The sequence below is a fragment of the Salvia splendens genome, chromosome 14 (genome assembly GCF_004379255.2).
Source record: "Salvia splendens isolate huo1 chromosome 14, SspV2, whole genome shotgun sequence".
In the NCBI taxonomy this organism is placed as follows: domain Eukaryota; kingdom Viridiplantae; phylum Streptophyta; class Magnoliopsida; order Lamiales; family Lamiaceae; genus Salvia; species Salvia splendens.
In genome coordinates this window covers 30,263,613-30,404,510 of record NC_056045.1, presented here as the reverse complement: position 1 = coordinate 30,404,510, position 140,898 = coordinate 30,263,613, and the positions used below count along the sequence as shown (strand labels likewise).

General features: G+C 37.6%; 16 protein-coding genes, 1 non-coding gene and 3 pseudogenes across 24 annotated transcripts; 12 read left to right on the top strand and 8 right to left on the bottom strand.

Annotated features, from left to right (window-relative positions):
• Positions 1-12,116: 12,116 nt before the first annotated feature.
• Positions 12,117-17,839, bottom strand: LOC121765109 (N6-adenosine-methyltransferase non-catalytic subunit MTB-like). The gene is made up of 7 exons (XM_042161151.1): positions 17,713-17,839; positions 14,423-17,056; positions 14,121-14,204; positions 13,880-13,984; positions 13,089-13,197; positions 12,734-12,885; positions 12,117-12,612 (listed from the first exon to the last, which is right to left on the bottom strand). Exons 2-7 carry the CDS (start codon positions 16,991-16,993, stop codon positions 12,175-12,177), a joined length of 3,459 nt encoding a protein of 1,152 aa, XP_042017085.1. The 5' UTR covers positions 16,994-17,056; positions 17,713-17,839; the 3' UTR covers positions 12,117-12,174.
• A 2,051-nt stretch (positions 17,840-19,890) lies between these two features.
• Positions 19,891-20,849, bottom strand: LOC121763884 (annotated as a pseudogene).
• Positions 20,850-21,074: 225 nt separating this feature from the next.
• Positions 21,075-26,574, bottom strand: LOC121765373 (probable lysine-specific demethylase ELF6). Its single transcript, XM_042161503.1, has 7 exons — positions 25,048-26,574; positions 24,845-24,923; positions 24,648-24,715; positions 24,365-24,515; positions 23,555-24,084; positions 23,146-23,415; positions 21,075-23,046 (listed from the first exon to the last, which is right to left on the bottom strand). The coding sequence occupies exons 1-7, from the start codon at positions 26,198-26,200 to the stop codon at positions 21,308-21,310; spliced, it is 3,990 nt and encodes a 1,329-aa protein (XP_042017437.1). The 5' UTR covers positions 26,201-26,574; the 3' UTR covers positions 21,075-21,307.
• Positions 26,575-28,452: 1,878 nt separating this feature from the next.
• LOC121763388 (uncharacterized protein At4g18490-like) lies at positions 28,453-36,887 on the top strand. 3 transcript variants are annotated; one of them, XM_042159400.1, is made up of 17 exons: positions 28,453-28,543; positions 29,832-29,905; positions 30,339-30,462; positions 30,708-30,896; positions 30,991-32,142; positions 32,298-32,483; positions 32,551-32,670; positions 33,070-33,225; positions 33,323-33,488; positions 33,635-33,702; positions 33,793-33,832; positions 33,916-34,089; positions 34,225-34,335; positions 34,412-34,503; positions 34,591-35,518; positions 36,392-36,497; positions 36,834-36,887. In XM_042159400.1, exons 2-14 carry the CDS (start codon positions 29,854-29,856, stop codon positions 34,466-34,468), a joined length of 2,595 nt encoding a protein of 864 aa, XP_042015334.1. In that variant the 5' UTR covers positions 28,453-28,543; positions 29,832-29,853; the 3' UTR covers positions 34,469-34,503; positions 34,591-35,518; positions 36,392-36,497; positions 36,834-36,887. The 3 variants fall into 3 exon arrangements, with proteins under 3 accessions (XP_042015334.1, XP_042015333.1, XP_042015335.1); XM_042159399.1 differs by having other exon boundaries at positions 33,781-33,832; XM_042159401.1 differs by lacking the exon at positions 30,339-30,462 and having other exon boundaries at positions 28,532-28,543; positions 33,781-33,832.
• TRNAY-GUA lies at positions 35,003-35,088 on the bottom strand. The gene is given in 2 exon segments: positions 35,003-35,038; positions 35,052-35,088. It is a non-coding gene; the product is annotated as a tRNA-Tyr (tRNA).
• Positions 36,888-38,720: 1,833 nt separating the features above from the next.
• On the top strand, positions 38,721-39,596 carry LOC121766107 (annotated as a pseudogene).
• Positions 39,597-39,643: 47 nt separating this feature from the next.
• Positions 39,644-42,579, bottom strand: LOC121766106 (putative ribosomal large subunit pseudouridine synthase SVR1, chloroplastic). Of its 2 annotated transcripts, XM_042162447.1 has the most exons (10): positions 42,438-42,579; positions 42,089-42,176; positions 41,825-41,925; positions 41,656-41,728; positions 41,456-41,549; positions 41,308-41,356; positions 41,008-41,158; positions 40,597-40,653; positions 40,224-40,279; positions 39,644-40,040 (listed from the first exon to the last, which is right to left on the bottom strand). In XM_042162447.1, exons 2-10 carry the CDS (start codon positions 42,167-42,169, stop codon positions 39,980-39,982), a joined length of 723 nt encoding a protein of 240 aa, XP_042018381.1. In that variant the 5' UTR covers positions 42,170-42,176; positions 42,438-42,579; the 3' UTR covers positions 39,644-39,979. The 2 variants fall into 2 exon arrangements, with proteins under 2 accessions (XP_042018381.1, XP_042018382.1); XM_042162448.1 differs by lacking the exon at positions 39,644-40,040 and having other exon boundaries at positions 40,220-40,279.
• Positions 42,388-42,897, bottom strand: LOC121764529 (putative ribosomal large subunit pseudouridine synthase SVR1, chloroplastic). The gene has a single exon (XM_042160538.1). The coding sequence runs from the start codon at positions 42,895-42,897 to the stop codon at positions 42,388-42,390; it is 510 nt and encodes a 169-aa protein (XP_042016472.1).
• Positions 42,898-43,078: 181 nt separating this feature from the next.
• LOC121765288 (serine/threonine protein phosphatase 2A 57 kDa regulatory subunit B' beta isoform-like) lies at positions 43,079-46,751 on the top strand. 5 transcript variants are annotated; one of them, XM_042161373.1, is made up of 4 exons: positions 43,079-43,316; positions 43,464-44,760; positions 46,036-46,351; positions 46,443-46,751. In XM_042161373.1, the coding sequence occupies exons 2-3, from the start codon at positions 43,615-43,617 to the stop codon at positions 46,336-46,338; spliced, it is 1,449 nt and encodes a 482-aa protein (XP_042017307.1). In that variant the 5' UTR covers positions 43,079-43,316; positions 43,464-43,614; the 3' UTR covers positions 46,339-46,351; positions 46,443-46,751. The 5 variants fall into 5 exon arrangements, with proteins under 5 accessions (XP_042017307.1, XP_042017308.1, XP_042017309.1 ...); XM_042161374.1 differs by having other exon boundaries at positions 46,438-46,751; XM_042161375.1 differs by having other exon boundaries at positions 46,036-46,373.
• Positions 46,752-47,201: 450 nt separating this feature from the next.
• LOC121765287 (probable pectate lyase 5) lies at positions 47,202-52,715 on the bottom strand. The gene is made up of 5 exons (XM_042161371.1): positions 52,393-52,715; positions 51,159-51,876; positions 50,897-51,088; positions 50,299-50,504; positions 47,202-47,527 (listed from the first exon to the last, which is right to left on the bottom strand). The coding sequence occupies exons 1-5, from the start codon at positions 52,521-52,523 to the stop codon at positions 47,275-47,277; spliced, it is 1,500 nt and encodes a 499-aa protein (XP_042017305.1). The 5' UTR covers positions 52,524-52,715; the 3' UTR covers positions 47,202-47,274.
• A 5,177-nt stretch (positions 52,716-57,892) lies between these two features.
• Positions 57,893-61,305, top strand: LOC121763684 (SHUGOSHIN 2-like). The gene is made up of 13 exons (XM_042159742.1): positions 57,893-58,097; positions 58,529-58,671; positions 58,755-58,792; positions 58,910-59,018; positions 59,102-59,125; positions 59,239-59,307; positions 59,529-59,616; positions 59,708-59,756; positions 59,851-59,991; positions 60,079-60,210; positions 60,320-60,466; positions 60,565-60,735; positions 60,833-61,305. Exons 1-13 carry the CDS (start codon positions 58,034-58,036, stop codon positions 61,149-61,151), a joined length of 1,494 nt encoding a protein of 497 aa, XP_042015676.1. The 5' UTR covers positions 57,893-58,033; the 3' UTR covers positions 61,152-61,305.
• An 8,231-nt stretch (positions 61,306-69,536) lies between these two features.
• LOC121764990 (receptor like protein 22-like) lies at positions 69,537-93,742 on the top strand. Its single transcript, XM_042161017.1, has 3 exons — positions 69,537-69,689; positions 83,433-85,511; positions 93,405-93,742. Exons 2-3 carry the CDS (start codon positions 84,005-84,007, stop codon positions 93,665-93,667), a joined length of 1,770 nt encoding a protein of 589 aa, XP_042016951.1. The 5' UTR covers positions 69,537-69,689; positions 83,433-84,004; the 3' UTR covers positions 93,668-93,742.
• LOC121764992 (malate dehydrogenase [NADP] 1, chloroplastic-like) lies at positions 79,938-82,559 on the top strand. Its single transcript, XM_042161020.1, has 6 exons — positions 79,938-80,189; positions 80,305-80,387; positions 80,882-80,968; positions 81,127-81,211; positions 81,279-81,460; positions 81,622-82,559. Exons 3-6 carry the CDS (start codon positions 80,942-80,944, stop codon positions 81,736-81,738), a joined length of 411 nt encoding a protein of 136 aa, XP_042016954.1. The 5' UTR covers positions 79,938-80,189; positions 80,305-80,387; positions 80,882-80,941; the 3' UTR covers positions 81,739-82,559.
• Positions 93,743-94,468: 726 nt separating the features above from the next.
• On the top strand, positions 94,469-97,093 carry LOC121764991 (malate dehydrogenase [NADP] 1, chloroplastic-like). Its single transcript, XM_042161018.1, has 6 exons — positions 94,469-94,723; positions 94,839-94,921; positions 95,416-95,502; positions 95,661-95,745; positions 95,813-95,994; positions 96,156-97,093. Exons 3-6 carry the CDS (start codon positions 95,476-95,478, stop codon positions 96,270-96,272), a joined length of 411 nt encoding a protein of 136 aa, XP_042016952.1. The 5' UTR covers positions 94,469-94,723; positions 94,839-94,921; positions 95,416-95,475; the 3' UTR covers positions 96,273-97,093.
• A 204-nt stretch (positions 97,094-97,297) lies between these two features.
• On the bottom strand, positions 97,298-97,849 carry LOC121764528 (receptor-like protein 6). Its single transcript, XM_042160537.1, has one exon. The coding sequence runs from the start codon at positions 97,847-97,849 to the stop codon at positions 97,298-97,300; it is 552 nt and encodes a 183-aa protein (XP_042016471.1).
• A 58-nt stretch (positions 97,850-97,907) lies between these two features.
• On the top strand, positions 97,908-100,320 carry LOC121764527 (receptor-like protein 33). Its single transcript, XM_042160536.1, has 2 exons — positions 97,908-97,966; positions 98,037-100,320. The coding sequence occupies exons 1-2, from the start codon at positions 97,908-97,910 to the stop codon at positions 100,318-100,320; spliced, it is 2,343 nt and encodes a 780-aa protein (XP_042016470.1).
• A 6,532-nt stretch (positions 100,321-106,852) lies between these two features.
• LOC121764525 (receptor like protein 22-like) lies at positions 106,853-108,835 on the top strand. The gene has a single exon (XM_042160535.1). It carries the CDS (start codon positions 106,853-106,855, stop codon positions 108,833-108,835), a length of 1,983 nt encoding a protein of 660 aa, XP_042016469.1.
• Positions 108,836-125,751: 16,916 nt separating this feature from the next.
• On the top strand, positions 125,752-127,407 carry LOC121764524 (receptor like protein 22-like). Its single transcript, XM_042160534.1, has one exon. The coding sequence runs from the start codon at positions 125,752-125,754 to the stop codon at positions 127,405-127,407; it is 1,656 nt and encodes a 551-aa protein (XP_042016468.1).
• A 3,260-nt stretch (positions 127,408-130,667) lies between these two features.
• Positions 130,668-132,274, top strand: LOC121764523 (annotated as a pseudogene).
• A 5,517-nt stretch (positions 132,275-137,791) lies between these two features.
• Positions 137,792-140,668, top strand: LOC121763644 (NAC domain containing protein 50-like). Its single transcript, XM_042159710.1, has 4 exons — positions 137,792-138,486; positions 139,085-139,362; positions 139,448-139,633; positions 139,935-140,668. The coding sequence occupies exons 1-4, from the start codon at positions 138,291-138,293 to the stop codon at positions 140,439-140,441; spliced, it is 1,167 nt and encodes a 388-aa protein (XP_042015644.1). The 5' UTR covers positions 137,792-138,290; the 3' UTR covers positions 140,442-140,668.
• The last annotated feature ends 230 nt before the right edge of the window (positions 140,669-140,898 follow it).

Here is a 140,898-nt window from a genome sequence, read left to right as displayed (position 1 = left end):
GAACTGTGTTGAGCCAGTCTCTTCCCAGGATGACGTTGTACGGGGACCGAGCTTTCACCACGAAAAACTCAATCATCGTACTGGAGCTAGTAGGCGCTTTCCCCACCGTGATCGGAAGGCTGATAATACCTTCAGGGCGGGTGTCCTCCTGGGCGAAGCTCTTCAGGGGAAGCGGAGCCGGACTGAGCCGAGCTGGGTCCACTTCTAGTTTGTCGAAGCACTCTTTAAAAAGAATGCTGACTGACGCTCCTGTATCCACAAACACCCTGTGGATCAGTTTGTTTGCCACTCCGGCTTGGATGACAATGGCGTCTTGGTGAGGAGAGATGGCCGGGACGGGATCAGCATCCGAGAACGTAATCACTTCGTCCTGCTTCAGCCTTTTATGCGTTGGCTCCTCTCGATTGGAGCCTCTGCGCTCTGACTTCAGGGACGACTTGGTCTTCCCGGCAGGGAGAGCGTCAATAGTCTGGATTACTCCATCATATTGCGGCTCGTCATCGTCTTCGGGATCCGGCTGCCTTTTCGGATCCTGAGGAGCGCAGTTCGCACCTCTCTGCTTCTTATTCTTCTTTGACTGCTTGCTTTGGTATTTTTTCAATGTCCCTGCCTTCACAAGAACATCGATACCTGCAGCCAAGTTTCTGCACTCCTCGGTATCGTGACCGTGGTCTTGATGGTAGGAGCAGTAGTTATCCTGGGGTCGGCGCGCGGCTGATTTCGTCATCCGCTTTGGCTTTTCGAACAGGTCAGAGTGCAGTTCGAAAATTTCCGCTCTCGGCTTGTTCAGCGGTATGAACTGAGCGGGCGGCTTCTCGGGATTGAGACGGGGTCCCAATCTGTCTTGCACCGGAGCCCTTTGAATTCTTTCAAATGGAGTCCGGCGAGGATGCCCCTGATCGCTATGATCGGGCTTCCTTCTGTCTCCTCGGGACGATGAGCTGTCTAACGACCGTTTGCGACGGTCTGCCTCATCGGCCCGGGAGTACTGGTCCGCAATGTCCCACATTTCCTGAGCTGTCTGCGGACCGCACTCAACGAGCTTCCTGTAGAGAGCTCCGGGCAGGATTCCATTTTGGAATGCCGAGATGACAAGCAGATCGTTGAGATCGTCTACTTGCAGGCATTCCTTGTGGAATCTTGTCATAAAGTCGCTGATTTTTTCGTCGCGACCTTGACGAATGGAAAGCAGCTGAGCCGAAGTGATTCGGACTTCCGCTTTCTGAAAGAACCACCTATGGAATGCATCCATTAGATCTCGGTAGGATCTAATGCTGCCTTGGGGGAGGCTATCGAACCACCTTCTTGCGTTCCCGATGAGCAGCTCGGGAAACAGCTTGCACATGTGGACCTCGTTGAGACCCTGGTTCGCCATGTTATATTGATAGCGTCCCAAGAAATCATGAGGATCCACGAGTCCGTCATAGGTTATCGACGGAGTTCGGTAGTTCTGTGGTAGGGGAGTTCGGGTAATATCGTCCGAGAACGGAGTCCTCAATGCTCCGTACATGGCGAACCCGACATTTCTTCGGTATGGAGGAGATGGAGTTCTCCTGTGATTCCGGTACCGAGGATTCTTTCTCCTGGAAGACATGACACTACTGCGGTAGTGACTGTCTCGTATGGAGGGAGAGGGAGAATCCGCCGTTTTCGTCTCCGGCTGCTTTTGGCTTTTTTGCAGGAAGGTTAAGAATTCCTCCTGCTTTTCAGCCAAAAACAGCTTGACAGCCTCGTTCAAATCGGGCTGCTGGGAAGACTCGGTGTGACGGCTTTTGGAGCGGCTAGTTCCTTCACCGTGAGAACAGGAGGTAGTCTCCCGAGGCTGTTTCCCAGAGCTGCGGGTTGGACTAGCTTCCTCCTGGTTATCGCGAACGGTGTTACGGGTGTTACGTGATCTGGTACGCATTTTTGGGGTGGAAAAGGGTCAAAAATTCGCTTTATCACAAATTTTGTTCTCTGTTTCCCACAGACGGCGCCAGTGATGAATCCGCGAATTTCTGATGTTAGTAAATGCTGGTAGAGAATAAAGACTACGACACAATGAATTTACGTGGTTCGATTTACTGAAGTAAATCTACGTCCACGGGAAGAAGGGAGGGCAAGATTGTATTGCTTGATCTGGGATTACAGCTTACAACACGGACTTGCTATATGATATTTTATCTCTAGAGAGCTTAACCCTTGTCTATCAGATCTAAGTTCTATTTATATATTGAACTAAGATCGTGGCTTGCATCGCCACCCTAAGTCGTGGATGTCGTGTAGGTCATGGCCTAAGATCGTGGATGTAGCGTAGGTCATGGCCTACGATCGTGGCCTGAGTTGACACCACGTGGTAGTGGGTGTGTTGGAAGTTGTGGAAATCCTGTATGGGTCCACTAACTCCTTGTTCGGTCGAATACTGAGACCGAACTGCTTTGGTTGCCGATCTGAGAGTAGAGCTTGATGCCGACCTGAGAGCAGAGCTTGATTGGTTGGCTTTTACCGAGCTGTAGGCTGAGGCCGAACTCTTTGGTAATGCCGAACTCATACTCTTCCTTGGGCTTTGGGCTGATGGGCCGTCATTGCTGTTGGGCTTGTTTAGTACGCACCCCATCAATATTATAATCTGAATACAACATATATATGATATCATTATTAATCACTAAAACATATGATGCCAATCACTAAATTATTCAGATCAATTCCTAATAAGCGCTACATTTGCTATTAGGGTTCCAATTGCACATAAACCGTAATTTTTTCGGTGGTGGGTACGCATCTGCGAAGTAGAAACCATCAGGCTGCACAGCATAATAGCATATCCCATGTTCACTTCTGCATTGATAATGGCTCCAATTTGCATCAAAAACATGGAACCCTCTGTCGTTTCCGTTCCATTGGAAACGACAGGAGAACATAGTGGCAAAAGGTTCCACACAGAATGCGAATCGATATTCTTGATTCTGGGTAAGATTATGATATCCCAAATCATCGTCTTTTGATATGCAATGCACATGTAGAGGAGGGGAGTTTGGAGGGAGATGGCTCACAATATAAACAGCAAATTTTTTTGTAAAACAATTAGATGGTGGCAAGTCTGGCGACGATATTGCTTGGAGCAAAAGAGAGGAAGCAATAAGAAGAAATAAATTGTATTTAGTCATGGTGCTTTATTTCAAATTTGTTGGTGGTGTGAGTTTTTTTAGTTTTGAAGGGGTTGTATTTATTAGGCTAAGTTCATCATCATGCATTAATTGATTGAAGTCAACTTCTATCTATTTAATACTCCATCCGTTCACATAATTTGGGACACTTTGACCGTGCACGGGTTTTAAGAAATGTAATGAAAAGTGAGTTGAAAAAGTTAGTGGAACGTGAGTCCTACTTTTATATATTAGTTTTATAACTAAATGTGAGTAGGAATGAGTTAGTGGAATGTGGGGTCCACTACCAAAAATGGTAAAAGTGAAGTGAGACAAATTATGTGGGACGACCCAAAATGGAAAATTGAGTCAAATTATGTGGGACGGAGGGAGGGAGTAACATTTAATTTATTGCTACTCAATAAGTATTATATTTACAGCTATGAAATTGTTGTTGTAGATTCTTTCTTACTACATGTATTGTATTTACAGCTATGAAATTGTTGTTGTAGATTCTTTCTTAGTACTTTCTTAAGTATTTGAACTTTAAAAATTTATGGCAATTAAATGATTTTTGCCACGAATAATTTCCGGGTATTTACTTTTTCTTTCAATTTTGGCCAATAGCAATGTTATTGACAATTTAATTATAGTTTTGTCTTTATACTAGTAATCAGTTACATAATTAAATTTTAATGGGATATTATTAGTTTGTGGGATATAGTTTAACACTTTTTTTTCTCTTTTATTTTTGGGTTATTAGCCTGTAAATACATGAACTTTCAATTTTTTCTGCTTTTTCCCCAAAACTTTGTTTTTTTGAATATAAATACATGAACTTTGGAATTTTTTGTTTTTTCCCCAAAATATAATTTTTCACCAAATTAAAGCTGATGTGTTCACCGGAAAGCGCCAACATGTCAGAAACGCCGGTAATAAAAAATGGCATCGTTTGTAGTAAATGAACTAATTTGCTTATAAATTCACAAACATTTGAGATATTCTACTTTTTCCCCAAAATTTTTGAAACTTTGTGATAGTTCCCCAAATTGAATGAAACTTTCTTGCATTTCCTCAAACTTTCTTCGCTAAATTCAATGTTAATATCATGAAAAATTACAAAAATAAATATGATAAAAAAACTCAATTCATTCCATCATTTTTCCATTCAAATTTCTTCAAAATTCCACTACACTTCAAAAATTCGTCATTTTTCCATCCAAATTCAACAATTTCACAAAACAAATATCACCAAAAACTAACAAAAAAACGAGTACAATTTTTTTAAAAAAAAACTTGTAATCAATCATCGTTCTCTGTGTTGGTGTGTTCTGACTCTCTTGTGTTGAACAAACTTGTAAACGATGCCATTTTTTATTACCGGCGTTTCTGCCATGTTGGCGCTTTCCGGTGAACACATCAGCTTTAATTTGGTGAAAAATTATATTTTGGGGAAAAAACAAAAAATTCCAAAGTTCATGTATTTATATTCAAAAAACAAAGTTTTGGGAAAAAAACAGAAAAAATTGAAAGTTCATGTATTTATAGGTTAATAACCCTTTATTTTTTTTTCTATTTTATCATATCTTCTACTTTATTCTCTTTCGATTTAATCGCTAAAGAACATTATCTATTGATCTGTTCTTTTTTAGACCTTTTCAACCAAAGTGATTCAACTAAAGTGATGTACCTAGTATTTTCTTATTGGGCTAAAAACCTACACATTTTCCCTCCTTTTATTTGTTTCTTTACTTTTGTCTCTCTTCTACTTTATTCTTTTTTTATATAACTACTCACTCTGTCTCGCTTAAGATGACATGTTTTCCTTTTTAGTTTGTCCCAACTAAGATGATATATTTCTTTTTTTTGGAAACTTTCTCTCTTCAATTAATACACCCAATCATTTTTTCTCACTCCCATTGAAATATATATTTTTCTTTATCTCTCTATTTTAATATTTAAACACACCTTTTCTCACCTTAATTAAACATTTTAACCAATAACTCCTAAAATCTCGTGTCGGCTAAGAAATGTGTCATCTTAGCCGGGATGGAGGGAGTATTAAACAACATATTCTCAAATTCCGTGTCTAAAAAAAGTGCTTCATTTGAGGCGGAACAGATGGAGTATTCATATTTGAAGTGTATAATTTTTTATATTGGCAATTGAATAAAATTTTAAATTCCGCATCATGATAGACTCGAATCCAATACATTTTCCTCATATATTACCAATCCACTCCTACGAAAACACACATGTATTGTGGTGTATAATTATTAAGCGGTTAATTGCGTAGTTTAGAAATAAGAATTGGGCCATCAATAATATTAGTGTTATGGCTGGGCTTTAGATTTGAAAAATAAAAGAGAGAATTGTGGACTACCTATGGTTATATTTTATTGGTTCATACTTTATTATTAATAAGGACATTATAAAGGCCTACTTAAGCTAGATATTGAATATATTGTTTGGGTAGTCACTTTTTTGGATTCGGTCCAGATATACTACTAGGTCATTTAATTTTGGCCCGCAAACGGAGACCCGCTACGATGATAGATATCTACGAGTTTCATTCTAAAATCAACTGGTGATAGGAATGGCCCACAAGATTTATATATAGTGATTTTCGTTTTCTATTTATATACGTGGAGTAATTATACTTACTCCGTCCTCGAAAAATAGTCTCATCATTTTGGTTGTCCACAAAAAATAGTCTCATTTCTTTAAATGGAAAGTATGTCCCTCATACTTTATCCACTTGTTTTCCTCTTTACCTACTTTTTCTCCATATCTCTTTTATTTTACCTATTTTTACTCATTTTCTCTTACTTTATCAAATTTTTTAATTAAAATTCGTGCAGTTCACATATCATTTTTTTGAACAGAGAGAGTATGTTTTTTAACTTATTCCCACAAATCCATGAAAATTTATTATGGGTATTTTAATTCGTAAGTTCAATTTTTCTTCTTCATTTTTAATTTAATTATGTAAATAGTTATCTTTTTATAATTCTTAATGTTCATTTTATTTGATAATAATAAGGTAAAAAATGCTATGCATTGAATGTAGTATAATTTAATTCACATAAAGTTTTGCGATTTATTAAAAAGTAGTAATGTAATTGATTTTTGTCTAGTTTACTAGAGTTTAAAATATTGGAGTTAAATTAAAGTAATGTTTATATAATTCAATCCATGAAAAGTGAGAACATATAATTCAATTAGTCCCCGTTTTACTAAAATAAATATAAATATAATATGAATATTTCATTCTTTTGATTTGGTACGGGTTAAACTAGTTTTCCCTTTTTTGTGTCAATTAAAGTGATATACTTTATAACACCAATATCTCTTTTTATGAGTCAATTAAAGTGATATATTTTCTAACATTAATATCTCTGTTTTATTCTTTTTTTTTGCTTAACATATAAAACAATTAAACGAACACTACATAAAATTGGGAAAAGAAATATTTTGTTTATTTGGTATTGAAGGAACACTATTTTCTCATATAAATATAATGAAATTCTTGCTAAAAAAATTTTCTGCATCTGCCCCTGACCACCAAATCGATTAGAACAATTACAGTATACATTCACTGTTAGGCTCCCATCCGCATAAAAATGCAAAGTCTTTTGGTGGGTATCGACCTCCGAAGTAGAAACCATCTTCCTTCACAACATAATAGCATACCCCATTATGAAAATCTTTGCATCGATTTTCATCCCATTCCGCATCATAAACATGGAACCCCTTGTCCTTTCCATTCCATCGGAAACGACAGGCGAACATAGTGGAAAAGGGATTCTCACAAAACGCGAAGCTATATTCTACATTCGGACTGAGATCATGGTATCCCAAATCATCGTCTTTCGAAAAGCAATGCAAATGTAGTGGTGGGGAATTTGGAGGGAGCTGGCTCACGATATAAACATGATATTTTGAAGTAAAGCACGATCTTGCTTGGAGGAAAAGTGATGAAGCAATGAGAAGAACTAAGCTGGATTTAATCATGGTGTTTTCTTGCAAATATTTGTTGGTGGAGTGAGTTTTGTTAGATTCGAAGTGATGAATTTATAGACCTAAATGCAATTAATTACTACAAATTGACACACTATGAAAAGATAAATGAGCATTCATGGGTTGCAAGAGATTAAATGTTGATTAATATATACAGCCATGACACTAATTTACATACCATTTTAAAAAATAATTATATTTGTAATTTATAGTTAGAAAGATCAAATAATTTAATCTGGAGATAAAACTTCTTTTTAACTGTTGATTTTATCTGATCTTGCAACCATATAAAACTTCGGTAAATTGTCATGCTGACATGAACATTGTTTTGTAGTAATTTTTATTCATCAAAACTTTGACCACAAAAGGTGTAATTTCTAATTTAGAATATACTATCAATTATATTTATAGCAACCTTGACTTTTTACTTATAATAACAGTCAGCATATATTCCTAACAATGACTTTTAAAGTAAGCATTTATTCGTAACAGTCGCATTATCAATTGGTCAAATTAGAAACTTATCAATTCATACTAGTATTTATTATCATATCTGAGGTGTAAAATTGTTAAGTGTTAGTTGGGTTGTATAAATGGAAAATTAATAAAAGATAGAGTTACGGGCTAGCCATGGTTATGTTGGATCACACTTTTTGATAAAGGAAATTAAGAAAAGGCCCACTTAAAAAATCCACTATAGTTTAAGTTATAAAAGAAAAAACAACTCAAGCCCACAATTATCCTTTTTGAAATGAATAGAAAGTGTCTGAATGTAATATCACTTATTTGATTATTTGATTAATCAAGTAAGGAATGGTACATAAACATTTAAAATCATGAGAACAAAAACTTTTAACACGATTACTTTTATGTACAAGAACAATAACTTTTGTTAGGAGCTTATGGTGGGGATCTTACACAAGTTTTTATCATAAATATATAAATCGATATTTGGCAATTATTCAATATATTTTAATACTCCATTTGTCACACTTGAAGTGTCTCATTTTTTGTGCGACTATATTAGACCATATTATAATGTTCCAATACATAATAGTAACATAATCTCAATATCACATATGATATCAACCACTGAATTATTTAGAACAATCCCAAGGAAACCCTAACATTTGGTATTAGGGTTCCAATCACATAAAAACCATAAATTCTTCGGGGGATACACATTTGTGAAATAGAAACCATCACTCTTCACAACATAATAGCATATCCCGGCACTTCTGCATCGATTATAATCCCAATTAGCATCATAAACATGGAACCCCCTGTCGTCCGTTCCATCGGAAACGACATGAAAGCATAGTAATGAAAGCTATCTCACAAAATGCAAATCGATATTCTACATTCTGGGTGAGATTATGGTATCACAAATCATCGTCTTTAGATATGCAATGCACTAGTAGAGGTGGGGTATTTGGAGGGAGATTGCTGACAATATAAACAGCATATTTATTATCTAGAAGACAATTAGGTTGCAAGGCTGTTGCTTGGAGCAAAAATGATGAAGCAATGAGAAGGAAAAACCTGTATTTAATCATGATGATTTTTTTTCAAATAATTGTTGGTGGTGTGAGGATTATTCAGTTTTAAAGTGATGGTATTTATAGACATAAGTGCATGATCAATTTATCATTCATTAATTATGAGTAGGGTTTGGTGTATATTTTGTTTTACAAAATATCACAATATGAAGAGATTAATGGGCATTTATTACGTATTACATAGGGATTCGTAGAGATAACGTTGGATGATATCAAATTTACTTTTTGGCCTTTAATTTAACCATGTGCAAAAAGATCCAAATTAGAGATAAAGTGAGTATTATCTTCATCAAAACTTTAACCATAAAAGTGTACTTTATATTTAGAATATATTATTTATATTCATAACAACAATTATTTTGTATTTATAATAACAATCACATTTATTCATAGTTACTTTTGCTACACACACTTTTAACTCGATTACTTTTATACAAGAACAATAACTTTTACAACGGGCTCATAATAGGTAAGACTTTACACAAGTTTTTATCATCACCAAACTTGAATGGGAAATGATATGAAAATGTAGAAATATATATAAATCGAGATTCAGAAATTATTCAAAACATGTTAATACTTTATTCATCATGTTCGAAGTCTCTTAATTCTTTTGGATTATATTTATATTTAGAGAGAAAATAAAATTCTCGATCGGTTGTATGAACTAGTCACTAATTTAATTATAACTTATGTTTCCCTCATAACAAAGTAGAGGTATCCAAAATGATATCTCCACAACAATAAGTCCTATAATTATTATAGATGAAAATTCGACAATGTATTCGCATTAACTCCGTTGATCACTTAATAGGGATAGTTTTAAAAAAATTCATTAATGTATACCTTTAGAGATTACATTAGACCATATTATAATGTTTCAACATATCGAAATTTAGCAATTATTCGAAATATGTTAATATTCTCTGCATCTCACTTACAGTGTTTCATTTCTTTTGAGCACGAGTACTTACAAAAAAGGTGAGTAGGGTATAATGTGCATCATTGAACAACTAATTACACAAGTTAAAATATCTTATTATTTCCTCAAATGGGATGAAATACTTGAAATATAACATATCACATATGTCTATATGATATTTTCTTGAAATACTATAATTGTTTATTACAATGACAAGAACACCCTAACATTTGCTATTAGGGTTCCAATCGCATAAAAAATTCAATTTCTTCGGTGGGTAATCGTTTGCGAAGTAGAAACCATCACTCTTCACAGCATAATAGCAAATCCCATTTTTCACGCATCGATTATCATGCCAACGTGCGTCGTAGGCATGGAACCCCTTGTTGTTTCCGTTCCACTGGAAACTACATGAGAACATAGTAACCAGAGGCTTCTCACAAAATGCGAATCGATATTCGGCATTTTGGGTGAGATTATGGTATCCCATATCATCGTCTTTCGAGAAGCAGTGCAGTTGTACAGGTGGAGAATTTGGAGGGAGATTGTTGACAATATAAATAGCATATTTTGCAAGAAAGCAATCAGGTTCTGACACTGTTGCTTTGAGCAAAAGTGATGAAACAATGATAAGAAATAAGCTGTATCTAATCATGGTGTTTTCTTTGATGGTGTGGTGTTTTTTTTAGTTTTGAAGTGATTGTATTTATAGACGTAAGTCTATAAACTTGCATTAATTGATGAGCAGTGTATGGTGTATTTTTTAATTTATGGCAAAAGGCCTGCATTAATTGATGAGTGGTATTTGGTGTATCTTTTATTCATGGGAAACGGACTTGAGTCGTGTTTTTTATTTATGGCAAACGGACTAAGGTCAACTCTAATTAGTTGCCCCTAATTTAAATTTATTTTTTTAAGTGTATATCACAATATAAAGTAGTTTTACTTTAACTATTTATATTAAATTTTAAAATAGTTTTTACTTTAACAATTCATATTTTTCACTCTTACTTTTTTTTTAAATTCGTCACTTATTTCCATTTTTGTCCGTTCCTAAAAATTTATAACCTCACTTTTATTATTTTTTATAATAGACCTCATATTCCATTAACTTATTTACTCTAACATTTTTATTAAAAAATTAATTTATAAAAATAGGATCCACGAGACACTAACTTTTTCAACTCATTTTCTATTAGTACATTTCTTAAAATCTGTGCCGAGCCAAATAATGACAAATTATAAGGGACGGATGGAGTAATATATGTCTCACAATATTTTTGCGGTAGCGCCATATTTGGTGTGGGTTTGGGTTTGGTGTTTGGTTGAAGAAATTTTCTACACCAAACTGAATATTTGGAGTGTGGTTGGAGATGATTTATGTTTGGTCAATTTATGTTCAGTCCCACAATTTTAAAAAATGATTGATTATATCACAACTTTGAAATTTTTTCTAGTTATCTCATTATTTTGAATTTAGGGAAAACTATATGATGTAGAAGGCGAAAAATATTATGTGGACAAAATGTTTGGATACTTAAACGACGTTGTTCAAAACACCTACTCAGTTACATCTTTAATTTCACACGTACGCGCTACATCTATAAATTCAAATATTTAGTGCGTTGGAAATTTTTGTAGAAATATCAAAGTTATAATATAACCAATTATTCTTTAAATTTGTGAAGAAATATCGAAGTTATAATATACTCCCTCTCGTCCGAATCAAATGTTCCATATTTCTTTATTTGGATGGTTCCCAATAAATATCTCATTTTACTTTTTACTAATTTTAATAAATGGATCTCATATCCCACTAACTTATCTCACTCACATTTTATTAAACTAATAGTAGTATATAAAAGTAGTACTTACAATCCACTTATTTTTTCATCCACTTTTCTTCACAAAATCAAACAATTCCATAAAGTCAAAGAGACATTTAATAAGAATTAGGAGAAAGTAACTAGTCATTTTTTAAAATTGTGAAATTGACTAGAAACTGACTAAACTTAATATTTTTTTTGAAATATGCCTTTTTATCTACATATTGTCATGACATGAAGAGATGATGAATGAACAATCATTACATATACAATAGGGGTAACAAGAGATTATATGGAATAATGCATCAAACTACTTTATATATCCTTTAATTTATTGATGGACGGCCAAGAGATAAAGGTAAATTCTCTTTATTATTACTTTATTTAAAAACCAAAACTATTTTAATCTAACAATCACATTTATTTATAAAATAATAAACTTATAAAACGATTACTTTTATATACAAGAATAATATATTTTGCTTGGAGCTCATAGTGGGAAAATTAATGGGGTAAATGACTTGAAAAATATAGAAATATACATAAATCGAAATTTGACTAAGTTTTTAAGTTCGCAATAAATACGAAATTTTGGCCAAATTTTGCGATTTATGTCGTGTGTTATTATAGTATCGACGTCAAAAAAACAGCACAGACGAAGATATAGCAAAAACAGTTTATGAGATTAAAATATGAATAAAAAAATGTTTAGAAGCCACAAGCTACAACATATTCATCCCTCTATGAGATTCATAATCAATAAAGTCTCCAGAAGGCGGCCCAAATGGTGCAGTATACCCATACATATCGAACATCCTCTCGTCCGAGGGCAGATGGCCGCCGCCTTCTCGTCCCTTGAACGCCTCCAACGGGGAGGCCCACGGGGCCGGAGAGGGGAGGTTGGAGCTCGACCCTTCCTGGTTCAGATTAGGCGCCTGGTGGTTCTGTGGCGAAGTGCCAGTCGGCCTCTTGGAGCTCGAATTCGCTGTTGTTAGAGAGATGGAAGCTGATTGCTGCTGATTCTTCATCGGTGATTTGGGCCGGAGGGATTCTATTTCAGGTGTCGTCAGGACGAGATGGGGCGCCTCCGGTGGTGGGTTTCTCCCGCCCCCTCCGAGCCAAACTTTCCCGTCCTTGTCTCCAAAGTTCCTCACATATGCCTGGAAACGACAACGAGCAACGAGATGAAAAGCAGAACATATGAGAAAGAATATACATTGTCTCACACACAGTCTCGAGGAGCAGAGTAAAGAAAGTTCTTAGGGGTGAAGAGGAGCATACCTCAGAATTGAAGTTTGAAGAGGATAGTCCTGTGCCGACTGTCAACCAGCCAGAACGAATGTTATGGTCCTCACCAAAAAGCTCGAGCCTTCTTCGACCAAGAGCAAAATGCTCAATTATTCGATACATATCCTCTGGTTTTGCAGTAGAACCTAAAATTCCGTTGAACGAAAAAAAAAATCACAAAAAATGTACGGATACTAACAGAAACTGAAGCAGGATCCATTCGATGTTATTTCAAATTCAATAACTGAATAACTAGGAAAGGCAATTCAAGACTAAAACTTGGAGATGAGAGTAGGAACTAATAAGAACTACGGAAGAAAATTTTCATTCGAGTCACTATCATGCTTACCGTAAGGCGGCTCCTCAGCTATTATCACATCAGTATCGATGTTGGCATGGATTATATGGCCATCAGTACTGCGACGAACAGTCCCCTTTATGCCCATCAAGCAATGCTCCTTCAGGTTAACAAAAAATAGTTGAGAAAAGTATTATGGAAGTAACCATCCTTTTACTACAGGATGCATACAAATGAATGGAAAGAAATTGAAATGGGACATTATTCAACTTTAACACAGAAAAACAAGTGCAGCTGAAATAGTAATCTCAACACATAATGAAATCATGTGAAAAACTATTGAGATAGACTTCATGTTGATGCAGCTGCAACTTTATAGCAAAAAATTGTTGCCAGCTAGAAGAATGAGATATATAACCCATTTATAAGACGGTTGATGCTTAAGAAATACCTAATCAACATTAACCAAACATGTGTAGTTTCGAGTGGATTGATTATTCACATGATAAGGAACAAGACCATTAGTTAAATAAATATATAATCTCTATTTCCTTAGGGTATTGACATTTTAAAATTTAACGGATTTTGGTATATCCTGTACTTCCGTGTCTATCTTTGTTGTAGGCCTGCTCAAACATAATTTTGTATCCTATCAAGTGTAAAATGCGATTTCTGCTGAGAGATATTTTATTTATGTTCAAACCATCTTTACTGAGCTTTCCTATATTATGCACTAAAAGAATATTTCAACAGAGTAAATGAAAAATTCTCTCATATACTAATAAGTAGTCCAATACGAAATACCACTATTAAGCATTACAACAAACTACTATCCCAATTACCTTTGAGCGCTGAAAGAGAGTGTGAGAATCATGGCGTAGTCCAGGTGTGGCATTTGTTTTATTTGTCTTCACCCAGCATATATCTTCACATCTACGAAATCCCCACTAATTGGAAGAAAAACAATTTATGTAAATGGCGTATTAGACCAGAAAATGAATCGGAACAGGCAAAGGAAGCAAACAGGATGTATGAGAAACTTAGAACTGCAAATTCAGTGTTACAATGCCTCTAAATCTTTACCTTCTTCAGGCATTGTCGTCCTTGCTCCAGCCCGACACCATCACCAACCCAAAGGAAGATAAAAGATGGAGTGTCAGCAATTGCCTACAAAATAATATGAATGAGAAGAAATAATGAAGTTAAGGTTATTCCTAGAGGGAGATACATCACAATAATAGGTTAATGATTTTACATAGGTAAAATCAGAAGAGAAAGCATCTGATCTGATTTATTTCATGGATGCAAATTCCAGGAGACATTTTTTCAACTTCCATGCATTACAAAATTTCACAATAAAGAGGTATGAGTCAAATAAAACCAACCTCAATTTTTAAGTTCATTATTTCTTCAAATGTCCAGTGATCTGTGTGGTCAGTGACACCAGGAGCTCGATGGACATATTCTTCCCACGGTGGGTCTACGAGAATTACATCAAATTTAGTACCAAAAAATTCTGAAGAAAGCACCTGCTCCCGCAGGTCACACTTGTAGTACATAGGAGCAGAAGCAGATTGGTAAACAATTTCATCCTTTTTTTGTATAAGCTCCCGAAGCTTTGGATAGTCCTCCACAACACTAGTAAGCTCTAACTCTCTGATGAAATTCTGTGGCCGCATACCAGTGTCAACAAAGTTTTGAGAGTAATCATTTTGCTCTCCTCTGGACGGAGCTTTTCCAGGGGGAGCATTTATTCTAGGTGGATTCCATCCTCCAGATGCTTTGTCTTGTGGATGGCCACGACCTGCTGGGGACATTGCATTAAAATTTGGACCCGACATACTAGGAAGCATTCCCCTTCCAGGCCCTGATGGATTAAACATCATCGCGGCGTTTGGAGCATTTCCTAGATTTGGGGAGAATCTAGGTCCTAGTGGACTAGGAGGGACAGGAGGGAGGCCAGGTGGAACAGCAAGCATATTCATATCAACACCTCGAGCTCCAGGCCATAACATGGGAGCTTGAAATGGTGGAATAAAGACTCCAGGAGAAATGGGACCCGGAGCAGGAGACATATTAGGGGGCAAAGATTGCATATGCCCAGGAGGTGGTAGTCCAAGTGGACCAAAAGTCGATCCAGATAATGGTACAGGAATACCGCCTTGCTGGTTGTCTCTTCCAGAAGGTCTACCCCGTCCTGGTCTCCCCATTCTGTTTCCCCTGTTACCTTGAGAGGGAGATCTACCATACGAACCAGGCTCCTGACCCCCAGGTAGAGCTAAAGAGCCACCACTGGAACTTTGGGCACCAGCACCACAGTTGGACGCAATAGGTTTCTGACCTCTAGATTTTTCTCCCTGAAAGTCACTGTCATCCCTCCATGAATTCTGGTCCTGCATTGCAAGATCGCCATCTAGGACTCTGTCTTTTGTATCTTCACCAGATTGTGCAGATCCTTGTATGCTTCGTGATCTCTCCTCCCTTGAATAACCAAATTCCTCCCCTTCCTGAATAACGTCACTATTTCTAGATCTAGAATCTTCTCTTCCATAATCAAATGGCTTTGTTTGGATTTCAATGACATCATAATTTTCATTCGATATTCCATACTTTGAAGAGGTTTTCACAGCTTCAGTTCTGCTTCCATCTTTTCTGCCGCCAGAGCGACCATCAACCCTGTCACGGCCACGCCGGGGCAACTCCCAGTCCCTGATGCCATCACAGGCTGGGTCATTATCTCTTGCCTCCTTGTCATGCTTTCTTTTCCAAGCATCTTTAGCATTTTCCCGGTCCCAACTTCTCTCACTCCAGCCATCATCTCTTCCTTTTGATCTATCATCGTATGAGCCATCTTTTCCCGATTCCTTCCTTCTAGCTGGAGTGCTTCTTTCGTAGTCCATCTCAGAATTATCTGACTCAAATTGACATCTTCCACTCTTCTCAGGCACTCTGGATGTGCTGTTATCTACATCTCTTCTGCTTTTGTCTCTCCCCCATGCACCTGCATCTTCCTCAGCATTAGAAGATCTCCCATAGCTGTCAGCAACATCTCTAGGATTTCTTTGTTGTCTATGCTCCTGAGATCTTTCTTTATTTGATGCATCATCACGTGCCAAACTTCCCCTATTGTCTTCTTCAGGAAATTCAGACCTTCCTCTGGTTTTCCTTTCTGTATCAACTCGTCTCTCCTCTCTGTCATTGGACCTTATACCTTTCTCATTAACTGGTTCAGAGCCCTTGCTTTGGATATCGTTCGATTCAATTTGCAAAGGATCACTTCTCTCTCTTTCATTTGCATTGTCCAGTTTAACATCAGAAGGTTTGCCACTTCTTGCATCAGACTTGTCTCCATAGTCATATGCTCTACCAGTGTCATCAGGCTCATCCCATCTCCTGCGATGGCTTCTGCCATGCTCAGAAACACCATGTGGCTTCTCTCGCCCCACATCTTTTTTGACCATATCTTTATCTGGCACCTTCTCCATATCAGTGTCCTGTTCTGGGTACTTGGAAGAAGATTTTTTTCTGTCACTTTCTTCAGTTCTACTGTGTCCTCCACCCCCAGGTTTGTCCCCACCATCAAGCTTATTTTCTGCATCATTATCTTCGTACCAGGAGCTTAAAACATCCAGCGTACTCTCTTCTTGCTTCTTCTTCGCCTGCTTAGACCGTGACTCTCTTCTGCTTCCATAGTCATCCTGATCACTGTCACCTCTGCTCGAACTGCCCACCCTCTTCCGACTCTCATGTCTCTCCGATGTACTTCTTCTTTTCCCACTACCATCCAAGCCATCAACATCATCACCACTCCCCTGTTGCCTAGACTTGCTTAACCGTTGCCTCCTCTTATCATCACCAACCCATTCATCATCATCCCTCACAATATCAATGTTCACCTCTATATCCTCCTCAATTTCCCGTTTCTTAGAACTCCTAACACGTTCAGGAGATCCCATAGCAAAAAATTATCTCCTCTTTCTATAGGATAATACTCAGGTAGGCTTAATCAGTGCAGCATCCTAAATTCAAACAAAAAGGAATGAAAATGACGAAACAATGTATCAGGACAAATGAATCACTACACGCTAAGAAAGGGATTCCAAATTCATAAATCAAAATTGCCACTAAATAGTATCTAGAGTACTGCTTCTCCCAAAAATATGTTCTTTGAGGGAAGAAATCAATAAAGCAAAACATTTCACATAGCATCATGTCTCAAAATCCGGATCTTGCCATGTTTATCCAATAGAATACAAACTCCCCTAATTTACCATAAAGTTGCAAGAAACATCAAAACACACTTCTTATAAATAACTCTGTAATTCTTACTTCTTGACAATTTAAGTAAGAGATGCACAGATTCATAAAAACAACGCTCAGAAACCCTAGATATTCGATGTTTCAAGCAGGAAATGGATAAATAACAAAAATCCAACCTTTCTCAATTACGGACACCCGCAAACTCCACCATCGACTAAAACTCACAATCTCAGGTAGAGAAACCGAACTACACGAATATAAACAAATTCAAGCCGACTCAAATTCAGAAATCGTAGGGCAATCAAAATCCCCTAATACGAATTCATCCGAATGGATTTATCTATCTCAATAGCAAAAAAGAGAATGGGGAATAGAGAAATCAATAGCCAATGCTGGAATTCAAAGTTCCACTCACCCGAAGCAGCAGCGGCGGCGGCTCCGCTGTTGGTGGCTGATGGGAAAACGTCGTCGTAGTAGATGAAATCGCAGAGAGAAGAAAGCGGGTTTGAAGCACTTAGGTTTTTGGAGAGGGCTTATCAATTTAGGCGATTTATTTTTTATACAAAAATATTAAATAATTAATTGTTTATATGTAATTAATAAAGTTGTAATAAGTTGGCCTACTCTTTTATTCCAGTTATGATACAATGAGTACATAAATGACGTGGAATATCTCGCTATATTTTTATTAAAACGTTTCTCATTTTTTATTGATAAATATAATTACTTAACTTTCTAATGGAATGTGATTATGGGGCTCAAATTTTATACATAAAAAAACAGAATTTTCATTTTCTTATTGAAAACTATACTCAAATGTGATTTTTCAATGGCTTAGTGCATGAACAGTGGCTGGTAAAAATCTCAATAATGTGAAATTAAATTATGACTTATGAGGTGCAAATTAAAAGTAGAAATATGTTAATTGGAAGATGGAAAAGTTAGTAAGTCCATTTCATGTTAGGATAAGTCATTTTCTTAGAGGAAAATAACATTAGGCTAAAAGTGTGGATAGGCCCAATTCTCTATTTAAGATTGGAAAACTAGAACATCTATACATGAAGATTTCCAATATATAATCACTCAAAAAAAAATTCAATTACAATTTACTACTACTAGTTTGATTTATTGGTTGGATGGAAGTAGGGCTGGCAATTTTTAGTACCACACGAACCCGCATAAAAATAATGGGTATGTGTCAAGGCTTATTGGGTTCGTGTCCTTATCGTGTCGACACGATAACGACACGGAAATTTCGTGTCGTGTTCGTGTTACACGTTAAGAAAAAATATTAATATTTTTTAATATTTTTTTTATTTAAATTAGATTTAGTCTAATGGAGCACTTAGTATTAGCGTGAAAATAGATTTTTCATTTTTCGTATTATTATAGTGTCGTTATTGTGTCGTGTCATATATGTGTTGTTGTTGTTATCGTGTCTTGTTGACCCGAAGTGGTTCGTGTCGTTAATAGGTTCGTGTCATGTTCGTGTCCGAGGGTAGTGAGTCGTGTTTGTGTTTGGAGTTTTCTTAACGGGTCGTGTTCGTGTTTGTTGTTATCGTGTCATGTCGTTATCGCGTCGACGCGATAACGACACAACACGCACGATTTGCCACCTCTAGATTAGATGGAAGCATCTTATCAATTAAATGTTTGTTGTTTCATTAAGATTTCCAGTGTATAATCACTCAAATATTTTTTTTTCAATTACAATTTACTGGTCTGATTTATTAGTTGGACAAAAAGCATCTAATCAATTAATTGTTCGTTTTTTCAATTTACCTATGTTTGTTTTATCAATTTATTAGCTAGATGGAAATCATCTTATCAATTAAACGCTTCTTTTTAATTATCAATTAAATGTTTGCTTTTTCAATATAATCACTTAAACCCTCAATTTTGTTGATTGAAGAGCAAGATATCTTACCAACCAAATCACATTGTTGTACCTATAAATACATTGCATTTTTCTTCACCCTACACAATTTTATGAGCAAGACTAAGTTACAACATTCATCATTACTAAATTACAACATTTATCAAAAGCTCCAAACATAGCTCAAACCAACAAGAAACTCCAAACACGCACTCCGGAATGACTAAAACCCTCTACTACTGGTTTGAGAGGAGCATCTTAGTTGGTAAGACGGATTTAATGTAAGCTCTTGAGAGGAGCATCTTAGTTGGTAAGACGGATTTAATGTAAGCTCCAAACATAGCTCAAACCAGCACACGCAACTTCAAACACACGGACCATAAGATAACTTGAACCCCCAACTATTGATTTAGGGTTCGACTCAGGTGTGAGATACAACACTTAGCTACAAGCTTCAAACATTGCTCAAACCAAGCCGCAACTCCAAACACACGCACACTAAAACCTCGACCATTGATTTAGGGTTCGACTCAGCATCTTAGCAACTAAGACACACTTAGCTTCAAGCTCCAAATATAGCTTAAACTAGCACGCAGCTCCAAACACGCGCACCATGAGATGACTCAAACCCTCGACCATTGATTTAGAGTTTGACTCAACGTCTTACCAACTAAAACGCACTTAGTTATACGCTTCAAACATAGCACAAAGCAGCAGTAATGTCATCAACAAGAGATCAATTTCAACACTCAAATCAAAACAAGAAAGCAATGAAGCAAACACCAAATTCAATAACACAGCAAGATTACAAGATTAGAGTTTAAAATTAACACTGCAATTTATTAATTCCAGCTCCAAAACGCCGTCGTATCAACCTAGGTTGATACGCCCAAATGCTTGAAGCTCGTCGCCGGTGAGCCGGCAAATCCTCCACTCCGGCAAAATCTTCGCCCCCATCTGCTCGTAAAAACTAATCGCATTCACATTCCAATCGAGAACCACCCACTCCACCCTCCCGTACCCCATCTTCGCCGCCTGCGCCACCACCGCCGATAGCAGCAGCCGCCCCAGCCCCTTCCGGCGGTAGCACTCCCTGACAAAAATATCCTCGATGTAAAACCCTGGCTTGGCCAAAAACGTCGAGTAATTGGGGAAAAACAGCACGAATCCCCCAATTACAACATCGTGCCCTGGAACATCCGGAGCGTTGCTCGTGAAATCAGCCCGATCGGAATCGTCGATGGGGAGATCGAGGTGGACGGGCTTGAGGATGGGGGTAAAATGGGGATCTGCGGCGGCGGGGGGAGGGAAGGGGGCGGGGGAGAGCTCGAGCATGAGGACGGTGAAGGAGGTGAAGGGGGGAGGGGGCGGAGGGGGGGAAGAGGGTGGCGGAGAGGGACTCAGGGGTGGCTTCGAGGAGGTGGGTGAGGCGCTCGAAGACGGCCATTTGGTGAATGAGCTTGTGGATGTGGGGGACGTCGGCGGCGGTGGCGAGGCGTATGCGGGTGAAGAGAGTGTCGCCTGGAGGAGTGGTTTCTGGGAGGAAGATGTGAGCTTCGGAAGGAGGCGGAGGCGGAGGTGGAGCTGCAGCTGCCATTTTTGTGGAGGTTTTGAGAAGGTTCTTGATTGTGAGAGAGAGAGAGAGAGTTGTAAATGGCGAGCGAGGGTTTTACAAAGCCAAAAAAAAGGCAATTACGCACTATGCAATTGGATAGAGGCAGTATTAAATTTAATTACGTATGTCATTAGATAGAAAAATTGACCATATATAGGTAGGGACTAATTGACCATCTTTTTGAAAAAAAACTCTACAAGTAACAAATTCTGAAATATTTAGGCGATGAATAACGCCACAGGATAAGAAGAATGAAAAATTAAGGACAAAAATGTGAGTAAAATAATCAGTCACCAAAAAAAAATTGCAATTATCATTACAATTAAGAATTTCAATGTTTTTGCATTGCACAGACAAAATAACAGAAGGTTCAACAACACATAAAAATGGCCTACTTCCAGCGGTTTCATCTTCCCTAACCTAAGCTATAACCAAAATGGATCATACCTTACACCATTCTTGAGCTCCTTAGCCCAAGAAAACTGCGTTGATAACGCGTAAAAGAAGAGAGACGAACAACTATGCTGGTGGGCTTACATAATGCCCGGTTTTCCTTCTATGCCGGCTGAAATCTGATACAAATCTGAAGGTGAGACCGCATCCCTTGATTTTGCAGACATACGGCCTCTCTCCCGTGTGCACGCGTATATGCTCAGTCCTCGCCCAGGCCCACTTGAACGACATCGTGCAGCCTTCCCAAGGACATTTCAGAGGCCTATCATCATCGTGGACGCGCTGGTGCAATATAACGTATTTGTGGGAGTTGAATTTCTTCCTGCACCCCTCGACCGGGCACTGGTTTCCTTTGTGCAGGAGTAGCTCAGCCTTTGTCCGGAACTTCATTGTGCAGCCGTCTAACTCACACTGATGACGTCCCTTCGTGTTTCCTTTCTTCTCCTTGCGAGGGACAGGCTGATCGGCAGCCTTCCTCGACTTCTTCACTGTCGGTGCTTCCTCATCTGGTTCCCTGTTGTCAGTAACACGAGTTGATGGATTTTCTCTTGCCCGAGGTCTCAACCCCTCGCATGGGCTTCTGGTAAAGCCGCTGAAATGGATGTGATCATCTAATTGCAGGCCGAGTAGTTCTCTTTTCCTTTTCCTTTTGCTTCCGGCTTCTGTTTTGGGATCATCGACACTGTTATCCTCCAACAGAGCGATGGGCCTGCTGGCTACATTAGTCTCACCGTCACAATTTTCAGGACTCGAAATAACTCTCTCTTGATTGTCATCATCATCTTCATCTGTCTGTACAGACCGCTGTCCTTCAGAGCTTGAGGAATTCGATACCTCATTCTCTGTGGCAAGTTGATCGGACGCTGTTTCAACCTGCTCTTCGTCTGAAGCGTTTGAACAGTCGTCGTGTCTAGAAGTTTCTTCAATCTCACAACATCCATCAGACTGAATATTATCCGGCACCGCACAGTCATTCTCCGCCGGCCGATCACAAGCTTCGCTTGGCAGAGCAGCTTCATCAACAGTGTCTTCCTCTCTCGGCATTTCATCTCCTGCAACATCATCCATCCCATTTTTATCCGTAGTCGAGCCAACAGTCTCGGAATTGCACCTTTCACTTTTCTGGCTGCCACCATCAGCCGCCTTGATGTCAAGACACGAATCACCAGATTTGTCAGAAGCATTCTCAACCGGAGTGGAGGCAACGATGGAGTTTGCAGAGTGAGATTCAAAAGATGAAGCCATCAGGTGCTCACCATGAAACTCGGATGCTCCATGAGAAGGTAACACAGTCGGCCCTGAGGCCGTTTCTCCTGCTATGTTTTCTACAGAAACACCGACCTTGCATCGCTTCCTCGAATATTGGATAAGCTTATCATCTTTCTTAGCCGTTTGTTGTTCGCTTTTCCCATTCATATCCTCCTTGGCAGCTTCAAAGCTGGGGAAGGGTTTACTCTGCAAGAGGCGTTTCTGATGGCGCTTTGAGCGTAATTTTCTCGACAGCCAATTTGTGCGGGATGCATCTGAAACAGGGGTTGCATTCTGAAACAATCCGCCCAAGCTCAGTAAATGCTGAACATTCGCAGATGGAGAACTCTTCTTCATCTTCACACAATGCTGTAGATTGATATTCAACAGCGACGTCCAGTCTTCTACACGGGCGACTTTTTCTTCTCTATCAATAGCAATATCGATCAGCTTCAGATCTTCGGGAGAAGCATTACCCAGTAGTGTCTCTGTGTAACTGAAAGGAACAGCTATCTCCTCTGCAATGGCCGCAGCATGGGCCTTTATTTTCTGAAAGTCTAAACAAAACAATATAGAGAAGTTAATGAAATAGAACAAACCAGCAACGAACATGGAGGCAAAGGAGAGATTATACATAAACCAAAGAGAGTATTTACCTGAATGACAAATCACAAGAACATTTGCTCCGCCTCTCGAACTCAGCAATTTTTCAATTTCAATCGCGTGCTCTACACAGAATATCCTTGATTTTCGAGATACATCAGATATGTCCCAACCCATGTCTATCTTAACATCCGGAGAAACAGTGTCATGATTTGAAGATGAGGAGTGGCCATGGGCCAGGGGCCGACATTTTTTGGCAGCTAAAGATGCTTCAGCAACACAGTGGGGATCCTTTTTGCTCAACATAGATTTCATCTTCGCATCTAGTAACAGAAAAGATCAGTTAAGAGTAGGTCGTCGCACAAAACTCATTTCACATTATTAAGCAGATTCGCAGAATTTATATTGAATAGGAACCAAGAAAATATGATTGAGAAAAAAAAAGTGCCATTGGGATCAAACCTTCAGAAGAACCTTCCACCACATTACAGGTATGAGCAGATTCCACAGGAACAGCAACGGGATCCACACGCAGAAGATCAACCGATGCTATGTCAGATGGTTGCACGACTGCCATAAATGGAAAACCAAGGATGCCACAAGCAACACAAGGTAAAGTCCCTGATTCTATTTGAAAATCGTATGACAAGTCATCATCATCAAGATCATAACCAACAGAACTAATATACTTGCTCAGGTCATTGACATCATGTGCACTGTCATCTTTTGCAGGAGAATTATCGCCCACTGATGTCAACACAGAAGCATCTGCGTCATGGCAGAGTTCGGATACTTTACTCGATGATGGAAGTGAATCAACATCCCACAGAACTGCGTGGTAGTAGGAATTTCTTTGGAGAAGAATAGTCACCCGATTGTTTTCACACAAGATATCTTCTATAAATGCTCTCTTTACAGACAATTCTCTTTCTTCCTTCAAACGATCTCTCGAACGTGAGCTTCGTACCCCAGGCAATAAGGATCTCGGTATTCTGTAATTCAGTCAGATCCATCCAATCAAGATTGTGGTAATCATTATTATAGAAAACATCAATTGATGCAATGTCAAGTAAATAAGTATGAGACATCAGACAAGATGGGACTACTTATCATGAAAGTGAGGCAACAGCTACAGGGGAGGAGAGAGAAATCAAATCTATAAATAAACAAGTCCCGGATCGAGTTCTTGGTATAAGAATTGTGGCAAACAACTTCATGAATGTCAACCTAATACCCCTATAACTGAAGTCCAATGAAGGCGGCTATGCTTACCTCGAAATGAAAGACATGGTTAACAAGTACAACAGTTGCTGATGAGAAAGCATAGGAAGGTAATTCATGGCAGCTCTGCGAACAGCAGCTTCCTTAGCTATTGCAAGCCACTTAGCAGTTCCGAAATTAGCAGCTTCTCCACAGTTGAAACCTAAGTTTGAATTGCCAACACAATGATCAGGATATGCTACTTGCAGACAAGTTGCATTCTGCAAAATCGTGCGACTTTGCTCACCAAGAGAAAACATACGCATTTCAACTTATGAAGCAAAAGAATAATTACCATGACTGAATCCAATGTGGTAAGCTCTTGGAAAAGTCACAACAAATTCACCAGGGTACTGTACGAGCCTAAGACAACGACAATTTGCAAATCAGATTTATATAGCTGAAAAACACATGCATCACAAAAATTAGCTAGTAAGTAAGTCTACCAGTCATTAGAAGACAGGTCTAATTTTTTACACAAAAACCACCAACCTGCAACACGGGATGCCAGATGCAACAATAGCTTCAGGAGACAAAACAGTAGTCTTTTCCCCCAAGTGAGATAGTGCAACTGAAATCACAATAAATTACGTCTGAGTGTTTATAAAAGTACAGCATAAGTTCACAATTCACATGAATCAAGGACAAGAATGATAGCGGCAATATCATATCTTCAGTAACAAACATGTACATACCCAACCGATCAGGATTTCCTCCATAGGCACGAAGACGAATAGCTTCCTCGAAGTTGAAAGCATCATCTCCTGGTACAGCATACCAAGTTTTGGGGGAGCCCACGTGCAGGAAATTCAAGCTGTGAAGCTCGTGATCTTCCACATGCCAAGCAAACCAACTGAACAACATCCCAATATAAACCATGGGAGACGTCACACCAGGGATATCATCTGGCATGAAACGAGTTAGCGATCCTGCGGACCTAGCCATGACTTGTAAATTCCAAGGACTATTTGAAAGCTTCCACCCAGCAGTGCCTTCCATTTCGCTCCTATCTTGAGAATCTTTCCGGCCAGAAAAGGAAGCATCATCACGTGTAGGCTGTGAAGGTAGACAATTCAGCACAGTCTCTGTATGGGAACTAGGATTCTTCTGGATGCCCAAATCTTTATCATTGCTAACACTATTCACTGTTTCTACTTGATCATTCTTGCTGTCAGAACTACCTAAATTGTTCCTGTCAAACGAGTTCCTCTTCCTCGTCTTCCTCCTCCTTCTGCGTCTGTCAAAGTAACGCAACAGCCCCTCAGGCTCACTAAACCCAGAGCCGGGCACATCATTCGCATACTCCACATATATAGGCTTCTCCGAAGCAGCTTTCCAGAACAAGGTCTCAATAACTAAGGGATTGACATCTTTCACAACCCCAAGTGTGCTTTTAGCGAAAGCCTTGGCCTTCGCCTCAAACTGCTCAAGCGTATAAACTTCCCCACTCTGCCAAACCTGCTTCTGAGCCCTGAGCACATGATCCCCAACCCCCTCCTTCACCTTTTTCCCTTTCTCACAGCCCAACTCTTGCTGCCTTGTGGTAAAAACAGCACTAGACTTTCTATCACAATCACTCCTAACATGATCATCTGTCTTTGAGGACCGCACAAGACAATTACCATCCAATTCCGGACACTTGGAGAGAGACTTATTCAAGTTATGAAGCACATACTTTCTCGACGGCTTTGGCAATGGAGGAATCACTTTACATATGCCAAAGGCACTAGCCTCTTTCTCTATCTTAGATATGTAAGCAATTGGGTCGGCAAATTCAGTATCAGTGGGGTAAAATTCAGGCGCCAAAGGCAACCTCTCAAGCCATTTGGGTATTTCAGCATTCTTCATTTCAGTGACCTAAAGCTCATAACCCCCAATTTTGAAATCTTCCCACCACCTCCACTCCAACACCAAGTAATAAGCTACTGCACTACAATATACAAGAAGAAACTACTAAAGATACAATTTTCGACCGGAATTTTATCATAGTTCTTCGATTTCAACTGAATTGAAAACTACATTTGTTTCATAAACCAATTCCCTAACCGCATACAACCCAGGATTAACAAGAATTTGTGGAGCACAATAAATTCGATTTCAAAGGTAAAAGTTGAATACAGGAAAACCTCTATCTTCAGCCGAATCGAGAATGGTTGGGAGTTCCAAAGCGAGCATGAATTTTTGAGGTGGGGGTGAGAGAGAGAAGAGGAGATAGGTCTAGGTTTTTTAATTTGGGCGAAATTAATGTGCGCAAGATAGACCGCGGGATTCTAAGCGTGCGCCGTGGCTAACGTGAGCGCGACGTGTATTTCACTGTTGCTAGGCTGTACGGGTTTAACCTTTTGTTAGAGCATCTCCAGTAAGACTGGACGTCAAATAGCCCTCACATAGCCTTCACACTGCCACATCATCAGCACTACAATTCTCCTGCCACATCAGCTTGCCACATCAACTGGACATCAAATAGCCCTCACATAGCCTTCACACTACCTATCCACATCACTAATAACAATTATATAATTTAATTTACACTCGTATCAACATACGGAATTTAATTTACGAGACAAATACGGAAAATTCGAATAATAATATTAAAAGTTAAAAAGTACATTAATTTTTAAAAAAAAGTACAATAATTTAAAAAAAAGTACAAAAATTAAAAAGTACATTAATTTAAAAAAGTAAAACAAAATCACTCCTCGCCGCCGTTCTCGTCTCCGTCGTCGCCCAGCGCTTATTTACCGTCAAAGCGCGTATATATAGTGTTTTCGAAAAAAAAAAATTTAAATTCGACGCCGGTTTGACGCCGATAGGGGTCCTACAATGGCGCCGTGAGGATCGGCGTCATCGAGCGAATCGGCATGGCCACGCCGATTTTGACGCCGATTTCGCCGACGCCGGTTCCAATGGTTCGGCGTCAGAACCGGCGTCGGCGAAAAATCGGCGTCGCGATTTTGACGCCGGCATTGGAGATGCTCTTAGTGGGGCCCACCGGGAGTATCTTATGGTGTGGACGATACCTAGCGCGCATTTTAGCACAGGTGACGGGCGCGGCAAATTATATAATCCATGCAATTATCATCCAAATCATAATTTTATACTCACTCGGTCCCTCAAAAATATGTTCTTTCTCTAATACTTATTATCCGCTAATAATATTTTATTTACTTTTTCTCTCTAGCTCTTTCTTACTTTATCAATTTTACATTAAAATTTATACCGACCTCAAAATACATATTCTTTGAAAATAGATGGAGTATTTATTTATTAATTAAATATGGAGAACAAATGTAAAGAATTAAGTAAGATCACAAATTACAATACAAAATAAAGAAAGAATAAAAATATACTAATATAATTTTTTTAAAAAATAAATGTAAGACACATTCAATAATGTAAGATATCGTCTCAATTGAAATGAGATGGTCTAAAATAGATATAACTGAAGTGTAACTTGTAGTAGTAGTTGTTGTTATTTATAGGTAAGGATCTCTTAATCCACAATTTCTACTCCACCTACTCATAACAAAATAAAATAATATTATAATTATTAGTAATTTTAATAAGTGATGGTAGATTATTTTATTTTGTTGTTAGTGTGAATATGAGTGGAGTAGAAATTGTGGGATAGGATATCATTACCGGTTATCTACATACATGACGTTTTGGAATTTAATATTACCCTAACTAACTCTCTTCATTTATGTCTATTTTTTCCACCAAATAATGATTATTTCACTCTGGATAGGTAATAATATATGGGATTATGAATATGAGGGATTGATAATTTTACTTTCAAATAGAGAAGTAAACAAAGATGCTTAGGCCAAAACAATATGATATTCTCAGTTTAATTTAATTATAAAGAACAAGGAAAGAAATTCATGAAAGAATAAAGATAAATGAAAATATGGAAAATTAAGTTTCTAAAAAATAAAATAAAAAAACGTAAAGTTTAATAGTTATGTCAATTCATAACAATGTGGAAATTAAGTTTGTAAAATAAAATAAATGTGCGCGATTTTCTATTCTAAAATAAAATAATTATAAACGCATATTCTCGAGTTGGGATTACCATTTGCTCCTATAGCCGTGTGTATATAAACACTCTGCAACTCGAACTTTTACCGCGAGCTTCACTTTTCTCGCTCTGTGCGCGCATTTTTTCGATTCTCATCACTCAGATCCAAGGTCTCTCTCTATCCTGATCTACATTGTGCTGCAATGCATTTATTACTATATATTTTTAGGTTATGGTCGAACTAATGGTGTGATATCGCTCGATGAAGATTCTAGCTGATTTAGGATCGTTCGCCAAAAATCGATCTCAAATTCCTATGTAGATATTCGAGAATCACGCTTAAGTATATACAGTGCGAGAATCATCAAAATGCGTGTCTCAGGGGATGAAATTGATCTGCTGCTATTTGGATTCATATTTGCTAAGATGTTTGATAGTGTGAATTTGTTGAATGGCTCTTTTTAATCAATTAGATCATAGCTGATTTTGGTTTGATCGCTAAAAATCCATCTCAAATTCTATGTACATCTCGACAATCACTCTTAAGTACATACAGTGCGAGAATCATCAAAATGTTTGTCTTAGGGGATGAAATTGATCTGCTATTTGGATTCATATTTTGCTAAGAATTTTGATAATGTAAATTTGTTGGATGATAATGTAAATCGTATGTGTTTTTGGTTTAAATGTACAACTCTTTCATTTTGTTTTAGTTGAAGTTGATGTTTCATGGAAACAGATGTAGATGTTCCAGTCATTTTGAGTTCTGCTGTTAAATTTAATAGATTAGGTTAGTAGATTATAAAATTACACTTTCCAGAAGAACGAGGAAGAATGAAGGAGAACTAAGAAACCATAGGTGAAACTATGTGTGGGAAGAGAGGCGTGAATAAGTAGGGAATTGGCTGTACGCAAATTGTTTGCAGCCTGCTAGATATCAAAATCCATGTCAGGATTGGGATGGATGGTAAATAGTAGAAGTGGATGACTATCATCCATAGATTATGCCTACGACTCAATGCTTGAAACTTCACCGTGGACCTCATCCTGAAAGATCAGAACTTGAGGAGCCTGACACTTCATTTTATGATTGTTAATAGTTGGGGCAGCCATTCCGAGGGTGTTTGGTTCCACAAAAGTAGAACAGCTTGGAGTTCAGCTACAGCTTTTTTGTTTATGAAAACAACTGATGTGCAGTTGCGCTTCTATCCTTATACTCAATGACCTTAAGAAATTTCTAACTTAGGAGATTTTAACCCTTCAAGGGGCATATGATACTCATCTAGTTAGAAACACTAGTTTTTATATGATTTTATAAGTCTTTGATGTTCTATGATTAATTTCTTCCTGACTTTAGAAAGACCAGAATACTCTTAATCTACATCATATCTAGGTGCAGTAGATATCTGTTACTCTTTTCAATAATTATTTATTCCCCTGTTTTATTTTATAACACAGACGTTAATAGCTGTGAAATAAGATGGCAGACCCTCAGAAGAAGAAGAATGTGAAGGAGAAAGATCCTATGCAAGGTATTGAATCTGTTTTCATGATCATGTCTTCAGCACGTATGAAATGTCTTGTAGATTGAGATTTGCTAAGTTGGATTGTAGTTTCATTTGTTAATTTAATTTTATCACATAAAAAAGAATAACATCACCTAACATGTGTTTCAAGTGAGGAATTATAGGGTTGGATGGCTGTAGAAAGGACATATAGCCACCAATATTGGCCTATGGCGGACTTTAGTGAGAAAAATAGTAGTCAGGCTGAATATAGAGGAACTGGAATCCTACTTGTTCCTTTTTTGTTTATGGAAGATAACTTAATCATAATGATTAATATTGAATATGGGGAAAACCTATATTTCTGCTTCTACCAATGGTTTTACTGCCACAAATGCATTTTTTAGTATATTATTCCATGATATTAAATCTCGCATCATTGATTGGTTTGCTTGTGCAGATCTGGATATTGGAGATGATTTCTTTTCTTGGAAATCAATTTCAATGGGAGAGGGGGATGGGCTGGATTTCGACCTCACCCCAGTTTCTAAGGGCAATAAAGAAACATTTAAGTTTGACAAAGAGTAATTTGATTTTTAAGTTATTCAGCTTTTTTTAACCTGAGTTGTGGTTTGGTCATTTTATGGTTACTGGTCTGTTTAGCATGTACCTGGGCGTTCATGGGCATTTCCTGGAACAATCTATTGATCTTGTAGACATTCTCAATTTGAGTTACACGTTTACTCGATTTCTGCTGACTTTCTGCTCTTAGCAGCTTATATATTTCCAAGCCTTAGCCAGGGCTAACGGAATTTCTGCAACATTCCAGGGATATGGATTTTAATTTGGACGCTGATTTCGGAAAGATGACGTCGTTCGATTTGGATATGTCAGATCTGGATATCTCACCACAAGAAAAAAGAGAATCAAAATCAAAGGAGAGGCCACAAGAATCATCCAGTGGAAAGAATAAAGAAAAAACTGATCGTTTCACTTTTGGAATTGATTTTGATGATGGGTGAGTGTGCTGATACTCATTTTAAGTTCTTTTGTTGCATGGTTCCATTGCCTACTTCACTTAATTTGACTGTACATATTTTTCCTAAATCTAGGTTCGACGATTTTGGTTTTGACTCAGTCCCAAGAAAAGAAGGTACAAAAGTTCAGAGTGACAAAAACAACAAAGAAAGTTCCCCAGATTTCGGATTTGACTCAATCCCAAGAAAAGAAGGTACTAAAGTTCTGAGTGACAAAAACAACAAAGAAAGATCCCCAGATTTTGGTTTTGACTCAATACCAAGAAAAGAAGGTACAAAAGTTCAGAGTGACAAGAACAACAAAGAACATTCCCCAGATGGAAGTGGCTGTCAAGATAAGGAAATATCTACTTACAAAAATGAAACTGGAAGTAAGAGTACTTCAAAAGGTGGCGTGCAAAAGCCATCTTTTGACCTGGTTCTTGGACCCGCAAGGAAAATTTGTCCTCCAAAGTTGGGAATGGATGACGGTGTTACTCAAGAACATTTAGCTGGAGCTGATGAAGTGAAAGGTCCTCTGGAGACAACAATATCCAGGGAAATACCTGATGTCAGTCCATCTGAAAGGTTGGTTCTCCTAGAACAAGCTGATCTTCAAGCTTGTACTGAAAATGATGTAACGCTGGACTTGTCATCCGCTCCTCTATCTAAGAATGAGCCAAGTGGATGTAATTCATCAGCTCTGGAGAAAAAGGTAGATTCTGTGGATGCAAGTAAGAGTGGCTCTCACGGAGTACAAGATACTAACACTGCATTGGTAGCTGTTTCAACATTTGATTACAAACATGCAACATCTAGAAACTCACAGCACCACCAAGCAGATGCAATCTCAGAGAACATTGCTGAGACAAGTGTACATGATTCATCAGTGGCAGAGAGCAAGCTCAGCTGTATGGATACAAATGCTAGCAGCTTAAATGGAGAACAAGATGCTAATATAACATCAGTTGTTGGTTCAACCTGTGATTACAAACATACATCTAAAGCCTCACAGCACGATCAGGCTGTTGTGTTCTCAGACAACATCAATGTCGAAAGGACTCTGGCTGGGAGCCAAAATCTCGTTGAAGACGGTGGAGGAAGAGCTGAACTAGGTCATACTAATCCGCAAGTTGAAATTCCATGTACAACTGGTGCTTTATCAGGGATGCCCTGTGACAGTGATGCACAATCTAGCAAGGAGAATCAGGAATTTTCTTGTAAAATGCTCAAGCCTTCATTAACCAGGTGAGGTTACATGTGCTCTTTTTTCGTTCAATTTTCTTAAACTAAAGTACCAGTGACATCATTATTTTTGTGAAAATAATTTTAATCCACTCATGATATGAACTAGTCGGCATTTAACTGATGGCTTTTTATTTGTGATTGCCATGATGAGGCAGTCAGCCAGCTAATCAATTGCAAAAGCCAATTCAGAACATAAAAGAGCCTCTTATGAAATTCCCACAACCTTCAGTTCAGTTAAAGAAACCTGAATGTTCCATCCCAAAGGCGTCAATCCAGGCAACTTTGTCGTCATTTACTAGTAATCATATGAGCTCTGCTCTACCAAGTCTAGTTCAAGCAAGGTATGTATATTAATATTTCAGTAACTTATTGATTTGTTCACTCTCTCATATGGCTTGGACTAAACAGGAGTGGTGATACGACTCAAAGTGAGAAAAAATTATCATTGCAATGTTCTAAAACACTACTGAGGGGGATTATTCCCCAGATTCAGAGCCAGAAAAGCTGCAGTCCTCTAAAGATTAATGGGTGAGGCTCAACTGATTTTTTGGAGAAGTCAAATTAATATTTATATTTTCGTTAACCAACAGATTATGATAGTAGAACTAGAAACTAAGACTAGTAAGAAATTCTCTTTTGTTAGTCTGACAATTATGTCATAATTAAACATTTGGCTTAGAGGCCCCTGTTGCTGATGAAAGATTGATCCCGAGATATCATCAAAAGGGTTTAGACACTCTCTTAAGTGGTTTTGTAGACCTTGCTGTGGATGGTATACACCTCTAAGAAAGCCTATTGCTGTTATATTCAGCATCATACTTTCATCTATTACACAAAAAATGGTGGATGATATTGCACAAGTGTAATAAATTTTGACTTTATTTTGTGAACCTTTCTGGAGATCTTATGCTGCCTTTTACTGTTCAGTATGGAAACCAATCATAACCCAGCAGAAAGCAGTGAAAATCCAAAATTATTAGCATCTATACTGTCAAATAAAAACACTCCTGTGCAAGTTGATAGAACTTCTGCTATCGAAGGTGGTAGGAAGCTCCCTGATACACCTGCACTGAAACTCTCGAGGTGAAATCATCTTTGATCTTCAGGACTCTAGCTATGGTTTAAATTGAGATTATATATTATCTAGTGTCAAGTTCTTTATCCAATCTTGAACTGGCAGACTAAGCATTGATTCGACAAAGCCACCAATTTTGACAAAGAGCAGACCAGTTGAAAGCAGTAGTCAGAAAAGTGTTTCAGTTAGCAAATCGCCACTTGGTACTGCTAATCTTTGGGACAAGTGTAAGCCAATGACTTCTACTCTATCTGTGAAGCGGACACTAGAGGTACGTTTATCATCGTTGTGTACTACCTTGTTCATCCAATGAATTAAGTCAGTAGCAATAATGTTATCTATGCATCATCATTCAGCTTGAGATATATAACTATGACCATATAATGCATCTCTAAATGGACTTACATTCTTGTACAGGACGACACTGCAGATACTAGTGCCCTCCATCCAGCTAAACGCCTTTCGCCACAAGTACCTAGGAGCAGGTACCCTATAATTCCATGTTATATGTTAGTATGTAGAGTTGCGATCTTCTAGGTTATATGCGCATGCCTGATGATCAGTGAAACGTGCAGGAGTTTCGTGGAAACATCAGAAAAGGTTCTGGACAAAAAGGTAATTTCGTGAGTTTAATGGAATAACAATTAACTGCTACAAAGGGTAAAAGATTTGATGGCTCATGGTTTTCCAATTACTAGTCACCCATCAACCGCATGAAAGATGATCGCATCAAAAGCACGACCAGCAACTGCCAAGTTGTTCCACTTGTCATCTCCCATGAATTCAAGACTAAAGGATTAGAGATAACATCCTCGACAAGAGATGATAGCAATATTAAACTGGCGAATGCTTACAGCAAGGAACTTGATGAAGTAAGAATGCTTGCCCGTTTCGTATCATTCCGGTTTTGAAGAAGCTGGAGTTGTTTCACTTTTCCTTCACAAGTAAACCGATTTGAGGAAATATAATAATGGCGCGGTGATGGTGATAATTTTTTTTCCTTGCAGCTTTGCGATCTCCTCAACAAGAAAAGTGATGAAGCCAAAGAACTCCTGGCTCGATCAGTATTGAACAGCAATAAGCTGATGATGCTCAATGTTCCCCTGTTGGAGGAGAAGATATCCTTTGCTTGTATAGATTTTGTTTTTGTTATTCATCGTGAGTACATTAGTGTTGGCCTTTACTTGTGATAACATCCGTGCAACGCAGAAATCGTTTGCCAGGTTAACACTCGGCAGCAACAAAGGTTGAAATCATCAACTTGGGCAGTTGTTTTTCATATGAAGGTAGCATTTTCCCCCTCTGTCTCGATCTCGTCTCCGATCACTTGATTTTTATTTTGCTTAATCTTGAACTTGAACTACTTTTTTCAGGTAGCAGCATTATCAATGACTTTGGAGAAACTGAATCTGCTCTTACATTTCAACGGCTTCGCACACATGAGCGTGGTCTCATCTCATCGTTTGCAGTGGTACAATAATACACCTTCACTTTCAAGTATCGAAAAATACTTTGTTTCATAAGACCAATAGCGATGCTCGGTAAATAAAAAACATAATTGAAATAAATTAATATCTCAATTTTGAAAAATAAATTTAATATTATGATTACAAAGAAAAATAAAAGGACTAAAAAGCATACATTATTTAATTGGGACATAATTTGAAAATTAATAAATTAGAACACGACAATATTCAAATAATGCTGTTCAGAAAAACATAGTAATTGAAATAAATGTTATTGCAGTTATGAAAAAAAGAAAAGAAAATAGGACAAAAAGTAAAATCCGACCTACCGGATTCGAACCAGTGACCTAAGGATAGCTCTGAACACACTACAGTCCTCCGCTCTACCAACTGAGCTAAGGTCGGACGTGATAATATTTGTATCAAAAATTGATATAAATATGACTGAGGCCCAACTAGCAAACATGTGTCTAGTACTCGAAGCCCAATAATGGCATTGGGCCATATATTTATGTGAACTTTTCAATACCAAAATTTGGAGTTGCATTATATAGTTATTTGCCAATTTATAAACGTGACAATAAAAGGGAAAAAAGGAACTATCAATGGCAAGAAAATAATAATTTTCCCACGAATTAAAAATCTTATCCTGCAAGTTGTCCATTCTCCACGTCAGCAAGAGAGAGGAACAAAAATTGAGAGATGCCACCAAACAACCAAAACGACATTTTGCATATTCTTGAGCCCACGTTTTTCTCTGCCTATATATATCCCCTCCTCCCATTGATAGAGCTTTCTTTTTTTCTCCCTCTCTCGCTTTGGCAACACAGTAAAGGTACAAACTTTCTTTCTCTCTCTATATTTTCTTTTTATTTATTTTTTTAATGATTTATTTTATGTTCTTTTTGTTTTCTGTGGTTTCTTGTTTTCTTTTTTTTTGCTGTACATGTTTTCTTTTTTAGCTGTACATGTTTTCTTTATTGCCCCCTCGCTTTTATAAATATGCAAATTTGGGACTGTATTTGTTGAGAGATTGGATCTTTGAGTCTTTCTTTAGTCGTTGTTGGTGTGAAAAAGATTGTAACTTGTGGAAATATTACTGGGATTTTATATTTCAGATCAAATATCTTGACAATCAGTTCCATTATTACTCGTAATTTGATGTGAATTTAGTTCCCTTTTTGTTGAATGCAATCTTTGAATGTATGGGGATTTTTGAGATTGAGATAGTTAGGGGCTCTGGGGGATTTGGAGTTATGGAGTTGGGTAAAAAAGATTTAATTTTTTCTGCATTCAGAAGAAAATTTGCCTCAAGAATTTTGTGGGACATGCTTAACATTGAGCGATCTATCGCCTAAACATGTGTCAGTTCGAATGGGGTCGTAGGCATTTAGTGTTGGAAGAGTGTGTGGCGATGACGAATGGTTTCATGGATAATCGTATACGCTTTGAGAAAGAAAAGGATATGAAAAAGTACTATTTAAGTCTTTGAATCTTGAATCTAATTGTGAGCAACTGGATATGCCTTCAAAATTTGTAGTACCTGTTTCCATCAATCCATAGCATGTGATGAGGTGAGATTCGGGGAACAGCTCATTCTGTTATTACTCATCGTGAAGTATGATTATAAGATGCTTCTGTTTACTTCTCATTTGATCAGGCAAAAAACTAAAATGATTGAATTTGTATATGATTTGACTTTCTATAGATCTTTGTTAGAAAGCAAGTTTTGGAGATTTTTGGAGTTGTTATTCTACTTTGCTGGCTATCAATACTTGGGCATACGCCGGAGCAGATCACTATTTCGAATAAAGGTAGACTGTTGGTACCTGTGCCCTTGTTTCTTGAGTTAAATGTAATGTTTCTAAGCCATGGGCAGAGGGGGAATGTTGTATTTAGTTTCATTGTGCTGCCTAATACTGTTGTCGGGACTAGAACGTTTTGCTGTCTGCATACATTTTATGTTATTTTAGAGTTGAATTGCTTCCTTTATTATGTTTGCTATGTTATTTCTCTCATGAAACGATTAAAACAGAAAGAACCGTTCTTCTCCCTCTGGTCTCAAGGTTTCTTATTTAGATCAGTTAGAAATTGAATAAACTTTTGTCTCCCTGTTATCTTGTTTATTGATAGAAATCCATCTTATGCAGCTCCAGTGATTCTTTGATCCAGTTGTTGTACTCGGCACAACATTGAACGAGCAGTTGCCCTACTTTCCAGAACTTACTGAAGGTGAATGTTTATTCGTTCAAGGTATGATGGAAATAAACGGTAAAGCTTCCCACAAGAATGAAAAGAAGCCTTTGGAGAACTCTGCTCCTGCCAGTGTACCGAAAAGGCTACCAGAGAATAATTCGAGCACTTCTATATTTGTCAATCATGGTAAATTAATTGGCCCCTGAATTTTCAAATAGCGAATAAAAAAAATGTTAATGCTTGTTTTCTGATGTTCCTAAATATCCTATGCAGCTGCAATTGCATGGGACGAGAGCAGAAGAAAATGGATCGGAAATGCTCCTCAGAAGTCGGAGGACAGATCCATGAAGGATCCGATTATAAGGTAGTCAGATAACCTCCTTTGATCAATAAATGGAAATCACAAATTCATAGCTATCAATACATGAAGTTTATGGGTATTGGTATCGACTAGATGCAGTTTCTGGTTTTAGGCTCTCAAAAACGAGAAGCTTCGTGTTGTAGTTCTTTTTTTTCTGTGTGATGAATGCTTCTTGACATGCTCTTGCAGCTGGACCACAACCTACGAAGATCTGCTCTTGACTCACGAGCCATTCTCCGAGCCAATCCCTTTACCTGTAAGTTACCCCGTCTTTGGATTTTACTGTAAGTTACCCCGTATATGGATTTTATGCTTCATGATGTTACAGTACATGTAGTTACGATCTGCAACGTGCAGCGACTTGCGTGTTTGGATCTCGCTTCTATTAGAACAACACGCATCGTTTAACTTAACTGTCGGGCCTTGCAGGAGATGGTCGACTTTTTGGTTGATATCTGGCATGACGAGGGGCTCTTTGATTAGAATAACTCCTTACTGAAAATAGTTCAGGCATCTATAAGACTATAAGACTATAACCCTTCCCTCTCTTAATTATCTCAGATTCGAATTTCAAAGCAATAATCGACTCCCACGCCTCCTCGGAATGGTGATGTCCCGGCAACTGCAAACCTTGTTCCTTTGTTGTACCATTCATTAGGTTATTCTCGATTCTACATGTATTCTAGTTCTGTACTCTTTTTAGCTCGTGTTCTTCGATTCTACAAGTGATAGCATATTGGAGACAGACACGTCTAGTTATTTAGGTTGTGCCTGGAACTCGACCGTGTGTATCTTATCCGGCCTCGTTGGTCTAGTTTATATAGTAGAGTTTGCAAAGTCGAGTTCTTGATAGCTGAGCGCTGAAAGGCTCGACGTATAAAGAACTCGACTGGCTAAATCGGAACGTGACTCTGTGCTCGTATCCTGTTGCAGTCTAGTCATGTAGAGTAGGGTTGTTGTAAATCAAAATTCGATCCTTTTTCTATTGGGAACCATTTGGATATTTTACATTTAGTAATGCCTCAATTTAAACTATATTGCTTGTAGAATCTAAAATACTTGATGGCATCATAGTTTCTTTTTTTCGTTTATACACAAGGTTCGGATTTAAATATTTATGTTGAATGTGTGTAAACTGTTTATTTCGTTATTGTACTTAAAAAAGAAGCAAATTATAACTTCTTTAAACCTTAAAACCCTTCATTTGTAAATGTTTTAAAATAGACGCCAATATATTCATAAATAATTAAACTTAAACCAGTTACTAATTTCTTATCAAAATTATTTCAAGTTGGAATTCATATTGTTGAAAATAAGCTACAATTCCTGAAATTTTAATTAACTAGTATAATTCCTTTTCTATTTCAAGAATTAATTACTTAAAACAGATGATTAAAACAGCTTCAGCGACTTTAACACTTAATTGCAATAACAATTGCGACTTCAGCTTGAAAACTTCATATAAATCGAATAATAATAATTTCCCGCAAAAAAAGGAAAAAAAATGTCTCGCAAGAGAAATCAGAGCGACGAAGAAAAAGACGACACTTTCTTCCACCGCTACTCCTCCGCCGCGACGCCGCCATCCACCGCCGCATCCAGATCCTCGCGCGGCGGCGGAAACAGCGGAGGCCTAGTTCCATCGAAATCGACGGTGTACGTGAGCAACATCGACTACAACCTCACGAATTCCGATCTCCACACGATCTTCTCCACCTTCGGCAAGCTCGCCAAGGTCACGGTGCTCAAGGACCGCGCCACGCGCCAGAGCAGGGGCGTGGCGTTCGTCCTCTTCGTCCGGCGCGAGGACGCGGCGCGCGCGGCGAAGGAGATGGACGGGAAGATCCTCAACGGCCGAACCCTAGGCGCCTCGATCGCCGCCGACAACGGCCGCGCCGCGGAGTTCATTAAGAAGAAGGTGTACAGGGACAAGAGCAGGTGCTACGAGTGCGGCGAGGAGGGGCATTTGTCGTATGAGTGCCCGCGGAATTTCCTAGGGCCGAGGGAGCGGCCGCCGCCGCCGAAGAAGGTGCGCCGGGCGGGCGGAGGGGGAGGGATTTGGAAGGGGAGGAGGAGGAAGGGGAGCTGGAGATGGAGAATTGGGCGTCGGTGGTGGATGGGGGAGGGGCGGCGGAGGAGGGGAAGGAGAGGAGAGAGGAGAAGAAGAAGAAGAAGAAGAAGGGTTACTTTAGTGATGAGAGTGATGATGAGGATTGAGATTTGGGGAAATTTCTCAGCTGATTTTGGGAATTAGGGATTTGGAGGGATTTTCAAATCTTCAAGACTAGATTTTTTTTTCCTCTTGAAACACATGTATGATCCATGATGTCTATTAGAATTCACAATTTTCTTAGAACTAATTATACAGTTTTCAGATTGATTCAATCTTGCGCAATCACGGAATAACAAAATTATTATCGGGTAATCATAGATTGATTCAATCTCGCACTATCACGTGACAAGTTAATTTTGAGCAACTGAACATCACCGAACGAAATAGCTCGACTCATTTACAACCCTATCTAACGTGGCAGTCGTGGTTTGACACTGCAACATTTCTGCAATGCAAGTGCAGTAAACTATACAAGACAGAAAAACTGATTTTAAATTCTACCAGCACATTCCCTTTAAAATCGACCTTCTCTGGTAAAAAAATTCTTGATTTCAAACAAGCATAGACTCTACGTGGTGACTGGATTGATAATGTCATCTTCGTATCGCCATTCGTGAGCAACGTCTTTAGGTCTTCCAGCCGAGTGCTCTCAAACTAGCTGCATTTAGTTCTTGATGCTTGCCCAGTCTGTTCAAGATGGCACAGTTATATATGTAAATAGATCATTAAGAAAGAACTTCTGATATATGTGAAATAAAAAACTGTTAAAAGAGCTGATGTATCAAGAAAAAAAAAACTAGTCTAAAACGATCCAGCAAATCTCGTTATGACAAAGAGATCAGCAGCATGTTTTGAAGTGGAAAAGTTTACCCAAGATCTGTTGGAAGCCTGAAAGCGCCTATACGCACACGCTTCAGGGAATGCATCTGAAACGAGCACAGAGAAAAGACGAAAGCCATTAACAAAACTAATTTATTTGCTAGTGTGTGGTTGATATTTAGAATGCTACTTTGTAAACTGAAGAGAAAAAGGTCAGATGCACATGATTTAGGACCTTTGGGCTATTTGTTAACTTCAAAAGGTCAGTTTTGATGAATATCAGAAACATTTGTCAGGATCAAAAGAAACATGATGATGATGATGATATTTCGAGTTTTTAGGAGTTACGTTTTGCCTTTATTGTTGATTCAGGTATTGCTAGAAACATCAGTCAATGAATCAATTAAAGATAAGTGTACAGTACCTGAAGTCCAGCATTTTTTACAAGTTCTCTCACTTCGTGATTTCTTCCTTCGTGAACCTGACCCATTAAGGAAACAATGAGGTGTTACATTCGTCTTGATTCGATGTGAACCCGCCAGTCATACATTAATGCAAATATCCCTATTCAGATGACATGAGGCAACTTTACTACTTTCAAGCCCGACCAATTTCAAGCAGGTGTCCAGTTGTGATAAAAGAAGCCACTAATATCAGATGACCTCAAAGACAACACAGATCAAATTCTATTATTCTCCATTAGTACATTTTACAATATTGCTACAACCTAATACATGCACTTTTCTATTATTAGTTTTCTTAATTTTTAAGAGATCCTAAGTTGGGCAACATTTCAGGCCAAGAAAGTAGATAAAGGCATAAGTTACAGCAGTACCACAATGCGAAGCCGAGCTCTCGGAATATCTGGCTGTCGTGGTAGCAACTCCACCAGATCAGGGGTACAATGGACACCTTCTACAACTGCTCCCTCACTAATGGCAATCAATTGCCGCTTACTGACCGCACCACTAATAGATGCAATGTATCTGTCACCCATAAAATTTGATGCATTTGTTAGATAATGTTAAAGCCACTTTACTAATTAATGCTAAAGCCAAAATGCAGAAGGCTTTAAAGAACACTTTTTTTAATGTTAAAGAGTTGCAGCAAGAGAGGGGGGAAGTAAAGCCCTTACTCCTTGGATAAATTGGACGAAGGATGTGAAATCTGATTGGCAAACTCACCTAAAGCATACAGAGAGCTCATTACATGGAAATTTTGATTCATCAAGACAAATATATCAACTTGCACATTTCAGATCAAAGCATAAAACAGATCTATACCATCATTTGTCACTATAATTAACCCAGTTGTGTTAACATCAAGGCGGCCAACCGTAAAAAGTCTAGGCTTTGGTGTTCCAGGGTTCCTTTTAGTCTGAGAAAAGACATCAAAGATCTTAATTCAGCGACTGGGATCTTAAGCAAAAAGTGGTTGCACACTGATATAAATTATGTGGGAAAAGCAACTTTAGTAGCCCTACCCAGGTCTTCATAAAATCATCAAACAGAGAGAGTGCAGACTTCGTCTCTTTCTCTCCTGCTGAGCATATATAACTGCACCAATTGAACTTTTGTATCAACTCCCGTTCTGTTAAATATTGAGCCGAGATTAAGTGCCAAGACAATCAGAGACAGAGTTGGTTAACAAACCCTTTTGGCTTGTTCAGGGCAAAATAGACCTTAGGAGGAAGCTTCTTCGCCAGACGGCCTCCATTAACGTAAATAATATCTTTAGCAGGATCTACTCTAGTCTGCCCCCATCATCAAAGAACCAAGAAACACAAAATGAGAACCTATAGTCATCTTAACTATCCATTCTTGATATTACTGGCATATAACAAAGTATCACAAATTCACGGTATATGCTAAATACCATTACATAGATACGACTCCCAAAATGAATGTAATGCCAACCTGCGGTGTGTTGCAAACGGAGCCGTTTACAGTCACCTTCCCTTGAAAAATCAGCTCCTCGCTACTTCTCCTAGATGCCATCAAGCCACTGTCAATCAAAACAGATTCACAAATAGCATAAGATATTGACTAATCAGATTTACAGCTTTCAATTTGTGGTTTCACGCAGATTATAATAGTATGTTATCTCTATTTGATTAACCAACTAAGTAGGTTGAAAATGTATGATTATATAACCAAATCCTGTCAATCAAACACTTGCGCTTCGTCAGCTCTTCAATCAAACAATCACTATACATTCAATCCCCAACTAATTTCATCAAATTACATCCAGAATTTAGGCATTTACCTCCGGCAGCCGCCAGCACTTTCGCGAGCCGCTGCGGAGGCTCACGGAATCGCTCATTGTAAAATCTCCGCGCCGCCTTAGAGTACTTCGGCTCAGCTGTGGGAACCCTAGGCTTGTCCTTACCGCCACTACCTCTATCCTCTTTCTTCTTCTTTCTCTGCGTGCTTTCATTGGCGACGGCTCTGAGGAAACGCTCCGACGGCGTCGTCTTGAGCGTGACGGCGCCGCTCTCGTCGTCGTTGACAGTCCACGGGATGTAGGGCTCAGAGTCCTCGCGCGGCGAGGGTTTATGCGATTTTGATTTAGGTTTGGGCGCGGCGAATTTGGCGCCTAATTCGGTGGTGGCGGAGGAGAGAGATGAGGTAATCGCTCTCCGGAGGTGGCAGCGGGGGAGGATTACGGATGTTCTAGAAAGATTCAGCGTTGAGAGAGCGGCGGCTGCCGCTGCTATCGCCGCCATTTCGCGGTGGTTGATGGCGGATTGAATTCAGTCAAAATTCAGTGAGAGAGGTTTGTAGATAAAATTCTGTATTTATTTATACATTTCCGTTTGCAAATAAATTTATGGCAATTAATTAAAAATAATTTAATTTAATCAAATAACATTATAACAATGCTTAATGTTGAAAAAGTATTGAAGATTTAAGTATTTTCTGATAATGTTTTTTAATTAAACATTTTATCCAAATTTGAAGAACAAAATTTAGCTATAAATGAAACAATTCTTCTCTTTGCCACCATTTTTTCGGATCTTTGTTTCCCAAATCGACACACGCAGCTCTCTCTCTATCTCACACCTGCATACGTAGTTTTTTCTCTCATGTCGTGATTCCTAGATTTGAATTTTGTCTTCTCAATTCGCAGCTAATCTCATTTGAGGTACTTATTTTTTCACTTTCTGCTTTAATTACAGCAAAAATGGAAGAATATTTCCGCGACTGTGATGATTGTTCAATAAAAAATGCTCAATTTCACGCTATTGATGCAAATTTTGTTTGATATTGTATTGTGTTTGCCAATTTCCAGGTGTGGCATTTGTATGGGAGCTGGCTAGGTTAGGATTGTGTAGGAAAAGATGAAAATTTGAATAAAATTGATGAGAAATTGGGTTTGATCTGGGGAGAAATTAGTAGTTGATTAGTGTTTTAAGGACTGTTTTTGTGATCTAGTATCTCTAATGAAAAACAAAAACAAGATGTTTAACAAAATAATGAAAAGGGGGAAAAAGGCCTCCAGGGAATCGGTTGAGGCACCAGTTCCCGCACCGGCAGCTCCGCCGTCTGCTGTGACGGTCAATCACGCATCACGGACGAATGTGACGCCGAAGCCGACGGCTGGTCCAGTCGTCCCACCGAGGCCTAAAACGGTGGAGGTGCTTCCGAATTTGAAGGACACCCCGATAAATGAGAAACACGGGGTTTTCATCAGGAAGGTCCATGTGTGCTGTTTCTTCTTCGATTTTGTGGATACGATGAAGTCTGCGCGGGAGAAGGAGATCAAGAGGCAGACGCTCGCGGAGCTTATCGACATTGTGCAGAAGGGGTCGTGTAAAATGAACGAGATAATGCAAGATGAGATGATCAAGATGATAGCTTTGAATATATTCCGGTGCTTGCCACCTGCAGCCCACGAGATTACTGGCGGACCGGGTGGAGATCCGGAGGAGGAAGATATGTATATGGACCCGTCCTGGCCTCACTTGCAACTAGTTTACGAGTTGCTTCTGAGATATGTGGTGTCGTCTGATACTGACGCTAGGATTGCTAAGAGATACCTCAATCACTCGTTTGTGCTAAAACTGCTTGATCTGTTTGATTGTGAGGATATACGAGAGAGGGAGTATTTGAAGACTATTCTTCATCGGATGTATGGGAGGTTCATGGTTCATCGGCCCTATATAAGGAGCGCAATGAACAATATCTTGTACCGTTTTATATTTGAGACGGAGAGGTATGGTGGGGTTAACGAGTTATTGGAGATTATTTCGAGTATCATCTATGGGTTTTCAGTGCCAATGAAAGAAGAATATAAGTTGTTTCTTATACGAGCACTTATTCCGTTACACAAACCTAAATGTGTTGCTTCCTACCATCATCAGTTGTCCTACTGTATGACGCTATTCGTTGAGAAAGATTACAGGTTGGCTGATATCGTTATTCGGGGGTTGCTGAAGTGTTGGCCTATCTCAAACTGTGGCAAAGAGGTTCTGTTTCTTGGGGAGTTAGAAGAGATTTTGGAGTTCACCCAATCTTTAGAGTTCAAGCGCTGTATGGTTCCTTTGTTTAAACAAATCGGACGAAGCATCAGAAGCCCGCATTTCCAGGTTTCGTAACACCCTTTTATTTGTACATTCGATAATTTATAATGTGATTATGTTATTTCTGTGTGTACGAGTGTCTGTGAAAGCCTATGATAAGACATGGAACGGATCACTGAGTTTCATACTCACACACACATACACAAAATACGCATTCTGATTATGTGAAGCTTACGATTTTTTCACATATGCTAAGACTTGTTCTATGAAGTATTCTCTCGTGTTCTTTGGTTAACACACTTCCCACCATGTTGTGTGGTTGTATCAACGTAGATCTTAATGTGGTGGAATTGACTTCGTAAAATCTTATGCACGTATTAATTGGTGACAATATCTTTAATTGTATGGAGAGAAGAGCAACTCAATTAGAGACAAATTTTGTGGATACGTTCAGGGTCTGTTTGGTACACGGAATTAGAATTGAATTGGAAGAAATTGAATTAGAATCCAATTCCGAATTCTTTGTTTGGTAGAATGAAATAATTGATATGGGATTGAATTTGAAAAATTATGTGCACACACAATACACACTTTGCACACACAAAAGTGTGTGCGGCATGTGTATGTGTGTTTGTGCAGTGTGTGCGGCATGTGTATGTGTGTGTGCAGTGTGTGCGGCATGTGTGTGTGTGTGTGTGTTTGTGCAGTGCGTATTGTGTGTGCAGTGCGTGTGTGTGTTTGTGCAGTATGTGTGTTTGTGCAGTGTGTGCAGCATGTGTGTGTGTGTGTGTTGGTGCAGTGTGTGCAGCATGTGTGTGTTTGTGCAGTATGTGTGTGCAGAGCAGTGTGTGCAGTATGTGTGTGCAGAGCAGTGTGTGCAGTATGTGTATTCATTGTGTGTAGTGTGTGTGTGTTTGCCGAATGTGTGTGTCATTAGAATGTGCGCACACTATGTGTGTGCTTTATGAGATTCCAATTATCTACTTTTGATACGGAATTTGAATTCGGAATTGTAATTCAATTCCAAATTCAAGTATTTTTTTTTATACCAAACACTAGATTTGGAATTAAAGGTTTCAATTCCAACTCCATACCCTCAATTCTTCAATTCTGTGTACTAAACGGACCCTCATAAAAGTGCCAGGACGTTAATAATATTCATCAGAACCCTCATTTTTGTGAATTACTTTCATAGATATGTCTAGACATTTTGCTTATTCAACCTTTGAGATCTAATTAAACTCTTGGATATTGGTGATGTGGTAACTTAATAATTTTTTATTTAAAGAAATTCTTGATGCTGGTTGATTGTCTAGATTGTCCCGTTTCTGTGTTACGCAGGTAGCTGAACGAGCTCTTTTTTGGTGGAACAACGAACACATAGTAGCCTTGATAGCAGAGAATCGGCATGTTATTTTACCAATCATTTTCGATCCTCTGGAGAAGAATATACAATATCATTGGAACCAGGCAATCAACGGCTTGAGCAGCAATGTTCGAAGGATGTTCGTGGAGATGGACAGTGAGCTATATGAACGGTGCCAGAGACAGTATGAGGAGAAGGAGACAATGGCAGAGGAGTTGGAGGAGAGACGCATCACGACTTGGAAAAGACTGGAAGAGGTAGCTGATGAGGCCGCTTAAGGAGACGACAAAGGTTCCCATTTAGTGATCTTTAGGTGGGCTTTTAAAATATAATTTCAAGAACAAGAACATTGATTGATGGCTTCTGGATTTGGCTAGACCAGATGCTCGGGAGATGTAGAATTTCGGCGACTTCCTTTGGCTGGTTGCTTGCTACCACGAGAGCTGGAAGGAAAGGAAAAAGATCCGAACCAAGGAGGTACGGTATGACTTAAGACTGAATTGTGTTTTCCACATCAATTTTTTTCATTTTTAAAACATTTTTGTTTCTTTATCCAAATAATGGCCAACTATTTGAACAGAAAAAATCAAGGATTAGACTGTTGTTTAGTCTGTTTAAGAGCTTTGTAGATAATCATTCATCTATTCTTTGACAATTTGATTATAGAAATATACTAAAAGATTTGGATCCATTTAAATTTTGAATCTCTGGTGATATACACTTGTTTGTTGATCATTCATAATTTGAAGTGACTTTTTATAATTTGATCTTCAGCTTGTTTTAGAGGACTTTTCTCTATCATATAGTTTGTCTATTTTTAGAGTACATTTGAACTATTCTTCATTTTCTGTGTGAAAGTGTTGCTGCTTCTTGAAACTCATGCCGCTCACTTGAGCATTGCCCAAGTGAGTTTGCAAGGATCGGATGCGTTACAACCCGATGTGGGGTTGTACTCGAGTGAGTGGCATGAGACGAACCACTTTCATGCCGATGATTCTAGCTGTTTGACCGTATAGTGGTCGTGTATGGTTTTCGAGTCGCGGTAAAATTATGATATGCAGTGTATTGATGAAGTGAAATACGAGAACGAAAATGTTTTCGATTTAAGGTTCTATTATTACTTTCATTTGAAATCTAAAACTTCTTCATAAATTCCTCTTTTCTTTGCTCATTCCTATACCATTTCCCAAATTCCTTTCATTTTTTTTCTATATCTATAATGAGAGTGATGATAGTGAACCATCACAATTGATTATAGTATACAAAATCAAAATAATTAAAAGAGACAATAAGATAGTGGTGGGTGGCCGAGATAATTGAGTTGGTGGCGCGCCGCTCCCAAATATCATACTATAGTTGTCACCATCGCCGTAGCCATAGCCACCGCCGTCGGGCCCGCCACCGCCGTTACTGGTTGCGCCGGTAGCCCTCCCCCCTCCCCCATATGATATGCTATACCCATTGTCCCTATAATGAATCCACCAAATTTAATTAATGTAACATTAGTCCATTTTCAATAATGCATGTCATTTACACAAATGAGAGCCATTCAATATTTCATGGTATCTATTAAATTGTCGGTTATTTATGTTGAAGATTTGAATGCATGATTTAATAAATGATACATACTGATTACGAAGAGTTTTTGGTATACTAGTACATCATATATAAATATGTTTTATCTTATTTTGTTTATAAATTTATTTTGATTCCAATATCTTAAATAAATCCAATTTGTTAATTTGCTAGTATTTAATTTTTAAAATTAATGACATCATTAATTTTAAGGCATTAGAATCAACTTGAATAATAAGATGCAGTGGAATGCGTTATATTGCTAACTTTTTAATCTTCTAACTTTGCTAACTCATCAACACAGTGTATTAAAAATATCAACACATAATTTTATTGACATTTCAATATATTATGTTGATAAATGTCAACAATAAAATTATGTGTTGATATATTAATGTCATCGTATTGATGTTTTTAATACACCGCATTGATGAGTTAGCAATTTAGAAAAGTTAACAATTGATCACGCCCCAAAATATAGTAAATGAGATGCCCAAATAAATGATGCTCATATAAATCATTATCCGTCCACTCAACATACTCCATCAACTATTATAGCATAACATTAGTCACACTAATTTCCCAAAAAGTGCAATATTATTAATTATGGGGCCACCTAGTAAATTGATGGCTCACATGCATAAATTGGTAGCTACAAAATTAGGAATTGAAATTAAGATTGAAAATTGAAAGAGAAAAGGACCTCCCACAAGTGGGATCCACATAATTGGAAACAGAATGTGTGACAGTTCATTTGACAAATTTTTTCCTCACATCATCAATCGAATATTTTGAATTTATTATGTAGACTTTTTTGTCATGAAAAAAATTCAAGAACGAATCTAGATGCCAGATTCGATGTATATATGTTGTTTAATGATGTATTTATATGTGTATTAAAAATGACAAACTAAATAACGTATACAATGTCAAATATAACGTCTTACACATTATTTTAGAATTTATAAAAGTATAAAATTTGTGATCATTTTGCATTTATATATGTGGTTGGATGTGAATGTTAGCTTCAATGTCGCTATGTCATAAATCTTATATATCCAAATGTATTAAATAGAAAGCTCTATGTTAAGTAGTAAAGCAATTCAAAACTCAAATGAACCTACCTAGGATAAGCTCAACTCTTATCCAGTCCCGAACTACAATTCTTTCGTTACACGTTACAAATACATTTATGTGCATACCGACACTATTAAATACTACTTCATTACTGTTAGTATTCCTTGAATCTAAAACGCGGTATCATTATAGACCAAACAACAAGTGTAGTATGTTTCTTAAGAATGGATTTAGGTTTTTCACTAGAAAATTGAATCCAAATGACCAAAAGAGAACGGTAATATGGTCATTGTACAAGAGACACCTACATTTTTGAGTGCCCAAAAAATTGTACATTGAGAAGGTATAAAGAGTTAGAGAAAGATAAGACGATGAAACACAACTTAGCTGGCCATATAAAATGAAGTATCATTACTAATTCTCTTTTATCACTATAAAAAGTTGAGGAAAATGGGGGGGGGGGGCAAATGGTAATTTTTTCAAAGAATATTTATTGATGACCCAAGCAAACATCTATGAAACAAAACCGGTAGGAGAAGTGGGCCCAAGAAAAGAGCCTATTAGTGGGCCAGGCCCACAACCCAAAAGTCTAACTAAAAGGAGCCCACCATTGGCTGGAAAGCATGAAGAAGGGTATAAAGGTAAATAAATCTCTTTCAAAAAAAAATTGGCCAAACAGAGACATGAAATGACCTACATTATCCAAAACAAGCGAGAGAAGGGATTGAAGAGGGAGATAGGATAGGCAAAATGACGATAAATGCTACACTCGATTGACTAACGAGTTTTGAAATTATATTCGAATAGAACTATGTGTGACGAATAATAGATAATATACAAGTCGGATCTATAGGAAATAAAATGCCTAATATTCAGAAGATAGAAAGTATTTTAGTTATCAAAAAGAAGAATGAAAAAGGAAAACAAGAGTTTACCCTCATTGTGGATATACCAAATACATTCTCTAAAGTTTGAAGAAAGACTACTTTGATAAAATTTGCTAAAAGAAGAAAAGCCCTAAAAGACAGCTTGGAAACCCTAAGGACCTTTGGTCACATAGATTCCCGAGGGGAGTCGTCACCTGACATCCTTTTATAAGCATCGGGTTCCAATAGCTCCTTTTTTGTACATGCTTTTGAGAGGAGGTGTTATTAGGTGAATCGTGGGTTAGTTTTCATGGACAGGGTGATGGTTTAGAGTGAACGGCTAGGTGAAATGTAATGAACCTCAAAGCCATATTTGGTTGAACAAAACGTAACGAATATTGAGTGTTTCTATGCGTAATGTGCGTGAACGAAGGGCGAATATGTCAATTTGGGTGAGGGGGGCCTTGATGTAGCACTCATAAGAGTAAAAATGTGGCTATAAAGGCACACAAGCACCCCCAAAAGCCGCCTAACTAAAACAAAAAGTGATCCTACCGTATGGCGTGAAAAGACGAAAATACCCTTGGCGCGCTACTGACTTAGGTTAAACTCTAACGCGCAAGTAAAAAACCATCACTAGCATGACCCCCCTTTTGTCACAATAATCATATTATGGATGAATTATCATGAGCTAAAAAAAGGAAGAGAGAGTGAGTGTACCTTTGGCCACCAATAACACCGGCGTTCATGGTGAGTTGGTCGATGAGCCCGGCTGACTTCGCCTCGACGCTCGTTGCCTTAGCATACTGCATGCTGAGCCCCGCACCGGATGGCACGAAGAACGCGCCATTCACCAGAAGGTCCCCATCCGTCCTCCAGTTCCACCCGGCCCACTCGTCCTCGTCCGTGTCCACTCGCTTTGTTACCTATAAATCCAACCGATTTCTCAAATTCAGCAAAACTTTTTGCTCATATCAGTGATTAATATTACATGGTGATAGTGACACTTGCAAAAGTCTTTTCATAAAGAAATGGTCCTTAAATGTAATCCCAACAAATCTCATATGTTGCAAGTTGAGGAAAAAGCATATAGAATCAAAGTATAGATATCTCACTTTAGTGAATAGCTCACTAAACAAATCAATATTCTCCCTAAAAAGAAGGCTACATTTCATTAGATAACTCAAATCAAACTCTAATCTTTCTTAAAAATTATCTCAATTTCCATGTGAGCACAAACAAGTCAAAAAGTTTCATCACACATTTGATCATTTCCCCCTAAAATTATGCAAAATGGATTGAGATTGACTGTTGTTACCTCCTTAGCATTGGGATCAGCCGGTGCCATGTACCGGTTCCCTTGGCTGTTGATGGTGGGACTAGCACTCCCTCCGATCGCGTACATTTGCCACTCGGTGAAATCATTGTTCACGACGTGAATGTAGCCTCTCCTGCACCTCGGCATCCTCTGCACGAGCTTCTCCCCAAAATGATTGAACGCGATAGTCACCTACACCACAACGTCGTTAATTAGAGCAACGATGAAAAACACAACGTGCCTAGACAACGCGGATAAATACCTGCATCCCCGAGTCAGCCAAGTGGTTGTCGTTGTGGCCGAGCAGCATAACCTCGTCGTGGTGGGAGAAGTAGCTATTGGAGATGGTGATGGCGGTCGATCCCATGATGGCATCGATCAATCCATCGGTGCAATGTGACAACGCGCAATGGTCGATCCATATGTTCCTCGACGAGAAGATGGATATCCCGTCCCCGTCCGACCTCCCCCTCCACCCCGCGTGCGAGGGGCTCGACCTCACGACCGTGTTCCCCGAGGGCACGCAGTTGTAGATGTGCACGTTGTGAATGATCACGTTGCTCACGGACTGGAGGGTGATGCACCCGGATCCCGTGATGTGCACGGTCGCGCCCCGGCCGTCCACGGTCTTGTAGCTGTTGAAGATGAGCTCGTGCTTGAGCTTGATCACCATGTTCGACTGGAAGACGATCCACAGGGGCTCGTCTTGGATGACCGCGTGGCGGAGGGTGCCCGGGGCAGGGTTGGCCGCGTCCCGGTCAGAGGAGTCCGTTACTACGTAGTAACGGCCTCCTTTTCCCCCCAAAGCGCCGTGGCCGAAGCCGATTGCGCAGTCCGCCAGGCGCTGGCGGTTAGAGCCCCAATTCGGGTCGCAGCGCCAGCAGTCGTCGATGGGGTTTCCGGTGAGGCATTGGGCAATGCCGGTGGGGTTTGGGGCGGAGAGGAGCTGATGCCTTCTTGAAAATGAGGCATTAACACTCCTACCAAATTGGGGGAAATTTCACAACTTTAAATGATAAATTTTGTTATATTTCAATAAATTAGTAACTAAATGGGGATAAAAGAGCAAAATCAAACTAGACCCACATGTGATATTTAATGTCAGAAAACACACACACACAACACACAGTGGAAAAACAGGGGAAGTAAGTACACATGATAGATAAAGGGGCAATGTCAGAAATCCAAAATAGGGCCAAATTCAATACAAGTAGAATGATCAGAATCAAATTTACGGAACAAATTTAACAACTTCATGAACAATGTTAACAAAAAATGAACAACACAAAAACACACATACACACACAAAAACAGAGACATGAATGCTAAAAATTCGAATCAAAATTAAGTAAGAGCCCAGCTCATAAAAGCTCAAGATGATCAAAGCCCAGATAAAAAGTTCCAATTTTGAGCAGAACCCATGTGGAGGAATCTGTGCTCAATGCCTTTCCATCAATGTATCCATCTATCTATCTATGTGTGTGTGTGTGTGTTACCTTTGAACATGCTGGACAACAGCTTCAGGGTCAGGGTGTTGATGGGGGAGAGAGAGATTTTGGGATGAGGTGAATGAGAAGAGAGAGAGGAAGAAGATGCAAACCAAGAGAATGGAGAATTGAGGAAGCATTCTTTGTCAGAAATTAAAGAATGGAGAGAGGGGGAGAGGAAGAGTATATGTTGTGTTAATGGTGAAAGAGAGACACTCAAGGAAGGAAGAGATTTCTTGCTTCCTTGGATGGGGATTTTGGGAAATTGTGATCATCAATTATATATACATGTATTCTTTTTTTTGAAATAGTGTAGTGGAAATTGTTGAGGGTTTTGAAATGAAAAATAGTTGTTTCTTTCTTGGTGGTGGTTTTTGGAGGTTGTATTATCCTTTTATATAGGTAAAAGAATGGATTTTGCATTGGGTTGAAGAAAGTATTTGGGCAGTTTTGGCCTTCAAGAAATTGGTAGTTTGACTCTTTAGACCTTCAAAAGGATGAGAAATTGAGAATCTATTTGGTGCTTATATTCCCTTTCAGTATTTGAATACTTGAGTTTGGTTTTTGCATTATTGATGAAGTGTTTTCTTTAATGCATGGCTTTGTCTTGCATATATTGATAATTTGATTTTTAACAATTATGAGTTTGGGATCTTCACCAAAAGAGTTTAATTGTAGTTTGTTTGGAGCATAAGAAAGAAATCTTCTTAATTGTAGTTTGTTTGGAGCATAAGAAAGAAAATATGAAAAAAGAAAGAAAGAATGAAAAAAATGAAATGCAAAGATTATTAGAAAGTATTTATCTTTTTCTTTTGCATGCAGAATCAACCACGTCACATACTAGTCTTACGTGATAAATATGCTGTGGGAGATATTAATTTTATTTAGTATTTTCGTTGTCTTAAAATTATCGTTTCAATTATAGCATAAATAATATGATGTCACGTCCTATATTGACAAAATATAAATTAGTACGTAGATACAAAATTTAATATACAGACAGTGACAAATTTAAATGGGAGACAGGGATGCTAACACCAACTTGATATCTTTCTTTAATCTCTATACATTATAATTTTAATAGTGATAATAGATAACATTCATAATAACATAGTCATTATTATTATTATTATTATTATTATTATAGTATAATATGCTGACGTACAATTTTCGTTGAAATTTGGCTTCTGCTTTTGATTCTTTGAACTGCATATCCTTTAAGAAATTTAAAAGCATTTCAAGAAAAAATAATTAAAGTTGATGAAAAAAAGTCAAATTATGATGATATTTTTATTATAAAATTAATAATAATGTCAATAAAAAACTTGTCCAAAGTGATTATTTATCAAAATGAACAATTTATTAACTGTTCCCTAGTAAATTGTCTTTATGCGACTAAAAATCTTTTAACATAAACAACTAATTTTATACAGAAATGGCCATACCTAATTATACATGTTTTAATTTTTGATTAAGCAAGCATGACTAAGCTTCACTGATTATGTGACAAAATCATGAATACTTTATACTCCTACTAAATTTGATGTTTTGTTATTGATTGACGACCTTATTTAATTACAAGCTTCAAAAAAATCAAGAGAGAAGCATTACTTTAATACTCCTATTTTTTTATAAATATAGAATAAAACGTCACTTAAATTGTTAAAAAATGTGCTTGTTGAGGAGTTTATATATAATATCTATTAAGTACTCCCATTCCACTAGTTTTTATGCCTTTAAATTAAATTTAAACAAAGCATTGATTTATTGCGTCTTAATCGTTTTTCATTTATGTGTGCTTTTTATTATATACAATTATACAAATAGTTTGTTAAGATCTTAGAAAACTAAATACAAAATTGAACCTGCTAGGGAAAAAAGTTAATTGGCTTGCATGGTGCTGAAATGAATGATTATTAGGTAGAAACATGAATTATTCCTGAATAAAAAGTCATAAACCAATTAGTTCTCTAAAAACGAGTTTGTTCAAGAAATCAACCATAGATATAATGTTGATATGCAAGTGCGACCAAAAATCTTAAATCCCAACCAATTTGCAATTTTATATTTAGATGCAAAAATTATTTTGTAATCCTATTTGTCAGAGTTAGTCAAGATAATAACATTTCAAATATTGGGGGCTAATAATAGTATAATACCATCTTGTTGGCATGAAATTTACAGATATTAATGTGAAAGAAAAAACATTCCCTGTCACCATTACTGAGAAATAAGTTAAGTATAATCAACTCAAATCATACTAATATGTTATTCTCATATGTATTTAATTTGTAGTTATTTATATTTATATAATTTAACACGAAATGAAATACGATTATATCCAAAATCTCAATTTATTAAAGTTCCACATCTCTTTTTTCTAAACTGGTTAATATCTAAAAAGTTTCAGGAAAAAAGTGAAGAAAAAAGGAATTTTTATAAGACTTTACAGTTATGGTCTTATGGAGATTCATGTTACCATGCATGGGAATTTTAGCATTTTGGCAAACATTTAGGCATGTTAACACATGTTCAAAAAGCTCCTTGTATTTACTTGATTTATCGTCGTGATTTTTATTGTATAGATATTTCCAAATTCCAATAGTAGTAGCTTTTCATGTTAAAATTATAGTACTATATACTATTAAGCAGTATATAAGAATTGAAATCAATTAATCACTATTCTAGTATTAAATAATTAAATTAAAAACCGTATGCATAATATAAAGTATAAGTTGGCTTTGTGCAAAGATAATTGTTGAAATCTTGTCATCTCTAACGTGTAGTCTTAATTCAAAGAGATTCTATACAAAAAGATGAATCAAAGTTTCCTACTTTGTGAAAAGATAGTTTTCAATTTTCTTAAATTGGGTATCAAGATCATCTAATCTTTATTTCATTTTTATTAATGAAAAATATTGACCAATTAAAACGTAATGGACCAATGTACTCACTTCAAAAATACTCAGTTTTAATGATCGGTAAAACGATATAGTCAGTTAGTGTATTTGATTAAGATCGACTTAATTAAAATGGATTTGCCAGACGCTTAAATGGCAAGTTTCATACTAAAATTGTGGTGAAGTAAACTATATCCTACATCGAAGAATGGACAAGAGTTGCAAGCATATAAATAGGCTACCATAACTCCATTAGTATGAGGCCTTTTGGGGAGTACCCCAAGAGCAAAACCGTGATGGCTTTGCCCAAAGCGGACAATATCATACTAATGTGGAGTTCGGGTGTGCACCACCGGGGACCCAACAGTGGCCTTTTGGGGAGTACCCCAAGAGCAAAACCGTGAGGGCTCTGCACAAAGCGGACATTATCATAGTAATGTGGACATTATCATAGTAATGTGGAGTTCGGGTGTGCACCACCGAGGACCCAACAAAAATAATTTATATATTTATTTTTGCGTATTGTGGAATATAATATATCATGGATTCTGGATCAAGTAGACAAAATTACTTTATCACATTCACACTAAATAAGATTCATCTCCAAAAAACAAATGAAAAAGAAAAGTAGAAAACTCCAACTCACAAGAATATTAATTTGATCTACTTTATGTAGAGCTTTTTTTTTTAATTTTTTTATGTAGAGCTTTTTTTTTCTCTCTAGAACTTTTATGTGAAATCATCCTTTCTGTGAAAATATCTCATGCTTCTATATTCTTTTCCATTTTGAAAATAAATAAATTGTTAATTACATTTTACACACCTTTAATAAAAGTTGCAAATTAAAAATTTTTAATCTCAAAAGTTAGACTGCAGAACAACTAATGGGTACCCAGCGTTTACCCATATTTATTCATATTTAATTCTAATCATTAGCATTCCAAATCCATATATGGATACATTATTGTTGCCAATGCGATCTGAATTTTCCCGATTTGGGGATTCCTCAAAATTCAATTAGTCAAATACAAGGTGAAATATAAAATCGAAATGCAAATTAGAAAAAAAAACATGTAGTACTATAATTTAAAATAATAAAAAATTCCATAATACTATGTCAGTGTGTCACAAGATAATGTTAAATCTACGTGTATTAGTTTCTTTCCAATTATGCTTTTTTTGTTTATGCATTGCCTCGAGACACAGAAAAATGAAAGCAAAAGTTAACGGCTGAAAGTGAAATCTGATCATGCAAGAAAGAGGAAAATTAGTTTTAAGGTTGTCCAAATCCACAAATTAAAGCATCAATTTGGTCCTAATATACTAAATAAATTCACATAGCCACCATATTTGTCTATACCAAAATTGACTTAATAATGGATAAGAAAGGAATATAAAGCCGAAAGAAAAGTAGGTTTATCATCATTCTATTTCGCTAGCTGATTTTGAATTTTTAAGACCTATATTTCGAAGAATATTTAATACTTTATCATGGGATGTTATGTACTTTCATTTTTCAATAATACTTACTTACAATATTTATAACAATTTATTTGTAATCTAGATTTTTATCTAAAATTAGAAAAATTGAAATAAATTACGTACACGATTAGATGAGAAGCAAACTAATCAAGCTTAATTTTGACTCAAGGAATGCTTGTTGTTATTCTAAAAACTAGTGATATATTTATTCAATCATTTTTTACAATCTAAATACTATGTTGAATGTAAAAATACAATTTGAATTTTATCCAAAGTAGTTTATTTATAATCCTAACAATGACATTATATGGGTTACTTTGGGGCTTTGAGATTTTGATTATATTAATCACATATTTTTAGCCCAAATAAGTAAACAAAGTCCCAATACATTTAACATACATGGCAAAGTCCATATCAGCATATGGTTCACAATTGATTATTTGATTTTTTATAGTATAAAATTAGTTTAAGATAGGTAATAATATTAGAATGCTTGAAAATATAGTTGAAATCAACCTAATCCCATTGGCAAACAATTCTTATACACTTGATTTGGATTTAATAAAATGTCAAACATATAATTGAACAGAATACGTTCTAATTGCTAAACATTTTACTGCTAATGATCACCAAATATTTTTAGTACTTTCTTTGATATTTTTGTGTAATATTGTCACGTCTCTTTAATTTTTTTCCAAATTAATATGAAACATTTTAATATTTTCATGATATTTATGTTCGAACGCATTGTAATAATACCTCTTTTAATAATAGTCCATTTTTGCAATTTTAGATAACATTTTTTCATTTAAACACGAGTGAAAATACGTGGCCAGCAATATCTTTATTACATTTTCCTATCATATGAATCATCAGTCATCACTTTCCACATTTGTGATATATTTTTTTAATAATTTGAAACACTGCATTTATTGATTTATAATTCACTTCATAGGAGTAATTTTTTTGGACGAAGGGAGGGGGTTCATTTACTTATTACAGAAAATATAGGGACTAAAATGGAAATTAATGGAGTACAAAAAATTCAAATTGGAGTAGGCTCGGGATTTGCTTCGGAATACGGTTCGTCAATCTCAGCCTCCTTTAACTTTATTTCTATTTTCCCTCCCTCATTTCAAATCCAAACACACCACCACCGCACCCACCAAATCGGAGTGAGAGATGGAGAGCGATGGCTAATTTGGCCTAAGCTGCTGTATAGATAGAGAGAGAAAGCTGCGTATCGAGAGATTCAGGAGGCGACAACGATGTCGGAGAAGGAGGGGTTTCCGAATTTCAACCTGCTGAATGCAGCTCCAATTGGATGTAATAGTGAGTTTCATATCAATTCTGCTTCTGAACTTAGGGTTTCTTGTTGATTATGTGTTAGTTGTTCAATTCCATAAGATTCCACTCGCGAAAGTGTGAATTTCCTTTTTAGCGAAGAAAAGGAGTAATTTTTTTTGAATTATGCATCTTCGTAATTCTAGGTTTACTTCATCCTTTTGAGATGGACGGCTTGTTATAATGCAGCTAACAAATTCAATTCCAGTTTGTCCTCTGATGCTGAATGCTGAAGCTATTAATGTTTGCTTTAAATTGAATATGGGAGTTTTCGGTTTTGACTCAGAAATTGAATTAGGATTTAGTCTCCTTTTTAATTTGGGATTTATGGGGATAGTATTTCTCTATAAGAAGCTAGCTACCTAGTTTTTAGCAGTGGAGATTGCTTATTTGCATTTGAAATATGTGCTTAATTCTAGATAAAGTTGAGGAAGCTGCTGGGCCATGTCCTCAGATTTTGGCCAGGCGAAAGCTGGCTGACATTAGCAACCTGCCACAGAATTGGAAGTCACAGCCAACACCTACGACTATTACTAAAGAGTATGTTGAACAGCTCCGGAAGGTAACGTTCAGTGATTGGTCTCATCATCGTGTTGGTACATATGGGCCTTGTTATTTGGTTCTTGATTGTGATTCTTGCTTCAGGAAAACGTGGCTTTGGCGATGATGTTGGCGCAGAGAAAGTATCCTCTTTTGATTTGCATTAGTTTGTGTTCTTTTTGTTGTATAGTTTTTGCTTTGCTGCAGATTGTTAGCTTCTGATGGGACTGTGAAATTCCTTGACATTCTTTTTGATAAAGCAAGATAATTGAACAGAGCGGAATTGAGCTAGAAAGACTGAGGTCGAATTATATTAAACTGAGGGATCAGAATCAACAATTAGCTCTGTCACACACCCTCTTGCTTGCGGTTTGTGCTTCCTTGTGCTCTCGAAGTTTGCTTGATTTTGTATGCATTTGGTTAACCTTTTCATTTATTTGTTAAATTTTCAGGAACTAAATTCACGTAAAGATAGGGTAAGTTGAATGATGCCACATGAGTATCTCTTTTGGGTTCATGGGTATTATTCCATGTATAATCTATGCCGCTATGCTTGCTAATACGTTTCCTAATTCCCCTATATTCTCAGTTGAAACAATTGCAACACGAGCTTGGATGCAAAAATGGTTCGCTTCAAGCAAGGAATTACAAACTTGAGGTCTGTGTGACTAAACCTGCTACAAGCACAATCCTAACAAAATGTTTGACATGCGAAGGCTGAAGTTGTTAAATCTCGTTCCTTGAACAATTTACTTGTGTTCCTTCTATTGTTCTCTTTGTTGACCACATGAAGTGCTTTGCAGTTGTTAAATCTTGTTCCTTGAACCTTTTTCTTTTTAAAGTTTTGACTTTTAATATGGCTGTTTCAATCTTCAAAAGGAGAATGTGATTAAGGAAGACGAGCCCTCAAAAGAAGGCGAAGATCATAAAAAGCCTCGTAATGGAAAAAAGAGAACTCGTTCACTCTGTGAGTATCAATGGGAGTAATTCTGTCTATTTAATATTTATGGACTCAGACGGATAACTCAAGTCTTTTTTTTCCTTTGGATTACTCACAGGTTTGGGCTCGTCTGAAGAATCACAGTCCAAGGATGATGCTGGAAATAGGTGATCTATTACACAAATAATGGCTCGTAGTATAGTACTAGTACTTTTGCTTAATGAATTTCGTTGGCTGACCTTTTGTGGACTTTCATGTCAGACTCCCAGTGAGGAGGCACTCCTCTAGGTTTGAGGCTTTCAAACCAGATGACGATAGTGTGTCTGAGATGTATGATCCCAAAAGTCCCGAATGTTCGCTTCCTGACGCATCGGTCAACAATGAAGAGCATGCTGCTAATAGGTGATAATTTGTTATGCAACCTAAATTCTTTCTCGATATTCAGTGAGATTTTCTGTCGACTGATATCTCATGTATTTCCATGGCCAGACCCTCTGTGAGGAGGCAATCTGCTAGGTTTAAGTCCGCCACACCGTCTCCAATTCCTGATGAAACCGTCCAGGAAAATGGCTCATCTATTGCTGAAATGTCGGTTATAAATGAAGGTCATGCCATACAAAGGTGATATTTTTTGTTACGTATGAGTGATAAGAAAATCATAGACCATTCCTTTTCAAAATCATATCCATGAGATTTTCATCGACTGATTTCTTGACTACTTCCATGCCAGACCCTCTGTGAGGAGGCAATCCACTCGGTTAAAGGCTGTCACACCGTGTCCAATTCCTGATGAAACAGTCCATGAGATTTCGGTTGAGACAGTCCATGAGCCTTCTGTTGAAACTTCGGTTAGAACGGAAGGCAATGCTATAAAGAGGTGATAATTTGTAGTGTTACATATCAGTGAAAAAAATCATATACTATTCTCTTACAAATTCATTTCATCGAATGATTACTTGACTACTTTCATTCCAGACCCTCTGTGAGGAGGCAATCCACTAGGTTAAAGGCTGTCACACCGTGTCCAATTCCTGATGAAACAGTCCACGAGACTGCAGTTGAAACAATCCACGAGACTTCTGATGAAACAGTCCATGAGACTTCTGTTGAAACTTCGGTTATAACTGAAGGCCATGCTATACAAAGGTGATAATTTGTAGCATTACATATCAGTGAAAAAAATCACATACTATCTCTTACAAAATCATTTAATCGATTGTTTTCTTGACTACTACCATGGCAGAACCTCTGTAAGGAAGCAATCCATTAGGTCTAAGACCAAAATACCAAAACAGGCAAAAGATCCGTCTGAGATGGACTGTACCATATCTACCAACTGCACGTCTCTTGATGAACCCGCCCCACCTGTCACAGAGAGTGGCTCCACTTCTGCGGACACAGCCATTGAGAGTGAAAACGACGGAAGCTGTTCTTCTGGTTGGGGCTGTGATTCACAAGGGTCTAGGAAACCATCTTTAGGCAGGCCATCACGCGTGGCTGCAAGAAAGGTTCAAACCTACAGGGAGAGATCTTTGAAAGATAAAATGCGTAGACCGGTGTGAGTGAACTATGTTTGTAGAGGTAAGACTTTTGTTGTTGTCATCGTTCATATATTGTTCACTCTTTGAACATGAGATTCTTCTAACTCCTACTGTAAAATTAGGCAAGAGATGCTTCTTTTAGTATGATTATGATATGGGAAAATGAGATTGATTATGTTACTCTTTGTTGGTCATGATGATTAGTGCGATTTAATTTATACAGATTTGGTACACCACAAACAAGATCCAATTCCCTTAAACGTGCAATACACAATTATCAACTTCAATTATTTAGGAGTACATGCCAAAGGAAATTAGTCTTAAACACAAAATTAGTTCTTCTCTACATATTTGAAGAGCTTTCTCCTTTAATCCAATTTGTAAGACATGTGATCGCTTTTTCTTGTCGTTCCAAGCCCTCGGTGGCCACTGGACGAGCCACACAAAGCCGAAAAACGACAAGAAATTGGCGTCGTCCGGCAACGACGACTTTCCTTCGTCGAAGAAAAAAATCCCTCCTCTCTCCCTGCATCCCGCTGCCGGCGACGGCAGAGGGAGGCGAATTTCGTCGCCGAGGGTCCACGAGTGCTCGTATTGAGGGACTGTTAGTTTCTTCATTCCAGCTTTGGAGCTCATGTTTCCTCCAACTTCAATTGGTATAATCCTGTCTTTAGAAGAGTACACTAATTTGTCTTGCGACTGTTAGAAATAATGGGAAGAAATTCCCAAGCCGTGTACAGGCAGTACTATAACTATTACAATCAAAAGGAAACTTGCAACAAAAAGAGGAATGAAAATTACAACGGAAATAAAGCAAACCAAATTTATAAGTCGAGTCGAGGAAAGTCCTCTTTCCGCAAGACAAATTACGCCCCGGCTAGTGCTCACGGAATGACGTATTGCCCCCAAAGATAAAACGACTTCCTCCTAGCGTGTAGAAGCACCTCAAACCCGCTAGGCACCGGCGAACTTGATGGAGTTCCGAGAATCGAGCTAGACAATGCTCCTAAAACGCTAACTAGAATGCTTGAGAGCTAGAGAGAAGATAGAATGTTTTGTTTGTGTGTTTACATCTCTCAAATCCACATGCCTTATATAGGCACAGAAGAGGACATGGAAGGCTTGATCATAATCCACCATTAAGCAAACCATTATGCAAAAGGTGGTTACAAGAGATGGAAAGCCAAAGGATTGGCCACATCAAAAGTTTCCATCAATTTACACGTTTTTTCCAACAATCCCCCACATTGGTTAGAGCACTGCAAGCTCAAACCAACACCAGACACAAATGCATGCATGCAGACTCTATGCTCAATTCTCGAGAAACAATATTGCATTTGGAATAGTAGCTTGGGGCTTTGAACTTTCCATAGTCAACACTATCGGGCATACCGGCGGCCTGGTGGACGTGATGCCTTGAACCATTCCTCCTTGGTGTATACCGAGACAATAATATCGACACAAATTATTTACAAACTCATCAGTTCTCACGTTTATGTCCTTTACTGGCCATGGAACACCACTTTGGATTCATAAGTGATTCACATGTTGAAGCGGCCCACACTTCTTCACTTACATAGGTGATTCTTTTCCAGGTATCCTGCAATACCCACCTCCTCGAGGTTTCTAAGAATCATTAAAAGTCAAAACTTAGCCTCTTACCACAAGCAGGTTACAACACTCAATGCTTTCTACAGAATGGGCGAAGATTAAAAATCTTCCGAGTGTTACAACTAGATTCATATAGCTTCATTTTCCCATTGAACCAAGCCCATGAGATCTCCAATCGTATGGTTGGGTTACCACTATAATTATCTTTTAAGATGTGGTTTTCAGTCCCATTCCTTTTAACAATTTATGCATTTGATCACGGTTTAAACCTTTTGTTAACGGATCCGCTAAGTTATCCACTGACCTTACATAGTCAACTGTGATAACACCACTTGTGATCAATTGTCTGACGGTATTATGTCGCCGATGAATATGCCGAGACTTACCATTGTATAAGCCACTGTGTGCTCTCCCTATAGCTGCTTGGCTATCACAGTATATCACTACTGTCGGCACTGGCTTCTTCCAACATGGAATATATTCTAGGAAATTTCTGAGCCACTCGGCTTCTTCCCCTGCTTTATCCAAAACGATAAACTCAGATTCCATGGTGGATCGAGCTATACACGTCTGTTTCGTTGATTTCCACGAAACAGCACCACCCTCCACAATGAACACATAACCACTCGTCGAGAACGAGTCTTTTGAATCAGAGATCCAATTTGCATCACAGTACCCTTCAAGTACTTGGGGATATCTTGTGTACTGCAGCTCAAAGTTAAGAGTATACTTCAAGTATCTCAAAACCCTACGCAGAGCTTTCCAATGTTCCTTGCTTGGGTTGCTCGTAAATCGGCTCAGCTTATTCACCGTACACGCAAGATCTGGTCGGGTGCAGTTTGTGATAAACATCAAACTCCCTATGATCCTTGCATATTCTTCTTGAGCTACAGGCTCACCCGTGTGCTTACTCAAATGCACGTTGGGTTCCAATGGAGTCTTAGCTGGCTCACAATCGAACGAGTGAAATTTCTTTAGCACTTTCTCAATATAATGAGATTGTGTTAGAGCAATTCCCTCATGATTTCTTTTAATTTTGATTCCGAGAATCACATCAGCTAAACCCATATCTTTCATGTCGAAATTTCTCTTCAACATATTTTTGGTTTCGTTGATAATGGCACTATTGCTGCCCATAATCAACATATCATCTACATAAAGACACACAATAACAAAACCGTTATCTGTGTTCTTAATGTAAACACACTTATCGCACTCATTGATAGAGAATCCATTTGCCAACATCACGTTGTCAAATTTTAAATGCCATTGTAATGGTGCTTGCTTCAGCCCATATAATGACTTTACCAGTTTGCATACTTTACGCTCTTGCCCAGGCACAACAAACCCTTCGGGTTGTTCCATATATATTTCTTCTTCCAGATCACCATTCAGAAACACAGTTTTCACATCCATTTGGTGAATCTCAAGATTGTGCAAAGCAGCAATCGCAAGAAGCACCCGAATGGAAGTGATTCTCGTAACAGGTGAATATGTATCAAAAAAGTCATGCCCTTCTTTCTGCTTAAAGCCTTGGACAACTAGGCGAGTTTTGTACTTATCTATAGTACCATCGAGCTTATATTTCATTTTCAGAATCCACTTGCACCCTAAAGCCTTACAGCCTTCAGGCAAGTCTACTAACACCCAAGTGTTATTTCTCATGATGGATTCAATTTCACTGTTGATAGCTTCTTGCCACCACGCTGTGTCTGGGCCAGACAAAGCTTCCGCCACTGACTTTGGTTCGTCATCCAACATAAAAGTTATGAAGTCGGGACCAAATGTCTTAGCAACTTTAACTCTTTTACCACGTCTTGGTTCAACATCCTCAGGACTTGACCTCGTCCTTTTTGGAGGATTAGAAAATCCATCATTCTTTCACTAGAACGATCCTCTTGCCTCTTACAAGGGTAAACATTCTCAAAGAATATAGCATTCCTTGACTCAATCGTTGTTCCTTCAGCCACGCCAGGCACAGCTGACCTATGGACTAGGAAACGATAGGCACTACTATTAAGTGCATGGCCAATAAAGATGCAATCGACTGTTTTAGGGCCTGTTGCAACTTGTTTCGGAGGAGGCACTTCTACCTTCGCTAAACACCCCCACACTTTGAGGTATGAATACGAAGGTTTCTTCCCTTTCCACAACTCATAAGGAGTCACATCCCTATTTTTAAGTGGAATTTTGTTCAGGATATGATTCGTTGTTAACACAGCCTCCCCCCACATGTTCTGTGATAAACCTGAATTAATCAACAGAGCATTCATCATCTCTTTAAGAGTTCGATTTTTGCGTTCAGCAACACCATTTGATTGAGGAGAATATGGAGCTGTGGTTTGGTGTATTATACCACTTGCATGGCATAATTCTGCAAACGGCGCTACATATTCACCACCTCTATCACTTCGAACACACTTAATTCGACAATTAAGTTGATTTTCAGCTTCATTTTTGAAGTCTTTGAACGCTTCAATTGCCTCATCTTTACTTCTTAATAAGTAAATGTAACAATACCTTGTGCAATCATCTATAAACGTGATGAAATACTTTTTACCACCTCTTGTTTGCACAAATTTCAAATCACATACATCTGTATGGATCAATTCAAGAGGATTTGTGCTTCGCTCTACCGAATGGAACGGCAGTTTAGCCATTTTGGCTTCAACACACACTTCACATCTTTCTTGTGAGTTAAACTTATCTACTTTTAGTAAATTTAGATTTACTAATCTTTTTATAGCATTTAGATTTACATGTCCCAATCTATTATGCCATAAATCAGAGCTCTCAAGCAAATAAGAGGATGCGTCATCTTCCTTATTGCTTATTCCTTCTCCACGGTGAATGACCGTAACATTCAGCTCAAAAAGTCCATTCACTAGGTGGCCTTCACCTATGAGCTTTCCATACTTGGTCAATATAACCTTTTCACACTCAAATTCTAGTGAAAATCCATGATTTACTAGAAGTGAGCCTGACACCAAATTATTTCGGATGTCTGGGACATGCAGCACATCCTTGAGGGTAAGAACCTTTCCAGATCCTAATTTTAGGAACACATTACCCACACCAACCACCTTAGAAGAGGCTTGGTTTCCCATGCGTACTTTTCTACCTCCAACAGATTTGTAGGTAGAAAAAACGCTTCTTTCAGAGCACACATGACATGTGGCACCTGTATCAACAAACCATTCATTTGGATTATTATCATGGTCCACGTCGGAGACCATTGCGACCACCTCATGATCTTTATTGTTTATAACAACACGTTCAAATAATTTGCACAATATTGTCTCCAACAATAAATACACAATTATATCGAACCATATGTGCATTAGTATATTCAACACCACAAGCATCCCAATTATTACTACCAAGTCTAAATTGGTCTTGCTTGTCAACTAACAAACGATAAACACAATTCTCAAGAGAATTGATCTCATGGAATTAACCATTTCGTAGCCCATGAACATTGCGACTGTTCGTTTCTTCATTCCAGCTTTGGAGCTCATGTTTCCTCCAACTTCAATTGGTATAATCCTGTCTTTAGAAGAGTACACTAATTTGTCTTGCGATTGTTAGAAATAATGGGAAGAAATTCCCAAGCCATGTACAGGCAGTACTCTAACTATTACAATCAAAAGGAAACTTGCAACAAAAAGAGGAATGAAAATTACAACGGAAATAAAGCAAACCAAATTTATAAGTCGAGTCGAGGAAAGCCCTCTTTCCGCAAGATAAATTACGCCCCGGCTAGTGCTCACGGAATGGCGTATTGCCCCCAAAGATAAAACGACTTCCTCCTAGCGTGTAGAAGCACCTCAAACCCGCTAGGCACCGGCGAACTTGATGGAGTTCCGAGAATCGAGCTAGACAATGCTCCTAAAACGCTAACTAGAATGCTTGAGAGCTAGAGAGAAGATAGAATGTTTTGTTTGTGTGTTTACATCTCTCAAATCCACATGCCTTATATAGGCACAAAAGAGGACATGGAAGGTCTTGATCATAATCCACCATTAAGCAAACCATTATGCAAAAGGTGGTTACAAGAGATGGAAAGCCAAAGGATTGGCCACATCAAAAGTTTCCATCAATTTACACGTTTTTTCCAACAGAGACAAATCAAGATTTTCCAAACTTGGAATACCGAATATCACTCCAGGAAAGAAACCTTCCAAACCACACCCAACATGGCTCAAAGTGTTCAAACTCAACAAACTGGCGAACATGTCCGGAACTACTCTGGACAGATCATTCAGATCTAGTCGAAGAACAGACAGGGAACGGAGTTTCCAGAAGGACTTAAACAAAGGGCCAAACAGAGAGCACCGGCACAAACTCAGCCCGGTGATGTTAGGCAAAAACGATGATATCACACGACTCCATTCTTTCCTCTCGTGAGAGGAAGTAACATTGACACCATCAAGATAGAGCTCTGGAAGCCCTGTTAGATTCCCAACAAGCATCTCCAAATTCGGGTGATCGAGTTTTAAAGGGTTCATGTTGAGTAATAAAGTATGATATCGAGCGTTTCCTCTGTAATCGTTGGAGATATCGAGACTACCCAATCTTTTCAACGATAGAATCTCTGCAGCAACCTGGCCGCCGAAGGCAGCATATGACAGATTCAAGTGTGTCAAATTGGTAAGGCTGCGGATACCTTTTGAAATGGGAGCGCGTTTGAAGTCATTGTAGGCGAGGTTGAGCTTATGCAGATGCTCGAGTTTGAAGAGGCTCGATGAATCATTGACTCCACCGGAAATGGACTCATTGTTGAGCTGGAGGGTTACGACGTTGCCTGAAACGTCGCACCCCACGCCTTGCCACTTGCAGCAGTTATCGGTTTGATTCCATTGTGATAGTTTGGATGAGAGAGGGGAGTTGAAGATCAACTCGTTCTTGAGTTGAAGCAACAAGTTTTTTTGATAGTCAATGCATTGGCTATGGGAATGAGTCAAAATGAAGGAGGAGAGTATGGAAATGAAGAGAAAGTTGGGAAGCATTGTGATGAGTTTGATGGTTGAGAGGTGTTGAGGACTTTTTTATATGTATATCTTATTTTTATGTTTATGTAATGGAAAAAGACAGGCAGTATGGAGACTAATTCAGAGGTTAATAGTCAAATTTTTCGTGATTTGTTAAGAGTATATATGTGCAAAAATCAAAGCCTAGTTCGATCCACTTCTATGGGCCAAGAAGCCCACCACAGGTTAACAGAAACTGGGCTGGGCCCAAATTATTACATTGAACCAATGACTATTAAAGTTGTATTATCAAAATCATGACTTTATATACACTCAAAATCATGAAGCCCAAAGCCTAGTTCGATCCAATTCCATGGCCCAAGAAGCCCACCACAGGTTTAACAGAAACTGGGCTGGGCCCAAATAATTTACAGACATGGCCCGTTTTTTAACAGCCCATTTGTGAACTTTTTGCTATGAATATGGAAAATGGATCAAATCAAAATTTATTAGTATAGCCAAACTAGAGCTTTTAAATCGCTTAGAATTCGCCCTATGCCATATTTATAAAATGTATTTTGTGTAGTAACGGTAAATTAGAGAATCAATGATAGTTGATAATCCTTAAAAATTTTCGTGATTTCACGTCAAAAAATTTGACGGCCATGTCACCAGTGATTTCACCCAAAATTAAACATGCAATATGATTGACCAAAATTAAAATTTCATGACTTAATATTTCGTTTTCCGAGCCTTATAAAACTATTCAAATTAAAGCAAATTATGTGATTGAAATTTGAAATGACTATTATACCCAATACTCCCTCCTCCGTACATGAAATGTTGTCCAGTTTTACAGTGTTGGTTCGTCTGAGAAATGCTCACTTTTTCATTTTTGGTATTGGACCCCACTTTCTAGTAACTAATTACACTCACATTCTATTTATAAAACTAATACCCCCGTCCCAACTAGGTTGAGACATAATTTTTGGGCACGGAGATTAAGAAATTATATTGAAAAGTATGAGAGAGGACTAAAGTAGGAAAGATAAAGAGAGAATAAAGTAGATGATGGAATAAATTAAGGGTGATTAGATGCTTTATTTTTTATCAAAAGAGAAAATGACTCAACTTAGTTGGGACATCCCAAAAAGGAATGCGACTCAACTTAGTTGGGACGGAGGGAATATATAAATATGAGATCCACATTCCGCTAACTTTTCTTCACATTTCTTAAAACTCGAAAAGAGTTAAACATGGACAATATTTCGGGGTCGGAGGGAGTATATAGAAAAACAAAGCCCAGATTTTGGTGTTAAAAATTGAGCGTGTAAGATGGGTAGAGAGAAAAACAAATCAAATTTTGTTGACTCTTTTCTAAAGTAAAAATATGAACATAGAAATAGATTATCGGCGCGTTGGCCCACTTGTGGATTTAACAAATGATAGAATCAAACAAACCGACAGTCTCTGAATCAATTGTGGAAAAAGTGGGACTCTTCATTAGCCTCTCAAACATTAAAAACAGTAATATATGCTTGTAACATTTTAAATGTTCCAATCAGCGGCGGTGTTCCAACTTCCAATACTATTACAACACTTGAACATCATTTATTACATGAAATTTTGAAAAAAGTTATACAGACAAAGCATATACTATTTGCTTTTGAAAAGCAGGTGCTGAGTTTTGACTAATTATAACGTGCAAGTGAGCAACGAAGAAGCTGTCTCGTTCATAAACCAATAATTGCAGTGAATTTTCGAAATATTTATATCCGCTTACTTAGTACTTGCATATTTCACCTCTTCATTGTAATGTCTCTTTCAATACTTGTCCGCTTCCTTTATTTGGTGTTGTTCATAGTATTTGTCGATGGCGAATGCCTCGATGATCAACAAAAGTTGTTACTTGAGCTCAGGAGCGAATTCAAATTCAACTCCTCCATTTCACATGGTTTTGAGCATTGGAATGGGACAGGTGATTGTTGCGAATGGAAGCGCGTGGGATGCGATGACTCGGGTCACGTTATCAGTTTGCTCCTCAACAGCGAGGGCATCTCCGGCAGAATTGGTGAGTCATCAGCTCTTTTCCGGTTGACATACTTGTCGAGGCTTGGCCTCTCATCCAATGACTTCACCACAACTGAGATTCCTAACCAATTCCATCGTCTCCCAAATTTGGTATACCTTGATTTGTCACAGTGTGGTTTCGTGGGACCAATTCCATCCACGTTGGCCAACCTAACTCAGCTAGTTGAACTCTACTTACCGAGTAACTTCCTCACTGGTTCGATTCCTTCATTTCATAACTGCAAGAATCTTGAATCCATAAAGCTTAGTGATAATAATTTAATGGGCTCACTTTCTCACTTACATTTTCAAGGTCTTACAAACCTTTATAGTTTAGATTTAAGCCACAATTCATTGAACGGCACCATTCCTCACCATCTTTTTGGTCTACCCTCAATACATGATCTCTATCTATCCAACAACCAATTCAGTGGACAAATCGAAGAAATTTCCATTGTAGACCACTCTAACCTTTTTCGGATGGATTTGAGTGGTAATAGGATTGGAGGTCCTATTCCTAACTTCTTCTTCCAGCTTCAAAACATGTTGAGTCTCAGGCTTTCTGACAACTTGTTCAATGCCACTTTTGAACTGAATAAGATCCAAAGTCTTACAAATCTTTCGGAACTTACTCTTTCAAACAACAACTTATCAATTGACACGACCAACATGAGTTCAACTTCAAACTTATATACATTGCACATGTCATCCTGCAATCTGCATGATTTCCCAAATCTTAGAAATTTATCCTATTTGGCAGATTTGGACCTCTCAAACAATCATTTGCGAGGGGATATTCCTAGTTGGATTTGGGGATCTGGAATGATCTCTTTGAACCTTTCTCTTAATCTTCTGACAGATTTGCAAAAGCCTTACCATATACCTACTTCTCTTTATACACTAGACTTACACTCTAACCTTTTGAGTTGTGAGTTTCCCTTACTCCGTCCAGACGCAAACGCAAGCGAATCTGATTATTATTTTGCCAATTTCTTGTTTCTCGCAAACAATAGGCTAACCGGAGTAATTCCAACCTCTATATGCAGTATATCAAGACTTATGGTTCTCGACTTGTCTTTCAATAACTTAATCGGTAGCATACCTCCCTGCCTACTGCAAGAAAGTTATTACCTTAAAGTGCTCAATCTTAGGGGAAACAACTTTATTGGTGTTATCTCCGATACATTTAATTGGGAGTGTGCCCTAAAAACCTTTGATGTTAGTGACAACAACTTAGGAGGGAAGATTCCCAAGTCTTTGGCAAATTGTGTAGAATTAGCGGTGATGAATGTTGGAAACAACAACTTTGATGATAGTTTCCCTTGCATGGCGCTGCCGGAGAGCTTGAAGGTTCTTGTGTTGCGCTCCAACAGATTCCATGGAGAGTTGAGATGTGGTAAGAGTTGGCCTGATCTTCAAATTTTGGATATATCTTCAAATCATTTCAGTGGCACTCTGGATTCCTTAAACTTCTCAAGCTGGAGAGGAATGATGCTACAAAGTCAGGCACATTTAAGGCGTTCAGCCTCCGATATTTTAAGAGGAAATGATTTATATCGGGATGAGGTGACACTAACTTTGAAAAAAGTAGAGGTGAAGCTTGTGAAGATTTGGCCTGACTTTACATGCATTGATTTGTCTTCCAATCATTTTGAGAAAGAAATACCAGATGCAATTGGTAGTCTCACCTCACTCTATCTTCTCAACTTATCACACAACTCTCTCACTCATGCAATCCCTAGATCATTGGGTGCCTTGAAAGAGCTTGGGTCGCTCGACCTCTCTTCAAACAAGCTCACCGGGAGAATACCAGATGAGCTCACAAAACTCGATTTCCTATCATTCTTGAATCTGTCTTACAATCATCTCACTGGACTGATCCCAACTAGCAGCCACTTTCAAACGTTTTCAGCGGATTCATTTGAAGGAAATGCGGGGTTATCTGGTTTCCCACTCAACGGAAGTTTCAACCCTCATCCACCAGGTCCATCGCCATCAGAGGATTCAGAACCAAAAGATGAGGAGATTGAGTGGGAATATGTGTTTGCTGCGTTTGGTTATGTTGTGGGATTCGGAAGCATTGCATGGATTCTGTTATGTTGCAGGAGCTTGAGAGAAAGATACTTTGAGAAGATAGAAGAGGTTGCTGACAAGATATTCTTTGAGAGAGGAAGGAGAAAAAGAAGACATGAAAGAAGAGTAAGAAGAAGAAGAGAAGAGAGGAATGCAGTTAGAAGAAGGCATCATCAGTGAGGTTGATTATGCAATTTGGTTTGTGTTTGATTAGCATATGGTGTGGTGTGAACTTTTGTTCTAGCAATGTGTATTTCTTTCTGTGTGCTCCAAACTTCTATCGTGTGATTGTGTTTTTGTAATATGCTGTTATATAATTAATAGATCGAACAATTTAATTGAGTATGTGTCGATTTGGAGTTTATGTAAGATTAGATCGGTCACTGCAATGCACAATAATATTTACAATAAAATAAAAAAAATCATATTAACCATAAATTTATGCTCCCTCTGTCGCACTACAAGTGGTTCATATTTTTTTAAGAAGGCAACATCATTAGTGTTTTCTGTTTTATTCTCTCTTCACTTCATTATTTCATTCATTCATCTACTTCATTCTTTCTCCACTTGACTCTATGACACTTCTCAATTTTCATGCCAAAAAGAATTTCTTACTCAGTGGTGGACCTACATGGTTGGATGGGGGCCAATGGAACTAGTAGTAGTTCAAGTGGCTTTATAGGTGGGCTAAAAAACGGCAATTCTTACTGGCCTGAGTTTGAATCTTACGTGTTATTTCTATTTTTCTTATTTATTTTATTTGTAGTTCCCATTTTTTTGTATTATGTGAATATAGAAGTCTAGTGTAAAATTTCTACGTCCACCACTTGCCTCACTTGAGACGGGGGAGAGGAATATATATATATATAGAGAGAGAGGGTCGCATGATAGGGCTTCCACGATAGAGGGCGAGATGGACGAGTCAAGGGCCGAGGAAACGCAGACCAAAGAGTAGTCAAGGCCCAACACCGTTGATCAAGCGAGAGAAGTCGAAGAGAGTCTCGGAGAAACCAGCCCGCTTTGCGGATGAATAACTCTATTAGTTTTCTTCCATAAAATGTAGTTTATTTACTTTCCTTTTTTTATTGCTGAATATTTATTTTCGTCGATATCTTGCTTGGCAAGCAAGATATCTTTGAGTCGTTTTATTTTTATCCTCGGGTTTTCTAGTCGGTTCTTTCCCGGGACGAACTAGGTTAGGTAGGTCGAACCGTCTAGGGTTGAGGATTCTATAAATACTTGAATCCCATTAGATTTTAAGAATTGAGAAATAAGACAAAAACCTTTTTCTCATTCTTTGGTTCTCGAAAACCCTAGAACTCAAACTAGGGTTCCGTCTTCTCTAATTCATCACAAACTCGTGTGCTCTTTAATTCGATAGGCGATCCGAAGCCTATCATCGCACTAGCGCAAAACCATCCCCTAGTGTAGAACTAAATATCATATAAATCATTGGATTACAAAATGGATGACTAGGGTTATGTTTCACAAATATCAGTATAGTTACACGTGCATGTTAGTATAGGGTCAAAACAAAAATAAAAAATATTAAAGCTAATCAGCCCAAAAAGAAATCTAAAAAATATAGTATTTTTTTAAATTATTGCATATAAATATCAATATGTTTACGAATTATTGCATCAGCCCAAAAGTAATTGTATACACGTACCATTTGAAGAATCATTACCAAAAATGAGGTATAAATGTGCATTTGCAAATGATCAAGGCATGTTGAGTAACATTATCTTCTCTGAAAAAAAGAGTAACATTGCAATGAATCAGGTATTGGTTTGATTACCATTATTGAAATTCGAGGAGGTTCAATTATTTTTGACACACTGATCTTCCTAAAGCAACACTAATCAGATAAAAATTCTTGTAAATATTTACTTTTTGTTTAATTTGTGTGTCTGAGTTAATTGTTTTTGTTTATTGTTATTGTTACAATATACTATTAATTCTTTAAGACTAAAGTCCCAAAATGGTCCTTAACATATTATGTTTTTTTTTGTCCAAAACATTATCTTTTAAATTATTCGGTCCATCACATTTGAAATCGGATCACATTTGGTCCATTTTGGACGGTTCCGTAAAAACATTATCTTTTATATTATTCGGTCCATCACATTTGAAATCTGATCACATTTGGTCCATTTTGGACGGTTCCGTCAAATATCTGACGGTGTTAATTACCGGGTCACAAATCCGTCACTAACTGGGAGAAACTGATCCTTCACAAATCCGTCACAAATCTGTCACAAAATGGATTTATGGTATATGCCAAAATAAAGGATCATTTTGGGACTTTAGTCGAGAAGAAACTGATTTTGATTTTGGTCCCAAAGCACAAAGGAGAGTGTATTTATTAGCAAGCAATCCAGCACCAAGATCAGTGATTCTAACACACCATTTCAAAGAAAGCAGCTTCAGCTTCTTACATCCAACAGCAATGCACCCAATCCCAATATCTGACACCAACCGGCACCTCCCCATCCACAGCTTCTCCAAATTCCTGGCCTCCGCCACAGCCGCCGCCGCATCCCTCAGCTCCGTCGCATTGCTCAAATCCAGCTCCACCAGCCTCCCGCATTTCTCGGCCAGCAGCGACAGCGCCGCGTGCGTGAAGAGCCTCGATCTCGACAGATCCACGGATCTCAGCGTCGCGTAGTAGGCCTCCGCGGCGGCGGAGATCACGCCGTCGTCGGCACTGGGGCAGTTTGTGAAATCGAGGCAGCGGATGCGGCGGTAGCGACGGAGGGCCGCCGGGAGGGAGTCGGGGTGGAGGAGCTTGAGGGTTTTGCGGTGGCGGGATTCGAGGGAGTGGAAGGATTTGGAGGTGGCGGAGAAGGATTTGGAGGAGGCGGAATCGAGGTAGTCGAGGATGGTGAAGATGATCTCTTCTGAGAGAGATTCCATTGGATTGTTGAGGAGTTGCAGTCGTTGCATTTTTGGTTTTTTGGATAGTTGAGATCTAACTAATTTTTAACTGAAATGGACACTGGGGAAGTTTTATGTTGGGGAAGGTACCATTGTCATCCTTTCTCCATCAATTCATTTTAAATTTTACTCCCATTCCGCCATTTAAAAATTGATGAACAATAAATTATTTATGGAGTTTATGCAATATTTTGGGATTAGTGACGGGTTAGTGACGGATCAGTTTCTTCCATTTAGTGACGGATTAGTGGCGGATCAGTTTCTCCCAATTAGTGACGGATTTGTGACCCGGTAATTAAAACCGTCAAAAATTTGACGGAACCGTCCAAAATGGACCAAATGTGATCCGATTTCAAATGTGAGGGACCGAATAATTCAAAAGATAATGTTTTGGACCAAAATAAAAAAAAACGCAGTATGTTAAGGATCATTTTGGGACTTTAGTCATTCTTTAATAGTACTAGTCAATTGTTGTCAACTACTGTGAGCCCATAAAAGGCCCACACTATTGATTAACCTGAACTGGGCTAAGCCCAAATAATTTACGGGCTTGGGCCATTTTAATTACGACGCAAACATATTTTCTGTTTAAGGTTTTAGATTAATTCCTTAAACAAAGTGATTCCTTTAGTTTAGCGCCGCATGAGCAATCTTGTCAAGTAAATCGATGATAAAATTTGAAATTTCTATATATAAGAGTCCAAATAAATAATTATTCTTTTTAGAATTAGTATTACATTAGACTGATATATTAGAAAATTCTCTCGACATAATAAATGTGTTAAAAATAAGTTGCCTCATCATATCATATTTCGCTGATAATGACTAATGACATGGATGATATAATTACGAAAATTGCAAACTTTCTGATATATAATCCAGTTTTTTGAAAAGTATAGGAGGAATCGAAATTTAACCAATCTTTCATGATTTATTTAGCAATGTGACAATCCAAAAATTTCAAACTTCATGAGTTAATATTCTTTTTCCAACCTTATAAAACTATTCAAATTAAAGAAAACTACATGATTTAAATGGCTATTATACTAAAAAACTAAGTCTGGATTTTGGTCTTAAAAATTAAGATGGGTAGAGAGAAAAGCAAATCAAATTTTGTTAACTCTATTTTAAAGTAAAAATATGAACATAGAAATATGTTATCCGCGCGTTGGCCTACTTGTGGAATTACAAAAGAGAGAATCAAACAAACGATAGTCTCTCAATCAAATTGTGAAAAAAGGTCATTAGTCTCTCAATTATTATAAACAGTTATGCTTGTAACATTTTAAATGTGAAAAAAGTGGGACCCACCCTTCATTACTCTCTCAATTATCATAAGCAGTTATGCATGTAACGTTTTAAATGATCGCATACTATTACAACACTTGCTCAATAAATTTAATTCATTTCAGCCTAAATATTTTGTTTGACTCAAAATCAAAATTAATTTTCTGGAGGCTTCTTCTATTGTGAAATACTCCTAGTCCCTTAAGGCCGTAATATGGAAAATTATACAAAGATAAAAAAAAATTGAAATAACTTAAACATAATTTTTTACATAAAATTTAGAAATAAGTTATGCAGACAAGCATATATCTATACATATATAAAAGACGAGTTTTGGGTATAATTTTAAATATTTATAAATTTTGGGTGCTATAGTAATTCATATGTACTACTCATATATGCGTTACTTTTTAATAGTCCACGATGTAAATAATTAATATTCCCAATCATGGTTTCATTCTCTATTAGTTCTCATATATGCGTTACTTCATACAATTATTATTGATTATTTATCATATAAACGTTACTTCATAATTATTATTGACTGAGGTAGAAAGAAGGATTTAGGATTTAGCTATTTTGGTGGCACAACAAATTTTAGTATGAAGAATCTTATTTATAGGTGATGAAACGTAAATATACTCCTTATAATTAATAAATATTTGGGTATAATTCTGTCGTAAAAAATCTTTATCGAGAACAACTATTAACATGCTTAAAAAAAATAGGCTAGACTATTCATATTCCAATAAGTTACACTTAAAATGTAATAAAAAATGATTAATGCACCAATATTCAAAGGTAATTAATGTAATAATGTTTGCTCAAACTTCTAGATTCCATGATATCAATTATTCCAATATGTATCATTTCTTCCTCGTCTAGAATTAGTGTGAATGACTAATTTATTTATGATATAATTATATATGTTTAACGTTATTATAATGAAATAAATTTTTACTATTTTATGTTCCATTTTTAGTGCAATGAATTGATATGTGGTGATATTATTGTAATGTCTCTTTCAATACTTGTCCGCTTCCTTTTTTTGGCCTTCTTCGTAGTATTTGTGGATGGCCAATGCCTCGATGATCAACAAAAGTTGTTACTTGAGCTCAGGAGCGAATTCAAATTCAACTCCTCCATTTCACAGGGTTTAGAGCATTGGAATGGGACAGGTGATTGTTGTGAATGGAAGCGCGTGAAATGCGAGGACTCGGGTCACGTTATCAGTTTGCTCCTCAACAGCGAGGGCATCTCCGGCAGAATTGGTGAGTCATCAGCTCTTTTCCGGTTGACATACTTGTCGAGCCTTGACCTCTCATCCAATGACTTCACCACAACTGAGATTCCTAACCAATTCCATCATCTCCCAAATTTGGCAATCCTTGATTTGTCAGACTCTGGTTTCAAGGGACCAATTCCATCCACGCTGGCCAACCTAACTCAGCTAGTTGAACTCTACTTACCGAGTAACTTCCTCACTGGTTCGATTCCTTCATTTCATAACTGCAAGAATCTTGAATCCATAAAGCTTAGTGATAATAATTTAATGGGCTCACTTTCCCACTTGCATTTTCAAGGTCTTACAAACCTCAGTCGTTTAGATTTAAGCCACAATTCATTGAACGGCACCATTCCTAACCATCTTTTTTCCTTCCCTTCAATTAATTATCTCTATCTATCCAACAACCAATTCAGTGGACAAATCGAAGAAATTTCCATTATAGAGTTTCCCTTACTCCGTCCAGACGCAAACGCAAACGAAAACGAATCTGATTATTATTTTGCCAATTTCTTGTTTCTCGCAAACAATAGGCTAACCGGAGTAATTCCAACCTCTATATGCAGTATATCAAGACTTATGGTTCTCGACTTGTCTTTCAATAACTTAATCGGTAGCATACCTCCCTGCCTACTGCAAGAAAGTTATTACCTTAAAGTGCTCAATCTTAGGGGAAACAACTTTATTGGTGTTATCCCTGATACATTTAATTGGGAGTGTGGGCTAAAAACCTTTGATGTTAGTGACAACAACTTAGGAGGGAAGATTCCCAAGTCTTTGGCAAATTGTGTAGAATTAGCGGTGATGAATGTTGGAAACAACAACTTTGATGATAGTTTCCCTTGCATGGCGCTGCCGGAGAGCTTGAAGGTTCTTGTGTTGCGCTCCAACAGATTCCATGGAGAGTTGAGATGTGGTAAGAGTTGGCCTGATCTTCAAATTTTGGATATATCTTCAAATCATTTCAGTGGCACTCTGGATTCCCTAAACTTCTCAAGCTGGAGAGGAATGATGCTACAAAGTCAGGCACATTTAAGGCGTTCACCCTCCGATATTTTAAATGCAAGTTATTTATATCGGGATGAGGTGACAATAATTGTGAAAAATGTAGAAGTGAGGCTTGTGAAGATTTGGCCTGACTTTACATGCATTGATTTGTCTTCCAATCATTTTGAGAAAGAAATACCAGATGCAATTGGTAGTCTCACCTCACTCTATCTTCTCAACTTATCACACAACTCTCTCACTCATGCAATCCCTAGATCATTGGGTGCCTTGAAAGAGCTTGGGTCGCTCGACCTCTCTTCAAACAAGCTCACCGGGAGAATACCAGATGAGCTCACAAAACTCGATTTCCTATCATTCTTGAATCTGTCTTACAATCATCTCACTGGACTGATCCCAACTAGCAGCCACTTTCAAACGTTTTCAGCGGATTCATTTGAAGGAAATGCGGGGTTATCTGGTTTCCCACTCAACGGAAGTTTCAACAACCGCCCTCCACCAGGTCCATCGCCATCAGAGGATTCAGAACCAAAAGATGAGGAGATTGAGTGGGAATATGTGTTTGCTGCGTTTGGTTATGTTGTGGGATTCGGAAGCATTGCATGGATTCTGTTATGTTGCAGGAGCTTGAGAGAAAGATACTTTGAGAAGATAGAAGAGGTTGCTGACAAGATATTCTTTGAGAGAGGAAGGAGAAAGAGACATGAAAGAAGAGTAAGAAGAAGAGAAGAGAGGAATGCGTTTAGAAGAAGGCATCATCAGTGAGATTGAGCAATGTGGTTTGTGTTTAATTAGCATATGGTGTGGTGTGAAGTTTTGTTTTAGCTATGTGTATTTTTTTTGTGTGCTCCAAACTTCTATCGTGTGATTGTGTGTTTTGTAATATGCTGTTATTTCATTAATAGATCCAACAATTTAATTGAGTATGTGTCGATTTGGAGTTTATGTAAGATTAGATCGGTCACTGCAATGCACAATAATATTTAGAATAAAATAAAAAAATTCATATTAACCCTAAATTTATGCTCCTTCTGTCCCACTAAATTTATTTATTTCAATTTATAAATATTGTAATAATAATAATAATAATAATTATTATTTAAATACATTATAAAATATGGTAAAATTATTGTTTGTTTCGCACTTTTCAAAAGTTAATTATAAATTATAAATCTTTATCATTAGCAGTTATTTCATTTGTCTCATTTTCTACAAAATAGTGACTAATTTTAGGGAGGGAGTATTATTCTTGATTTTTTTTTTATCTTGTGTTTGAGCAAACAAACCAAAGACCTCAACTTCACCAAAATTTACCAAATTTGTAGCCATCCCCATACGAAAGCAACTTACTAGAATCATAAAAATCTCAATGTCGCCCGCAGGGGCGTAGCGCAGTTGGCAACGGATGGGCAGGTCTTGCTACAATAAAAATTTCAATGCATTAAAAATTTCCCAAATCAGTACAAACAGAAATTAACTCTTTTCCAGATGAGATGATATCTTGTCGCCACGTGTCATCCCCTCCAACCTCATAACTCCAACTCCCATATATCCATTCTCTTACTCATTCATCATCCTCTGCTTTCCCTCCCACTTTTCACACACTCAAATCCCATCTCTCCTTCACACTTTTCACACACACACACACAGAGCCTCAGCTGCAGCTCCAATGGCGGCGGTGGCAGAGCTAACTCAATACACAAACACATCCCACCGTTTTTCATCGGAGGTTTCGTATGCTTCCTCGAGAATTTCCGGCCTCCGCCGCCTCCATCTCCGGCCGATCAAGAATTCGGGAATTAGGTGCTCTGTCACGTCCAAGTAAGTCTTTTTTTTTGCAGAAATGTCATCAAATTTCAGCTGTTTTGGGGGTTTTTTTTTTATTGATTGAGTGAAGTTGATAAAAGTTTGTTTTTTGATGGATTTGTTTGCGCAGTGAAGTTCAGGCGGCGCCGGAGGCGGTGAAGGCGGAGGAAGTAAAGAAGAAAGCTGAGTTTGTCTAACTATGATCTCAAAGCTGTGAGTATTTTTAGTGCACATATCGCGTTCGACATAATTCTCATGCGATTTTAATACTCCCTTGGTCCACGAAAAATAGGCCTAAAGAGGTGTGACACAAGTTTTAATAAGGGTGGTTGAAATATTGTGGATAAAGAAATTTTAAGTGATGTATAAAAAATGCATTTTTAGTAAGAAAGTAGTGATCCATGTAGTAGATAAGGATAAAAAGTAAATAAATTTATATATTGAAGAACTATTAGACAGTTTGTATGGTTTGTGCCACCAACTGATAAGTTTTCAAGTTCTCTTTTTAAGATAGTTCTCGATTGAAACACTGTCGAACGTAATATATTGTGAGTCATAGTTTATATATGGAGGGATAGAGTAGAATTAGAACTTTCATAAATTTGTTAAATTTATACAAATTGAGTTTAATTCATGGTCGCTAGCGTGAAATATCTGGTTCCGTGGTGCCCTAATGTGTGGATGCACGCTTTCCGTGTCGTTGGCAGGAGGAGGAAACGAAGTCGTGGAAGAAGTTGGTTAACATCGCGGTCTCCGGTGCTGCGGGGATGATATCCAATCATCTACTCTTCAAAGTAAGAAAATTTTGTTCCAATAGTATCTTAAGTTGGGATTCTGTTGAACTGTCAATGCACAAATGCATGTTTTGTGATTGAAAAATGAAGGCTTCATTGTGAATTAATTGCTTCAAGAAGTATTAACAATTTGAGTAATAGATTTTGTGATATTTCAGCTTGCTTCTGGTGAGGTTCTTGGATATGATCAGCCGATTGCCTTGAAATTATTGGGATCCGAGCGATCACTGCAGGCGCTTGAAGGTATGAATTTGAACTCCGAAGCTCCAAGTCGTTGTAATTTTGTCTGCTACTAACCATAACATTCTAGGTGTGGCAATGGAGCTTGAGGACTCGTTGTTTCCCCTACTAAGGGAAGTGAGCATCGGCATTGATCCATACGAAGTCTTCCAAGATGCGGATTGGGCTCTCCTGATTGGAGCCAAGCCTCGTGGACCAGGCATGGAGCGAGCAGCGTTACTAGACATCAATGGACAGATCTTTGTCGAACAGGTTTCGCTTCTTGTTCTCTGTCTTCTTCGTGTTTTATGTGTGTGACGGACTTTAGTTGTGGTTGTAAGGCAACATAGCTACACGGTTCATAGACCAAAATGAACCTTCTCCTCTCGTTGGCCAGTTTGTTGAATGAATTCTTATGTTTGGACTATATGCAGGGGAAGGCCCTTAACGCTGTTGCTTCCCGTGATGTGAAAGTGCTCGTCGTGGGAAACCCTTGCGTGTGGGATTGGAAAATTCAACTCGCCTGGAAGGTTGTTAGAGTGCAAGTCTAGGAACTTAAGAGAAGCAGACATATGGTATGGCTTTTGCAAATCTTTCAGAAGATTGGTTCAAGAACCGGAGTTCTGGTCTCCAAATCCAACAATCCGATTGTTTGGCCGGTCCAGATATTCCAGTACGTCCGAATACTTTATAAACTCGGGGAAAGTCCATAACTGCTTGAATTGTGGCTTTTGACATCAGTAAACAAGTTTTTCGAAAGATCCAAATACTCGAGGCTATGAAGTTGGAAGAAAGAGTCCGGTACATATCCCTCTAACTGATTACTACTCAAATCTATTGTAACAACGCTAGAGAAGTTTGCAACGGGAAATTCTTCAACTAGTCCGGTTGTTGCTAAGACGAAGTTCCAACAATGAAGGAAGGCAAAAAGCAGAAGTAGGAATGCCACCACAGAATGAATTGAAACCCAAGTTTAAATAAAGAAGATTGGAAAAACCTCGAAAAAGAGTTGAAGAAAGTGAGCCCGTGAAAGAGTGATACGAAGTGGAGATTGTACAAGCACACAAATAGGGAAGTGGTTTGGCCAAGTATGCGTCAGCAGAATAGTCCCTCAAATGATGGCTAACTTGGTCAGCTATGCAAGCTAACCGATGGAGAGATATGGGGGAGACAAATCAGTAGATTGTTAGGTTGTTATTTCAGTTTCTTTATTCCTATTTTGTTGCATTAGTTTTCATATAAATAGAGAGGACCCCAGACGTTGAAAAGCATCTTGGATAGATCATTTTGTATTGGACGACGTAGTCGTAGGCCTCTGCGGAGGAATGTTATTCTTTACGTTCCCATCAATTCAAAGTGATCGTTCCTCTTATTCTTGCATTTACAAAGCATTGTTTCGAATTGGGAGCATAACTCGTGCTCTAAACCTCTCTTCCGCCTTTCACTCCTATCAATTTTCGAATTGGTGAGCATAACTCGTGCTCTAAACCTCTCTTCCGCCTTTCACTCCTAACAATTGGTGCGGCGAACGAGCCTTTCACTCCTATCAAAGAGCTATAAGACAAGTCTACATAAGTTAGGGTTCAGTCAGTGAAGCAAAGGTGGAAGGAAGCGAACCGGTGAAAAGGCAATCGGACAGGTCTATCTCCGACAACGACCTGAGATTGCTAAGCGAACTTGGTATGATACCCGAAAAATTAGTGACACTCAGCCTCATAGACTTAACAGACCCTGTCTTTGTAAATGGTGGTACGCTTCCGCTAAGCAGTTTATTATGAGACAAATCAAGATTTTCCAAACCTGGAATACCAAATATCACTCCAGGAAAGAAACCTTCCAAACCACACCCAACAAGGCTCAAAGTGTTCAAACTCGAAAAACTGGCGAACATGTCCCGAACTACTCTGGACAGATCATTCAGATCTAGTCGAAGAACAGACAGGGAACGGAGTTGCCAGAAGGACTTAAACAAAGGGCCAAGCAGAGAGCACCGGCACAAACTCAGCCCGGTGATGTTAGGCAAAAACGATGATATCACACGACTCCATTCTTTCCTGTCGTGAGAGGAAGTAACATTGACACCATCAAGATAGAGCTCTGTAAGCCCTGTTAGATTCCCAACAAGCATCTCCAAATTCGGGTGATCGAGTTTGAAGAGGCTCGATGAATCATTGACTCCACCGGAAATGGACTCATTGTTGAGCTCTATCCATTTCACAGGGTTTAGAGCATTGGAATGGGACAGGTGATTGTTGCGAATGGAAGCGCGTGGGATGCGATGACTCGGGTCACGTTATCAGTTTGCTCCTCAACAGCGAGGGCATCTCCGGCAGAATTGGTGAGTCATCAGCTCTTTTCCGGTTGACATACTTGTCGAGGCTTGGCCTCTCATCCAATGACTTCACCACAACTGAGATTCCTAACCAATTCCATCGTCTCCCAAATTTGGTATACCTTGATTTGTCACAGTGTGGTTTCGTGGGACCAATTCCATCCACGTTGGCCAACCTAACTGAGCTAGTTTTTCTCGAGTTATCAAACAACTTCCTCACTGGATCGATTCCTTCATTTCATAACTGCAAGAATCTTGAATCCATAAGGCTTGGGGATAATAATCTAATTGGCTCACTTTCTCACTTGGATTTTCAAGGTCTTACAAACCTCAGTATTTTAGATTTAAGCTACAATTCATTGAACGGCACCATTCCTAACCATCTTTTTTCCTTCCCTTCAATTAATTATCTCTATCTATCCAACAACCAATTCAGTGGACAAATCGAAGAAATTTCCATTGTAGACCACTCTAACCTTTTTGGGATGGATTTGAGTGGTAATAGGATTGGAGGTTCTATTCCTAACTTCTTCTTCCAGCTTCTAAACTTAAGAGATCTCGTGCTTTCTGACAACTTGTTCAATGGCACTTTTGAACTGAATAAGATCCAAACAAGTCTTTTGGAACTTACTCTTTCAAACAACAACTTATCAGTTGACACGACCAACATGAGTTCAAGTTCAAACTTAAATTTATTGCACATGTCATCCTGCGATCTGCATGATTTCCCAAATCTTAGAAATTTATCCTATTTGGCAGATTTGGACCTCTCAAACAATCATTTGCGAGGGGATATTCCTAGTTGGATTTGGGGATCTGGAATGAGCTCTTTGAACCTTTCTCTTAATCTTCTGACAGATTTGCAAAAGCCTTACCATATACCTACTTCTCTTGATACACTAGACTTACACTCAAACCTTTTGAGTTGTGAGTTTCCCTTACTCCGTCCAGACGCAAACGCAAACGAAAACGAATCTGATTATTATTTTGCCAATTTCTTGTTTCTCGCAAACAATAGGCTAACCGGAGTAATTCCAACCTCTATATGCAGTATATCAAGACTTATGGTTCTCGACTTGTCTTTCAATAACTTAATCGGTAGCATACCTCCCTGCCTACTGCAAGAAAGTTATTACCTTAAAGTGCTCAATCTTAGGGGAAACAACTTTATTGGTGTTATCCCTGATACATTTAATTGGGAGTGTGGGCTAAAAACCTTTGATGTTAGTGACAACAACTTAGGAGGGAAGATTCCCAAGTCTTTGGCAAATTGTGTAGAATTAGCGGTGATGAATGTTGGAAACAACAACTTTGATGATAGTTTCCCTTGCATGGCGCTGCCGGAGAGCTTGAAGGTTCTTGTGTTGCGCTCCAACAGATTCCATGGAGAGTTGAGATGTGGTAAGAGTTGGCCTGATCTTCAAATTTTGGATATATCTTCAAATCATTTAAGTGGCACTCTGGATTCCCTAAACTTCTCAAGCTGGAGAGGAATGATGCTACAAAGTCAGGCACATTTAAGGCGTTCACCCTCCGATATTTTAAATGCAAGTTATTTATATCGGGATGAGGTGACAATAATTGTGAAAAATGTAGAAGTGAGGCTTGTGAAGATTTGGCCTGACTTTACATGCATTGATTTGTCTTCCAATCATTTTGAGAAAGAAATACCAGATGCAATTGGTAGTCTCACCTCACTCTATCTTCTCAACTTATCACACAACTCTCTCACTCATGCAATCCCAAGATCATTGGGTGCCTTGACAGAGCTTGGGTCGCTCGACCTCTCTTCAAACAAGCTCACCGGGAGAATACCAGATGAGCTCACAAAACTCGATTTCCTATCATTCTTGAATCTGTCTTACAATCATCTCACTGGACTGATCCCAACTAGCAGCCACTTTCAAACGTTTTCAGCGGATTCATTTGAAGGAAATGCGGGGTTATCTGGTTTCCCACTCAACGGAAGTTTCAACAACCGCCCTCCACCAGGTCCATCGCCATCAGAGGATTCAGAACCAAAAGAGGAGGAGATTGAGTGGGAATATGTGTTTGCTGCGTCTGGTTATGTTGTGGGATTCGGAAGCATTGCATGGATTCTGTTATGTTGCAGGAGCTTGAGAGAAAGATACTTTGAGAAGATAGAAGAGGTTGCTGACAAGATATTCTTTGAGAGAGGAAGGAGAAAAAGAAGACATGAAAGAAGAGTAAGAAGAAGAAGAGAAGAGAGGAATGCAGTTAGAAGAAGGCATCATCAGTGAGGTTGAGCAATGTGGTTTGTGTTTAATTAGAGCATATATGAAATGTGATGTAAAACTTTCTTTTAGCAATGTGTGATTGTGTTTTTGTAATGTGAAAACTGTGTTTTTAACAACCGCCGTCCACCTGGTCCATCACCATCAGAGGATTCAGAATCAAAAGATGAGGAGATTGAGTGGGAATATGTGTTTGCTGCGTTTGGTTATGTTGTGGGATTCGGAAGCATTGCATGGATTCTGTTATGTTGCAGGAGCTTGAGAGAAAGATACTTTGAGAAGATAGAAGAGGTTGCTGACAAGATATTCTTTGAGAGAGGAAGGAGAAAGAGACATGAAAGAAGAGTAAGAAGAAGAGAAGAGAGGAATGCGTTTAGAAGAAGGCATCATCAGTGAGATTGAGCAATGTGGTTTGTGTTTAATTAGAGCATATATGAAATGTGATGTAAAACTTTCTTTTAGCAATGTGTGATTGTGTTTTTGTAATGTGAAAACTGTGTTTTTAACAACCGCCGTCCACCTGGTCCATCACCATCAGAGGATTCAGAATCAAAAGATGAGGAGATTGAGTGGGAATATGTGTTTGCTGCGTTTGGTTATGTTGTGGGATTCGGAAGCATTGCATGGATTCTGTTATGTTGCAGGAGCTTGAGAGAAAGATACTTTGAGAAGATAGAAGAGGTTGCTGACAAGATATTCTTTGAGAGAGGAAGGAGAAAAAGAAGACATGAAAGAAGAGTAAGAAGAAGAAGAGAAGAGAGGAATGCAGTTAGAAGAAGGCATCATCAGTGAGGTTGATTATGCAATTTGGTTTGTGTTTGATTAGCATATGGTGTGGTGTGAACTTTTGTTCTAGCAATGTGTATTTCTTTCTGTGTGCTCCAAACTTCTATCGTGTGATTGTGTTTTTGTAATATGCTGTTATATAATTAATAGATCGAACAATTTAATTGAGTATGTGTCGATTTGGAGTTTATGTAAGATTAGATCGGTCACTGCAATGCACAATAATATTTACAATAAAATAAAAAAAATCATATTAACCATAAATTTATGCTCCCTCTGTCGCACTACAAGTGGTTCATATTTTTTAAGAAGGCAACATCATTAGTGTTTTCTGTTTTATTCTCTCTTCACTTCATTATTTCATTCATTCATCTACTTCATTCTTTCTCCACTTGACTCTATGACACTTCTCAATTTTCATGCCAAAAAGAATTTCTTACTCAGTGGTGGACCTACATGGTTGGATGGGGGCCAATGGAACTAGTAGTAGTTCAAGTGGCTTTATAGGTGGGCTAAAAAACGGCAATTCTTACTGGCCTGAGTTTGAATCTTACGTGTTATTTCTATTTTTCTTATTTATTTTATTTGTAGTTCCCATTTTTTTGTATTATGTGAATATAGAAGTCTAGTGTAAAATTTCTACGTCCACCACTTGCCTCACTTGAGACGGGGGAGAGGAATATATATATATATAGAGAGAGAGGGTCGCATGATAGGGCTTCCACGATAGAGGGCGAGATGGACGAGTCAAGGGCCGAGGAAACGCAGACCAAAGAGTAGTCAAGGCCCAACACCGTTGATCAAGCGAGAGAAGTCGAAGAGAGTCTCGGAGAAACCAGCCCGCTTTGCGGATGAATAACTCTATTAGTTTTCTTCCATAAAATGTACTAGTTTATTTACTTTCCTTTTTTTATTGCTGAATATTTATTTTCGTCGATATCTTGCTTGGCAAGCAAGATATCTTTGAGTCGTTTTATTTTTATCCTCGGGTTTTCTAGTCGGTTCTTTCCCGGGACGAACTAGGTTAGGTAGGTCGAACCGTCTAGGGTTGAGGATTCTATAAATACTTGAATCCCATTAGATTTTAAGAATTGAGAAATAAGACAAAAACCTTTTTCTCATTCTTTGGTTCTCGAAAACCCTAGAACTCAAACTAGGGTTCCGTCTTCTCTAATTCATCACAAACTCGTGTGCTCTTTAATTCGATAGGCGATCCGAAGCCTATCATCGCACTAGCGCAAAACCATCCCCTAGTGTAGAACTAAATATCATATAAATCATTGGATTACAAAATGGATGACTAGGGTTATGTTTCACAAATATCAGTATAGTTACACGTGCATGTTAGTATAGGGTCAAAACAAAAATAAAAAATATTAAAGCTAATCAGCCCAAAAAGAAATCTCAAAAATATAGTATTTTTTTAAATTATTGCATATAAATATCAATATGTTTACGAATTATTGCATCAGCCCAAAAGTAATTGTATACACGTACCATTTGAAGAATCATTACCAAAAATGAGGTATAAATGTGCATTTGCAAATGATCAAGGCATGTTGAGTAACATTATCTTCTCTGAAAAAAAGAGTAACATTGCAATGAATCAGGTATTGGTTTGATTGCCATTATTGAAATTCGAGGAGGTTCAATTATTTTTGACACACTGATCTTCCTAAAGCAACACTAATCAGATAAAAATTCTTGTAAATATTTACTTTTTGTTTAATTTGTGTGTGTGAGTTAATTGTTTTTGTTTATTGTTATTGTTACAATATACTATTAATTCTTTAAGACTAAAGTCCCAAAATGGTCCTTAACATATTATGTTTTTTTTTGTCCAAAACATTATCTTTTAAATTATTCGGTCCATCACATTTGAAATCGGATCACATTTGGTCCATTTTGGACGGTTCCGTAAAAACATTATTTTTTATATTATTCGGTCCATCACATTTGAAATCTGATCACATTTGGTCCATTTTGGACGGTTCCGTCAAATATCTGACGGTGTTAATTACCGGGTCACAAATCCGTCACTAACTAGGAGAAACTGATCCTTCACAAATCCGTCACAAATCTGTCACAAAATGAATTTATGGTATATGCCAAAATAAAGGATCATTTTGGGACTTTAGTCGAGAAGAAACTGATTTTGATTTTGGTCCTAAAGCACAAAGGAGAGTGTATTTATTAGCAAGCAATCCAGCACCAAGATCAGTGATTCTAACACACCATTTCAAAGAAAGCAGCTTCAGCTTTTTACATCCAACAGCAATGCACTCAATCCCAATATCTGACACCAACCGGCACCTCCCCATCCACAGCTTCTCCAAATTCCTGGCCTCCGCCACAGCCGCCGCCGCCGCATCCCTCAGCTCCGTCGCATTGCTCAAATCCAGTTCCACCAGCCTCCCGCATTTCTCGGCCAGCAGCGACAGCGCCGCGTGCGTGAAGAGCCTCGATCTCGACAGATCCACGGATCTCAGCGTCGCGTAGTAGGCCTCCGCGGCGGCGGAGATCACGCCGTCGTCGGCACTGGGGCAGTTTGTGAAATCGAGGCAGCGGATGCGGCGGTAGCGACGGAGGGCCGCCGGGAGGGAGTCGGGGTGGAGGAGCTTGAGGGTTTTGCGGTGGCGGGATTCGAGGGAGTGGAAGGATTTGGAGGTGGCGGAGAAGGATTTGGAGGAGGCGGAATCGAGGTAGTCGAGGATGGTGAAGATGATCTCTTCTGAGAGAGATTCCATTGGATTGTTGAGGAGTTGCAGTCGTTGCATTTTTGGTTTTTTGGATAGTTGAGATCTAACTAATTTTTAACTGAAATGGACACTGGGGAAGTTTTATGTTGGGGAAGGTACCATTGTCATCCTTTCTCCATCAATTCATTTTAAATTTTACTCCCATTCCGCCATTTAAAAATTGATGAACAATAAATTATTTATGGAGTTTATGCAATATTTTGGGATTAGTGACGGGTTAGTGACGGATCAGTTTCTCCCATTTAGTGACGGATTAGTGACGGATCAGTTTCTCCCAATTAGTGACGGATTTGTGACCCGGTAATTAAAACCGTCAAAAATTTGACGGAACCGTCCAAAATGGACCAAATGTGATCCGATTTCAAATGTGAGGGACCGAATAATTCAAAAGATAATGTTTTGGACCAAAATAAAAAAAAACGCAGTATGTTAAGGATCATTTTGGGACTTTAGTCATTCTTTAATAGTACTAGTCAATTGTTGTCAACTACTGTGAGCCCATAAAAGGCCCACACTATTGATTAACCTGAACTGGGCTAAGCCCAAATAATTTACGGGCTTGGGCCATTTTAATTACGACGCAAACATATTTTCTGTTTAAGGTTTTAGATTAATTCCTTAAACAAAGTGATTCCTTTAGTTTAGCGCCGCATGAGCAATCTTGTCAAGTAAATCGATGATAAAATTTGAAATTTCTATATATAAGAGTCCAAATAAATAATTATTCTTTTTAGAATTAGTATTACATTAGACTGATATATTAGAAAATTCTCTCGACATAATAAATGTGTTAAAAATAAGTTGCCTCATCATATCATATTTCGCTGATAATGACTAATGACATGGATGATATAATTACGAAAATTGCAAACTTTCTGATATATAATCCAGTTTTTTGAAAAGTATAGGAGGAATCGAAATTTAACCAATCTTTCATGATTTATTTAGCAATGTGACAATCCAAAAATTTCAAACTTCATGAGTTAATATTCTTTTTCCAACCTTATAAAACTATTCAAATTAAAGAAAACTACATGATTTAAATGGCTATTATACTAAAAAACTAAGTCTGGATTTTGGTCTTAAAAATTAAGATGGGTAGAGAGAAAAGCAAATCAAATTTTGTTAACTCTATTTTAAAGTAAAAATATGAACATAGAAATATGTTATCCGCGCGTTGGCCTACTTGTGGAATTACAAAAGAGAGAATCAAACAAACGATAGTCTCTCAATCAAATTGTGAAAAAAGGTCATTAGTCTCTCAATTATTATAAACAGTTATGCTTGTAACATTTTAAATGTGAAAAAAGTGGGACCCACCCTTCATTACTCTCTCAATTATCATAAGCAGTTATGCATGTAACGTTTTAAATGATCGCATACTATTACAACACTTGCTCAATAAATTTAATTCATTTCAGCCTAAATATTTTGTTTGACTCAAAATCAAAATTAATTTTCTGGAGGCTTCTTCTATTGTGAAATACTCCTAGTCCCTTAAGGCCGTAATATGGAAAATTATACAAAGATAAAAAAAAATTGAAATAACTTAAACATAATTTTTTACATAAAATTTAGAAATAAGTTATGCAGACAAGCATATATCTATACATATATAAAAGACGAGTTTTGGGTATAATTTTAAATATTTATAAATTTTGGGTGCTATAGTAATTCATATGTACTACTCATATATGCGTTACTTTTTAATAGTCCACGATGTAAATAATTAATATTCCCAATCATGGTTTCATTCTCTATTAGTTCTCATATATGCGTTACTTCATACAATTATTATTGATTATTTATCATATAAACGTTACTTCATAATTATTATTGACTGAGGTAGAAAGAAGGATTTAGGATTTAGCTATTTTGGTGGCACAACAAATTTTAGTATGAAGAATCTTATTTATAGGTGATGAAACGTAAATATACTCCTTATAATTAATAAATATTTGGGTATAATTCTGTCGTAAAAAATCTTTATCGAGAACAACTATTAACATGCTTAAAAAAAATAGGCTAGACTATTCATATTCCAATAAGTTACACTTAAAATGTAATAAAAAATGATTAATGCACCAATATTCAAAGGTAATTAATGTAATAATGTTTGCTCAAACTTCTAGATTCCATGATATCAATTATTCCAATATGTATCATTTCTTCCTCGTCTAGAATTAGTGTGAATGACTAATTTATTTATGATATAATTATATATGTTTAACGTTATTATAATGAAATAAATTTTTACTATTTTATGTTCCATTTTTAGTGCAATGAATTGATATGTGGTGATATTATTGTAATGTCTCTTTCAATACTTGTCCGCTTCCTTTTTTTGGCCTTCTTCGTAGTATTTGTGGATGGCCAATGCCTCGATGATCAACAAAAGTTGTTACTTGAGCTCAGGAGCGAATTCAAATTCAACTCCTCCATTTCACAGGGTTTAGAGCATTGGAATGGGACAGGTGATTGTTGTGAATGGAAGCGCGTGAAATGCGAGGACTCGGGTCACGTTATCAGTTTGCTCCTCAACAGCGAGGGCATCTCCGGCAGAATTGGTGAGTCATCAGCTCTTTTCCGGTTGACATACTTGTCGAGCCTTGACCTCTCATCCAATGACTTCACCACAACTGAGATTCCTAACCAATTCCATCATCTCCCAAATTTGGCAATCCTTGATTTGTCAGACTCTGGTTTCAAGGGACCAATTCCATCCACGCTGGCCAACCTAACTCAGCTAGTTGAACTCTACTTACCGAGTAACTTCCTCACTGGTTCGATTCCTTCATTTCATAACTGCAAGAATCTTGAATCCATAAAGCTTAGTGATAATAATTTAATGGGCTCACTTTCCCACTTGCATTTTCAAGGTCTTACAAACCTCAGTCGTTTAGATTTAAGCCACAATTCATTGAACGGCACCATTCCTAACCATCTTTTTTCCTTCCCTTCAATTAATTATCTCTATCTATCCAACAACCAATTCAGTGGACAAATCGAAGAAATTTCCATTATAGAGTTTCCCTTACTCCGTCCAGACGCAAACGCAAACGAAAACGAATCTGATTATTATTTTGCCAATTTCTTGTTTCTCGCAAACAATAGGCTAACCGGAGTAATTCCAACCTCTATATGCAGTATATCAAGACTTATGGTTCTCGACTTGTCTTTCAATAACTTAATCGGTAGCATACCTCCCTGCCTACTGCAAGAAAGTTATTACCTTAAAGTGCTCAATCTTAGGGGAAACAACTTTATTGGTGTTATCCCTGATACATTTAATTGGGAGTGTGGGCTAAAAACCTTTGATGTTAGTGACAACAACTTAGGAGGGAAGATTCCCAAGTCTTTGGCAAATTGTGTAGAATTAGCGGTGATGAATGTTGGAAACAACAACTTTGATGATAGTTTCCCTTGCATGGCGCTGCCGGAGAGCTTGAAGGTTCTTGTGTTGCGCTCCAACAGATTCCATGGAGAGTTGAGATGTGGTAAGAGTTGGCCTGATCTTCAAATTTTGGATATATCTTCAAATCATTTCAGTGGCACTCTGGATTCCCTAAACTTCTCAAGCTGGAGAGGAATGATGCTACAAAGTCAGGCACATTTAAGGCGTTCACCCTCCGATATTTTAAATGCAAGTTATTTATATCGGGATGAGGTGACAATAATTGTGAAAAATGTAGAAGTGAGGCTTGTGAAGATTTGGCCTGACTTTACATGCATTGATTTGTCTTCCAATCATTTTGAGAAAGAAATACCAGATGCAATTGGTAGTCTCACCTCACTCTATCTTCTCAACTTATCACACAACTCTCTCACTCATGCAATCCCTAGATCATTGGGTGCCTTGAAAGAGCTTGGGTCGCTCGACCTCTCTTCAAACAAGCTCACCGGGAGAATACCAGATGAGCTCACAAAACTCGATTTCCTATCATTCTTGAATCTGTCTTACAATCATCTCACTGGACTGATCCCAACTAGCAGCCACTTTCAAACGTTTTCAGCGGATTCATTTGAAGGAAATGCGGGGTTATCTGGTTTCCCACTCAACGGAAGTTTCAACCCTCATCCACCAGGTCCATCGCCATCAGAGGATTCAGAACCAAAAGATGAGGAGATTGAGTGGGAATATGTGTTTGCTGCGTTTGGTTATGTTGTGGGATTCGGAAGCATTGCATGGATTCTGTTATGTTGCAGGAGCTTGAGAGAAAGATACTTTGAGAAGATAGAAGAGGTTGCTGACAAGATATTCTTTGAGAGAGGAAGGAGAAAGAGACATGAAAGAAGAGTAAGAAGAAGAGAAGAGAGGAATGCGTTTAGAAGAAGGCATCATCAGTGAGATTGAGCAATGTGGTTTGTGTTTAATTAGCATATGGTGTGGTGTGAAGTTTTGTTTTAGCTATGTGTATTTTTTTTGTGTGCTCCAAACTTCTATCGTGTGATTGTGTGTTTTGTAATATGCTGTTATTTCATTAATAGATCCAACAATTTAATTGAGTATGTGTCGATTTGGAGTTTATGTAAGATTAGATCGGTCACTGCAATGCACAATAATATTTAGAATAAAATAAAAAAATTCATATTAACCCTAAATTTATGCTCCTTCTGTCCCACTAAATTTATTTATTTCAATTTATAAATATTGTAATAATAATAATAATAATAATTATTATTTAAATACATTATAAAATATGGTAAAATTATTGTTTGTTTCGCACTTTTCAAAAGTTAATTATAAATTATAAATCTTTATCATTAGCAGTTATTTCATTTGTCTCATTTTCTACAAAATAGTGACTAATTTTAGGGAGGGAGTATTATTCTTGATTTTTTTTTTATCTTGTGTTTGAGCAAACAAACCAAAGACCTCAACTTCACCAAAATTTACCAAATTTGTAGCCATCCCCATACGAAAGCAACTTACTAGAATCATAAAAATCTCAATGTCGCCCGCAGGGGCGTAGCGCAGTTGGCAACGGATGGGCAGGTCTTGCTACAATAAAAATTTCAATGCATTAAAAATTTCCCAAATCAGTACAAACAGAAATTAACTCTTTTCCAGATGAGATGATATCTTGTCGCCACGTGTCATCCCCTCCAACCTCATAACTCCAACTCCCATATATCCATTCTCTTACTCATTCATCATCCTCTGCTTTCCCTCCCACTTTTCACACACTCAAATCCCATCTCTCCTTCACACTTTTCACACACACACACACAGAGCCTCAGCTGCAGCTCCAATGGCGGCGGTGGCAGAGCTAACTCAATACACAAACACATCCCACCGTTTTTCATCGGAGGTTTCGTATGCTTCCTCGAGAATTTCCGGCCTCCGCCGCCTCCATCTCCGGCCGATCAAGAATTCGGGAATTAGGTGCTCTGTCACGTCCAAGTAAGTCTTTTTTTTTGCAGAAATGTCATCAAATTTCAGCTGTTTTGGGGGTTTTTTTTTTATTGATTGAGTGAAGTTGATAAAAGTTTGTTTTTTGATGGATTTGTTTGCGCAGTGAAGTTCAGGCGGCGCCGGAGGCGGTGAAGGCGGAGGAAGTAAAGAAGAAAGCTGAGTTTGTCTAACTATGATCTCAAAGCTGTGAGTATTTTTAGTGCACATATCGCGTTCGACATAATTCTCATGCGATTTTAATACTCCCTTGGTCCACGAAAAATAGGCCTAAAGAGGTGTGACACAAGTTTTAATAAGGGTGGTTGAAATATTGTGGATAAAGAAATTTTAAGTGATGTATAAAAAATGCATTTTTAGTAAGAAAGTAGTGATCCATGTAGTAGATAAGGATAAAAAGTAAATAAATTTATATATTGAAGAACTATTAGACAGTTTGTATGGTTTGTGCCACCAACTGATAAGTTTTCAAGTTCTCTTTTTAAGATAGTTCTCGATTGAAACACTGTCGAACGTAATATATTGTGAGTCATAGTTTATATATGGAGGGATAGAGTAGAATTAGAACTTTCATAAATTTGTTAAATTTATACAAATTGAGTTTAATTCATGGTCGCTAGCGTGAAATATCTGGTTCCGTGGTGCCCTAATGTGTGGATGCACGCTTTCCGTGTCGTTGGCAGGAGGAGGAAACGAAGTCGTGGAAGAAGTTGGTTAACATCGCGGTCTCCGGTGCTGCGGGGATGATATCCAATCATCTACTCTTCAAAGTAAGAAAATTTTGTTCCAATAGTATCTTAAGTTGGGATTCTGTTGAACTGTCAATGCACAAATGCATGTTTTGTGATTGAAAAATGAAGGCTTCATTGTGAATTAATTGCTTCAAGAAGTATTAACAATTTGAGTAATAGATTTTGTGATATTTCAGCTTGCTTCTGGTGAGGTTCTTGGATATGATCAGCCGATTGCCTTGAAATTATTGGGATCCGAGCGATCACTGCAGGCGCTTGAAGGTATGAATTTGAACTCCGAAGCTCCAAGTCGTTGTAATTTTGTCTGCTACTAACCATAACATTCTAGGTGTGGCAATGGAGCTTGAGGACTCGTTGTTTCCCCTACTAAGGGAAGTGAGCATCGGCATTGATCCATACGAAGTCTTCCAAGATGCGGATTGGGCTCTCCTGATTGGAGCCAAGCCTCGTGGACCAGGCATGGAGCGAGCAGCGTTACTAGACATCAATGGACAGATCTTTGTCGAACAGGTTTCGCTTCTTGTTCTCTGTCTTCTTCGTGTTTTATGTGTGTGACGGACTTTAGTTGTGGTTGTAAGGCAACATAGCTACACGGTTCATAGACCAAAATGAACCTTCTCCTCTCGTTGGCCAGTTTGTTGAATGAATTCTTATGTTTGGACTATATGCAGGGGAAGGCCCTTAACGCTGTTGCTTCCCGTGATGTGAAAGTGCTCGTCGTGGGAAACCCTTGCGTGTGGGATTGGAAAATTCAACTCGCCTGGAAGGTTGTTAGAGTGCAAGTCTAGGAACTTAAGAGAAGCAGACATATGGTATGGCTTTTGCAAATCTTTCAGAAGATTGGTTCAAGAACCGGAGTTCTGGTCTCCAAATCCAACAATCCGATTGTTTGGCCGGTCCAGATATTCCAGTACGTCCGAATACTTTATAAACTCGGGGAAAGTCCATAACTGCTTGAATTGTGGCTTTTGACATCAGTAAACAAGTTTTTCGAAAGATCCAAATACTCGAGGCTATGAAGTTGGAAGAAAGAGTCCGGTACATATCCCTCTAACTGATTACTACTCAAATCTATTGTAACAACGCTAGAGAAGTTTGCAACGGGAAATTCTTCAACTAGTCCGGTTGTTGCTAAGACGAAGTTCCAACAATGAAGGAAGGCAAAAAGCAGAAGTAGGAATGCCACCACAGAATGAATTGAAACCCAAGTTTAAATAAAGAAGATTGGAAAAACCTCGAAAAAGAGTTGAAGAAAGTGAGCCCGTGAAAGAGTGATACGAAGTGGAGATTGTACAAGCACACAAATAGGGAAGTGGTTTGGCCAAGTATGCGTCAGCAGAATAGTCCCTCAAATGATGGCTAACTTGGTCAGCTATGCAAGCTAACCGATGGAGAGATATGGGGGAGACAAATCAGTAGATTGTTAGGTTGTTATTTCAGTTTCTTTATTCCTATTTTGTTGCATTAGTTTTCATATAAATAGAGAGGACCCCAGACGTTGAAAAGCATCTTGGATAGATCATTTTGTATTGGACGACGTAGTCGTAGGCCTCTGCGGAGGAATGTTATTCTTTACGTTCCCATCAATTCAAAGTGATCGTTCCTCTTATTCTTGCATTTACAAAGCATTGTTTCGAATTGGGAGCATAACTCGTGCTCTAAACCTCTCTTCCGCCTTTCACTCCTATCAATTTTCGAATTGGTGAGCATAACTCGTGCTCTAAACCTCTCTTCCGCCTTTCACTCCTAACAATTGGTGCGGCGAACGAGCCTTTCACTCCTATCAAAGAGCTATAAGACAAGTCTACATAAGTTAGGGTTCAGTCAGTGAAGCAAAGGTGGAAGGAAGCGAACCGGTGAAAAGGCAATCGGACAGGTCTATCTCCGACAACGACCTGAGATTGCTAAGCGAACTTGGTATGATACCCGAAAAATTAGTGACACTCAGCCTCATAGACTTAACAGACCCTGTCTTTGTAAATGGTGGTACGCTTCCGCTAAGCAGTTTATTATGAGACAAATCAAGATTTTCCAAACCTGGAATACCAAATATCACTCCAGGAAAGAAACCTTCCAAACCACACCCAACAAGGCTCAAAGTGTTCAAACTCGAAAAACTGGCGAACATGTCCCGAACTACTCTGGACAGATCATTCAGATCTAGTCGAAGAACAGACAGGGAACGGAGTTGCCAGAAGGACTTAAACAAAGGGCCAAGCAGAGAGCACCGGCACAAACTCAGCCCGGTGATGTTAGGCAAAAACGATGATATCACACGACTCCATTCTTTCCTGTCGTGAGAGGAAGTAACATTGACACCATCAAGATAGAGCTCTGTAAGCCCTGTTAGATTCCCAACAAGCATCTCCAAATTCGGGTGATCGAGTTTGAAGAGGCTCGATGAATCATTGACTCCACCGGAAATGGACTCATTGTTGAGCTCTATCCATTTCACAGGGTTTAGAGCATTGGAATGGGACAGGTGATTGTTGCGAATGGAAGCGCGTGGGATGCGATGACTCGGGTCACGTTATCAGTTTGCTCCTCAACAGCGAGGGCATCTCCGGCAGAATTGGTGAGTCATCAGCTCTTTTCCAGTTGACATACTTGTCGAGGCTTGGCCTCTCATCCAATGACTTCACCACAACTGAGATTCCTAACCAATTCCATCGTCTCCCAAATTTGGCAATCCTTGATTTGTCAGAGTCTGGTTTCAAGGGACCAATTCCATCCACGCTGGCCAACCTAACTCAGCTAGTTGAACTCTACTTACCGACTAACTTCCTCACTGGTTCGATTCCTTCATTTCATAACTGCAAGAATCTTGAATCCATAAAGCTTAGGGATAATAATCTAATGGGCTCACTTTCTCACTTGCATTTTCAAGGTCTTACAAACCTCAGTCGTTTAGATTTAAGCCACAATTCATTGAACGGCACCATTCCTCACCATCTTTTTACCCTCCCTTCAATTGGTGTTCTTCATCTATCCAACAACCAATTCAGTGGACAAATCAAAGAAATTTCCATTTTAGCCTACTCTAACCTTGCTGAGCTATATTTAAGCGTTAATAGAATTGGAGGTCCTATTCCGAACTTCTTCTTCCAGCTACGAAATATGGAAATAGTTTACCTTTCCGACAACTTGTTCAACGGCACTTTCAAACTGAATAAGATTCGAAGTCTTACAATACTTTCAGAACTTAGTCTTTCTAACAACAACTTGTCAGTTGACACAACCAACATGAGTTCAAGTTCAAACTTAAATTTATTGCACATGTCATCCTGCAATCTGCATGATTTCCCAAATCTTAGAAATTTATCCTATTTGGCAGATTTGGACCTCTCAAACAATCATTTGCGAGGGGATATTCCTAGTTGGATTTGGGGATCTGGAATGATCTCTTTGAACCTTTCTCTTAATCTTCTGACAGATTTGCAAAAGCCTTACCATATACCTACTTCTCTTTATACACTAGACTTACACTCAAACCTTTTGAGTTGTGAGTTTCCCTTACTCCGTCCAGACGCAAACGCAAACGAAAACGAATCTGATTATTATTTTGCCAATTTCTTGTTTCTCGCAAACAATAGGCTAACCGGAGTAATTCCAACCTCTATATGCAGTATATCAAGACTTATGGTTCTCGACTTGTCTTTCAATAACTTAATCGGTAGCATACCTCCCTGCCTACTGCAAGAAAGTTATTACCTTAAAGTGCTCAATCTTAGGGGAAACAACTTTATTGGTGTTATCCCTGATACATTTAATTGGGAGTGTGGGCTAAAAACCTTTGATGTTAGTGACAACAACTTAGGAGGGAAGATTCCCAAGTCTTTGGCAAATTGTGTAGAATTAGCGGTGATGAATGTTGGAAACAACAACTTTGATGATAGTTTCCCTTGCATGGCGCTGCCGGAGAGCTTGAAGGTTCTTGTGTTGCGCTCCAACAGATTCCATGGAGAGTTGAGATGTGGTAAGAGTTGGCCTGATCTTCAAATTTTGGATATATCTTCAAATCATTTAAGTGGCACTCTGGATTCCCTAAACTTCTCAAGCTGGAGAGGAATGATGCTACAAAGTCAGGCACATTTAAGGCGTTCACCCTCCGATATTTTAAATGCAAGTTATTTATATCGGGATGAGGTGACAATAATTGTGAAAAATGTAGAAGTGAGGCTTGTGAAGATTTGGCCTGACTTTACATGCATTGATTTGTCTTCCAATCATTTTGAGAAAGAAATACCAGATGCAATTGGTAGTCTCACCTCACTCTATCTTCTCAACTTATCACACAACTCTCTCACTCATGCAATCCCAAGATCATTGGGTGCCTTGACAGAGCTTGGGTCGCTCGACCTCTCTTCAAACAAGCTCACCGGGAGAATACCAGATGAGCTCACAAAACTCGATTTCCTATCATTCTTGAATCTGTCTTACAATCATCTCACTGGACTGATCCCAACTAGCAGCCACTTTCAAACGTTTTCAGCGGATTCATTTGAAGGAAATGCGGGGTTATCTGGTTTCCCACTCAACGGAAGTTTCAACAACCGCCCTCCACCAGGTCCATCGCCATCAGAGGATTCAGAACCAAAAGAGGAGGAGATTGAGTGGGAATATGTGTTTGCTGCGTCTGGTTATGTTGTGGGATTCGGAAGCATTGCATGGATTCTGTTATGTTGCAGGAGCTTGAGAGAAAGATACTTTGAGAAGATAGAAGAGGTTGCTGACAAGATATTCTTTGAGAGAGGAAGGAGAAAAAGAAGACATGAAAGAAGAGTAAGAAGAAGAAGAGAAGAGAGGAATGCAGTTAGAAGAAGGCATCATCAGTGAGGTTGAGCAATGTGGTTTGTGTTTAATTAGAGCATATATGAAATGTGATGTAAAACTTTCTTTTAGCAATGTGTGATTGTGTTTTTGTAATGTGAAAACTGTGTTTTTAACAACCGCCGTCCACCTGGTCCATCACCATCAGAGGATTCAGAATCAAAAGATGAGGAGATTGAGTGGGAATATGTGTTTGCTGCGTTTGGTTATGTTGTGGGATTCGGAAGCATTGCATGGATTCTGTTATGTTGCAGGAGCTTGAGAGAAAGATACTTTGAGAAGATAGAAGAGGTTGCTGACAAGATATTCTTTGAGAGAGGAAGGAGAAAGAGACATGAAAGAAGAGTAAGAAGAAGAGAAGAGAGGAATGCGTTTAGAAGAAGGCATCATCAGTGAGATTGAGCAATGTGGTTTGTGTTTAATTAGAGCATATATGAAATGTGATGTAAAACTTTCTTTTAGCAATGTGTGATTGTGTTTTTGTAATGTGAAAACTGTGTTTTTAACAACCGCCGTCCACCTGGTCCATCACCATCAGAGGATTCAGAATCAAAAGATGAGGAGATTGAGTGGGAATATGTGTTTGCTGCGTTTGGTTATGTTGTGGGATTCGGAAGCATTGCATGGATTCTGTTATGTTGCAGGAGCTTGAGAGAAAGATACTTTGAGAAGATAGAAGAGGTTGCTGACAAGATATTCTTTGAGAGAGGAAGGAGAAAAAGAAGACATGAAAGAAGAGTAAGAAGAAGAAGAGAAGAGAGGAATGCAGTTAGAAGAAGGCATCATCAGTGAGGTTGATTATGCAATTTGGTTTGTGTTTGATTAGCATATGGTGTGGTGTGAACTTTTGTTCTAGCAATGTGTATTTCTTTCTGTGTGCTCCAAACTTCTATCGTGTGATTGTGTTTTTGTAATATGCTGTTATATAATTAATAGATCGAACAATTTAATTGAGTATGTGTCGATTTGGAGTTTATGTAAGATTAGATCGGTCACTGCAATGCACAATAATATTTACAATAAAATAAAAAAAATCATATTAACCATAAATTTATGCTCCCTCTGTCGCACTACAAGTGGTTCATATTTTTTTAAGAAGGCAACATCATTAGTGTTTTCTGTTTTATTCTCTCTTCACTTCATTATTTCATTCATTCATCTACTTCATTCTTTCTCCACTTGACTCTATGACACTTCTCAATTTTCATGCCAAAAAGAATTTCTTACTCAGTGGTGGACCTACATGGTTGGATGGGGGCCAATGGAACTAGTAGTAGTTCAAGTGGCTTTATAGGTGGGCTAAAAAACGGCAATTCTTACTGGCCTGAGTTTGAATCTTACGTGTTATTTCTATTTTTCTTATTTATTTTATTTGTAGTTCCCATTTTTTGTATTATGTGAATATAGAAGTCTAGTGTAAAATTTCTACGTCCACCACTTGCCTCACTTGAGACGGGGGAGAGGAATATATATATATATATATAGAGAGAGGGTCGCATGATAGGGCTTCCACGATAGAGGGCGAGATGGACGAGTCAAGGGCCGAGGAAACGCAGACCAAAGAGTAGTCAAGGCCCAACACCGTTGATCAAGCGAGAGAAGTCGAAGAGAGTCTCGGAGAAACCAGCCCGCTTTGCGGATGAATAACTCTATTAGTTTTCTTCCATAAAATGTAGTTTATTTACTTTCCTTTTTTTATTGCTGAATATTTATTTTCGTCGATATCTTGCTTGGCAAGCAAGATATCTTTGAGTCGTTTTATTTTTATCCTCGGGTTTTCTAGTCGGTTCTTTCCCGGGACGAACTAGGTTAGGTAGGTCGAACCGTCTAGGGTTGAGGATTCTATAAATACTTGAATCCCATTAGATTTTAAGAATTGAGAAATAAGACAAAAACCTTTTTCTCATTCTTTGGTTCTCGAAAACCCTAGAACTCAAACTAGGGTTCCGTCTTCTCTAATTCATCACAAACTCGTGTGCTCTTTAATTCGATAGGCGATCCGAAGCCTATCATCGCACTAGCGCAAAACCATCCCCTAGTGTAGAACTAAATATCATATAAATCATTGGATTACAAAATGGATGACTAGGGTTATGTTTCACAAATATCAGTATAGTTACACGTGCATGTTAGTATAGGGTCAAAACAAAAATAAAAAATATTAAAGCTAATCAGCCCAAAAAGAAATCTCAAAAATATAGTATTTTTTTAAATTATTGCATATAAATATCAATATGTTTACGAATTATTGCATCAGCCCAAAAGTAATTGTATACACGTACCATTTGAAGAATCATTACCAAAATGAGGTATAAATGTGCATTTGCAAATGATCAAGGCATGTTGAGTAACATTATCTTCTCTGAAAAAAAGAGTAACATTGCAATGAATCAGGTATTGGTTTGATTGCCATTATTGAAATTCGAGGAGGTTCAATTATTTTTGACACACTGATCTTCCTAAAGCAACACTAATCAGATAAAAATTCTTGTAAATATTTACTTTTTGTTTAATTTGTGTGTGTGAGTTAATTGTTTTTGTTTATTGTTATTGTTACAATATACTATTAATTCTTTAAGACTAAAGTCCCAATATGGTCCTTAACATATTGTGTTTTTTTTTTTGTCCAAAACATTATCTTTTAAATGATTCGGTCCATCACATTTGAAATCGGATCACATTTGGTCCATTTTGGACGGTTCCGTAAAAACATTATCTTTTATATTATTCGGTCCATCACATTTGAAATCTGATCACATTTGGTCCATTTTGGACGGTTCCGTCAAATATCTGACGGTGTTAATTACCGGGTCACAAATCCGTCACTAACTGGGAGAAACTGATCCTTCACAAATCCGTCACAAATCTGTCACAAAATGAATTTATGGTATATGCCAAAATAAAGGATCATTTTGGGACTTTAGTCGAGAAGAAACTGATTTTGATTTTGGTCCTAAAGCACAAAGGAGAGTGTATTTATTAGCAAGCAATCCAGCACCAAGATCAGTGATTCTAACACACCATTTCAAAGAAAGCAGCTTCAGCTTCTTACATCCAACAGCAATGCACCCAATCCCAATATCTGACACCAACCGGCACCTCCCCATCCACAGCTTCTCCAAATTCCTGGCCTCCGCCACAGCCGCCGCCGCATCCCTCAGCTCCGTCGCATTGCTCAAATCCAACTCCACCAGCCCCCCGCATTTCGCGGCCAGCAGCGACAGCGCCGCGTGCGTGAAGAGCCTCGATCTCGACAGATCCACGGATCTCAGCGTCGCGTAGTAGGCCTCCACGGCGGCGGAGATCACGCCGTCGTCGGCGCTGGGGCAGTTTGTGAAATCGAGGCGGCGGATGCGGCGGTAGCGACGGAGCCGCCGGGAGGGAGTCGGGGTGGAGGAGCTTGAGGGTTTTGCGGTGGCGGGATTCGAGGGAGTGGAAGGATTTGGAGATGGCGGAGAAGGATTTGGAGGAGGCGGAATCGAGGTAGTCGAGGATGGTGAAGATGATCTCTTCTGAGAGAGATTCCATTGGATTGTTGAGGAGTTGCAGTCGTTGCATTTTTGGTTTTTTGGATAGTTGAGATCTAACTAATTTTTAACTGAAATGGACACTGGGGAAGTTTTATGTTGGGGAAGGTACCATTGTCATCCTTTCTCCATCAATTCATTTTAAATTTTACTCCCATTCTGCCATTTAAAAATTGATGAATAATAAATTATTTATGGAGTTTATGCAATATTTTGGGATTAGTGACGGATCAGTTTCTTCCATTTAGTGACGGATTAGTGGCGGATCAGTTTCTCCCAATTAGTGACGGATTAGTGACGGATTTGTGACCCGGTAATTAAAACCGTCAAAAATTTGACGGAACCGTCCAAAATGGACCAAATGTGATCCGATTTCAAATGTGAGGGACCGAATAATTCAAAAGATAATGTTTTGGACCAAAATAAAAAAAAACGCAGTATGTTAAGGATCATTTTGGGACTTTAGTCATTCTTTAATAGTACTAGTCAATTGTTGTCAACTACTGTGAGCCCATAAAAGGCCCACACTATTGATTAACCTGAACTGGGCTAAGCCCAAATAATTTACGGGCTTGGGCCATTTTAATTACGACGCAAACATATTTTCTCTTTAAGGTTTTAGATTAATTCCTTAAACAAAGTGATTCCTTTAGTTTAGCGCCGCATGAGCAATCTTGTCAAGTAAATCGATGATAAAATTTGAAATTTCTATATATAAGAGTCCAAATAAATCATTATTCTTTTTAGAATTAGTATTACATTAGACTGATATATTAGAAAATTCTCTCGACATAATAAATGTGTTAAAAATAAGTTGCCTCATCATATCATATTTCGCTGATAATGACTAATGACATGGATGATATAATTACGAAAATTGCAAACTTTCTGATATATAATCCAGTTTTTTGAAAAGTATAGGAGGAATCGAAATTTAACCAATCTTTCATGATTTATTTAGCAATGTGACAATCCAAAAATTTCAAACTTCATGAGTTAATATTCTTTTTCCAACCTTATAAAACTATTCAAATTAAAGAAAACTACATGATTTAAATGGCTATTATACTAAAAAACTAAGTCTGGATTTTGGTCTTAAAAATTGGGCGTGTAAGATGGGTAGAGAGAAAAGCAAATCAAATTTTGTTAACACTATTTTAAAGTAAAAATATGAACATAGAAATATGTTATCCGCGCGTTGGCCTACTTGTGGAATTACAAAAGAGAGAATCAAACAAACGATAGTCTCTCAATCAAATTGTGAAAAAAGGTCATTAGTCTCTCAATTATTATAAACAGTTATGCTTGTAACATTTTAAATGTGAAAAAAGTGGGACCCACCCTTCATTACTCTCTCAATTATCATAAGCAGTTATGCATGTAACGTTTTAAATGATCGCATACTATTACAACACTTGCTCAATAAATTTAATTCATTTCAGCCTAAATATTTTGTTTGACTCAAAATCAAAATTATTTTTCTGGAGGCTTCTTCTATTGTGAAATACTCCTAGTCCCTTAAGGCCGTAATATGGAAAATTATATAAAGATAAAAAAAAATTGAAATAACTTAAACATAATTTTTTACATAAAATTTAGAAATAAGTTATGCAGACAAGCATATATCTATACATATATAAAAGACGAGTTTTGGGTATAATTTTAAATATTTATAAATTTTGGGTGCTATAGTAATTAATATAAACTTACATATTCATATGTACTACTCATATATGCGTTACTTCTTAATAGTCCACGATGTAAATAATTAATATTCCCAATCATGGTTTCATTCTCTATTAGTTCTCATATATGCGTTACTTCATACAATTATTATTGATTATTTATCATATAAACGTTACTTCATAATTATTATTGACTGAGGTAGAAAGAAGGATTTAGGATTTAGCTATTTTGGTGGCACAACAAATTTTAGTATGAAGAATCTTATTTATAGGTGATGAAACGTAAATATACTCCTTATAATTAATAAATATTTGGGTATAATTCTGTCGTAAAAAATCTTTATCGAGAACAACTATTAACATGCTTAAAAAAAATAGGCTAGACTATTCATATTCCAATAAGTTACACTTAAAATGTAATAAAAATGATTAATGCACCAATATTCAAAGGTAATTAATGTAATAATGTTTGCTCAAACTTCTAGATTCCATGATATCAATTATTCCAATATGTATCATTTCTTCCTCGTCTAGAATTAGTGTGAATGACTAATTTATTTATGATATAATTATATATGTTTAACGTTATTATAATGAAATAAATTTTTACTATTTTATGTTCCATTTTTAGTGCAATGAATTGATATGTGGTGATATTATTTTATGGTAGAAGTGTTAAAGAAGTCCATAATCTCATTTTCATTAGATGTCATTTTAGCTTTTGTAGCGAAATCCAATAATTTTCTATTTTGTACTATACGACTTGAGTGCATTAAAGCGTTCCCAATTGAAATTGAAAACAAATAAGTTAATAGTGGTGGTGATTATTATTATTAATCAATTATAGATGTGTCAAAATGTAATTTTTATGTAATAATTTTGATATTTTGGAATATTATAAGTCATGGATTACCTATTTGTTAGAAAAAATTATTTGTGTTTTCGTAGTATAGAAATGTAAAGGTTTGTCAAAGGTAATTTTCACAAGTGTGTAGACTTGATGTACTCTCTTCATTGCATTCCTATTAATCGGGTTTGTTTTAATTTCATTTTAAGTTTATTTGTTCCTCATTCATTTTATTAATTGACAATATTAAATATCTAAATATAGAAATAAATTAATTCGTGTTTCGCACTAGGGTTAATACTAGTTTGCCTTTAAAAACCAGGTGCTGAGTTTTGACTAATTATAACGTGTAAAATGGGTTAAGAAAAGCAAGTGAGCAACGAAGAAGCTGTCTCGTTCATAAACCAATAACTGCAGTGAATTTTCGAAATATTTATATCCTCTTACTTTGTACTTGCATATTTCACCTCTTCATTGTAATGTCTCTTTCAATACTTGTCCGCTTCCTTTATTTGGTGTTGTTCATAGTATTTGTGGATGGCCAATGCCTCGATGATCAACAAAAGTTGTTACTTGAGCTCAGGAGCGAATTCAAATTCAACTCCTCCATTTCACAGGGTTTAGAGCATTGGAATGGGACAGGTGATTGTTGTGAATGGAAGCGCGTGAAATGCGATGACTCGGGTCACGTTATCAGTTTGCTCCTCAACAGCGAGGGCATCTCCGGCAGAATTGGTGAGTCATCAGCTCTTTTCCGGTTGACATACTTGTCGAGGCTTGACCTCTCATCCAATGACTTCACCACAACTGAGATTCCTAACCAATTCCATCGTCTCCCAAATTTGGTATACCTTGATTTGTCAGAGTCTGGTTTCAAGGGACCAATTCCATCCACGCTGGCCAACCTAACTCAGCTAGTTGAACTCTACTTACCGAGTAACTTCCTCACTGGTTCGATTCCTTCATTTCATAACTGCAAGAATCTTGAATCCATAAAGCTTAGTGATAATAATTTAATGGGCTCACTTTCTCACTTGCATTTTCAAGGTCTTACAAACCTCACTTCAATTAATTATCTCTATCTATCCAACAACCAATTCAGTGGACAAATCGAAGAAATTTCCATTATAGAGTTTCCCTTACTCCGTCCAGACGCAAACGCAAACGAAAACGAATCTGATTATTATTTTGCCAATTTCTTGTTTCTCGCAAACAATAGGCTAACCGGAGTAATTCCAACCTCTATATGCAGTATACCTGTACTTATGGTTCTCGACTTGTCTTTCAATAACTTAAACGGCAGCATACCTCCCTGCCTACTGCAAGAAAGTTATTACCTTCAAGTTCTCAATATTAGGGGAAACAACATTAACGGTGTCATCCCTGATACATTTAATTGGGAGTGTGGGCTAAAAACCTTTGATGTTAGTGACAACAACTTAGGAGGGAAGATTCCCAAGTCTTTGGCAAATTGTGTAGAATTAGCGGTGATGAATGTTGGAAACAACAACTTTGATGATAGTTTCCCTTGCATGGCGCTGCCGGAGAGCTTGAAGGTTCTTGTGTTGCGCTCCAACAGATTCCATGGAGAGTTGAGATGTGGTAAGAGTTGGCCTGAGCTTCAAATTTTGGATATATCTTCAAATCATTTCAGTGGCACTCTGGATTCCCTAAACTTCTCAAGCTGGAGAGGAATGATGCTACAAAGTCAGGCACATTTAAGGCGTTCAGCCTCCGATATTTTAAGTGCAAATGATTTATATCGGGATGAGGTGACACTAACTTTGAAAAATGTAGAGGTGAAGCTTGTGAAGATTTGGCCTGACTTTACATGCATTGATTTGTCTTCCAATCATTTTGAGAAAGAAATACCAGATGCAATTGGTAGTCTCACCTCACTCTATCTTCTCAACTTATCACACAACTCTCTCACTCATGCAATCCCGATATCATTGGGTGCCTTGACTGAGCTTGAGTCGCTCGACCTCTCATCAAACAAGCTCACCGGGAGAATACCAGATGAGCTCACAAAACTCGATTTCCTATCATTCTTGAATCTGTCTTACAATCATCTCACTGGACCCATCCCAACTGGCCGCCAGTTTCAAACATTTTCAGAAGATTCATTTGAAGGAAACGCGGGGTTATCTGGATTCCCACTCAACGGAAGTGTCAACAACCGTCGCCCACCCGGTCCATCGCCATCAGAGGATTCAGAACCAAAAGAGGAGGAGATTGAGTGGGAATATGTGTTTGCTGCGTCTGGTTATGTTGTGGGAATAGGATGCGTCGCGTGGACACTGTTATGTTGCAGGAGCTTGAGAGAAAGATACTTTGAGAAGATAGAAGAGGTTGCTGACAAGATATTCTTTGAGAGAGGAAGGAGAAAAAGAAGACATGAAAGAAGAGTAAGAAGAAGAAGAGAAGAGAAGAATGCGGTTAGAAGAAGGCATCATCAGTGAGGTTGAGCAATGTGGTTTGTGTTTAATTAGAGCATATATGAAATGTGATGTAAAACTTTCTTTTAGCAATGTGTGATTGTGTTTTTGTAATGTGAAAACTGTGTTTTTAAACAAAGAGATTAAACAATTTGGTATATTTGACCGGAAATTTGGCTGAGAAAACGGAGATGGTGACCGGAGGAGCCACGACGGAAGAATCCTCTCAAAGGGGGATGGGCGGCGGCGGAGGTAAAGGGTTTGGTTATAAACCAAACCCTAATTCATTTTTTGCATTTCAATCCTCCAATACGCTTAAATCCCAAATGTTGCCTCATTATATGAATATTCGACCCCCATACTTCTAGAAATTAGAATTTGAACCCCAGACTCTTGAAAAACATGAATTGACCCCTAGGCTGAGTATATTTGAGTCCAAAAACCACTTTGCACCACTAGAACAATTTTCCGCTGCATTTCATGTTTAAAACGGGGCTGAGAGTACTAATAGGGGATGAATTTTTGACTGTGGGGCTACTGATACTATGACTCCATTTAAAACTGATTTTAACAGCCTGGGTGGAATCACAAAATCATATATTAGAACTGCAAGGGGAGATTTGATTCCAGTGGAGGTGTCGGGCACCGTCGAGATATCCCCCACTCTAAAACTCTCGAATTACTTATATGTCCCAACCTTGTCTCAAAGATTGATGTCTATTAGCCATGTAACGAGGGAGTTGAATTGTACACTTCTAATGCAACCCAATTTCTGCATTTTACAGGATATTCGGACGAGGAGGATTATTGGGCGTGGCACTGAGAACCAAGGACTCTACTACGTGGACGAGATAGCTCAAACTGGTACTGCAATGCTAGCTCACGGATCCACGAGACAAGAGACTTGGCTATGGCACCGAAGACTAGGACACCCCTCTCCTGGTTACTTTAAGCTCCTTTTTCCAAAACTATCTATTCCTTCTGATTTTTGTTGTGAAACTTGTGTTTTGGCCAAAAGCCACAGACAGTCCTTTAAACTTACAGACACTCGTATGAATTCCATATTTTCTTTAGTGCATGCTGATGTGTGGGGGCCTGCACCTATTGTTGGGGGGAATGGCTTTCGTTATTTTGTGATTTTATTGATGATTGCACAAGAATGTCATGGATATATTTTTTAAAACATAAATCTGAAGTAGTTGATAGGTTCATCCTTTTCTTTAAAATGATCCAGACACAATTCCGCACCACAATCAAAACACTCAGATCCGATAATGGGAGGGAGTTTGTGAACAGTACTATGACCGATTTCTTTAAGGAAAAAGGCTTACTCCACCAAACCTCTTGTGCCTACACACCCGAACAAAATGGGGTAGCTGAATGAAATAGGACAATTCTAGAAATGACCCGTACCTTTATGATTGAATCCAATGTACCCAAGCATTTTTGGCCTGAAGCATTGTTGCTACCTCTGTCTACCTCATGAATAGATTACCCACAAAAATCCTGAACAAAAAGACCCCCTCGATACCCTCTCCAAAATGGCCAAAGTCCTTGACCACCTAAACCTCTCACCCAAAGTCTTTGGATGTACAATATACGTCCACATGAACGATCCAAACTATCCCCATGTGCAATCAAATGTGTTTTTGTAGGGTATGGGCAAAACCAAAAGGGATACCGCTGTTATGACCCTGTCACTAGAAAAATAATCACCACTATGAACTGCAATTTTTTGGAAACCGAATTCTTTTACCTCACCCACCTTAGTAGTCAGGGGGAGAGTGATTCAGGTAGTTTTGCGGACTATCTAAGTTGGGTCTTGCCATTGCCAAGTCCCTCTATTGAGGAACCAACCGAGCCAGTGATCGTCACTACCACTAAGCATGTCTCATCTCCACCTGAGTCATCTCATCCATCCCCCTCTGATCCTCATCAGACGATATCCGAGGTAACTCTAGACTCAAACTCTGGTGAGAATTCAGTTTCCACTAAGCTTGTTGGCATAGAAGAAGACAACTCCATTGATAGTGATACAGGACAGTACAAACTTCCATATAGGAGTACACGGGGAGTGCCACCAAAACGGTACTCACCTAAGAAGATTGGAAAGAAAAGCAGATATGGGGTGGCAAACTTTGTGCAAGGAAATCTGACCAAGATGGCCCGAGCCTTTGAGGCGGCACTATATGAAGATGAGGAAATCCCACAGACAGCAGAGGAAGCCATGAGGCATAAGCATTGGAGAGAGGCGATGTTTACTGAAATGAATGCCTTGTTGAAGAATAATACATGGGTGAAAGGCAAGCTACCAGATGGTGCAATGACTGTGGGATGTAGATGGGTCTTCACGATCAAACGGAGACCAGATGGCACTATAGATCGCTACAAAGCCAGACTTGTGGCGAAAGGGTACACCCAGACATACGGCGTAGACTATGCCGAAACTTTCTCACCAGTGGCAAAGATAAACACCGTGAGAGTCCTGTTCTCCATTGCAGCCAACAAGGAATGGCCGCTGCATCAGTTCGATGTAACTAATGCCTTCTTACACGGAGAGCTGTCGAAGCCTGTGTATATGGGACCTCCTCCTGGGTTTACGAAAGAGTTTCAGGATGGGGAAGTCTGTCAGCTAAAAAGAACATTGTATGGGTTGAAACAATCTCCGAGAGCATGGTTTGGGGGATTCACTGAAGTGATGAAAAAGTATGAATACAAGCAGAGCAACTCAGACCATACCTTGTTTCTCAAGAAGAATAATGGCAAGATCACTTGTTTGATCATCTATGTAGACGACATGATTATCACTGGAGATGATGAAGAAGAAATAGTTGAGCTAAGAAAGAATCTTTTCAGAGAATTTGAGATGAAGGATCTAGGGCAGCTCAAGTACTTCCTGGGAATCGACGTCTTGAGGTCTAAGAAAGGAATCTTTATCAATCAGAAGAAGTATGTACTTGATCTTTTGGCAGAAGTAGGGATGCTGGATTGCAAACCTGCGGAGACTCCGACGGTACAAAATCATGGACTTCAGATCCGCGAAAGAGGAAAGTTGGCGGACAAGGGGAGATATCAGAGGCTGGTAGGTAAATTGATCTATTTATCTCACACGAGACCCGACATTGCCTATGCCGTAGGAGTAGTGAGTCAATTCATGCACCTACCCCAAGAGGAACATTGGGAAGTTGTCCTAAGGATTGTTCGGTATTTAAAAGGAACGGCAGAACATGGGTTACTATTTGAGAAACATGGTCATATGGAGATACATGGTTACACTGACTGGGCAGGAAATCCGATTGATAGAAAATCAAATGCAGGATACTTCACCTTTGTAGGAGGAAACCTTGTTACATGGAGAAGCAAGAAACAGAAAGTGGTGGCACTATCTAATGCAGAGACTGAATTTCGGGGAATCAGAAGTGGACTGACAGAGATACTATGGCTAAGAAGACTTATGACAGAACTAGATCTCCGCTCGTCACAATCGTGCCGACTCTTTTGTGATAATAAGGCGGCAATCAACATCTCAGAGAACCCAGTGCAACGTGATCGAACCAAGCATGTGGAGGTGGACAGACACTTCATTAAGTAAAACATTGAAGCAAAAGTGGTGGAAATACCATTTGTGAAATCCGAAGATCAACTGGCCGATATTTTGACGAAGGTTGTAAACTCGAAGTCCTTTCGAGAAGTACTGTGCAAGTTATATATCGGTAATCCCGTTACTTAACTTGAGGGGGAATGTTAGAAGAAATCACGGAAGATCACAATCAGAGAATATTGATTTATTCTATACCACACTTAGAAGATATCAAATCAATGTAATTATGCTAATTAGGTTTTCCTTATGTGGATACTCCTAAGTCTATATAAACCTTGTACCTATGTAAATCAATAGTCAGTGAATAACATAAAAACCTTTTTTCCCGATCTCGATCTCTTTTATCATGGTATCAGAGTAGGTCGCCGACTGTGGGTCATATTTAACTGACCCAGCAGTATATCTGGGCTGAAACCGAAAAAAATGACTGACCCAACAGTATAACTGGGCTGAAAATTTGGGTCAGTGGTCCAACCGATTGAAAAAAAAATTGGGCCGATTGTCCAATCGATCATAAAAAAAGTCCAACCCCTCCAAGATTCACCTTGAAGGATATATTGTATTTCTTGATAGACGATATAATCTCTCATGAGAGACTCCAATTTAGGGCTCAAAATAATATTGTATTTCTTGATTGACGATATAATCTCCTATTTATAATACTAGAATACTAACCTAACTTATTGAATAAGAAACAAATATTTAAATATAAATGGAAAGATATAGTGAATCAAATGGGAAACTAAATAATTGGGATATAATCGTATCAGTATAATACTTGGCTGAGAGACTTTCTCCATTCATAGTAAATTTATTTATCATTATATATATTATCCATAAGATGAAACTACCTCTTATCTCATATTCGATCAATCATTTTTTATAAATAGATATAATGATGTAAACTGAGTTTTGAACAAAAATGAATAATTTAATGTGGGAAGAAATAGATTTAATGTGAGAATTATTATCCTCATCTTGGTTCAAAAGTATGATTTGAATTATTTAAGTTGTCATTTGAGTTGTTTTAGAGTTGTAAACATTATTATCAACAATGTCTCAATTATTAGGAACAGTAATGGTTGTAAGTTGTAAACAAACAACAGTTGGAAAGCTAAGCCAAATTTCCAAGTTGGCAAAAGTGTATAAGCTTTATAAAAAGTCTTCAGATCCTTTCAATACGTCCTTTGTGTTATTTCTTCCGCCAAAAAAAATATTCTTGACGGTGAAAGACACGATTTTTAATGCAAAATTGCTAAATAAGAGAAAATACAATTGAAGTATCACCCACCTCATTAGATAGAAAAGTTTATCATAAATAGATGGTGACTAATTTTGGCTTACGATCCAAACTGAAATATGATTATTTTCCTTGGATGGAAGTCGTAAGAAACATTACCTTAAGAATAAAAATAGAAGGAGAAGAAATGGGAAAAAAAAATAGAAAAATTGATTTTGAGTAGTAATAGAATTGGAGGTCCTATTCCGAACTTCTTCTTCCAGCTACGAAATATGGAAATAGTTTACCTTTCCGACAACTTGTTCAACGGCACTTTCAAACTGAATAAGATTCGAAGTCTTACAATACTTTCAGAACTTAGTCTTTCTAACAACAACTTGTCAGTTGACACAACCAACATGAGTTCAAGTTGGAGTGGGATGATGATACGAGCCTCTTCTATTATATTATTTAGTTTAGATATATTAGGGTAGTTTAGAAATATTAGGGATTCACCATATCCTATCATATATCCTAGTATTATAAATATGTTGGAAAATTTATATGGTCTAACATAATTGTCTAAGATGGTATAGTATTTATGACTATTTATTGATTGACCCAATTATGTAATATACTAAGGTTATATAACTTATAGGTCAAACAGTTATCTATAAAAGATTATTGTGCAGATACTACTTTGGATAATCTTAATTTTGTTATGGGTGAAACTAGAATTATAATAAAATTAGGGACTTATTCTTGAATAAATGGTTATGATCCCAAGTGCAACCTATAAATAGGTTAACAGATTCTCATTCCTGTTAATCAGACGTCATATCAAGACTTGCAGATTACAGAGAATCTGTGAGAGAGCTTTGTCACTTGGAACACTAATTTCCATACTTCAGAATCATCAACATCATGAATCCGAATCCATGTATGCTTCCACTTATGTTTATCAATCGTATTCAACATATATGATTTATATGATGATTTATGTGAATCATTAATTTGATTCCAACAATTGGTATCAGAGCCAATACGTGTTGGAATGAATTGACAATTCGTTTATCTATATAATTGTGTGTTGGATTCGATTTATGAATGGTTTATGAAAATTTAGGACTTGATTCAATTGATTTCAACTAATTGTTGATTGTCTACGTACGCACTGATATGTGAATGGTTTATGAAAATTTAGGACTTGATTCAATAATTTTAAGCATCCCTTGTGTTCGACAGAATATTAGTATGAAATTGGGAAACAATTTTCTCTTTCAAAATCTGTTGCTTATTTTTCGCCAAAACTTTCGACTGGCAGATATGTGATTCTTGAAAATTGGTTTTTTGAATTCTGTTTTTGAATTTGATTCTTGAAAATCAAATTCTGCTTCAATTTGATTCAATTTGATTCTTGAAAATCTCGTTTCCAAAACCAATTCAGTTTCTCTTTCAAAATCAAAGAGATTTATTCAAAATTTAGTTTTCAATCATATCTGATCATCAACCATTTATGCCGACGAACGGAGACGGCGTCGTCGACAAAGTCAGAGTGGTTGATGGCGGTTGTGATGGTGAAACGGTGCATTGTTTCGCGAAACGACGCGTCTATTTAATTTTGATTCAGTTTCTTGTGGCTGAATAGTTGTAATGTTTTGCATCCAAAGTGAACAGACGTTTTCTAAAATAAAGAAATCAAATCAAAGACTTTTTGGACTTGAACTATTTTTTCTCTATTAATATTTACGACAACGTTTTCTGAAGCCCAAGAGTATTTTTTTAAACAATTAATGGTATTTTAATTGTTTTGGTTATTAAGTAATTAATTAAATAATGACCTAAAGTTTTTTGTTAACTATCATTCTAAATGAATTAATTAAAGCATTAACTCGCCAAAGTGGGCTCTGATGTGTAGATTAATTTTATTTGGAGTGTATATTATTTATATACTTGAAATACATGCGAATAGTTAATCGGCCCAAAGGAAGATTGTTATTTGGCCGTGTTTCTTGTGTACTTTGTGGTAATAATATGAGATTATCCTTAAGTCATTGTGGACACTAAGTCGGCCCAAAGGAAGACTTATTGTTGACAGGAAATGATTATCTATATTTGATTACTACGTATTAAGATGTCACTTGCGAGTTATTATTTTGTCCAAAGATGAAATTTTAATGTTGTGCCGACATCTTGAAATGGAAAATGTCATTATTTAATTTATTTACTTATTATTTACGTGAGCTAATTATTGTCCTACTTGTTATATTTGTTCTTTGCTAGCTCAAGATTCTGCTATTGGTTTTCTAAATTCCATTCCTGTACTAAAAGGCAATACCTATGCATCGTGGAGAAGCAAGGTATTGATTGGTTTGGGGATTGCAAATTTAGACTATGCACTTCGAACGGAGCAACCCGCCCCTCTTACTGATGAAAGTTCCGATGAGGATAAACGGAATTTTGAGAGGTGGGAACACTCCAATCGCATGAGTCTTATGATTATGCAACATGCTATCCCTGAAAATTTTCGTGGTACTGTCCCGAAAGAAGCAACTGCTAAGGAATTCCTCGAGGCCATTGATATGAATTTCGCAAGCAATGAAAAGGCCGAAACGGCTTCATTGATGCATAAACTTGTGACTATGAGGTATAATGGTCGAGGGGAAATTCGGGAGCATATTATGGAAATGTCAAACACTGCTTCAAAGCTTACGGCACTTAATTTGACGATCAGTGATGATCAATTAGTGCATTTGGTTATGATATCTCTTCCTCATCAATTTGATCACTTCAAAGTTAGTTACAATACTGTGAAGGATAAATGGTCATTGAATGAGTTGATTTCTCATTGTGTTCAAGAGGAAGGGAGGTTGAAGCAAAGTAAGACGGAAAGTGCTCACTTAGCAACAAGCTATAGGGGTAAACGAGGAAGAGACAAGGGAAAGAGGATTCTTTCCGAGTTTGCTAAAGGGAAGAGGATTCTTCCCGATTCCCCCAGAAATGTTGCGGGTCCATCTGGAAAACAATTTAAGAAGGAAAGATCAACTTCAGTTTGTTTCTTTTGCAAGAAAGATGGACATAAGAGAATGATTGTGAAGAATATCACGCTTGGCGCGTGAAGGTTACATTTTCACTTATGTTTGTTCAGAAGTTAATTTAGCTTCTTTACCTGGACATACTTGGTGGATAGACTCTGGTGCTACTAATCACATAAGTGTGTCCATGCAGGGTTGCCTCTAGTACCGAAAGCCGATTAATGCTGAAAAATTCTTCTACGTGGGCTATGGCAAACAAGTTGAGGTGGAGGCAATAGACACATTTAGATTATTACTAAAAACTAGTTGTTATCTGGATTTAGAACAGACATTTGTTGTACCGTCATTTAGACGGAATTTAATTTCTATTTATGTATTGGACAAATTCGGTTATACTTGTTCATTTAGAAATAGTAAATTTAGTCTTTATCTAAATTCAACTTTGGTTGGCACCGGTTCTCTTTCTTATGGTGATAATCTTTATTTGCTTAATACTATTACTTCATTTTATGAAGCCCTGCATGTGAACTCACAAGGTACAAAGCGTAAATTAATGAGTGAGAATTCTGCTACAATTTGGCACAAACGTTTGGGTCATATCTCCAAACGGAGAATAGAAAGACTTGTATCAGATGGAATTCTTACCATTCCCAATATGGCAGACTTTCAAGTTTGTGTTGAGTGCATTAAGGGGAAACAAACAAACATTAGGAGATTTGAAGCCAATCGGACTACAGACGTCTTAGAACTTATCCATACAGATATTTGTGGACCGTTCCCTACTGCTTCTTGGAATGGTCAACGATATTTTATTACGTTCATAGACGATTACTCCCGATATGGTTATTTATATCTAATAAGTGAAAAATCTCAAGCACTGGATACGTTCAAGAGTTATAAGGCCGAGGTTGAAAATCAACTTGGCAAAAGAATTAAGAACGTCAGATCTGACCGTGGTGAGAATACTATGGTAGATATGACGGCTAAGGTGAACAACATCCAAGACCCTTTGCTAGATTTCTTGAGGAATGTGGAATCGTCCCCTAGTACACAATGCCTGGTAGTCCTACCATGCATGGTGTTGCTGAAAGACGATCAGTCATTCTACTTTGCCAGAATCCCTTTGGGGAGAGGCATTTAAGACCGCAACATACATCCAAAACCGAGTACCTACTAAAGCAACTGCCGTAACCCCTTATGAATTATGGACGGGCAAAAAGCACAGTCAGGTCATTTACATGTTTGAGGTTGTCCAGCAGAAGCTCGGCCTTATAGGCTACATGAGCATAAATTGGACTCTAAAACGGTAAGTTGTTACTTTGTAGGTTATCCTGAGCGGTCGAGGGGTTTCAAGTTCTATGATCCCACAACTAGATCATTTTTTAGACGAATAATGCAAGGTTCTTTGAAGAAGTTGAGTTTGGGGGGAAAATGGTATAAAGAATGTTGTCTTTGAAGAGCAAGTAATTGTATGAAGAATGTTGTCTTTGAAGAGCAAGCGATATCACTTCCCTTCATTCCAGAACAAGACGACACTCTTGTAATTCTTGTTCCACTTCCCGAACAACAACATGAAGAACAAACTCAACCTCCTCAAGAACATGATGAAGCAGTGCCACTTAGGAGATCCACTAGAATGAGGAGACCTGCAATATTTACATATGAAAATATTGTATATCTCCAAGAGCATGAGGTAGACATTGGAGTGATGGAAGATGACCCAGTCACTTTCCGTCAAGCCATTGAAAGCTCTAATGCTAAAAAGTGGATCGATGCTATGATTGAAGAGATTAAGTCTATGCAAAGCAATGACGTTTGGGATCTTGTCCCATTGCCTGAAGGAGCAAAACCCATTGGTTGCAAGTGGATTTTTAAGACCAAACGGGATTCGCAAGGCAATGTGGAAAGATATAAGGCTCGTCTTGTAGCAAAAGGCTTTACTCAAAAAGAAGGCATCGATTTTACCGAGACTTTCTCTCCAGTTTCAACGAAAGACTCATTCAGAATAATCATGGCACTTGTGGCTCATTTTAATTTGGAGCTACATCAGATGGATGTAAAGACAGCGTTTCTTAATGGCGACATTACAGAAACGATTTATATGGTGCAACCTGAAAACTTTGTGTCGGGCGACCCAAAGAAGATGGTATGCAAACTTAAGAAATCCATCTATGGTCTAAAACAAGCGTCTCGTCAATGGTATGTTAAATTTCATCAAGTTGTCATCTCATTTGGTTTTGAGACGAATCCTGTTGATGAATGCATATACTATAAGTTCAGTGGGAGCAAATTCATTTTCCTGGTTCTATATGTCGACGACATTCTACTTGCTTGCAACGATGTAGATTTATTACGTGACACCAAGAAATTTCTTTCAAGAAAATTTGAAATGAAAGATCTTGGTGATGCTTCTTTTGTATTAGGAATCCAAATACATCGGGATCGTTCCCTAGGTGTACTTGGATTATCACAAAAGAGCTACATCGATAAAGTGTTGGCAAGATTTGGCATGAAAGATTGTAGACCAGGAAATACCCTTGTGGCTAAAGGTGATAAATTCAGTTTAAATCAATGCCCCGAAAATGAGCTTGCAAGAAAGGAAATGGAATTACTTCCCTATGCATCGGCTGTGGGAAGTCTTATGTATGCACAAGTATGCACGCGTCCGGATATTGCGTTCATAGTAGGCATGCTAGGCAGATATTTGAGTAATCCCGGTATGGATCATTGGAAAGCAGTCAAACGTGTTTTGCGGTATCTGCAAAGAACAAAGGATTATATGCTCACTTATAGGAAATCGGATCAGCTTGAGATCATTGGGTATTCTGATTCGGATTTCGCGGGATGCCAAGACAGTCGTAGATCCACGTCAGGTTATGTTTTCATGCTAGCCGGAGGGGCTATATCCTGGAAAAGTGTTAAACAAACATTGATAGCCACCTCTACAATGGAAGCAGAATTCATAGCTTGTTTTGAGGCATCACAACATGGAGTATGGCTGCGAAACTTTATTCAAGGACTGCAAATTGTGGATAGTATTGAAAGACCACTCAAGTTATATTGTGACAATAAGTCCGCAATCATGTACTCCAACAACAACAGGAGCTCGTCGAAGTCTAAACACATTGACATCAAGTTCCTTGCTGTTAAGGATAGAATTCGGAGTAGACAATTGCAAATTGAACACTTAGGTTCGACTTCCATGCTTGCGGATCCTTTTACTAAAGGTTTACCGCCTTCGGTCTTTCATGAGCATGTATTTCACATGGGTGTTCGACCTTGTGATACTTTGGTTTAGTGGGAGTTTATGTTCATATATGTAATAATATTGAATTTAAATTATATTAAGTGCACACTTCAGTTACTTTGGTTTTAGTTACTTTGAATTATGCTTTGGTATTTTCTGATCTCACTATAGTTTCATAGGACCAGTTGAAAATAGACATGCAAAAGATCACATAGCATGTAATTTTCATGCTGCACACTCATATTTTGATTTGTGTTGCTAGATGTGTTGATATTTGTGATCACTGATAAGTTTAGTCATGTATACGTGTTGTGACTTAAACTTCTTTGGTTCCATATTAACATGTTCAGTAGACTGGATCGGTAAGGATGATTAATATAAATAGTAAGCGCGCAACTTTAGTAATGAACAATCATTTGGTGACTTTTATGTTGGCCCAAGTGGGAGATTGTTGGAAAATTTTAATATGGTCCAACATAATAGTCTAAAGATTGTATAATATTTATGACTATTTATGATTGACCCGATTACGTGATCTACTAAGGTTATTTAATTTATAGGGTCAAACGATTATCTATAAAAGTATGAGGACTATTGTGCAGATACTACTTTGGATAACTTTAATTTTGTTATGGGTGAAACTAAAGTTATAATAAAGTTAGGGACTTATTCTCTAAATACATGGTTATGGTCCCCAAGTGCAACCTATAAATAGGTTAACAGATTCTCATTCCTGTTAATCAGACGTCATATCAAGACTTGCAGATTACAGAGAATCTGTGAGAGAGCTTTGTCACTTGGAAGGCTAATTTCCATACTTTAGAATCAACATCATGAATCCGAATCCATGTACGCTTCCGCTTTATGTTTATCAATCGTATTCAACATGTATGATTTATGTGAATCATTAATTTGATTCCAACAAAATAGGCTTAGATTTGTATTATTGGAAATCATCTCGTTCAATAATAAGAATATTGCTTGGCCTATTTTCGTTGCTTCACTATCAAGAAAACCCAGAAGCTGCGCTGCCCGACGAGTAGAACTCGCGCACAGCCCCTTCGGGATTCCGCCGACCCTGTGCTAAGGGCGTCGGACGTTTGTCGATCGGAGTTATCGACGTTAGGAGCAGGAGGCTCTTAACAACTGGTGCTTTCATTGAGAGCTGACCCTCCCACCATCTCGAACCGAAGCTACACCGCTGCCCGATGGAAAACATTCCTCGCACAGCAACGCCTCGATCTGTCATCATGACACACAATCACCATCACCATTTCGTTCACAAGCATACACAGCCGCTGCCCGATTTAGAGTTTCACTATCGCAAGGCGTTGCCACGCGGGTTTAACAGCTTTCAACCGCCCCCCAAACGGGTTCCAGCAGCCTGGAAGGCCGAGGGAGGAGAGCCTTCACAATTTGGCCACCCACAGCAGCCGCTCGACCAGCCGTACAGGTACAGCTTCTCGACGATTCCTAGAACAGCAGAGACCGCACACGACCAAGAGATTCATGCCAAGCTGGATCATATCCTGGCTGTTTTTGATAAGTGGGAGAACAAGTGGGATGCCACGGATCGTCGTATCGGAAGATCATATGCTCCGCCACGACCTGAGCCAGTTTCCGACCGGGGAGAACATCGAAGTACAAGACAACCATGGCGAGACCCATCGCCGCTTCCGCTCGCAGAGGGACCAACTCCTCCACGACATCCTAACGCGAGGTATCGGGGGCGCTTTCACGACCAACCCCATCCGCGAACCATTGCTAACAATTGGGATCAAGGGGGGTGGGACGATCGCATAGACCACCGTCAGCGACAGGGTTTTGAGGAGTATCCGAGACGACACCAACATCTTCATAATGGCCGCGCCAAGCAGCCTACATACCGATCACTGCAGCCCGAGCCCGATCTTGATCAGCCCAATGTTTCGGCACCACTCCGAAAGATGACGTATCATCCATCGAGAAATACCATGGTCCCTTTTGTGCCGTTGGGTTTACCCCCCAACATCTCATCGGCTCCACCACGACAACGCACCATCGAGTACACCAATCGCAGGTCGGATTTCCAATCACCACAACGCTCGAGCATGACGAGCCACTGCCGTTCAGTAGCGCCACCGCCCTCTACAACTGCTGTCCTATCTTCAAATCTTCCCCAACCAGCCCCGTCTTGCAGCCCCGACGACGACGCTGGAAAAGAGGGTGGATTGTTAGATGAACCTCCTCCACCCATCGTGATCTCTTCGCCGTGCAGCCCCTATATCATGGGTGAGGACGAATCACCGTTAGATGACGAAGAAGAGGGTGATTCCATGGGGGAAGTAAAGAAGGTTGTCGTTGCTCGAGTGACATCCCAAGAGGTTATTGAGAATGGTTTGGGTGAAATTGGAGATTTGCGTGATAGTGATGTTGCAATAATGATTCATCGACCTACGTTGCTTGCCATCGACGCACGGATGATCCCGCCGCGAAATTACACGACTTGTTTGGGAATTCATGGATGTGTTGACAAGCTCCACGTATTAGCGCTGAATTTTGACGACTGTTTGGATCCTACCTTGATGATTTTTGATGGAAAAGGTGAAGTAACACATCCAACTGTTCGGTGGGTTTTTGATCCAGGCAGAGATACCTCGTCAAAGCTTTTGCGTTCGACACTTTGTTGCTTCGTAGTTTCCACCTTGAGGACAAGGTGGATTTTAACCGGGGGAGAGTTGATACGAGCCTCTTCTATTATATTATTTAGTTTAGATATATTAGGGTAGTTTAGAAATATTAGGGATTCACCATATCCTATCATATATCCTAGTATTATAAATAGGCTTAGATTTGTATTATTGGAAATCATCTCGTTCAATAATAAGAATATTGCTTGGCCTATTTTCGTTGCTTCACTATCAAGAAAACCCAGAAGCTGCGCTGCCCGACGAGTAGAACTCGCGCACAGCCCCTTCGGGATTCCGCCGACCCTGTGCTAAGGGCGCCGGACGTTTGTCGATCGGAGTTATCGACGTTAGGAGCAGGAGGCTCTTAACAGATGATGCTGCCAAGTTATTCACATTTAAGGCTTAATCGTTCACATTCTCATTTTCTAAGTCTCGGCTATTACTATCGGGCTGATGTGGTTAAGTTGGAACTTGTGAAGATTTGGCCTGACTTTACATGTATTGATTTGTCTTCCAATCATTTTGAGGGAGAAATACCAGATGTAATTGGTGATCTTATCTCACTCTATTTTCTCAACTTATCCCACAATTCTCTCATGTATGGCATCCCTAAATCATTGTGCTTCAGTCTCTCGACCTATCTTCAAACAAGCTCACCGGGAGAATACCAGACGAGCTTGCAAAACTCGATTTCCTTTCATCCTTGAATCTGTCTTACAATCATCTTACCCGGACGTCAGTTTCAAACATTTTCGGCACATTCATTTGAAGGAAACTCGGGGTTATCTGGTTTGAGTGAAATTAGCATATGGTGTGGTGTGGTGTGGTGTGGTGTGGTGTGGTGTGAAGTGTGAACTCTCCTTTTAGAAATGTGTGCTTTTATTTATGTGCTCGAAATTCCACTGTATGATTGTGTTTGTGTAATAGATCAATCAATTTGTCACGTCTTTCGGATCTCACTCTTTCTAACAACAACTTGTCAGTTGACACAACCAACATGAGTTCAAGTTCGCATGGATATCCCAATTTAGATAGGCTTGTGTTTGATTAGCATGTGGTGTGAACTTTTGTATGAGCAATGTGAGTTTTTATTTGTGTGCTCGAAATTCTGTTGTATGATTATGTTTGTAATATATCTTATTTTATAAATAGATCAATCAATTTGTTGGTGCATGGGTCAATTTGGAGTTTTTGTAAGACATAGTAATAGTTATAACTAAATAAAAAATCAAATATTATTAACTCTTTTCTAAAGAAAAAATATGAACATAGAAAAAGGTCATTGGCGCGTTGGCCTACCAATGGAATTACGAATGTTAGAATCAAACAAACCGACAGTCTCTCAATCCTCTTCATTAGTCTATCACTCAATTGAAGCAGTTATGCTTGTCACATTTAATGATAAAACTGAGTTGACTTCAAAGTCCTAATCAAATACAGTTAGATACATAAATGATCTTTGAATTGGTCATAATAAATTAGGCTGTTAATATGACACAGTGATCCTTGCTTAAATACTCCATAATTTTCTAATATCACTATTATATACTTCCAATCTAAAAGTTTATAGAAATTGTACTGTAAAAGTTTTTTGCACTGAGTTATTTAGTAGATAATGCGAACCACACATAGACTAATTAGTAATCTTGATTCACTAATTAATGGTAGGGATTACTCTAAACAAACAAATAATGATTTAAATTTAGTTAACTTGTTTATTATCAATAGGTAAGTGATATAATTTCAAAGTCTTTGTCTTTGCATTGATTTTAACGAATTGATTGTAGAGACAAAGTGATGAACTATTTGTTCAATTGCCACATGGTAGGCCAATGCTTACTGAATGCATAGACTTGAAGAGTTGACTTTAAATACTAATACGCTTTTTAAAATATTTTTCTAACTTGTTAAAGTGATTGTATAATTTAGTTGTGAGAAAATTGAGTAGATAAACAAAATATTTTAAAATTGAGTATGGTTATACTTGCATAATAATTGAGTAAAATTGAGTATGGTTATACTTGCATAATAATTGAGTAAAATTGATATATTTTTTTTCCCGAATCAGGGTTCTGGACGAGCAACTTATTATGGCATTTTTATTAATGTTTTATTAGGTTATAGGAGTACTACTATATGCATATTTTTATCAACAAGAAATTTCTTTTATCAACTATAGTTAATGCTATTTGTTAGAGAGGATCCAACATTAACCACAACAGTTAATGACAATATTAGATATGGTTTAATTTTTTTTTCACAGGTAGATATATTTATAATAGTATTGGAGTAGAAAAGAGAGTGAGCAACGAAGAAGTTGCATGCAGTATAAAGCAAGTGTCTAAACTCAAGTCTTCCCATATCCTCTTCTTTGCAATGGCAGTTTCTTCGCTTCTCCGCCTCCTTTTCTTCTTCGTCTTCTTCATAATATTTGTCGATGGCCAATGCCTCGATGATCAAAAAAGTTGTTACTTGATCTCAGGAGCGAATTCCATTTTTCCATTCCACCTAATTTTTCGGATTGGAATGAGACAGGTGATTGTTGCGAATGGAAGCGCGTGGGATGTGATGACTCGGGGCACGTTCTCAGTTTGGAGCTCAACAGCGGAGGCATCTCTGGCAGAATTGGTGAGTCATCGGCCCTTTTCCGGTTGACATACTTGTCGAGCCTTGACCTCTCACTCAATGACTTCACCACAAGTGAGATTCCTAACCAATTTCATCGTCTCCCAAATTTGGCATACCTTGATTTGTCACAGTGTGGTTTTGTGGGACCAATCCCATCCACGTTGGCTGATCTAACAGAGCTAGTTAAATTGGATGTATCACGTAACTTCCTAACTGGTTCAATTCCTTTGTTTCATAACTGCAAGAATCTTGAATGGTTAGATCTTAGAGAAAATAATCTAATGGGCTCACTTTCTCACTTGCATTTTCAAGGTCTTAAAACCTTTCTTTTATAGGTTTTGGCTCCAATTCATTGAACGGCACCATTCCTCACCATCTTTTTATCCTCCCTTCAATTGGTGTTCTTCATCTATCCAACAACCAATTCAGTGGACAAATCAAAGAAATTTCCATTTTAGCCTACTCTAACCTTGCTGAGCTATATTTAAGCGTTAATAGAATTGGAGGTCCTATTCCGAACTTCTTCTTCCAGCTACGAAATATGGAAATAGTTTACCTTTCCGACAACTTGTTCAACGGCACTTTCAAACTGAATAAGATTCGAAGTCTTACAATACTTTCAGAACTTAGTCTTTCTAACAACAACTTGTCAGTTGACACAACCAACATGAGTTCAAGTTCGCATGGATATCCCAATTTAGATACTTTACATCTGTCATCTTGCAATTTGTACGATTTCCCAGATCTTAGGAATGCATCCATTTTGCTATATTTGGACCTCTCAAACAATCATTTGCGAGGGGATATTCCTAGTTGGATTTGGGAAACCGGAAAGCACTATTTGGACTTTTCTTTTAATCTTCTGACAGGTTTGAAAAAGCCTCCCATCTCTCAAAATTTCAGTAATTCTGTTGTTTTGCTCACAAACAATCGACTCACTGGAATGATTCCATCTTCAATCTGCAATGCATCTTCACTTCAAGCTCTCGACTTGTCTTTCAACAACTTGAGTGGTAGCCTACCTCCTTGCCTACTTAGCAACGTCTCTGTGAGTAAAGTGCTCAATCTTAGGGGAAACAAAATCGGTGGTGTTATCCCGGATCACTTCTCTAGTGACTGTGGCCTACAAACCTTTGATGTTAGTAATAACAACTTAGGTGGGAAGGTTCCAAAGTCTCTAAAAAATTGTAACAACTTAGAGGTGTTGAATGTTGGAAACAACAACCTCGAGGGTAGTTTCCCTTGCATGTTGCCGTTGAAGTTGCACATACTTGTTTTGCGCTCCAACAAATTCCATGGAGACTTGAGATGTCGCAGAAGTTGGCCGGATCTTCAAATTCTGGATATATCTTCAAATGATTTCAGTGGTCGTCTGAATTTGCTAAACTTCTCAAGTTTGAGAGGAATGATGCTACAAAGTCCTACGCATCTCAGGCTCAACCGCTCTGGCTCCAACTTTTTAGGTGTCGGTAGTTACTACCGCAATGAGGTGAATTTAACCGTCAAGGGGCTTGAGGTGAAGCTTGTGAAGATTTGGCCTGACTTTACATCCATTGATTTGTCTTCCAATCATTTTGAAGGAGAAATACCAGACGCAATTGGTAATCTTAGCTCACTCTATCTTCTCAACTTATCACACAACTCTCTCACTCATGCAATCCCGATATCATTGGGTGCCTTGACTGAGCTTGAGTCGCTCGACCTCTCATCAAACAAGCTCACCGGGAGAATACCAGATGAGCTCACAAAACTCGATTTCCTATCATTCTTGAATCTGTCTTACAATCATCTTACTGGACTGATCCCAACTGGCACTCAGTTTCAAACGTTTTCGGCAGATTCATTTGAAGGAAACACGGGGTTATCTGGTTTCCCACTCAACGGAAGTTTCAACCATCTTCCACCTGGTCCATCGCCATTAGAGGATTCAGAACAAAAAGATGAGGAGATTGAGTGGGAATATGTGCTTGCTGCGTTTGGTTACGTTGTGGGATTCGGAAGCATTGCATGGACATTGTTATGCCACAGAAGGTTGAGAGAAAGATACTTTGAGAAGATAGAAGAGGTTGCTGACAAGATATTCTATGAGATAGGAAGGAGAAGAAGACATGAAAGAAGAGTAAGAAGAAGAAGAGAAGAGAAGAAGAGAAGAGAAGAGAGGAGGAGGAATGGACTTAGGAGACATCATCATCAGTGAGGTTGATTGTGTAATTTGTTGGTGTATGTGTGAATTTGGAGATTTTATAAGACTAGATATGCTTCTTTGCAATGCACGATAATAGTTATAATTAAATAAAATATAAAGCATAAACAAACAGTAAAAGTCGAATCATAAATGAGATTAATGTATTTGAGGTTCTTGTTGGCAATTCATACCTCTCTTCAAAATTTTGTCAAACACGTTCTGCTCCTTCAGACTTCCCAGCTTTCACTTAGGCAATCTAACAAACAGTTGGCAGATACTATCAACACATTTAGAAAACAGATGCCTTCACAAACTATCATATGTTTGCGAATTATTGCATGTATCCATGGGACGTGATTGACTGTCTATTCACAAACTTTTTAGAGGAAATTGTTTAGATCAACGTACCTTTTCAAGAATTTAACCAAGATACTAAAAAATGAGGTATAAATGCGTATTAAGAAATTATTAGCAAATAAATTGAGCATATTTAATTTTGGGTAATTATTAAGCTTATTTTACATTGATCAATTCGTAGTTTTTTTATATATTGGGCTTTTATTATAATTAATGGGCCTATGCTTCCAGCCCAATAACTAGGGCTATTATGTGGAATCCAAGGGGAAAAAATCCAACACGATAATTATTTATTTCTCAAATAATACTTCATTCATTTTCAGAAATAATCTATTTTTTATTTTGATATAATCATAAAAAAACCACTTTATACTATCTCAAAATATATTATCGCGCAATATTTTAATTCAATAATAATAATAATAATAATCACTTCACAAATTTAGTCAAATTAATAATTAATACTCCATTTACATAATGAAATATTTTATTTTTTCTATATATGGACTTATTTATCTGTCTATTTAAAAAGAACATTTTATTAAACAGCACAAGATTCTAAATGAAGTTGTTAAATAAATTAAAATCAAAAGAATAATATAATTATATATTTTTATAAGTAGAGAGAAAGAAACAACATTTTGCTAAAAATAGACAATATTTTAGAACAAACTAAAAAGATATGGACAACAACGGTTAGGATTATTTTATAGGATTATAGCTTGTAGATTTATTTAAGTATTTAGTTGAGATTAATCATTTTAGTAAACATACACTTATTTATTAGTTTCAAATCAAATTTAATAAACCTAGTATATCATACTACTTTATCTCTTCGTCTGTATCTATCTCGTGATTATTGCCAATTCTTTTTCTCGTAACTATTACCGACTCTTTCGACGTTGATGCCTATTTTTTTTGACGTTGTCAATACTCCCTTATTCATCCTCTATTTTTTAAAATTTGTGAAGCCTTGTTTTATCTTTTTTTCACACCCCATCGTTGAAATCCTAACTGCCATTTTATATAATCAATTTTGTTTCTTTTTAAATTCTTTAATTTACATATACTGTATTATCGTCATTGTATATGATAAATTTGTTTATTTTTTAATTCTTATAATTTCCATATATTATCGTCAATCTAACCAAACAAATTATAGAAAATAATCCTCGATTCAAAAGTTATATAAATGTTATTTATGACATTTTCTATCTCTCATGGAACTATAGAATAAATGTAAACAATGTCAACAATTATAAAATGACAATAGTTTTTAAAAATAACTGAAAATGATATACTCCATCCGTTCCACAATAAGAGTTCTATTTTGCCATTTCCGTTCGTCCAACAATAAGAGTCATATTTCACTTTTAACATAAATGGTAAGTAGCCTCACTTTCCACCAAATTATTTCACTCACATTTTATTATTATAGAACTAATGCATATATACTCCATAAGTGAGATCCACATTCCACTAACTTATTCAACTCACTTTATTTAAATTTCTTAAAACTCATGCCCAAGCCAAATATGACTGGAACAGAGTATATCATGATTATAAACTGCCAAAACTATTGAATTTTAGTCCAACTAACAAATTATAATGGAAAACTAAGAACAAAAAATGGAAAATTGCAATAAATGTTTCTTGCATAAGTAAAAAAGAGGATGATTCCTTCTCATCCCCAAATAACTACTCTAAAAAAGACAAGAATGGAAGACTTTTCACGAATAATTTAACATTTATTGAATTGCAATCCAGGTAGGAATATGGCAACGGTATAACTTTCAAAATATTTATTCTTAATTTTTGAAAAATTAAATTATTCTATTTTAATTATAATTAAATAATACTAATCACAAAATATTTTTTTTTGTACATATGAATTCACATCAACAGAACTAATCAATAAAAAATATAACTCACAAAATATATTTTTTTGTACATATGAATTCACAACCGTTATCTAAGTCGCCCGCTTAATAAACTATATGTCCGTAATATCTTAAAATTCAAAGAATATTATAAATCGTGCTATACGACAAAGACCATGCTTTTCCTCAAAAAAATCTGCAGCGGTTATCTTCAGTGTCCTTTAGTAAACTAGGCTTCCACGCAATAACTTGCGAGATGTAATCAACCCAATAGTTAAACACGTCTAACAAAAGGACTTATATAGGGTTTCATAACATATCTCATGAGATCAGAATTCGCTCGTTGAAGAAGGTCGTTGCCGACATGCTGACGTCGTCTGTCGCCATTTAGGTTAAGTAATGAAATCGCACAACAGAAAATGGTCGAAATGGAGGCAAAGAGATAAAATAGGGTTACATGCTTATTTATATAGTTTCCAATACCATAGACCGATAGCGGATTCAGTCGAAAATGCATGTTCGACCCGACCTAGGTCTATCCCAAATTCTTTAGAAAAACTCATTTGATACCAGTGAAAATGTCACATTCTCATTTTAATTTGCCAAAAATAAGATTGTAAATATATAAAAATGAAAACATTACTACATACTTTAAAATAATGCTGCATAAAAGATGTAATAGATGATAAAGATGTAGATAAATAATAGTAATGCTTTTAAATTCAAGTTTGATACTCGCTATTCTCGAGAGAGGAGGGTGAGATACAGAATTGTTACAAAAGTATGAGGGGAAATGCATAATTTGAAACTTAATGACACACTATATATATCACATTACCAAAACAAAATTATACAATTAGTAACAGCTCATCGACACACACTCACACACTCCATTTCTCTTCTATCCTTCAATTTTCTTTCTTTGATATCGATTTCAGTGTCAAGAAAGTATCCTTACCACACACCACACTCTCCCAGAGTAAAAAAACTCCCAAAAAACCAATCCAAAATCCCTTTCTACATTTCATTTCTCCTATGTGTAATCCCTGAAAGCCATTCTCAAATCTTGCTCTCATTTTCCATTCAAAAAACCAACTTTTTTTTCCTGGTTTGTGCCTTTTAGTGCGCTTTTTTCATCCAGGCTTTTAAATAAAAGTTTGTGGGATGCCTTTCAGGTTTGAAGCAGTTAGTGAAATTGATGTCTACAAATCTGAGCCCTGGGACCTTGCTGGTATGAAAAGATTCAATCTTTTTTATATTTTTGAAAATAATTGTTGTAGATTCATGCTTTGTTTGATGTAAAGTTGTAGTCTTTGAAGATTTCTGTTTTTTTAAAGGTTTTTTTGTTTATATATTTCAAGTTTAGATGAAGAAATGAAGTTGTGAATGAGTGTTGTTTATATGTATCAGTTTGAAGTTGTGAATGAGTGTTCGTGCGCGATTTATATATTGTAACGATAATCTTGTTGCTTAAATAATCGCTGAAAACGAGAGATCTGGAGTGGTACTTGTTCAGCCCTGTGGATAGGAAGTACGGCAGGTGATCCCGGCTCAATTTTGCGCCACTGAGCAAGGCGACCGGGAAGGACCGCCCGGTGAAACACAAGGACGAGTCCATTGGAATGAAGAAAACGCTCATTTTCCACATCGGTGATGCACGAGTACCGGCTGGGAAACGCCCGGCGTTCTACCGGTGCGTATCGATTCCCAGTCCTAACTTTAAAAATAATGAAATTCTTGTCTTTGTTTTGTCAATTAGGATGCATTTGTGCTCTGTAGAATCTTCCAGAAACCAGCCCTCGGACCGCATAATGGGCACCAATACGCCCCGTTCATCGAAACCGCTTGTGGTCCCCGGGGAAGATGACGTGGCCAATGGCGATGAGGTGCGCGGAGATTGCACAAACACCGAACAGGTCTTGCGCTTCGCTCCTTTTCCTTGTGCAGGTTTTGTTCATTTTTGTACAAGACTTTCTTTTCTGGTTTAGATGGTTGATTAATGGGTTTTATTCTAGACAAAACTACATCTAAATGCAAAAACACAGAATAAAATCATATGAAATGACAGTTTTAAGTCATTGTTAGTCTATTTTTGGGTCATTTTAATAAAAGATAAACTAAAATGACTTGAAAATGATATCAAACTCTAGATTAGAGTTTATATAATGGCCTAAAATTGATTAATAATGATATTTCGAGTTTTTTTTATTTTATTTTTTTTTGTTAATTATTGACCATTAGATCACCCTAGTCCTAAGGTTGCATTTCTAGATCTAGGTGTATACTTGTTTGGATCATCTCTGGTTGATTAATTAATTGCATCGAAATTTATGTTTTCGAGTAGCCCGTCTTTCCCATTCGATCGTTTAAAAAAGGCAGAAACGAAAATTGGAGGCGGTTAAACGCACGTTTATCGTGTGAAATCGAGTTTTGTTAGATCTTGTAATTAGTGTTTTCCTAACAATCTCTCTCAAAATGTGTTGCAGGATGTGCAGCCTCTCGTTGATCCCGCCAGCGTCCCTCTCCCGTCGAAGAGGGATAGACCTGCACCCGACACGGAGCCCCCCTCTTGCTGGAAAACGGCTAGAGGCCGAAGCGCGATGATCCAAACTGCAGCAGCATCGCCAACGGGCGTTCGTTGACAATGATGACGACGAAAACCAACTCCCCGCCTGTAGAGATCCCCCTTCTGGAGACCCTAGGCGCCAACGACAACCTCCCGGGAAGCACGCCCACGTTTAACTCGGCGGAACTGGAAAAATCCGTCCCTCCCGGCGGCTACCTCAAGTTCATCGGCTACTTGGAGAGCGATGGACAGGGAGAGGCTGAAGATTGAATTGATGAGAGCGATCGACATTCTTCAGTCTCGGGTCGAGGCCTTGACCAACGAAAACGCGGAGCGTGAGAGACGTGATTAGAGTTGTTATGTACTCACTCCGACATTCCTCTTTGCGTTTTACATCTTCTTCGAGTTCTTGTTCGTAAGCTCGAGTTTGTTTCCCACAATTCTCTCACGCTATGCCAATTTGGAGTTTTTATAAGACAAAATTGTGATAACTAAGAAAAAAATAAAAACATAATCAAAGCTAATGATTTGTATAGAGAGGATCGCACTCGGGTAAAAGTGTTTCAAACTACCCAGCTTTCAATTAGGCAATCTAACAAACAGATGGTGGATACTATCAACACATTTAGAAAAAGATGATATTTTAACAGATTGTTTCATATAAAAAATCGATATGTTTTGCGAATTATTGCATCTATCCATGGGATGTGATTAATATTCAATCCGCAGACTTTTTAGATAAACAAACCTTTTCAAGAATGTATAACCAAGGTACTAAAAATGAGGTATAAGTGCGTATTTAGAAATGATTTGCAAATAAATTGTCAATGAATCAAATGTAGTATTAATTTTGAGCATATTTAATTATTAGCCTTTTTTTACATTGATCTATTTGAAGTTATTTATATATTGGGCTTTGATTATAGAAATGGGCCTATGGCTACCAGCTCAATAAGTAGGGCGATTATGTGGAATCCAAGAGTAGAAATCCAATACGATAATTATTTACTCCATTACTCAAATAATACTTCATTCATTGTCAACAATAATCTATATTTTATTTTTATATAATATAAGAATTGTTTATTTCACTTTATATATACTATCTCTAAATATATTATCACATTATATTAATTTAATAATCATTTATACTACTTGGCCGACAAATTCTCTACGTACTCTAGTACTAAATCAATCGTTTTTATTAAAACTATACTCGATATATTTATTTGGGTGGAGATAATAATAATAATAATTATTATTATTATTATTATTATTATTATATATTATTATTAATATTATTATTACAAATTTAGTCTAGTTCTGGTCAATCTCATATAACTTGAAAATGAAATATTAAATCACGAAGTTTTATTTTTTTTCAATTCTATCGTTTGTATACAATTTGATGTTTTGTTGGTGATGCTTGAAAGTTCAAATGACCACAAACCGATTTCTTTACATTTCTTTTACTATTCACTATATTTTTAAAAAATAACAACTATTTTCATTTTTGGTCGTTCCTTAAAAATAGAAATTTTAGAATATTTCTATTTTAGGACATGGACCCACAATCCACTAACTCTAATTTCACTACTTTTTCTCTTCATCTCTCTTATTTTACTCATATTCTTTTTCATCTCTCTTACTTTACCAATTTTTCTCACTTACCTTACCAATTGTGCATTAAAACATGTGTCATTTCAAATATTTCTATTTTTTTAATACGGAGGGAGTATTATTTTAATTAAGAATAGATGTTTTAAACATAGTCAAAGATATAGTTTTATACTTGAATGAGATAATTAAAAGAAATGAAAATTCAAAATAATATTGTATTTTACCAATCATAATTTGATGAAATTTTATAATTTAAATAAATATTATCCATAATAATAATAATAATAAAAGAAGATCCAATGGAGTACAACGATATTGCTATTTTGACAAACATGCTTGAGTAATTCTACCATCTAATAATTATATAATGCTCTCCTCGTCCATAGTTGTCCATTTTCTATTTTCGGTCATTCATAATATATTATCCACGTTTACTTTTTCTATTTTGGGTAAGTAGACTCTCACACTCAACTAAATCATTACATTTATGCATATTACTACTTTAAAATTATATTAAAGCGGGACATAATATTTTACTAACTTTTTCTACTTAATTTTCTTTACATCTTATAAATCTGTATTGATCAAATATGGACAATATTTCATGAACGAATGAATATTATTTCTTTGAATGATATACTTTAAGTTAACTTTAAAAAATGACCGACTATATTCACATAGATTATTTTGACAGTACTTTTTTCGACGTGGTGAAATTGGACTATTCACTTAATCTCTATCACGTGGAAAAAACCACTCTTCATTCTTCAATCATTACAAAAATCTAAAAGTTAGTAGTATAAAGTTCATAAAATTAAACTTTAGATTTACTTATTTCCAGATTATAGTTGCATAATAATCCTATTTTAGCTTTTCGTAAATATAATCTTCTACTGTAATAGGAATGCATAATTTTATTAGATACTACTAGTGTTTATAGTTTGAATCCAAAGTTAATGAAATCACGGTTTATATATTAATATGATGATAGTTGATTTTAAATTATATAGTCATTAATAGGATGCACTATTGAAGATATTGAAGGAAATCACAAATGATAAAGCTTATTTCACTATAAATATTTTTATTAAAATTAATTTCTTTAACTTTATTTTGTTGTAATGATTCATTAATGTGATAAAAAAAATTAAAAATATATAGGTCAATTTGTAAAATATCTTCCACACAACGTCTATAGTGTCAAAGTATCCGCTTAATTTTATTAATTTAGAACAAGATAAATATTCTTAAATATGTTACAAATTGCAATATTAAATTTAAAAAGGCACCATAATAAATGTAATATTAGAATTGTAGTCATATGTGACATAAAAAAGATTGTGATGATTTGTAAATAATAAAAAATGATGCTGAGCTGGTTGGTAAATAAATAGCATACTATTTATGGAATGAGTTATTGACTTATTGTTATTAGTAGTACATGTTAAATTTGTGGTAAATAATGATACATTAAATGATTTACATCGAATAAAAGTAGGTCTGAGGTTTCGTAACGGATTGGCAATAAATTGCTTCACTAGAACTTCATCATAACTTTATTTCACAAAAATTATTTTATTCTTCAAATTTTTATTTTCATTATATTATTTTCATTTTTTTTTACATGTTGACTCACATCACATGCGATAGTCACTTTCATATATGCCCCCATGCGTAATCTTTGATTTGTTTTCTTTTATATGAAAGTCCAAATTTCAAAATAATTGTTATGTAAATTATATTATTAAATAAATTATCGTCTGTATGCATTTGCAAATTAATAGTCACACAATCTAATTAATTGAAGATCTATGATTTTTTAATTCGGTCCCACCAACCTCGTTTTTCTTCGGTGTGTATGACTCGTGATTTAAATACATAATCTACTAAAAATGTTTTGCAATTATTGTTTTACACATTAAATTGATTGGTTACGGGTAGTATCTGAACTTATTATGCTGATATAATTTACAGAATGAAATATTTTATTTTTTCTAGATATTGACTTATTTGTCTGTCTATTCAAACTGAACATTTTACTAAATAACAAGAGATTCTAAATGGCGTTGTTAAATAAATTAAATCAAAAGAATAATATAATTAAATATTTTAATTAGAAGAGAAAAGGAATATTTTTTTGCTAAAAATAGACAATTTTGGAACATACTAACAAATATATGGACGTCAACGAATGGTTAGATTTTAGCTCGTAGACTTATTTATGTATTTTAGTTAAGATTAATTATTTTAGTAAACCTAAATTTATTTATTAGTTTCAAATCAAATCCAAAACCTAGTATATCTATGATCCTAGTAAAGGAGTCGATATATCCAACAATTTTGATAAATTAGAAATTTCACTATATATTAATAAATTTCTACGTCATGGCTATTAAATTTATGAAGCCTTGTTTTATCTTTTCTTCACACCCCATTGTCAAAATCCTAACTCGCCATTGTATATTTGTATATAATCAAATTTGTTTCTTTTTTAATTCTTATAAATTCCATATACGGTATTATCGTCATTGTATATGATCAAATTTGTTTCTTTTTTAATTCTTATAATTTCCATATATTATCGTCAATCTAACCAAACAAATTATAGAAAATAATCCTCAATTCAAAAGTTATGTAAATGTTATTTATGACATTTTCTCTCTCTCATGGAAACTATCGATTAAATGAGAAACAATGTCAACTATTATAAAATGAAAATTGTATTTCAAAATAATTGAAAATGAATATCATAATTATAAGCTGCCAAAAACTATTTAATCTTAGTCCAACTAACAAAGTATAATGGAAGGAAAACTAAGAACAATAAATGGAAAGTTGCAATAAATCTTTCTTGCATATGTAAAAAAGAGGATGATTCCTTCTCATCCCCAAATAACTACTCATAAAAAAGACAAGAATGGAAAACTTTTCACGAATAATTTAACATTTATTGAATTGTAATCCAGGTATGACTATGGCAACGGTACAATCACAATATAACTTTCAAAATATTTATTCCTAATTTTTAAATAATTAAATTATTCAATTTTACTAAAAATTACATTATTTTATTGACACATCAACAGAAGTATAATCAATAAAAAATATAAGTTTTATTTTAAAAATCAAAGAATACTATAATCACAAAATTATATAGTTTTTTTTTATTCATATGAATTCACTAACCGTTATCTAAGCTGCGCGCTAAATTATATGTCCGTACAATAGCTTAAAAATTCAAAAAATACCATAAATTGTGCGATACGACAAAAATTGTCCTCCTCCTCACGAAAATTTGCAACGGTTATCTTTAGTGTACTCGTAGTAAACTATTCCTCTGCGCAATAACTTGCGAGCTACGTAAAATGGATATAACATATCTTGGATACCAAACGTGAGATGCAATCAACCCAATAGTCAAACAAGCCAAATAAAAAGGAATTAAATAGGGTTTCATAACGACTTGCTGAAGTCGTTTGTCACCATTTAGGTTATATAATGAAATCGCACAACAGAAAATGGTTGAAACAAAGGCAAAGAGATAAGATAGGGTTAGAGGCTGATTTATATAGTTTCCAATACCATCGCCTGATAGTGAGTTGGTCGACAATGCATGTTCGACCCGACCTAGGTCTATCCCAGATTCATAAAAAATAACTCATTTTATACCCATGAAAATGTCAGATTTTCATTTTAATCTGCCCTAAATAAGATTGTTCTTCATACTGCGTATTTTTTAAAATTCGTGCAAACTCAAATAAGACTTCTAATGACGGACGAAGCAAGTAGGAATAGTTTTAAATAAAAGTTTGATACTCGTTAGTTGTTATTCTCGAGGGAGGAGGGCGAGATACAGAATTGTTACAAAAGTAAGGGGAAATACATTAATTTGAAATACGGAAACACTATATATATATATATATCACATTACCAAAACAAAATTATACAATTAGTAACAGCTCATCGACACACACTCACACTCACACTCACACTCACACTCACACTCACACTCACACTCACACTCACACTCACACTCACACTCACACTCACACTCACACACACACACTCACACACACACACTCCATTTCACTTCTATCCTTCAATTTTCTTGCTTTGACATCGATTTCCGTGTCAAGCAAGTATCCTTACCACACACCACACTCTCTCATTTCTTCAGCCTCTTGCCCAAAATCCACACCCCAATTTAGGTAAAAAATCTCCCAAAAAACCAATCCAAAATCCCTTTCTACATTTCATTTCTCCTATGTGTAATCCCTGAAAGCCATTCTCAAATCTTGCTCTCTTGTCCATTAAAAAACCCAACATTTTTTTTCCTGGTTTGTGTTCCTTTTTAGTGCACTTTTTTCATCCGGACTTTTGTAATTTATGTGTTAAAAGGGGTTTTTTGCCACCAATTTCGTGTGTGTTGTTTGTGGGTTTGGTGTAATTTTGTAAAAAATATAATCTTGGGGATGGAAACGGGGCAGGAGATTGTGGTGGCGATGGGGGCTCCTCCGCCGACTTCTTTGGCGCCCGGGTTCAGGTTTCATCCAACGGATGAGGAGTTGGTGAGGTATTATTTGAGGAGAAAAGTTTGTGGGATGCCTTTCAGGTTTGAAGCAGTTAGTGAAATTGATGTCTACAAATCTGAGCCATGGGACCTTGCTGGTATGAAAAGATTCAATCTTTTTATATTTTTTAAAATAATTGTTTTAGATTCATGCTTTGTTTGATGTAAAGCTGTAGTCTTTGAAGATTTCTGTTTTTTTAAAGGTTTTTTTGTTTATATATTTCAAGTTTAGATGAAGAAATGAAGTTGTGAATGAGTGTTGTTTATATGTATAAGTTTGAATTTGCTTTGTTTTTGTGGATGAATTTATGAATGTGGTTCTGTTTTAGCCTCTTTTGGAACATGATTTTGGTCTCATTTGATGATGTTTTGTGAAATGAAGTGTTAGTGTGTGTCTTTGTAAATGATTTGTAATTGCTGATGAGATTATAGTGACTGATGTTGTGATGAAGAGATGCAAACTCAATTCATGCTTTATTGTTGCTTTTAGACTGAATTCTGCAAGAGAATTGATGTTTTTTATATGAAAATTGGCTAAAGATGAGATTTTGGTAGGCGGAATGGTAGAATTGCATTTAATGCTGATGGAACGAGTTCTACTCGTGTTCGCTGGTCCATTTTGTCGATTTCTATCTAGCTTATGTATTTGAAAAACTAATTCCTTCTTTCGTCATGATAATCTTGATGCCTAAACAGAGTATTCGTCGTTGAAGACGAGAGATCTAGAGTGGTACTTCTTTAGCCCTGTGGATAGGAAGTACGGCAACGGATCCAGGCTGAATCGTGCCACTGGGCAAGGGTACTGGAAAGCGACTGGGAAGGACCGCCCAGTGAAACACAAGAACGAGTCCATTGGAATGAAGAAAACACTCGTTTTCCACAGCGGACGTGCCCCTGATGGAAAGAGGACTAATTGGGTGATGCACGAGTACAGGCTGTGCGACACAGAACTTGGAAATGCCGGTGTTCTACAGGTGTGTGTCGATTCTCAGTGATGTTATATTAACTTCAAAAGTAATGAATCTTGAAATAAAATTCCTGTCTTGTTTCTTCAATTAGGATGCATTTGTGCTATGTAGAATCTTCCAGAAGAGTGGCCTCGGACCACCTAATGGGGACCGATATGCCCCATTTATCGAAGAGGAATGGGATGAGGACGCCCCGCTTGTGGTCCCCGGGGAAGACATGGAAGATGACATGGCAAATGGCGATGAAGTGCGCGGAGATTGCACTAACACCGAACAGGTCTTGCACTTCGCTTCTTTTCCTTGTGCATGTTTTGTTCTTTATTGTGCAAGACTCTCTTTTATGGTTTAGATTATTGATTAGTTGCTTCTAAATTTATGTTTTCGATCTGTCCCATTAATTATTTCGATCGTTTTACGCATTTAAAATAGATAGAAACGAAAATTGGATGCGGTTAGAAGCACGTTTATCATATGCTATTGTACTTTAATCGTTTATCGTGTGAAATCGGTTTTTTTTAGCATCACGAGATCTTGTAATTACTGTTTTTTTCCTAACAATCTCTCGAAATATGTCGCAGGACTCGCAGCCTCTCGTCGCTCCACTCCTCCTCACGTACTCGGCCGATCCCCCCTGCCTCCCCTTCCTGGGCAAGAGGGATAGGCCCGCAGTCGATCCGGAGCCCCTCTCGCTGGACAACGGCAAGAGACCGAAGCGCGATGATCCAAACTGCAGCATCGCAAACGGATCCGAGGACTCCACCACGACGAGCCACGGTCGTTCCTCGACAATGATGATGACGATAACCAACCTCCCGCCTGTAGAGATCCCCCTTCTAGAGACCCTAGGCGCGAAAGACAACCTCCCGGGCAGCATGCCCACGTTTAACTCGGCAGAACTGGAAAAATCCGTCCCTCCCGGCTACCTCAAGTTCATCAGCAACTTGGAGAACGAGATCATCGACATCTCGTTGGAGAGGGAGAGGCTGAAGATTGAAGTGATGAGAGCGCAAGCGATGATCAACATTCTTCAATCCCGAGTTGAGGCCTTGACCAAGGAAAACGCGGAGCTCGAGAGACGTGAATAGGGATGTGACGATGTAGCTGTCGCCCTCCTCGAGTTCTAGTGTCGTGTAGTTGCCGGCCCTTCACCACATTTTTTTGTGGCGCTGCTTTTGATTAGGACAGGGAAGGTAATTTCTGGGTTTTTAGATCACTCTCTCTACAGTTTAACTGGGAATGAACAATGATGAATTTATGACAATGCAATTTTATTTTTTTAAATAAAGTTGGTTTATTTTGTGTTGCCTGAATATATTTTTGTTAGGTTTGAAGTATGAATAACCATGTGTATTGTTATTATTTTGGTATTGAGATATGTTTCGAGTTTTATTAATTAAATATATTGAGACGAATGACTTAAGACTTTGTGGTTTAGGGTTTGGAAAATATTTTCATGTTAAATTGGCATAATAAATTAATAAGTCGAATATTACTATGCTCAACCTTGGTTCGTTTAGCAAATAAACTTTGATAAATGAGCTC

What these genes read in the sequence shown, in the direction of transcription:
- LOC121765109 (XM_042161151.1), bottom strand. Translation starts at nt 16,993, where the DNA reads ATGGGATCTCCTGAACGTGTTAGGAGTTCTAAGAAACGGGAAATTGAG. An exon ending in CTCTCTTTCAGCGCTCAAAG is followed by an intron (nt 13,198 to 13,879) that starts GTAATTGGGATA and finishes GTTAACCTGAAG; the next exon opens with GAGCATTGCTTGATGGGCAT. An exon ending in CTTCAAACTTCAATTCTGAG is followed by an intron (nt 12,613 to 12,733) that starts GTATGCTCCTCT and finishes TGTCGTTTCCAG; the next exon opens with GCATATGTGAGGAACTTTGG.
- LOC121765373 (XM_042161503.1), bottom strand. Translation starts at nt 26,200, where the DNA reads ATGAAGAATGCTGAAATACCCAAATGGCTTGAGAGGTTGCCTTTGGCG. An exon ending in GGTGGAAGGTTCTTCTGAAG is followed by an intron (nt 23,416 to 23,554) that starts GTTTGATCCCAA and finishes TTCTGTTACTAG; the next exon opens with ATGCGAAGATGAAATCTATG. An exon ending in TCTTGTGATTTGTCATTCAG is followed by an intron (nt 23,047 to 23,145) that starts GTAAATACTCTC and finishes TGTTTTGTTTAG; the next exon opens with ACTTTCAGAAAATAAAGGCC.
- LOC121763388 (XM_042159399.1), top strand. Translation starts at nt 29,854, where the DNA reads ATGGCAGACCCTCAGAAGAAGAAGAATGTGAAGGAGAAAGATCCTATG. An exon ending in AGTCCTCTAAAGATTAATGG is followed by an intron (nt 32,671 to 33,069) that starts GTGAGGCTCAAC and finishes TTTACTGTTCAG; the next exon opens with TATGGAAACCAATCATAACC. An exon ending in AAAAGGTTCTGGACAAAAAG is followed by an intron (nt 33,833 to 33,915) that starts GTAATTTCGTGA and finishes TCCAATTACTAG; the next exon opens with TCACCCATCAACCGCATGAA.
- LOC121766106 (XM_042162447.1), bottom strand. Translation starts at nt 42,169, where the DNA reads ATGGCATCTAGGAGAAGTAGCGAGGAGCTGATTTTTCAAGGGAAGGTG. An exon ending in ATGATTTTATGAAGACCTGG is followed by an intron (nt 41,550 to 41,655) that starts GTAGGGCTACTA and finishes GTCTTTTCTCAG; the next exon opens with ACTAAAAGGAACCCTGGAAC. An exon ending in TAAAAAATGCTGGACTTCAG is followed by an intron (nt 40,280 to 40,596) that starts GTACTGTACACT and finishes TGCTCGTTTCAG; the next exon opens with ATGCATTCCCTGAAGCGTGT.
- LOC121764529 (XM_042160538.1), bottom strand. Translation starts at nt 42,897, where the DNA reads ATGGCGGCGATAGCAGCGGCAGCCGCCGCTCTCTCAACGCTGAATCTT.
- LOC121765288 (XM_042161373.1), top strand. Translation starts at nt 43,615, where the DNA reads ATGAAAAACAAAAACAAGATGTTTAACAAAATAATGAAAAGGGGGAAA. An exon ending in TCAGAAGCCCGCATTTCCAG is followed by an intron (nt 44,761 to 46,035) that starts GTTTCGTAACAC and finishes TGTGTTACGCAG; the next exon opens with GTAGCTGAACGAGCTCTTTT.
- LOC121765287 (XM_042161371.1), bottom strand. Translation starts at nt 52,523, where the DNA reads ATGCTTCCTCAATTCTCCATTCTCTTGGTTTGCATCTTCTTCCTCTCT. An exon ending in TGGCTGACTCGGGGATGCAG is followed by an intron (nt 51,089 to 51,158) that starts GTATTTATCCGC and finishes GTTGTGGTGTAG; the next exon opens with GTGACTATCGCGTTCAATCA. An exon ending in GGTGTTATTGGTGGCCAAAG is followed by an intron (nt 47,528 to 50,298) that starts GTACACTCACTC and finishes GATTCATTATAG; the next exon opens with GGACAATGGGTATAGCATAT.
- LOC121763684 (XM_042159742.1), top strand. Translation starts at nt 58,034, where the DNA reads ATGTCGGAGAAGGAGGGGTTTCCGAATTTCAACCTGCTGAATGCAGCT. An exon ending in CAAGGAATTACAAACTTGAG is followed by an intron (nt 59,308 to 59,528) that starts GTCTGTGTGACT and finishes AATCTTCAAAAG; the next exon opens with GAGAATGTGATTAAGGAAGA. An exon ending in AAGGATGATGCTGGAAATAG is followed by an intron (nt 59,757 to 59,850) that starts GTGATCTATTAC and finishes CTTTCATGTCAG; the next exon opens with ACTCCCAGTGAGGAGGCACT.
- LOC121764992 (XM_042161020.1), top strand. Translation starts at nt 80,942, where the DNA reads ATGATATCCAATCATCTACTCTTCAAA. An exon ending in ATCACTGCAGGCGCTTGAAG is followed by an intron (nt 81,212 to 81,278) that starts GTATGAATTTGA and finishes ATAACATTCTAG; the next exon opens with GTGTGGCAATGGAGCTTGAG. An exon ending in GACAGATCTTTGTCGAACAG is followed by an intron (nt 81,461 to 81,621) that starts GTTTCGCTTCTT and finishes GACTATATGCAG; the next exon opens with GGGAAGGCCCTTAACGCTGT.
- LOC121764990 (XM_042161017.1), top strand. Translation starts at nt 84,005, where the DNA reads ATGGATTTGAGTGGTAATAGGATTGGAGGTTCTATTCCTAACTTCTTC. An exon ending in CAACAACCGCCCTCCACCAG is followed by an intron (nt 85,512 to 93,404) that starts GTCCATCGCCAT and finishes CTCATCCACCAG; the next exon opens with GTCCATCGCCATCAGAGGAT.
- LOC121764991 (XM_042161018.1), top strand. Translation starts at nt 95,476, where the DNA reads ATGATATCCAATCATCTACTCTTCAAA. An exon ending in ATCACTGCAGGCGCTTGAAG is followed by an intron (nt 95,746 to 95,812) that starts GTATGAATTTGA and finishes ATAACATTCTAG; the next exon opens with GTGTGGCAATGGAGCTTGAG. An exon ending in GACAGATCTTTGTCGAACAG is followed by an intron (nt 95,995 to 96,155) that starts GTTTCGCTTCTT and finishes GACTATATGCAG; the next exon opens with GGGAAGGCCCTTAACGCTGT.
- LOC121764528 (XM_042160537.1), bottom strand. Translation starts at nt 97,849, where the DNA reads ATGCTTGTTGGGAATCTAACAGGGCTTACAGAGCTCTATCTTGATGGT.
- LOC121764527 (XM_042160536.1), top strand. Translation starts at nt 97,908, where the DNA reads ATGGACTCATTGTTGAGCTCTATCCATTTCACAGGGTTTAGAGCATTG. An exon ending in AGAGCATTGGAATGGGACAG is followed by an intron (nt 97,967 to 98,036) that starts GTGATTGTTGCG and finishes GCTCCTCAACAG; the next exon opens with CGAGGGCATCTCCGGCAGAA.
- LOC121764525 (XM_042160535.1), top strand. Translation starts at nt 106,853, where the DNA reads ATGTCTCTTTCAATACTTGTCCGCTTCCTTTATTTGGTGTTGTTCATA.
- LOC121764524 (XM_042160534.1), top strand. Translation starts at nt 125,752, where the DNA reads ATGGAAATAGTTTACCTTTCCGACAACTTGTTCAACGGCACTTTCAAA.
- LOC121763644 (XM_042159710.1), top strand. Translation starts at nt 138,291, where the DNA reads ATGGAAACGGGGCAGGAGATTGTGGTGGCGATGGGGGCTCCTCCGCCG. An exon ending in GAAATGCCGGTGTTCTACAG is followed by an intron (nt 139,363 to 139,447) that starts GTGTGTGTCGAT and finishes TTCTTCAATTAG; the next exon opens with GATGCATTTGTGCTATGTAG. An exon ending in ATTGCACTAACACCGAACAG is followed by an intron (nt 139,634 to 139,934) that starts GTCTTGCACTTC and finishes AATATGTCGCAG; the next exon opens with GACTCGCAGCCTCTCGTCGC.